This window comes from Toxotes jaculatrix, chromosome 7 (assembly GCF_017976425.1).
Source record: "Toxotes jaculatrix isolate fToxJac2 chromosome 7, fToxJac2.pri, whole genome shotgun sequence".
NCBI classification, from domain to species: Eukaryota; Metazoa; Chordata; class Actinopteri; family Toxotidae; genus Toxotes; species Toxotes jaculatrix.
The window spans coordinates 15,306,214-15,429,997 of NC_054400.1; the positions used below are offsets into that span (position 1 = coordinate 15,306,214).

The 123,784-nt window shown below is 39.4% G+C and overlaps 5 protein-coding genes across 7 annotated transcripts; 3 read left to right on the top strand and 2 right to left on the bottom strand.

Annotated features, from left to right (window-relative positions):
* Positions 1-7,195: 7,195 nt before the first annotated feature.
* setbp1 (SET binding protein 1) lies at positions 7,196-41,614 on the bottom strand. Of its 2 annotated transcripts, none has more exons than XM_041041766.1 (7): positions 41,143-41,614; positions 34,218-34,810; positions 19,826-20,232; positions 17,436-19,382; positions 17,107-17,314; positions 15,951-17,016; positions 7,196-12,100 (listed from the first exon to the last, which is right to left on the bottom strand). In XM_041041766.1, the coding sequence occupies exons 2-7, from the start codon at positions 34,650-34,652 to the stop codon at positions 11,595-11,597; spliced, it is 4,569 nt and encodes a 1,522-aa protein (XP_040897700.1). In that variant the 5' UTR covers positions 34,653-34,810; positions 41,143-41,614; the 3' UTR covers positions 7,196-11,594. The 2 variants fall into 2 exon arrangements, with proteins under 2 accessions (XP_040897700.1, XP_040897699.1); XM_041041765.1 differs by having other exon boundaries at positions 40,824-41,614.
* A 7,108-nt stretch (positions 41,615-48,722) lies between these two features.
* cdk7 (cyclin-dependent kinase 7) lies at positions 48,723-53,759 on the top strand. Its single transcript, XM_041041369.1, has 12 exons — positions 48,723-48,853; positions 49,093-49,152; positions 49,244-49,277; positions 49,382-49,449; positions 49,565-49,633; positions 51,034-51,144; positions 51,237-51,355; positions 51,758-51,857; positions 51,955-52,041; positions 52,141-52,290; positions 52,371-52,509; positions 53,286-53,759. Exons 1-12 carry the CDS (start codon positions 48,788-48,790, stop codon positions 53,312-53,314), a joined length of 1,032 nt encoding a protein of 343 aa, XP_040897303.1. The 5' UTR covers positions 48,723-48,787; the 3' UTR covers positions 53,315-53,759.
* A 1,958-nt stretch (positions 53,760-55,717) lies between these two features.
* serinc5 (serine incorporator 5) lies at positions 55,718-76,375 on the top strand. The gene is made up of 12 exons (XM_041042522.1): positions 55,718-55,875; positions 65,373-65,540; positions 68,593-68,771; positions 69,180-69,262; positions 69,576-69,669; positions 70,367-70,578; positions 70,751-70,843; positions 71,923-72,049; positions 72,810-72,882; positions 73,127-73,163; positions 73,672-73,816; positions 74,507-76,375. The coding sequence occupies exons 1-12, from the start codon at positions 55,849-55,851 to the stop codon at positions 74,649-74,651; spliced, it is 1,383 nt and encodes a 460-aa protein (XP_040898456.1). The 5' UTR covers positions 55,718-55,848; the 3' UTR covers positions 74,652-76,375.
* An 89-nt stretch (positions 76,376-76,464) lies between these two features.
* On the bottom strand, positions 76,465-85,372 carry thbs4a (thrombospondin 4a). The gene is made up of 23 exons (XM_041042716.1): positions 85,100-85,372; positions 83,994-84,191; positions 83,624-83,871; positions 83,408-83,510; positions 83,055-83,146; positions 82,214-82,265; positions 81,911-82,113; positions 81,669-81,806; positions 81,479-81,559; positions 81,240-81,392; positions 81,003-81,107; positions 80,800-80,907; positions 80,524-80,683; positions 78,861-78,979; positions 78,723-78,775; positions 78,544-78,628; positions 78,310-78,406; positions 78,025-78,203; positions 77,789-77,837; positions 77,461-77,657; positions 77,199-77,371; positions 76,971-77,110; positions 76,465-76,882 (listed from the first exon to the last, which is right to left on the bottom strand). The coding sequence occupies exons 1-23, from the start codon at positions 85,179-85,181 to the stop codon at positions 76,833-76,835; spliced, it is 2,865 nt and encodes a 954-aa protein (XP_040898650.1). The 5' UTR covers positions 85,182-85,372; the 3' UTR covers positions 76,465-76,832.
* Positions 85,373-87,556: 2,184 nt separating this feature from the next.
* Positions 87,557-92,965, top strand: mtx3 (metaxin 3). 2 transcript variants are annotated; one of them, XM_041043292.1, is made up of 9 exons: positions 87,557-87,691; positions 89,061-89,130; positions 89,457-89,533; positions 89,647-89,739; positions 89,828-90,010; positions 90,124-90,200; positions 90,465-90,622; positions 90,896-90,984; positions 91,142-92,965. In XM_041043292.1, exons 1-9 carry the CDS (start codon positions 87,611-87,613, stop codon positions 91,235-91,237), a joined length of 924 nt encoding a protein of 307 aa, XP_040899226.1. In that variant the 5' UTR covers positions 87,557-87,610; the 3' UTR covers positions 91,238-92,965. The 2 variants fall into 2 exon arrangements, with proteins under 2 accessions (XP_040899226.1, XP_040899228.1); XM_041043294.1 differs by lacking the exon at positions 90,896-90,984.
* Positions 92,966-123,784: the final 30,819 nt, after the last annotated feature.

The window sequence follows — 123,784 nt, forward strand, 5'->3', positions numbered from 1 at the left end:
ACTCAGTTCCAGTCAAGTGACTCTAATCAGACGTTTGTTCTCAGCATGGTACTCTTTACTGTCACACGTCGTCAACTCTTCACGAGTACGTGACAGCTCAAAACTTCACTCTTCTTCATTATGTGGACACACATGTGCCAGATACACACATGCAAGCATTTGCATGTATGTGCATATGTTCAGAAATGTGAAGGTTTGCTTGGATGAAGTTCAGGTGTTGCAATAAATATCCCATTATCTTTGTTGCTGTTCTGTTCCGGACTATTTCCTGGAGCAGGAACAATCAGATAATATTTCCTTGTCGTCAGCCCGATGAAAACAAGCCACTGCAGGCATAAAAGAAGAGAATGAATGAGTACTACAGTCTGATAAAGAACTTAATCCATTCATCTGTTCCAACAAGGCTAGACAACAAGAGAAGTGGTTCACAGTGCTGACTGTTTGCCTCATCTCGTTTGTGAGGAAGTTTTCATCCTTCGAGCAGTACGCAGAATGTCCAAATCTTCAAGAAGAAGTGTGTGTGTGTGTGTGTGTGTGTATGTGTGTGTGTGTGTGTGTGTGTGCGTGTGCGTGTGTGTGTGTGTGTGTAAGAGAGAGAGAGGGACAGAGAGAGAGTGAGAGGGAGAGACTGGCATTTTTATATCAAGCATATCAAGAACACAACTTGATCTGCAAAGGAACATTAGGAGATTCGCCATTTTGGACGTAAAATGAAAATTGCTGGCATTAAAGCAAAACCCACAGCTTTTAGGTTTAGGACTGTTGTCAGCACTCCAATACATCTGCAAGAGTAGTACATCATATCAGACTTTGTCAGCAAAAGAAAGTCCTGGACTTATTTCCAGGATTGTCCCTGGTGTTTACACAGTCCACCAACCTCATCAGAGGTTTAGTGCCACACGAAGTAAAAGGTAAATTACTGATGTAATCAAATAAATACCATCAAACAAACCTAGAGGGAAAAAAAAACCAGGCTACTGAATCTTTCTAACATCTCGTTTTTTTTTAGCCATGCTTGCACAGTTGCTCTAGTGACATACAGTGGGTGTGGAAAGTTTTCAGACCCCCTTAAATTTTTCACTCTGTTACATTGCAGCCATTTGCTAAAATCATTTAAGTTCATTTTTTTCCCGCATTAATGTACACACAGCAGCCCACATTGACAGAGAAACGAAAGAAGCCAGAAAGAAAAACTGAAATATCACACGGCCATAAGTATTCAGACACTTTGCTGTGACCCTCATATATTTAACTCGGGTGCTGTCCATTTCCTCTAATCATCCTTGAGATGGTTCTACACCTTCATTGGAGTCCAGCTGTGTTTGATTACACTGATTGGACTTGATTAGGAAGGCCACACACCTGTCTATATAAGACCTTACAGCTCACAGTGCATGTCAGAGCAAATGAGAATCATGAGGTCAAAGGAACAGCCTGAAGAGCTCAGAGACAGAATTGTGGCAAGGCACAGATCTGGCCAAGGTTACAAAAAAGTTGAGTCTGCTGCACTTAAGGTTCCTAAGAGCACAGTGGCCTCCATAATCCTTAAATGGAAGACGTTTGGGACGACCAGAACCCTTCCTAGAGCTGGCCGTCCGGCCAAACTGAGCAATCGGGGGAGAAGAGCCTTGGTGAGAGAGGTAAAGAAGAACCCAAAGATCACTGTGGCTGAGCTCCAGAGATGCAGTCGGGAGATGGGAGAAAGTTCTAGAAAGTCAACCATCACTGCAGCCCTCCACTAGTCAAGACACATGAAAGCCTGCATGGAGTTTGCTAAAAACACCTGAAGGACTCCAAGATGGTGAGAAATAAGATTCTCACGTCTGATGAGACCAAGATAGAACTTTTTGGCCTTAATTCTAAGCTCATCACCTGTCCAATACAGTCCTAACAGTGAAACATGGTGGTGGCAGCATCTGCAAGGAATGGCAGAGGATCCCCAAATCCAAGTGTGAAAAACTTGTTGCATCATTCCCAAAAAGACTCATGGCTATATTAGCTCTAAAGGGTGCTTCTACTAAATACTGAGCAAAGTGTCTGAATACTTATGGCCGTGTGATATTTCAGTTTTTCTTTTTTAATAAATCTGCAAACATTTCAACAATTTTGTGTTTCTCTGTCAATATGGGGTGCTGTGTGTACATTAAGAGGAAAAAAATGAACTTAAATGATTTTAGCAAATGGCTGCAATGTAACTGAGTGAAAAATTTAAGGGGGTCTGAATACTTTCCGTACCCACTGTACATTACCTGCCTGTCTGCCAGTCCACCACATTGGACCAGACTGAAGTATCTTGACAACTGCATGACCGCTGTGACAGTTAGTACAGGCGTTCATGGTGAACAGAGGATGAAGCCTAATGAGGTTCATACATGTGGTTTTGAGTAAAACATTTGACAACTGTTGGATAGCCTGCCACAAAATTTGACACAGACCACCACATGCCCCTCAGGGTAAATAGTAACAACAACAACAACAACAACATGTCATTGTAAGCATGTTAGCATTTAGTTCAAAGAACCACTGCATCAAAATAGCATGGCTGTAGACTCTTAGTCTTGTTGTACAACAATAGCTACTAAATAGACTTTGGAATGTAACTGCAGATATGCAAAAAGGAATACTGAATTTGTTGGGTTATTATTTATATTTTTTAAAGCAATATAGTATTGGAGCAAATTAGTTTTGGAGGAGTGTTCTTCACCACAGAGCTTGAAAAGCATGAAAAGCCTGGCACTGCTGCAACATATGGGATGAATTATCTGCACAACACTGAGGAGGAGAGAGACAGAGACAAGAATATTTCCACAAAATGTTGAACTCAATAATTGAACGTTGTCTTTTATTTTGCTGTTTTCGGCCTTTTGAAGCTGCACTGTTCCATGCTATCACTGAGCTGATGGAAATGTAATGAAGTGTGGAGGAACAGTGCCAACTTCAGCAGAAATGCATGTGGTTCTGCCTTCCAGCCCAATATTAACAACACAGCAGACAAACGGTGCAGATGAAAACTAAACGAGGAGCTGAAATCATTTTTAACACAGAGACACGCTCCCTGTGCGTCACATAATCTCATCCACCAAGGGGTGTGTGTGTTCGCTACAGGGGTCCATTAATAAAATATGACTGTATCATATAATAGACTCGTCTGCCAAATTACAGGAGACAGAGAGACAGCTTATTAGGAGGATTGAGGGGGAGGTGTGTGTGTGTGTGCGTGTGTGTGTGTGTGTTTGAGAGAGAGAGAGAGAGAGAGAGAGAGAGAGGAGAGAGAGTGTGTGCGTGTGTGTCTGAATAGAGAGATTAAGTGGCCTACTCTCATCAAAAAGGCACATTACCTAAGTGTTGGCATCATTAATAAGACTCAGGCAGAGCCAATCTGCTAACAAAGGCTCTAACTGTGACCAAGGAGAGAGGTGGACAATTACTCTCTGTGCAGAAGAAATTCTGCCTTTCTCTGTGTGTGTTTTTTCTTTTCTCATCCTACCAGAACACAAATATGCACCTGCATATGACAGTATTTACATATGTGTAGTCAGGTAAATGTTCGTGCATGCTTATACACAGACAAATTACACACTCACACACAAAACAGGGCACTGCTATAAATCCAAATCAAACTGCCATGAGTCACACTGTCACCGTGGCAACAGTGGCCGGCTCCATGCAGAACACATTCTGTCATTTCTCTGGTGTTTTTTCTCTTTGCACCACACGCAGACATAACCAACTTTCAGCCACAGTAATTCCTGCACTGATCTCTCAGGTGGATCAATGAATAAAGCACTGGGGTGTGCAGGTCTGACAGTTTGAGGTCATAGTTCAGATTTTTATTATTGAAATCTTAAAACAAACAAAAAAACACACACACACATACTCCATCTTCCCTCTTCTTAAACTGTATTTGTGTACCTGTCATATTTACTGCTTTGACCACAGTGTGATGGGTGATGCCCTCTGTCTCGCGGGGCTTTGAAGGGCTGAAGCTGCACTGACACATTTCACCACCAGATGGTGTCTCCCATCACCTCCATCACTGTGCAGTGGAGACAGAGAGAGGAGGGAGAGGGAGGGGGTGCCTTTAGATGTTGCCTGCTCTATCCATCTTCATAAACACGAGCAACAGTCACCCTCTGAAAACACCAACAGAGATAGATTGAGGGGATGCTTGGTTACACGGCAGGCTTCCTGGTTAGTTGGCCTGTACTGAAGGACTGTCTGTAGTAAATTTATGGCTCTGTATGTTGTTGGTGATCTGTGTGGCTTTGGATGCTCCGAAGTGACAAACAGTCACTGATATTCATCATTGCATCTCGACTCAGAATATCACCAGTACCCTGACTTGGAGAAAACTGCAAAATGTCCCAGAATAAGTAGTGTCACTTTTGAGAGTCTTATTTTTGTACTCTGCACTTTTGCTGAGGGGACACTGCAGCACTTAGGTATCGAGCAGCCACAGTGAGAGTTATAAAGACCAAAATTTGTAATTTTTGATAAAAGGTGACATTGGGATGATGTTCAGCACCATTTGAATAGCTTCCTGGTCTTATTCTGAAAAGCAAAGATAACAGAGAAGACAAATTAGCCATAAATGGCAAACATGGTGCTGCATAGAGGTTTTCATAGTGTTTATGTACTCTACATCATGTGGGGCACATGAAGGGCTTACCGTAGTGTAACCAAGCCTGGTTACAAAGGTGCATCTCCTGAGTTTTAAAATAATTCATGGGAGAATTCATTGGCACAGAGATGAATTTCCAAAAATCAACATAGACAATTGTGATATTTTACAACTACTTCAAGTGGTTGTGCTGCAAATGTTAGTATGACAAGAATTAAAGTACTGGGCAGAGACGAGCAACAAAGCAGGCTCTGCTTTTTTTCTTTCCCCACAAACTTGTCCTTTTGTCTTCCAGAATGTGCTACCAGGACATATGCCGTGGCAAAACACTGATTTATGAAGGTTTGAGGAAGTGGGCAGAACTTGGGCGGAGGAATCAACAATTAGAGAGTATAATCACCAAATGCCCACCCACTCCATCTATGATACACTTCAAAGCTCCTTCAAAGTGCAGTTGGCCATTGTTTGGCCATCGCTGGGCATTTGTTGGACTGTGGTTGAATGTCTGTGCCCAACCACCGGCCATAATTTTTGTAGTGTCTCCAGTACTTCTGCCTCTTGTTGGTGCCTCTCAGGGGCTGTGAAGCAAAGCAAAACTTCACTTAATGTCACTTAAAGCCTTGCATCAGACAAAAAGGCACATGTACGTGTATTCTCAGTGCATATTCTAAGTATAACGTAAAAACACATTCACAGAATAGGAAAATTACTATGATTGATAAGTTTGTGTCATCTTTCAACAAAGTTATTCCCTTTAGTTCTGCAGCTGATATGTACCTCAACATGTGTCGGGTATGCACTACAACCAGCTACATTTTAGATGCACACACTGTGAAGTTCCCTCAACACTAAATCATACATTCCTGAGGAGTCTAGTCCACAGAGAATCAGAGTCGGGGGTCAGGGGATCCTCCCAAATTTCTGGAACATTTTCCTTAAAAAGTAGTTTGTTTAAGTTTGAGGACAGTAAACCTACAGGCCCCAGCTAAGCACAGCGATTTATAAGCCCTGTCCTCCTCATACACTCTGAGTACAATTCTCCACCGCCACATTTCCATTACAGTGTGTATCTCCTGATACCATATCACAACACTGATCCAGTTCTGCAGATATTTTGTTTTATAACTATGCACTTTGATGATTATAGAGAAATATTTCTGCCATGCACAGGAGTCACAGCAGGTAAAATTTAATAACATTGTTACATAAAATTTTGCATGTTTTGGTGCAGCAACAAGAAAAGAGTAAACAGTACTTGACACCGGACAGTTTAAAGTCAATTCATTTCCAAACCTTTTATTTCTTTTGTCCGGCATGGGGGCTCCACCTACTGACCAGGTGGAATATACTGTACCTTTATATTTCTGTAAAAATTGTCATAGAAATGTTTTCTTTTTAATGAAAAAAAAAATCTCTATATATATGCTTTGTTGTGCATGCTTCATGTAACATTTTATATGAACAGAATTCCCCCATTTATCTCTAATCATGGCCCCCTTTTCGAGTTAAATAATGTCACTAGAATCATTGCTTGTACATTCCACCTGTCAATCTTTCATTATCACCACCTTTCATCTCATTAGTGATGGTGTTGTGTATATTTCTATAAAATCTTTGTACCTGGAGCTTGGGTAAAACTATATATGACATCTGGGAAAAACTATAAGGTATATGACACTAAAAATGCTGAGAAATTCTATGCGCTGCACATGAGATTGATGATTCTGTTTTTCCCTGTAAGCGTAGCTCTGGCTCAACAGTACATCCTTCATGCAGGATGTGTTTCGCTGCGCCGTTTCATCGTGATCACAGCCCTGGTGATCTATCTCATCCTCTCTCTTGTGCAGGAGGTGGAGTGGGGCCATGTGGGCTCATTTACAGGCATCAGTAGAGAGTGATTTGGGTGCAGCCCCACTGCAGCCCTGACTTCCATCAGAGGGGGGATTTTTTTCAGCACAACACCGGTGGTGCCAACGGTTCCATCAGCACCAGCAGATACACTGAGACACATTTGGGCAGCTCACCCTGCAACCATGGTAACAGAAGAATTTTACTAGTTGGCAGCAGCCAATAGTGGGGCACTTCCCACTCAGTTCCATCCAATAACAGAGGAGCCTGCAGCCCAGCCCACCTAGAACTGACACTGATGGGCTAGTGCAGGGAGGATTTAGAGATGTAGGCTTGGCTAATGCACAAGTAAGAGAGTAAGAGTATGTAGGTATGTGTGTGTGTATGAGTGTGACTGAGTGAGACTGTAGTATAATCTGATGAAAGGATTCCCTCTCTTTTACCCGTAAAAAGCAGACGCATTGTGGAGTAGTACTCATTCGCTGAAACCATCTGACATTCAGTACCAACAGTGCAGCTCTCCCTCTTGTCATTTCGCTCCCACACACGTTCGCATACACGCTGCGCACACTCACACACACGCGTGCATGCAAAGTCCCAACTGGCTTTTATCACAAAATAACTTATCAGCCTTATCTCGGCATGTGATAAAGCAGTTTTTTTGGCCATCTGAGCATTAAATCCCATACAGTTTTACTTAGGAATAAGACAACGAGTGCCACCATCAGCTGTCAATAAAGTCATTTATTATTTCACACAATGGATAACATGAACAACTTCAACTGTAGTTCTTCTTAATAAGTGCTCAACGCTGCCAGCCAACAGAAGGGTAGCAAAAGAATGAGCTTTTCTTTCTGAGGAAAGAGAAATTAAAAAAAAAAAAAAATGAACCTACAAGATCATGGAAGATAAACATGACCAAAAGCATGCCAGCGGACATGGATATACATATATATTGCATGTATATATGTGCTTAAGACATATATCTGTATGCCAGCAAATGCAAATACAAAATATATGTGTACATTTACACATACATACTGTGAAGGATATATGCATATGCATGCGCATCTAGTATTTACTCTATATGTCAAATATTTGCAGTTTTTAATATTCATACAATGTACAAAAATGCTTCATGAATTAAAAAATTCATTACAAAAAGAAACATATCAAACAATGTACAAGTCTTGCTCCAAATTCAATTGAAATTCAACTTTCGGCTTGTCTAAAATATTTATGCATACAATCAAGTTGAGCATGCAAATAAAGGAAACCCACTCTAGAAAAAGGTTCAAATACACTATGTATACAAACTAAAATATGCCCACACTGTTAGAAGAGCTCACTTTGTGCTCTAAAGAAGTACATTTATTGGTTTTCTCAATGCTTCATCTGCACTTTCAGCTTTGAACAACATTATAGCTTAGAACTGTAACATATGCTGTGAGGATGACTACATGTACATTTATGAGGCTCTGTCTCACTTGACCCCTCACTCCATTTGTAGGACACTCGACACAGCATGCTACATAGGGAATGGGGGGTGATCAAAATTTAGGTGCCATTATATCTCATCCTAGTTGCTGTAGGGAACTGGTAAACGTGGACTACATTAAATACACCCCAACCACTGATTTAAGGTCAAACACTGCTGTGCTGCCCTTGATGTTGGCACCAAAGACAAGGTAAAAGGTCCTTACATCAGTGTTTAGGGGCCTCCTGTAGCCACTGGTCCAGACTGGCTGCCAAATACAATACAACAACAGTGACCTTGAACCCTATTCACAGCCACATCCCCTCTGCAGTCTCTGTGTAGAGTGAAAGCTCTGGATTACAACAATACTTGTCAGTGTTAGAAGGCACCGGAGCATTGGCTGGTAGGAGAGACAGACAGGACAGACAACACCTGGGGTCTTTAACTCTTACAGCAGAGACCACTGACTGACCACAGTATGGAGGAGTAAGCTGCCAAGCGTTTAGTCTCTACACCTCATGGACCACATATCTAGACCTCATCTGCACTACAACAGACTGCAGACCCACTGAAAGTCATCTAGCAAAGCAAGGTTAAGCATACTAACGTTACGGACGAGTGTATTTTTGGCTGTTTCCGCTGAGAATTCCCCCCACACACAACCCTCTTGCTTACTCTTCATGCTACTGCACTACACCAACTGGCTGCAGGCAAAAGAGCTGCAAGTCAGTGGGGATTCCTATTTTTGGTCGAGTGCACTACAGTGGGGTTCGTATCCTCAAAAAATTGTTTAAAGATGTGATAAGGCAAATTACTTCAGCAGTCTGTGTAATTTAATGGACTGGAACAATGACTGTCAACGTGCAGCTGAATTTGTCGAATAGGAAAATTTATTTGGGTAGTCATTTCTGTATGTTTTCTTGGGTCTTGAGCAGTCTTAATAGAGAGAGAAGGTCTACTGTGGTTATAGGAGACAGTCCCAGCATAGCCGAGCCCAACCGGTATCCATGCAGGATGGACATACTAACACTATTTACAACAAACACTTCAATACTGTAGTTTTACATCTGGTTAAGGCTGTACTGCATAGAGTTGCAGTAACTATAGTTTTCATGAAATGATAGTCACTTTCTGCACAACTTATTACAAATTATTACTGGTATTATTCACAATTCTTGTTACATGAATTCATTTTATTCAGTAAATAAGACCACTTATTTCTCTTTGTCGAAGGGTGGACCCAGAACAGAAATTCCTTTTAAGGTCATTGCCAGGCACGGCCTGATGCATAGCAAACAACAATGTACGAGAACGTGGTTTCCATGACATCCTCCTCTGTTTCTCCCCTGCCAAGTATAAAACCAGTTATATGTTGTAACTGGTTATACACTGGGCAGAGCAAGAGACCTTTAATTATATATCTGGGACACTGAGTACAATCAATACTGCTGGATAGAAACACATCTGATCTGCTGGACCTTTCTGTTTCCACCACTGCTGTGAGGCAGTATGTAGGCCAGTACATGATGTGTATTTAATACAGTAATATCATACTATTTTCATCAGTCCAGACCTTCTAGTTCTGCTATGATGATATCGATCAGAAAACTAGAAGGTAGCTGGGAGAGCGACTCGGTGCCCGGTGACAGAGGATGCTGACTATGGAAGCTGTGAAGGGACACAGGCAGTGTCAGGGTTCTGATGACTAAGACACATGCGTCACATGCACAATCATGAATATTTTGGGTAAATTTCTGGGGCACTCTTTGCCACTTGATATTTCTCAGGTCAAATGTAAATTGGTGAGAGAAAGAAACATAAGGCACAAGTTGAACTGCTGCAACTGAGAATCCCACCCCACCCCAAAGAAAACAGAATCTCCTGAAACGAAACCTTAACAGAGTTGCCAAAGAAACACTGATCCATTGCTTAAATTCTGAAATACTTATTTGAGAAAATACCAACCACTACCCAAAGCCACAGATACTGTAGATAGAGTTTAACAAAGACCTAACATATTGACACAAAAAATCCAAGATGGCTACATTCTAGAGTGCACATAGGAATGCTTTACATTGGTGCCAACATGGTGGAGAGTTTGTCAAACTCTGATTTAAATTCTTTTAAATAATACATCCTCACACTGAATACTGAGACTTTGGTTTCTAAACCTAAATACTAGATTTACTTTCCAAAAATATTTCCAAGGATATGGATTGAAAATCATGTTAAGTAGAAAGACTGGGATTAGCTTTTCAAAACACTGTCTGAGAGCCCTCTCCTGCTGAACTGTCCAATCACGATTCAGACTGGGGCTTCTGTTTGACGCTTTTGGCTGCGCAGCCTGCATATACAAATTGATTAAAATATAATGCATGCTCTCTGGAATGGATATCCACACCATCGAAGGCCAAAACATAAGGCTGGAACAAGCATGTAAGTGCTGCATTTGATTGATGCAAGTGTATGGTTTTTCATAGTGCATTAAACCAATTTTAAGGTTTACCAAAAACACACCTGATATTCCTCCTGTATGCAATGCCCCCTGGATATAAACACAATAATGAGCATATGAATGAATACATGTGGTTCTTTCTGTCTGAAAACAAACTTGTCTTGAGTCGCACCCATGTCTGTTTTTGGTTATAAAACAATACACAACTTTCATTGTCTATGGTACAACAATTCTATTTGATATACTGTATGCCAGTACATGTCTATGAGCTGGTTTCCCATTGTACAAGGCAGGCAACAGTGGACTTTGTTTCTATGTACAGTCTGGGACAGTCTCATCCACCATATTGCCTTTATGTCACTGCCCAGGACAGGCCTGAACAGGGAGGGAGAAATAAATGAGACAAGGGCTATGTTGAGGAAGTACAAGCAATGGGAGATGTAAAACATGATTGGGAGTATATGAGACGACAAAGGGAGATGCAGTTGAGCGGCAGGCACCTGGGAGGGCTAAAAAAAATGGGGTGGTTGTCAAGCAGGGACAGGGACCGAGGGTGAGGAGCTGCCAGGAAGTATGACTTACTTCTCAGGGAGAGCAAGAAAGCAAGGAAGGTACAAGTGGGGGTGGGAGCAAAAACAGGGATAAGTAATAGAGTAAGGTGGCTTAATTACTGCTGTATTATTCCACATGTCTTTGACAAGCTTCCTCAGAAAGGCAAAAATAAGCAGAGCTGCACAGTTTTATATTAACCATTCCCCCTCCCCTTGCTGGTAAATATATGGCTAAAGCCACATTCAGATACAGTATCATAAAGTACCATACACATCACTGTATCAGATACATAAAGAATCACATAATATCCTACACTATCATAAGTACCACACACTTTTATAGCATCAGATTCAGTATCAAATAGTACCATATAGTGCCATTGTAAATGAAGGTCCAATGAATCCTTGAAAGGCTCATGTCTGGTTGGGTTTAGCTAACAGAGGGATGACACCGGAGGTGTTCCCTCCTCCCGCTTCTTCACTGACCCACTGTAGTCCTCACAACAAATCAGAGAGAAGAAATAAGTCAAAGTGCACCGAGGAGTCCCAAAAATTAAGGGCACTGCATCTGATAGGCTTGAAACAGGACTGACTCCGTTAACTGCTCTCCGTTCGGTTATGGAGTCGCTCTCTCCTGCAGGTCTATTGACTGGAAGGAGCCCATAATTCATCCCTGCTGTGGCCCCTGCCTCTGCGTTTCCCCCCTTTGGCGAGCGGAGCCACTGACCGCGCTTGATGCACCACTGTTTCAATTGTTGCTGAGATGGAATCGTGATTGGAGAACTCCAGAGGCTCAGGGGTCAAGTTTGGCCTCAGGCTCTGCCTACCTGGCAGATCATCGCACCTCTCCAGGACAGGCATCCCCAGAGTCCTCCCATCAACTCTCCGAGTGGCCAACATGTCCAAATCCCGACCATCAGCCCTATCTTCTTCCCTCCTATTAGTCGGCTCTGATTCCTCTAAGGGTTGTTTTCGGGGCCTTCCAGGCCGTCTTTTGATGACATTGTTTCCTGTTTTGGCTTGTCGCTGCAGGCGCTTGGCACGGAGGATCTTCTGCACATGCTCAAAGTTCAAAGAATGCATTCTCCTGACGTCCTTCTGGATCTGTTCCACCTCGCGACGTTTGTACCTCCGCTTACTGGGAACACCTGGGAGAGGAGAGAGTGAGCATGAATGAGTAAAGTCATCACAAGGTAAATAAATAGCAAAGCAAGGTCTATAAAGAGAAAGCAGTTTTCATGCTAGCTTGTCAGTCAGAATGAGCAGCCTTGGAAAGGCCAGGAAAGACATTATGCCAATTTAGCTCAAGGAGAGAATCTTTCTTTTTTTTTTTGGCTTCAAGAGCTTCCTGCTAATTTTGACATATTCATGTAAGCCTTTCAAAGACCAGCTGAGCCAGGAGAGCAGATCCTATCCTGTAATTGTCTACTAGAGAGCAGAGAGGAGAGGGGAGTGGAGGAGATCCCATTCTGCTAGCAGGAAACCCACAGAAATGTCTCCTTTAACCATTTAATATGTCGCTACACAATAACAACCCTGTGCATCTGGAGCACAGGCTGCCAAAAAGCCAAACACACACACACACACACACACAAATACAAGCCCACATATTAACACATTTATGCACATGCACATAATCACACAGACACAAATACAAAAACACACATGTGCATACGCTCACATGCCCAACGTGCACAAATAATGAATTCGGCAGTTCAGAATGGCTGAGCAGAAGAAACTGGAGCCATATTGTTTCCTTCACACTGGTGAACTGGGCAGTATGCCCTTTACACACTGTTCGATCCTTTCTCTTTCCCCATCACTATCATTCTCTTTTCCTCTCTGCTCTTCATGGGCCACAATATGCTACTCTCTAATTTTCAATTAAACTGGTAACACTACAACATTTAATTTCCTTCTATATTTCAGAAACCTCTTCCTGGTCTTGGTCCGTCTCTGTCATTCTTTTTGTTTCCCATCTCTGTCCCATTTCTTAGCCCCCCCTCACACCCACCCCCTCCTCTCTGTCTGGGCACTGTTCCCAGGGCTCAGACTGAGCCACAGCCAAAATGGAGGAAAAGCACAATCAGCCACCAGTCCCCAAGCAGTGTGCATACAACGTGCTTGGTCTCTTTTTCATGAGCTTCTACTCCTTTTCCTGGGTTCCCTAACCATCTCCTTTCTTCTTTTCCTCCAGAATCCTGCTGATACAGAGTAGCAGGTTTCTGCAGTGCTCTAACACATTTATGGCTCCGTTAAACCAAAACAGCTCAGAATTTTACTACACCAAATGTGGTGGGCTGGATTGCAGGAAAATGTGTAAAAACTGATGCACAAGATATTGAAAATATGTCTATTTATTCAATAAAGCATGGCACCTTGGACTTGAATATGTCAAGCTTGTGTACTAAAGCTTCATACAATGTTTTTTCAACATTTAAAGAAGCTAAATGAGAATGTTTAAGGGAAAATTAAGAGTATTAGAGTGTAGATCTCCAATGGTGAGGTGTTTGCTAATGAACTAGGAGTAAGGGAAGATAAAGAGAGGCCTGACCGCCCTCCATTTAAAACTCAGAGGAACATCTCACTCTATTGTTGCTCATGTATTCAGAGCAGACAGTGAAATTAGTCTAATGCAGAAAGCACTAAGTAGCAGTAGTTTATGAGCTGAACAGCAGTGTGCACACGCTAAGCTCACACACACACACATTACAAAGTAGCAGAAATTTATGAGCTGCATACACGGAACATAAAACCGGTGACCTTCAGCAGTGTGAGAGGCCATATAGAACTAAGGACCTGTTTCTCTGTGGAATAGGAAGTCACTACAACACAGAGATAGATGCTCACTTATCCACTGCCACTACAGTGGCTGAGATGTATATTATTTAGCTGGACTGTTTCTCTGCATAAAAGTGGATGCATGTGTTTGAATGCATCATGTGACACAAAGAAAATGATTCTCATTATGTCGAATAAGTATATTTAAATCGAATAGAAACTAGGTCTATTAAGGAACGACTTACAAAATCAGTTGCATGCTCAGATAATATTATGAATTTTGCATCTATGTCAATTTGTGGATGAGGATCTGTCTATCTGTGTGTGTGTATATCTGTGTGTATCAGAGTGGGTCTATGCCAGCATGTGAACGCATACATGTATACCGGTAGTTGAGCCGCATGCATGCGTATGCACACACGCCTATGTTTTAATTGGGCTAAAGCTGTGAAGTGAAGCAGTAAGTCATGCTAGAGGAGGGGCAGAGGGAATGGGGAAAAGAGAGGGTACTGGGGGAAGGAGGGGGAGGGGAAACAAGGGAAAAAGCAGAAAGAGAAAGGGAAGAAGGAAAGAGAGAGAGATAAAAGGGGAAGGAGGAGGAAGAGGCGGAGGAACAAGGGGAAGTCTGAGTATGGATGTGGGGATTGTGGGAGAGAGTGAAAGGAGGAAAGCAAGGGCAAAAACTGCAAAAGCTGCACAAGGGGAAAAGGGAAGGACATGGAAGGTAGAAGAGGTATAACAACACTGAAGGGATAACGTGGAAGGCGGGGGTGTGTGTGGGGTGCGGTGGGGGGGGTGGGGAGGCGGGGGGGTTTGGTGATGTGGGTGGGTGGGAGTGTGTATATGAGTCATCCCTCCTGGATCCCCTGGGGTGGGGGGTGTATTCTAACTGAGCCCCTGGGTTCTCCTCCCCACCACTGAACTAGGCCCCAGTCATTAAACCCCTGGCTGCCAGCCAGCTCTTTTAACACAGGCAAGGGCCTTTTACGGCGTGTCTGTAGAAAATAAATCACACTGTGTGAATAATATATCTCTGGCAAAGGCATTGGCAGGAGCGGAGGAAGGGAGGGAGGGAGGAGAGGAAGGAGAGATTGGTGAATTATAGTCGTCTCCATCCATGCATTACGTTCTCTCTATCCCCAGCCAGATGTGCTCAAAGACAGCAGAATACAGAATGTACCAAAATACAATTTAGTTTGGGAGTGAGTATTTGGGGCTACCCTGCCTCTTTGTCTGCTCTAAGTCCTAATAGTGCTGCACATAGCATATTTATAAATAGGAATCATCTTGATGAGCATGGTGCAACCTACATTTAAAATAGGGAAAGCCCTGTTAACTCTGACTAATTATGTGATTAAAACTCTACTCCAGCACATAACAAGCCCATTATCACTAGGGAACACAAAAATATATTGGACATCAATTATTTTTGCAAACATGCTCCTGATTTTGCTGTGTTAACAGTTCTGCAGCCTTGGCAGGTTCAGATTACGCATAACTGGCTTGTAACACCATTTATATGTCTTTTTTCACCCCCACTGCTTTGGTGTGGGATGTAGCAATTGCAGTGTAGCATCTTGTGCTTTACTGCACAGAATGCTCATCCAATGTTCCCTCATAGAAGGGAGCACTAGATATTCATGCAGCAACCCTTATCATCATAAAAATTAACGTCATGATTAAAAAGAAGCCACATTTTAAAACACGATCTGTGTTCAGCTCTTAATTATTTTTTATCTCAGTAAAGTGGAATCACTATTAGTTTTAGCTTTGTTTCACTAATACATTCTGATTCCTGTTTTCTCAAACAGAGGATTCTCACTGTACGATATGCTCTTTTTTGCCTCACAATTGGATCAGTATTGAGGTTCAGTGACATTAATGTCAGCTAAACACTTCCTGCTGATGCCTCATATCATTAGCTTTCCGCAGGTGAATCATGTATGGCTTTTAAAGTGAGGTATCTACAGGAAGTCTAGCCATAAGTGAATGGGTTAGATAAAGACAAGCAAGTGACAGGCAGTTATTGCAGTTTGGGCTAACCTCAAACCTCCAACACATCATCAAAGTAAGCAATGCATTTTACCATGCCGTCGCTGTCAAAAGAAAAACCATTCCTACTGACATTTCTGATCATGGCAAAGGAGCAGTGCACTCCCTTGTACATACACAGTGAAGTTTAAAAATGAAGGTAATCCTAATGTAAGAGGTTCTTACCAGTGAGGGAGGGACTGGAGCACTTGTTCATCTGTCCTGGCTCCTGCCTGGCAGTTTGGAATGACATTAAGCCCTGATCTCCAAACACAGCGAGCCTCGTCTTCCTGCTCCTCCCACCACACTCGTCCTCCCGTGACCCCAGAAAGAGGTCAGAAGCTGACTCCGATCGCTGCGATTGGCTACTGTAGCTGCTCATGAAGCTGTTTATTGGCTGTCCAGTCTGACGGGAGTGGAACTGGCTGTCAGCAAGAGAGCGTGTGGACAGCTGGTCCGACTCAAACATCCCTAAGCTGGATCCGAGGCTTGAGCCTCTACCACTGCCCCTCTGCTTCTCCAGATGCTTTGAAGAGCCCTGACTGGACAAGTCCCTCCTGTCACTCAGCATGCTGAGACGTGCAGTGGTCTTAGCGCCACTGAAGAGCCCACCCAACTCCTGCCGGTCTCGTGGTGAAAGGAGGGGTTCATCCTTGTGCTTATGTTTGTGCTTGTGCTTCCTCTTATGAAGGCGAACCCCTGCAAGACCTCCTGCACTGCCATTGCCCAGGGATCCAAGGCCCTCTCCTCTTACAGAGGGCCCCTGGAGTGGGCCACTGGCGCTGCGAAGCTTGGCCCCTGGCTGGAGCTTGGAGTGTCCACTGGAGTGGAAAGCCTTGGGAGGGGGAACAGCAGGCCTCATGAAGGGAGATGGAGGTGCAGGTCCTAGCGAGTGGTGGGGCAGGTAAAATGGGGCAGCAGGGGGAAAGTAGCCCAGACTCAGAGGAGGTGCGTAAGGCATCGCATACGGTGCTGCATAGAAATTTCCCCCTGCCAGCGGATAACCATATCCTTGAACAAAAGGCAGTTTCGATGCGATTGGCTCGCTGGCTTTGGCTGGACGGCCACGTCTTCTCTTAGCCTTCAGATCGGCACTCCTGCGGAGGTACGAGCTGGAGTCACAGGGGTAGGAGTCATAGGTAACTGGGTAGTAATGATGGAAGTTGAGACGGAAAATAGAGGGATATGGGTGCTGGGGGTAGCAGGTATATCGTCTGTGAGACACTCGTAGCTGCTGGAGCTTTAACATAACCTACAGGGAGGTTGAAAAAGAGGAGACATTAACACTTGCACATTAGCTTGGTCAAACATTATGCACAGAATTTATTATAGTGTGTCTAACCTCCTCCAGTTCAGAGAGAAAGTGAAGATGATCCCGGCTCTGTAGGCACTTCCTCTTCCGCCGATGATGTTTTTGCTTCTTTTCTTGCTGTGACAGGAAGTTGTTGACAGCAGTCACTTGCCGTTCACAGCGTGTTCTGCTGCCCCTGTTGGATGCTTCCAGAGCTGCCGCCTCCGCAGCCTCAAACCCGCACAGATCAAATGAATACCTGTATGAACAAAACAGAAAATATAAAATCACATTAAAACTACCACGTTTATGAATACATGTCTGCCTGAAAGAACAAAAGGTGAAGAAAGGTAAAGAAGTGTAGTAGAAGTGTACTCCACCTGCGTCGAGAGGCGGGACCCTTCTCAGTTTGATCTGAGGTACTGTTGTTATCTGTCCCAATCCCGCTGTCACTGGGAATTGTCTCCTCACTGTGGGACTCGCTGATGGGGGACAGGGTCACCTCTTTCACTGAGGCTCCCTCTGACAGGTGTGAGGGTGAATTAGCCAGAAGGCGTGGAGGAGACAGTTTCCATCCCCCAGAAAGGAAGCTCCTGCTTGGTGGCTTGGAAGGCAGGGCTGAGATGGGCTGCAAACTGGGCATAGTGGCATCAGAGTGGCTGGGTCGTAAGGATGGAGCACTGGAGCTGGGAGACGAGGTGGTGGAAGGCACTACAGGGCTCTCATAGAGACTGGATGTGGAGACAGACAGGGAAGGCTTGTCCCTAGTGGTTTTGGGAGGGTTGGAGACTTGGGTTTCTGCTCTAGGTTTCCGCCCTCGCTTCTTACCAATGTAGATGGTTCCTCTCTTGCTGACATTTATCTGTTTTCCCAGCCGAGCCTCAATGGTGGATGCCATGGCATTCATAGCTGAGGTAACAGGGGCAGAAGATGACTTCAGAGCCAAGCTGCCATTCTGGCTGGAACCTGAAAGGATCTCATTCAGGATGCTTTGCATTTTCCCAAGCTTCATCTTATTCACTGGCCTGGAATGGCCCCTGCCACGCTTCAGTTTCAGACTGTTAGAAGTGGCGCTGGTGGTTGTGGATGCCATTTGCACTAATGTGTTTAGTGTGTGTGTCTTCTTCCTACGATTTAGCCCTGCAGACGTTTCCTGTGCTAGTGGGCTTGGAGGAGAAGTAGAGGTGCCCTCATGGATGGTCTCCACTGTTAGGAGCGGCTGTTTTTTGGGGCGGCCTCGTTTCCTCTTAATGGGTGTGTGGACGGTCAGGCTGTCAGTGTTGGTGTAAAGAGGGCTGGAGGGGGTGATGGGAAAGGCAGAAGGTGGGTCATTTAGAGTCGAGGGGCTACCCCGGTTGTCTCTCTGGGGTGGTGTGAGGCTGGCATGGCCTTTCGCTTTCAGGTAGGACCACCTGTCCTTGGCCTTGTTTGGTCTGGGACTGGCTGTGGAGCTGGTGCTGTGGCTGGGGCTAGGACTCAGCGCCACCCTGGGTCTAGGGCTGGGACTAGGGCTAATGTTAGCTCTGGGTTTAGGGCTGGGGCTAGGACTGATGCTACCCCTGGGGCTGGGGCTGGGGTTTGGACTTGGGAGTCTAGGGTTTGTGTTAAGACTGGGTTTGCTGATGAGACTGTGAGCAGATTCTCTGTGTTTAAGGGCGTCTGTGTTGATTTTAGGACGACCCACAGGGTTCTTTTTCATTCTGTTTGCACTCAGAACTGACTCTGGGTCAGGCCCGCTTATAACTGTCTCTCCTCTTTCTGCCCTGTCTGCCCTCTCTCCTTTTTCTCGTTTATCGCCTTTATCTGCTCTCTCTGCTTTTTCTATCCTCTCTCCACTGACATCAGCCTGACTTGTGAGTCGAGAATCATTTTTGTGAGTGTCCATCTTATGTGCTACTTTGGGTTCTGGGGGCCCAGGCTGGTGCTTTTCTGTAGTGTCAGAGTCCTGCCGTTGCTGTGATTGCTCCTCTACAGAAAATGCCTCGTCAAAAGAAGGCCTCCTCCGCCTCTTTCTTCCTTTCCCTTCCTCTGTCAGCATGTGCATCCCTCTGTCTTCTTCATCTCCCCTCCTCCCAGCAATTGCACGCTCTCTTTCCTCTTTTCTCCTTTCCTCTCTTTCTTCATGGAACCGCTCAGCCGTCTCCTCTTGCCTGTACTTCTGCCTCTCTTCTGAATTAGTTGGGCTCTCCGATCCTTTCTCCGTCTGTCTTCCCCAAGGTGTGTCAGCACTGTGGGGGTTACAGAGCATCCTCTGGGAGTCTTTCCTGCCGTACTTCCTCTTGATGTTCCCAAAGAGCTGTTCGCTGACCTCTTGCAAACCTCTACCCCTGGAGAGATGTATACAGAGAAAAAAAATTAAGACAAGTGGAGTGGAAGGAGGGAGAAAGTCTTTTGTATTTTACCCAAACTCACTACCAGTATGAACATACCATCTCCATACCTTCATGATCTAATATTATCATGACATCCCGGATTCAATTATTTTAAAAAGTGTTATACATTAAGATATCCTGCAATATATTACACTTTTTGATCTCATCTGAAACATAAGTGTCTGTTTTATCAAACATTTCATTATTGTAGCAAGTGAGATTGTTTTTTTTTTTTAAGTGAATACTCACAAAAATATATCATTTTGCAACACAAACTATCACAGTGTACACACTGAATCATCTTTCCCCCATTCCCTGTGTACAGTGAGCAGTATTTCTGATCTAGTGATCATGTTTCCCTCATTGTATGATCCACTACACATGAAAATGAACCTTACCTGCTGAGAGAGGTCAGGTTGAGAATACTGGCATCTGTAACCACTGGCAACTGTAGGTCTGGAGTCAGGGATCTCTGAGGTGAGGGGCTTCGTGTTGCTGTCCGTGAGAAAGGTTGGGTTGGATCGAGCAAAGTGCTCCTACTGGCTCCTGCCAGTTCTCTGGCTGGCTCAGAATCTGCAGGATTGGCCGGGGATGCAGAAGGTGCTGTAGACGTGATCCAGTCTGGATTGATTTGGTGTGCATGAGTGTGTTGGAATTGTTGCGTGAGGGTGTGCTGTGTGTGTGAGAGTGCGTGTGCAGGAAGGAGGGAGCTGCGAAGCTGGTGTTTGGGCGGAGTGTGATCTCCCAGTAGTTGCAGCAGGCCTCCCTCTCTCTGCTCAGGCATTCTGAACTGGCGCTCGTATGTCTGGAGATGACAGAAAAGAGAAACAAAGACTGGTTAATACACACACACGACAATCACAAAACAGCTTTATATAGCTGCGGAGATAGACAAATGATATGATAATGATAATGTGATCATAAAACTATGACTACTCTATTTCCTGTCTTCATAACATCAGCCTATCTTCACAGAGATAATGCAGCATGGCATCCAGTTCTGCATACATTTTTTTTTGTCAGCCCATATCAAATCAGTGATTTGCTGCACTCTGATATGACATTCCTCTCTTTTCACGGCAGGACTGAAGCTTTTAATACATCTTGTGTGCATGAGCAAACAGTGCAACAAAACAAAAGGCTTGTTTACAGAGCAATTAAATTCCTGTGGCAAGGATGTTGCACGCTGGGAGAGCTGGGGGGATGGAGTCGGGGGTGTCTGTCTGCACACAGTATTAAACACAGTAGCCCAGTTCAATCACACACATTTAACACTGTCATACTGTATACAATATATATCCTGAAAATTATTGCACAATCTATGTACAAATATGAAGTCAAGCCTCACTCAGGACCCATTTTACATTTGACCACGTAAAACTGAAAATGCACAAGCCTGATCAACTGTACTTGCCAACATAACCCTGCTGAATGTATCACTGCTGCATAATCACTGTACTGCTGGAAGATGAGAAATAGAGCAGCGGATGGCCTTTGTGGTTTAGCCTGTTATTAACAGACTCAGTATGACGCAACAAGACACTGTTCTGCTGCGCTGCAGGGAGATGTAACCTAACCACAGGCCTGCCTCTCAGCATGTACACACAGGCATGCAAGCACACACACACACATGCATACAGTAGATGTACACATTTCAAAAGGTTCATGAAATCCTGCCTTCACACATAGTATCATAAAATGCTACTCTATGAACACAGTCAGGCAACCAATTTTAGTCTTGCCAGATAATTAGCTTTTGGTCTTTGGAAATACACATAGCCTACCTACAAAGTAACGCACACAGTTACAGTAATGAAATATGTCATGCATGTAGTTGTTATCGCAGGGCACATATTTGTAAGGACAAGTATTTAATGTCTCCTATCATTTACCCTGCCAGTGTCCTCTTTTGCCTTCATGTCCTCATCCACTTTCGATCTCCTCTATCCCCCCTCTATCGCTAGCCAACCTTTTTCTTCCTCTTTCTCTTTCTGCTGTCCCATCAGTGGCCAGGCTGTGACACTCAATTTGTACTTCCACACTGGCTGCAGAAGCCGTTTATCAGCCAGACACAAGCTACACACACTCACAAGTGCAAAAGCACACATGAACACTAGGTAACACAACCTACAGCATATGTATGAAGACACACACCGCGTGCAATGCAAGAAAACACTGAGCAGTGTAAATGATTAACAATGCCACAAAATGCATGTGCTTATACATGCGCACTCTCATTTATCTCCTGAACACACTGCTGTGGTATCCTTTCAGCTCTGAGATGTATGTGTGTGTATGTGTATGTAAGTGCGAATGTGTGTGCACAGTGACACTGGAGAAGAGATGCTGTGTGTCCACAGAGGGATAAGATGACAGACACCTGATACACACATGCTTTCTCATTTAACCTGTCCTAGAATACCTGCTGTTTCAGGTTAAAGGAGGGCGCAGAGGAAGAGACAGACAGACAGACAGACAGACAGACAGACACACACACACACACACACACACACACATTAAATGTATCCTCCCAAGTAACCACAAGGAAACCACAAAGAGATAATAAAGAGAGGAAGCATGGACACCTCTCCTACTATTGATAGGAAAGCTAAAGAGAAGAAAAAGAACCCCCCCCCCCCCCCCCCCCCCGCCCCCCCTTTCTGGTTGAGGTTGGGTTATTGGCACCAGTTCAGCTTTTTGTTCTTAGTTTCCTCCCTTCTACCACCCTCTCCTCCCTCTCCCCTCCACTATGCCTCTCACATTCCATGAAGCATTTCCAGGGAAAACACACTCGCTGTCTGATATTCACACAAGCAAATATAAATAGTGGTCATATGGACTGAGGTACCCAGTCAATGGTTGTTGTAGTCAACATGGTGTGAAAAGAACTCCTTATTCTCCTTGCCTTTTCCCGACAGGCTCATCCTTGTTCACTCATACAGCTTAACAGTTTTTCATTAATTACTTAACATTTTGATATACACAGTGCACATTTCTCTATTGAATGTTTTGCATCTCCCCTTTATCACTGTATTGGTGGTCCTGTTCTCATGTACTCTAAAACTGTATACTCCTAAGTTTCCACACAGCTGCACCAATGCCACATAAAAAAATATTGCTGCACTCATTTCTCTGTTATACTACTTCTACATACACTGCAAATAGAGGCTGCCACTTCCCTGTGTTACTGCTGGCCTGCAGCAGGGGGCAGCGGTCAGGAGATCAGCACTAGTGTGGACTCTGACCCTGGAGCAACCCACAAGCACAAGAGCTGTGTGAGCCTTCAGCCTTTTCTGCACTGCCCTTCTTCTTCAGGTCCCCTCAGACCAGCACAAAACAGACCCAAACCACATTTAGTCCTCAGCCCATCTAATGCACTCTCCCTCCCTTGAGATTCTAGGGGGCTTTGTTCAGGGGTTAAGGGTCGTACTCCACAGCTAGGTCAACAACCATTTCTAGGATGTCTTCCTCTGGCCCAGCACTGTAACAACATGGATTGGCCTCAGTCAGTTACACAAAGGCTCCTCAACACCAGAATGCAGGCAGATATGGAGCTGCACATTCCTTTCCACTGGTGATGTAACCATCAGATAAGGTCAGAGCGCAGCGGAGCAGGTCATGGATAATATGTGACTAAGTGCTGCAATCACCCAACAGAAAGGCACTTTCCAAATGAGTCAGCATATACTTAGTGACAAATGTGTGTGTCTGTGTCTGAATGTAACATTCACACTCAGCAGGGGGTTTTAAATCGAGGATTTGGATGTAAAATCTTGCACTCCTCTGTGTTCCAGTTTGATGTTAGGGGAGGTATGTGACAGCCCATCCTGCCCTTTCCTCTCCTGCAGCCTTTCGTTTTCCACTGTTGAATAAGCTGAACCTCAGAGTGGAACTTCTCCCTCACACCCACATGTACACGCACAGAGCACCCTGGCTGCACCATTATACTGGGAAAGAACACCCTAAACAGGCACACCCAAATCTCACAACCCAGCACACATATACACACATGGACGCCAGCAAACATATACACAAACTCCATGCACGCACACACAGACACACACAAACATGCTGCCCTTCAAATAGTTTTTCGCAGCCTTTTATTTGGCTGCACGCCCGGTGGTTAGAGTGTTTCATTTTTCCCTGTGTATGGAACTGGGCAGCTGTCCAGACAGACACACAAAGAGAAAGAGAGAGAGAGAGAGAGAGAGAGAGAGAGAGAAAGAGAGGCACAGAGAGACAGAGGGGGAGAGAAGGGTGGGGGGTGGGGTGGGGGGTGGGGGGTTGGGGAGGGGTGTAGGGGTTACTGAAAGAATGAGAGCGGCAGAGAGGGAGGGAGGGAGGGAAGAAGAGGACCAACAGAAAAACAAGAAGAGAGGTGCCTAGACCCGTTTACAGCTAGTTCCCTCCGAAACCTATGATTGATATGATCCTCTCTCTTTTCCCTCTCTCCCCTTGTCACACATGCACTCTCCTTGGCTTTGACACCACGCTGTCTCCCCCTGCCCCCGTGGCCTCGTGCACTGCCCCCCGCCCCCCTTCATCTCATCCCTCCCTTTCTTCCTCTTTTCTCTTTTCTGGAGCTGACCATTCTCCCCCTGTGGGAACTACCACCACCTCCTCTCCTCTGCACCCCCCCCCCCCCCCCCCCCCACCCGCTTCTCTCCAGCTCCATTCAGAGCTCTGCTTCTCTGTGATCTGTGTTTCTGACAGCTCGCGCATACACACACACACACACACACACACACACACACAGAGCTCCTCAGCAAACAAACACCATGAATACTAACACGGCTTTGTGTCCACTGCACTTAAGGCGGGGGGGGGGGGCGTACTGAGAAAAGGAGGGAAAAGCGGTGGAGGAGAAAAGAGGAGCTGTGGCACTGTGTTGATCTTGCAGCCACTCTCACAGCACCCCCACCCCTCCTCACCCCACCCCATCCCTGTTTCTCGTTCTCTCGTTCTTCCCACCAGTTCTCCCGGGAATAAAGACTTCCATTCATGCGCCTGAGGAGACCCACAGCAGGGGAGAGAAAAGAGGGAGGAGAAAGGGAAAGAGAAAAAGGAGGGGGTGTCAAGGTGGGACAGTTTGTGGATCACTGGGATCAGGCCTGCTGCCTAAAATTGTGTATGCGTGTGTCTGTGTGTCTGTTTTCACTCAGCGTGCACTGCCTTAGCCAGCGCTTTACTATCTCAGATCTGATGGCATCTGTGCCAGCCAATGCATCTTCTGGGAAAGTTGGGTGGGAAAGTTTGGAAATTGGGCTCCATTCAAAACTTCCACTCTTGGACTAATGCTGCAATTCTAAAACTATGTGTTCAGTCTACAGCCACAGTTTAGCAAGAAGGGCTTGATTATTTGGGCCAAAAAGTTTTTCTGCAGCATATTCTTCCTTGCATGCTGTTATGCACCCTCCCTGCTGAGCTTTCGATCGACAGTACATTTGTCCTTTAGCTAACTGTACAGCAGAAACCAGATTTAATGCACAGCGGTAGGTCTCAAGTAAAATGTTCCCTCCTACGTCCACAGCAGTAATCCGTCAGATTGGAGTGCTCCTAAAGATAGCAGCGAAACACCCAAGAGTCTCCTTGTCACAGTCTCTTCAGACACGCTCAGATGTAGATGACTCAATCTGAACAAAAGCCTGTGATTGGCTGAGCCAAAGCGTGTTATTACGGCGCAATTGGAGGTTTTCACCTGCTCAGTAATGACAGACACATTTACATGCTACACAAAGTATACATCTAATCCCTGCTATTAGCATTAATGGTGCATGCGCAGGCATATGTGTGTCCTGCCTGTGAATAGCGCTAAGAACCACATTAGGAGAGTTTTTTCATAGTGATTATTACAGCGATTATGTACCAATTGTTCCTTTCATGGATGTGGCTGAACCTCCAGTGACAGCATTATGCTTTTCAGTCAGCTCACACGCTCAGCACAAAGAAAATGTACACAAGCATTGAGACTGGCCACACACACACACTCACACACTTTCTCTCTGTGTGAAAGCACAAGAACAAGTCTAATACAGGTTGGAATGTTGCATGAATAGACAGAATGCTGATTAATCCATGCATCTACTGGGGGGAAGTAAATTACACACCCATACACACATATGCACAACACACAGTACAAAACCAAAGGAACGTGTTGTTCACTGTACTCTGCGCACCATATGACCCAATCATACCACTTCTGTACAACAGGAAACAATTAACAGCCAATGAGCTGCTCTAAATCCTAAGGGATGACTTCCTGTGTGGAATGATGGGTAATTCAAGACAGAAGCTGGGCTGAGATTAAACACTTCCTCTCTGGCAAACGGTGGCCTGTAACAGCAGAGCCTCACTCACTCATTAGTTATTCAAAAATAATGCACTCTTAATGTACCTTTGTCTAGTAAGTGAGGAAACAAACATGAAGAAATCACCTGTGTCTTTCTGTACACACTTACAAGATATAAAGCTAATTAATGGAGACATCAGATGTTTTTTTAAACATTAAATTTCTACATTATCTTTATTTTCCAATTTCATTGGCGAATACTGTGAAATAATGACAATGGAGAGTGCTGCTGAAAGTAATCAAGTAGTCAATTGTCTGAAAATGAAGTTGAAAGAAAACCTAGACAAAACAGTGTTAGAAAGTGTACGGCAGAGAACTCACAGGAAACACTGGGATTTAGAGGGTGGGAAGGACATGCAGCAGAGAACCATTGCTGGACTCAAACCATGGATGTTGCTATTACATGGTCAGCAACTTAATTCCCATCACCACCAAGACGTCCCAAAGAAGCAACAACTTTGATGATCGTTTCAGTCATTTCATTAACTGAGAATACCAAACATGCTATGTTTTCAGTTTCATAAACCTGAGGATTTATATTAGCCTTATATAAAGTAAAACTGAACATCTTTGGACTGTTGGACAAAAAACACAATTTGAAGACCTTAGCTTGGACACTAGGGACCATTAGTTCCAACCATTAGTTGCACCACTACTGGAAAGTAAATTGTTTTCCAGCAAGTGATGCTCTCAAATAGTTGCTGACAGAGGAATTACTGTGTCTTCAAGAATGACTCTAGTGTCTGTACTTCAAGTTTAAAGCTTGTAAAGTAACACTTTCATTTCCTAGTCTGCACATTTCTGTGAATATTCTCAAGTCCTCAGATGATCCCCAGCTTGTGAGAGGGAGAGAGAGAGAGAGAGGGAGGAAGGGAGTTGGAGAGCCACTGTAATGACATCCTCAGTGACAGAGAGAATGGGCAAAGTGAGACACAATAGTTTTAACCAATCAGACTGCCCGCCTCCCCTCAGGCCCCCTCACACCAACAATAACTCCTTTGTGAGAGGCTGCACTCCACTCGCACGTTCACACACACACACACACACACACACAGACCAAAGCATAGTATCCTACACTTTCTCAGACAGTCCCAAAGTGAGGCGGGAGAATCAGTGCTCTATATCTAGAACTGCACCAGTGCATACAAAACTATGCTACAATGTGAGTAGGTGAATTTTAGCCAACAACCTGGCTCTCTGTGTATGTGTGTGTGTGTTTCCTCCCATGCCTGGGCACATGACTGCAGCTGCCCCTTACTCCTTCGTCTACACCGGCACCCCTCCTTGTTGTAGGTGAGAGGTCACACGGAGTGGCATTCCTCTCAGTCTGAGAGAGAGCGAGCATTACACTGAGTAGAGGGGGCCGAGAGAGAGAGAGAGAGGGGCTGAGCAGGGAAGTAAACAGAAGGGGGCAAAAACGCAACAGAGGGCAGGTAAATGATGAGGTGCGCAGAGCACACGGGAGTGTATATGTCTGCGTGCGTGTGTTGAAATGGACCACTACACAGAAAGACCCTTGTGGCTCTTCCCGGCTTCATAAACACAGCTGTTTGTTTAGTCTGAGCTGCCCCAAGGGACAGACACACAGACAGAAGGACAGACAGACACATTTATATAATTTATTCATGTCCGCATTCATACTTAAGAGACAACGAGCATAAATAAACAGCAGAACTACAGACGGATTATTTTACAAAGCCTGGTACAAAGACATGAAAAGCAGCAGAGAACTGGGGAGAATGAAACACCCAAAGTCTGAAAAGCCCAGGCTTAGAGGTTTTTTTTTTAATGTTGGGCATTTTGCCTTTAATGACAGTGACTAAAGACAGGAAAGACAGCAAAGGGTCCAGGCCAGATCCTAACCCAGGCCACAGTACCAAGAACCCAGCCTCAATGTAGGGCATGCACTGAACCAGGTGAGCTACAGGGCTTAAAGGAGTTTCAGTGACATGTATGATTACATGTTTTCATTGTGAAAATTACACCTCATATTGGTGATTGTGTCTAGATGTTTGTTAACCTATGTTAAAAATGTGTGGTTTAAAAATATTGTATTAAGCGTCAGTCATGAGTCCCACCACCACCCCTCCCCTGTCACCTCTCTTGCTTTCACACACACACACACACACACACACACACACACACACACACACACACACACACACACACACACACACACACACACACACACACACCCCTTCTGACAGGCGCGTCCCAGACAGCTGATGGGGCCATCAGATTTCACTGACAAACACACTTAGGCTTCAAGTGAGACACAGTGAAAGTCAATACTCTGCGCTGCTTCTCCCCTCCTTTGACTCCCATCATCCCCTCTTCTCCCCTCCCTGCACCAAACATCACCCTCTATCCCTGCTGGACCTCCTTTCAAAACCACAGGATACACTCCTCCTCACATAAGCACACATACTTGCATATACACACACACACATACACACACACACACACACACACACACTGACTAACCACAGAGGCAGAGGCATGATGGAGCCATACTAACAAAGCGGCCACCAGGAACACATGATGCTGTGACTCAACATCATTCGTGACCGCAGAGGACATCAAACATGGCCGCCCTCCAGATCATCCCACAGTTATGTGAGTCAAAGTCAACCACTGTCCAAAAACTAGATTCGGGCCTGTATAAGTTTTTTTTATAGAGTCTACACTTATATTGATGTTGCCATATCAAAACCATGACCACTTTGATTTACGCTTCCCTTTTACTTGTTTTCTTTATAGCTGAAGGGTGACTTGGTGTTCTTTTTACAACACAAAATCTGTTTTGTATAATTTTAAGAATGACTACTTGCTGTTGTGAAAATGACTATCAGCTGTGTATCCTAAAAATCATATTGCTATTTTCAAGGGATAAAACCTAAAATAATGCATTTATTGACATTGTGAAATGTCATGTCATGTTCACTGGTAACTGCTCCCTGACTGAGCCACTGGCAGTTCTTTAAGTGCAAGTAGCAGCCTTAGGTCTTCATTAAAATGTAACTTGAGCTATACTGACTATTATAGTCTGCTTACATCTGCCTGAAGAGGAACAGCAACCCACTGGGAGTGGACACAACAGTGAATGAATAGGGCTTGACCTTCGGGAAGGATTGAGAAGATGGTATGTGTGTGTCTGATTGAGAAATTAGCTACAGTTCCAACCAAATGGTCAGCACAAACACACACACACACACACACACAGACACCAAATCCAGCCCTGAGGGTAAGAAAGCAAAGGCCAGACTCCAGTTGTCTCAACCCTGACCCACTCGCACAAACAAACAATACAGCACGCACACACACACACACACACACACACACACACACACACACACACACACACACACACACACACACACACACAGAGGCTTACACAACCGTGGAGTCTAGCTATCACCTCAACTTTTGAATGTCCAGCAGGGTCAAAGTTCATCTCTTCTTCTGCCAGCCTCCAGTGTTCCTTTGTGTGGTTGTGTGTGTGTCTGGGTGTGTACGTGTGTGTGCATGTGCGTGTGCTCACTAGGAGTGACCTTGCAGAGTCATTCATTGTGGATGCACTGCAGCAGCACTACTGCAGAGCTGATTAGGGAGCAATCTTGCTTAGTGTAATATATGTTTGTGTGTGTGTGTTTGGTGGTAGAAAGACAGATGAAGAACTTGTGTTTTGGCTAGGTCTTCTTTAGGTTTGAGAGATAGTCAAGCGAAGAGATATGTGTGTGTCTGTGTCAGTGTAGGTGTCGGTGTGTGTTTCAAGTGTGTACAGGGTGTGTATGGGGGTCAGACACAGATGGACAGCTGGTGTTTCAGTGGTGCTAAATCACTCACCCCTCCCCAGCATGCAGACACACACACACACACACACACACACGTCCCATCCCCCATCAACCACAGGGAAACGCCCCTTAAAGCATTCCCAGCTCTTACTCTCAGAGACGGCACACTGAGGACGTATACACACACACACACCCACACACACCCCAAAATAAAAGCCTGGATATTTTCACTGCAAAGACAAACACCAAAAAATGTCCAATATGTCCAATATATAGTTTGGTCAGGACATATTAGAGGTGATCATTTCATGTTCATACACATTCATAAATCACTCAAGGATTGCTTCACACAGCTCACACACACACACACACACACACACACACACACACACACACACAGCTCACACACACACACACACACACATGCTCCTATTTTATGAGCTCATCAAGTCCCTCAGGTCACCAACCGCCATCTCAGCCAGGGATAAAAAAGCTGACATCAAAAGGCTAACCATTTCACACACGCGCATGTGCGCACACTGCATGCACACACACTCGACGTGGCAACTGTGGCAGCATTAATTTCCTTATGAATGCACTTGACTAACACATAATAATCCCAAACACTGCTGGGAGACCACCAAGCAGCGACACATACACACACACAGCCAGGGGGACCACCAAGCAGAGGGGCTGTCAAGACAAGATAAGTGTGTGTCTAGCGTCAGGGTTTCGCATACACCCACTAATACAAACACATGTACACATGCACACACACACATAAAACAACAACAACACACAGCCTGGCCTGGACTCCTGGAAAAGCTCTGGCTTATCTCTCCCCACAGATAGTGAAATGGATTAAGAGCCACATTTGGCACGTCCAGAGAACTGGACAGATAACCAGGAAAACACTCTCTCTAACTGCAATCACTGCTCAACATGATTTGTGTGCGTGTGAGAGAGAGAGAGAGAGGGAGAGAGAGAGAGAGAGAGAGTGGATACATTTTAGCTTGCGTGTGCTTCCTCATGTGTAGGCATTGGACCGAGATTGGACTGTGTGTGTGTGTGCGCGTGTGGGCATGTGTGTCTGGAGGAGTGATGCAGTGGTTGACCCAGGACCCAATCCGTTAGAACACACACATTCATCTTCCGAACACACACATTCATCTTCCAAACACACACAGCGTGCCCAGACAAAGAGCCGTGTGTGAGAGGACGTTCAGCATGTGTGTGATGTCAGCTGGAGACAGAGAAGAGGAGCCCATCATATCCCATTTATGTGCATGTGTGGGTCTGTCCCCTGACACAACATGTCTGCTCATTGACCTCCTTGGTTATGGATGCCTGCTATGAAGATGATAGGAGGGTGAGATTTCCTTTAAGACAGGAAAACAACATCTTTTTCTTCTCTTCTCTTCTCTTCTCAACCTCATTCACTCATTCAGTACTCCCTACAGAGCAAACACTCAGTGATTCGCTCTGTATTGAGCAGTAAATTGCGATTTTGGACACCTCTGAATCATTGTCATTTTGCGTCATCATTGACAGGTGTAGAGACGCAAGACTGTCATTTTTAATGCCAAACATTGCATTGTCGGATTGTAATACACTATATGACAAACACAGAGTGTTCCTGGACACAGCCTGTGTTTAAATCCCTGGGTTTCACAATTTTATTTTACAACTCATAAGCACACCTTCTTCCTCGTCTCCACTGCTGAATTATTTAGATTTATATTATCTATATTGGCATCTTTGTTGTGTTTATTCCAGGTTTCGCTTCATGAGTGTCCTGTTGCTGTTTCATGCTGGAACATCCCAGTTTCCTCATATGAATAGCTGAAAGTTTAATCTTATCTTAAATGGAGAAGCAAAGTTTTGACAGCAGATTCTTATGCTGCTTACAAAAGAAAAAGATTGGCTAAAACATGGCATTTCCATGTCTTTCTTTGCGCCATTCTACATGTTTGCCTACTTATCTGTCTGTCTCTCTCTCCCCTTCTCTGTCTATTAGAGTCAAATCTCTGTCTTAATGGGCATCTATTGTATCCTGCCTCTCCCCCTCCTCTATTCACCACACTACCACACGCACACACACTCCCTCTGAGGGGGCCCCTTAACCAGGCTCTCCATATGCCTGACCCCCACCTCCTTTCTCCACCTCCTCCTCTTTCCACAACCCCCTTCTCCTCTCCCCATCTCTTGATCACACTCTGGCTTCTGCTCTGTTGCTGCTGCTGCTGCTGCTGCCCCATGCTGCCATCTGCTACAAGACAACAGAGGGTGAAAGAGGGAGGAAGAGGAAGAAAAGAGTGGTGAAAAGGAGTGAGTGAAAAGAGGAAGACATGAGGGAAGAAAAGACTGAGGGGAAAGGCAGAGAAAGAGAGGCAGATAAAAGATAAAGAGGGAAAGAGTAGATTTGGACACAATACAACAGAGAGCAGAGAGGCTGTCCATCTGCTCCCCCCCTCGCCTCCCATCCCCTCCTGACACACAGCCTCACACACACCACAAAGAGAGTATTTAACCTCGGCGCACACACATGCACACACACGCGGAAAGAGAGGGAGACAGAAAGACAGAGAGCAGCCCAGCCTCTCTCTTTAACCCGTTCCTCTCCAGTGAGCCTGCCTGTATTAGGCGGCAGGTGATGGGTGGATGGAGGGAAAGGATGTAGGCGGGAGCAGGGTGTAGAGGGAAGGGGGGTGGGGGAGGGGGTGATTGAGGGACAGAGCGCAGGGTAAGAAGGGCTGAAACTGATCTCAATCAACACCAACACATCCTCCACTCCCCTCCCCTCATCTCCCCCAAAACCTCAAACCTCAATAGAGACCAGCTTGCTGCCCCTGTCACTATGACAACCTCTGTCAATCATACTGTAGCAGTGGGCTTCCAAATGGGGGACTGATGGCGCTGGATTAGGAATGGCTGCCCAAACATCAGAGTGCAGGGTTCAGCTCACTCATTTTACTCATGGATATAAACACTGAAAATGTTTAGTGACAAACACACATTTTCTTACTTTACAGAAAGGTAACAACGGGTCAGACATATTCATAGCCTACTTTGCGGTGAGAATACGCATCCTGCAGGCAAAATAGCTGAAGCTGTGGCTTTGGATGATGTCAAAACCTGCAGATGACAAAGCAACACCCACATGTTCTCTTTCCAGCTTGGTTGCAATTTCGTATTTGAATCACTTCCCAGACTTTGAGCACAAGGTGTTGGTGTGGGCTGGTGATTTCAACCAATGTTCCAATTGTTTAAAAAACCCAGCAGACGTACATGCAGAGCAGCAATCTTTTTGGCTTATGAGACAATGTCTACTTGCGACCGCTTGTCAACAGTTGCAATTGTCTACTCGTTACTAGTTCAACCAAAAACGGCTCTATTTGAATATAATATAGCCAGTAATTCATAAGAAAAATAAATGAAAGTCTGGAAAGAGTAAAACTATATGTGTAGCAAAATGTTCTTGTTAATAATGTTGCAACCCCTTTAGATTTGTCTTTCAACCACTTTTATGGGTCCCAACCCCCAAGTTGGGTAACAGTAATATAAAGTATGTACAACACACCTGTACACAGCTGACTTCATGAGACTACAGGTCTCCTAACAGACATGATGAGCAGCATGTAGCCTCTAATTAGCTGACTTCTGTATTTTCTTTCATTATCTGATTTTAGAGACCTTATTTCTCTGAGAAAAAAAAAAAAACATTTTTTTGTATACAAGGGGTGATGTAGCCATGCACAAATTTCCCTCAGTAACAAATCCATGATAATGGTGATTGGTTTTTGAAATCTGAACAGCCCACTTTTTTTTGTGTTGCATCAGACCCTTCTTAAACACTGACCCAACCAGAGATATAGCAGATGATGCAAGTCTAGGTTACTGGTAAACACAACAGTCACGCAGCCCTATTACCTCATGAGCCCCCTGAATCTGAGTTAAAACCACAAGACTGAAGCACAACACGACAACACACAGCCCCACGTCATGTTGACAACATGCCGCCTTCGCTCCTGCTGGGCCTGTCGAGCTCAGTGACATCGAGATGGCTGTCAGGTTTGGACACACACACCACTGTGTAGGTCAACACACACTGCAAACACTAGATTCCCCCAAGGACCTGTACATACACAGTGTCACACACACACACCGAACACCAGTGTAGTGTGTAAAGGGTGTGATGAAGGAAGGGGGGTTGAAGGGGCGTGACCCACAGGAGCTGATTTCATTAAAGGAGAGGAGAGGAGAGGAGAAGAGAGGAGAGGAGACAGGAAAAGGTCTCTGTATATGACCACAAATGGAGAGAGCAGACACCAGCTGTCACTTGCTTATGTCAGCCCTATTCTCAGCTCCTATGTGAGTGTGTGTGTTGTGTGCCTGTGTGTGTGTGTCACTGTGTGATCTCAGCTAGCCATGACTGGTTTCAATTACGCAGCAAACTTTGACCCTGTGTAACCAAGCAGGGAAAGGAGCTACTGACAGAGGGAGGTACAGCAAGAGGTGGAATGTATGAGATCGGGGGTGAGATGTTGGGATAGGGAGAAGCCACAGGAGTTTTCCACTAAGTCAAGACACATACATGAAAACTAAAACCACACATAACCTGCAGCATTTACAGGGGTGGTGGCTTACCCTTTTTCTGGGGGGTCCTCGTTCTTCATCCCTCTGGCCCCGCCCTGCTCCTGCCCCGCCTCCTGTTCGTCCCTGCCGCCCCACTTTGCCCTCTCCAACTGGAGGCCTGATGGTCATCCTGATCTCAGGTGGGCAAATGTAGTTCTCAAGGCTCTTAGGGGGCTTCTTGGTGCGCTTGGTGGTCTGGATCTTCAGCTTTAGACTTCCTTCCTGGAAACTTGCTTCCTTGATGGAGAACTCCTGCTCCTCCAGAAGCCCCTCCCCCTGCTCCTCTAGCCCCTCCCCTTCGCTGATGGCACCGTTAATCACATCATCACTGCACACCAAGCCGATGCCCTGTGCTCCTTCCCGGTCCTCCTCATTTGGCCCCACCCTGCCTCCCTGTAACTCCACCTCTTTGGGTCGGGCCGAGCCAACCAGATCCCTTGGCTCCATCCACGCTCCCGCCAGAGCCAGTCAGGATGGGGGAAGCAGCGGCGGCCAGCCAAAAGGAAGATAGAGAACAGTAGTCTGTCCGGCTGGTTGGTTGTTTTCAGTCAGCTACTGGGGTTGGGTTGGTTGTCCCACAGGAACACAGCGAAGCCAGGGACAGTCTGCAGAGAGAGCAGGTGAACGATATGATTAGTAAAAGAGGGGCGGCTAAAACATCCTGTCCTGTCATCCCCATAGCTCCCATTCTAGCACTGCGTCTCAGCACAGGCCTGCCTGCTGTCATCAACATCACTAGCTGCCTGTTGTGTATGAAGACAAACACACAAGCTCATCACGGAGCCGTAGAGGCATGCTGCCACGATCTCATTTGCATTTTGCGCCCCGCATAAACAAACTCATTTTTAGACACCCACTACCACTTGCTTTCCTCCCTGCTCACTTCATCCCTCATTCTATCGACACAACAGAGCTAAAGCAGAGCCATGCAGACGGTAGTGATCAATACAAAATAAGACATTCCTCTTCTCTGCTCTAAAACCAGGCTGAAGTTAGCCTGAGGACACAAGACAGAAAAAATGAAAGAAGCTGACTTCTGTTTTTTTTTCTTTTCACCAGAGCTGGGAAGAAGGGAGGGAATCACACAGGGGGAAAAGGGAAGGCAGCAGAGAAAGACCGAGGGAAGGAATCTAAATTCTTTCCCCAGATGTGGTTTACGAGCTGGTCTGGAAAAACCAGCGTCTGAACTGTTTTACACACGCATGCAGTGGCATTGCTACACACATGCATGAAAAACTCCATACACTTAATGCACATAAATAGGCACACAAATGACAGTACACTTCTGCACCCCTGCTGCTGTTTCTGCTCTCTAGAGAAAAAGGCTGCGGTAGCCATTCCTCAGTGGATTCAAGTCTTAATTTTTGGATCATTGCACATTGCAGGCGCAGATATATATTACACGCTTAACACCAACACACTTACGCACATATACACTTACGCAGGCTTACTTACACGGGCGTATAAACAGAAAGCAACCAAAACAAACACTGGACTACACTTCTCAGTACAGCTCCAGGGAATCCCATCAGTCAATATGACATGAGGCATGACTGAGCTGGAAGTGGGGAATGCTGTCTCACACACTGAGCTTAGACTGACACCATTTACACTGATGTGAACCCAGGCTAGACCACTACCTGCGGACATGACTCAAGTGAAAGCTTATTGCTTGCTGCAGACTAACAGTGACCTGAGAGCACAAAAGGTTTATAGCATACACTGAGAATTACCCACCTCCTACCACCCGCTAATACACTCTCCGACATGGTTACTGTAGGCATTTTGCACTATCTATGTGTGTGTTTTCTCTGTGTGCACTCCTGTACCAGCCCACGCTACTGTACTAACAGCTGATCCCCATCATAATACCCAACAGGCCTCACAGCACATGCTTACAGTGTGATTGAATAATCATAATCCACAGCGGTATTTCAACAAACTTGTCAGTGTACGACTGCACACAAATGGTGTCCTAGCCTGAGGTCAAAGTCAATGTTTTCTCTACTGCATTTGATAGATTAAATAAAAAAAACGAAAAAGCTTGCTTCTGTGAGCCTTCTCTTTAGCCATAAGGTTTGCCATTCTGAAACCACAGTCTTTCAAAACTGACTCATAAGGGTTACTGATGTAGGTTCTGGTAGCTCCGTGGTGGTTAAGTATGAAAAAGACTTAAAGGGCTATAACAGTGGTTTTGCATATTTCAGCTTATGAACCCACTTCATGGCAGCTATGGCAGAGTTGATACTGCCAACCATTTTCAAAAGCATACTAATACGTTTTCAGATTGATTTCCTACCTTCCTGAAAATCATTGATTTAGTCATTGATTCATTCACTGAGTGTAGTATGAAAAGGAACTTGCAAAATTTATTTGAGGTGAGCAATCCATCATCACACTGAAAATTCAGTCTGCTTGATTTTTGTGTCATAGTTACGGTATTTACATTTCTGAGGAGGGACTCCTCTGAAAGTGATTCCTTGTTGTTGCCTTCAAGGAATCTATCCTACGGTGAGACTTCAAAGTTAGCTGCCCAGCAGCAACTTATTTTATGCAAGAAACTACCAAATTCCCATTATGCCTTTTACACTGTAATTGTTTGTCTTTTGAGCTTGATTTCCAAACAACAAAGCTTGTGACTGCAATACTTTTTGCCAATCTAAAATCTCCAGAGTCAAAGCCTCCTTAATTTAACGCTTCCAGTAAAAAAGAATCTTCAAAACAAGCCCTGCTCACTGCATAACCACACAACAACAAGGGTTACAATGATCAGTAACATTGACACATAAAATATAAAGAGGCTAAAAATTCAGTTTGATGAATTACCGATCTCAGGAAAGACTCTCTGAACGTTGATTTTCACAACCCACTAAAATGTATAAAACCTCAGGCTGCCTGGAAGTTGGGAAATCAGTCCAAATCTTTTGGTATGCTTTGGAAAGTAATGTACAGTAAAGTCGATTTGCATTTAATGGGATGAAACATGCAAAACCACTGCTGTGGTGCTTCAATAACTTTTAAGTATTCAAAGTTTTACAGGGATAACCAAAAGACAGTGAGTCCAGGCTCAGTCCCCAGTCTGATCAAACAGTGCCCATATGACCCTGTTTGGTCCTCCAGGAGCCTCCCAGTCCCTAATGTCAGCTTGGTGACTCGCCCTAATGGCATGTGTGAAAGCCACCCTGTCTGTCATGTGACTGAGGACAATGACAGGAAAAAGAGACAGCTGCCAAACACAACATCACACACACACACACACACACACACACACACATCAAAAAGAAACTTATCCCCTTTGGGTGGTGCTCATAAGACTCAGTACCCCCTCACAACTATAACCCAGCATGACAATAAAATGGCATCATACATCAGTACAATCTTCATTCCGGGCCATTACTGTGTAAACTACTTAGCTGGGTCATGACTATTCCTCCTCCCTCCCTGCTCGGTGCCCTAAGCTGTGTTAGTTCTCTGTTACTGGCAGACAGGCTAAGAGTTTATGTAAGACTGACCCCTCCTCGGGCCTCCCTCGCCTAACTAGCCTGAGCCTCACTGTCTCCTCTCTCTCTCTCTCTCCTCTCTAGCTCTTGCACACACAAGCACACTGACATACACACACATACACACCTCGACTAGCCTCAGACAGCAGGGTGATTGTGAGAGGCCAGACTCACTGCATAAATAGCTTTATTATGTTCTCAAAACTGCCAGCGCTAACCAGCTTCCCTCTCAAATAGCATAAGGTCATTCCCTGTGCAGGATGTGAAAGGCTGTGAATGAGACACTCCTCCAACATTTTGCCTTGTCCTTTGAAAACAATTACGATAAAGCATCGATAATGGAATACAGATGGACAGAACAGAGATGGTGAATGATACAGACACCACAGACAAAACAGAGGTAGAAAGCGTCTGAGTGTGAGTGTGAAACAGAGAGAGGGAGAGAGAGAGAGAGAGATGGCAGCAGAAACACAACCTTTTAAGGCTGCATACCCAGCAGCCCAGTGCCTGAGGTGGACTCACAAATAGCTCATGCACACATGTAGACAGATGCGAGCACACAGACACAGGCTCACACATTCACACATCCACAAGCACACCAAACGCCCGTGTGATTGCACAAGGTGAAGAGTCTTTTTTTTCTCCTTTTCTTTGATGTGAGAGTGTTGTAGAGGCTCGGCCATCCCTGGCTGTAGATGAGTATCTCAGAGGGATGATGAACATTGTCTGTCTGCCATTTTCATTTTTCATTTATCTCTTTTTCTCTTTTATACCTGCCCTCTAGTGAAGGGGCAATCATGTAAACCAATGTTTCTAGAAGGATCCAATCTTTGGTTGGAGACAAATCAAAAGGAATGGCCCCAGTTTTCTAGCACTTTCAAATCCAGTATGAGTTTTCAAACTGGAAGGCTATTAGTCCTCTGCCTCAATGCAGAGCAAGGTGAAGGAAGCCATTTTCCCCTGTCCACATCAAGGAGTGCATTTGTTTTTTTTAAGTGAACATTATGAACTTCTATTTTGATACGAAAAGCAGAATAAAACTCTTCCTCTCCCCAGCTCAGCATAGATGACACAAGCATCTGTTCAGTTATAGGGCGGCTAGAAGTACATTTATTAAGTGGCATGAGTGGGACAGCCTTAATAGAAAATGATGGCCTTGCAGCCGCTCCGTGCACTCCCGCACACGCACACACTCCTCTGGATGAGCCATATGCCAGGTAGCACTAAAACCATCCTCACCTAACCCAGCTGAAGCAGATGAATGTTAAACCATTTTAACTGCAGCAGAAGCCACAAAATGGCTGTCAGCAAAAACACCTCCCCTACTCCCCAACTGTCTTCCTCCTACCCTTCACCCCCCCTCCCTCTCTCCCCCACACCACCTCTGTTTTCTCCCCTCTTCTCTGTGCTACCTCTTTCCTTTACCCTCCACCTCCTACCTCTCCCTCTCTTCCTCCCTCTCTCTTTTTCTGTGTGCTCTGCCAAAAGGTACTCCAGTGCTGATATTCTGCTAAGAGAGCCTGCCAACAGTTAGATTTGTCCTTGGATCCCGTTCACATTCCCTCCTCCCTCCTCTCTGTGATCCTATTTCGACCCGAGGTATCCAGCTCAGAAGGGGATACACCTAATCGATTTCTCATGCTTTAATTTAAAGGTGGCATGGGCATCTCATTACCTAATAGGTGGTTTAATAGCCAGCTTCATACTTTTAAGCCACAAAAACGCTGCCGGAGTTTCAACTCCTCCAAACCTGTTAACAAGACAAGATCGATGGGTCCATCCGGGTCTGAATCACTTCTATTATCCACCCTTCAACCCCATTTCTTTCTACCAAGTCATGCATTTCTCTCACTATTGCCTCTCATTTCATGCCCTTGTTCTTCTTCTTTTATCCAGTGCTCATTTCCACACCTTCATTCCGAGACTTGACCATTTTTCCACACTTCCTCTGACTCATTGAGGCTTGTCTATTTATCTTCAGGTGCTGTGGTTGTGACTGAGGTTTCTAGGTGCTGCTGATAGCAATGGTGTATTGCCTTTTACTTCTGGGTGACACCATTCTCCACACAGCCAAAGCAGGGCCATCATTTCTGGCAACACTGTCTCTGACACCCCACCCTCCACACCACGTGAAACTGATCAGCTACTGATAAATGTAACTCCAGCTGGAGGAGCTCTGGCTCCCACTGCACCTACTGGACACACAATGTGGAAGTCACATTTACATGGATAATGGCATCTCATAACTGGAGCTATGGTGGCATGTGAGGATTTTGTGCTTCAAATGAAAAAGAAACCAGAATGACTGCAAAGTCAAAAGCAAAACACACTCCTTGCATTCTGAGTGAGCTTCAACCTACAACTTCCATGCACTTGGCTTCATCCATGAAACATTTGCCCCCTCCCTCTAGCCTCTGTAACTCCACCAGAACAAACAGGAAAAAAAAATACAACATCCAAACAGAGATCTTTCACAAATTCTTACAGGACACAGTTAAATGTGACATAACTCAGAGACAGACTGAAGGAGTAACAACCATCTGCCTGCTGCATGTCACAGACTGTGGTGCTATGTGATGGACTATCAATGTCAGTGAAGTTGCAGGAGGTCCACCACAGCAGAAAGAAAAACATTTGAACTAAGAGCGTGAACAGCAGCGGCTGAGCTGCTCCTTGATCAGTGTGTTGTGGACACTTCATCCCATTGACCTAATTAGCTGTTTTATCTTACTGCCACCTAATTACTAAGGTATAAGACAGTAATAATGAAAGGAGGGTGAGTGGCACAGCATTGCTTGGGGTGGCCTGTGTCTGCGTGCGTGAGCGCGCGCGTGGTGGTGGTGTGAGTATGTGCGCGCGCGCGTGTGTTTGGCCGAATTTGTTGGCATGTGACCAAGAGCAATTTCACATATTTCATGTCATTTAAGGAATTTGAAAAATGAAAATATAAAAAAAAGCACAGACTAATATTGTAAAAGGCTACAGGTTAAGGTGGTATGTTTTAAAAAAGCATAATAACAAGCAGACGAACACAGCAGCTTATAACATTAATAAAAACACATTCACGGCAGAGGTGTATTCAGGTGTGGAATGTGGCCAGTCAACCGGGGCTACTTACCCATGTCTAATGTTGTCACACACTCGGCTCTAACGTGTAAATATTTTATCAAGATCATTTACAATCCATTTAGACACATTTTACACAAGCGACGGATGGGATGACAGCCTCCTGGGGAGCTGTCAAACGGTGCCAGAATATATGTATATATTTTTTGACAGAAAACCCCGAGGAAAATGGCGTCAACGGTGCTTTGGAAAGAGAGAGAGAGGGGGGGAAAAAAGCGAAAATAGGATTTGCAGCCGATCTGATGACAGAAGCAAGGTAGCCGCACAGGGAAAAAAAAAATCCAATCGGAAACTTAGGTCTAATTCCTCACAGAAATAAGATGTTTAGAGGCTCTTGCGGATTGACTCGTGTGGTGGAGAGCCGCGGCGCGGTGCAGAGTGCGTCCTCCGATGCCTTGCAGGATCGCTGGTCACTCGGGGAGCTGCACAGCGCTGAGATCCCTCGCAAATCCGCTACTCGGTTGGTAGGGGAGAAGGAGGGGGGTGGGTGGAGGGGGAGTGAGTAGCACTATTACTGCAGTCAAAACAAGCCCGCATCCGACTACAAGCCCAAATCCAGCGGGGAAATGTCAGCGACAAGACCGCGCTTTCAGCCGTCAGTGCTGAGGAAAGAGGATCCGAGGCAGGAGACGGTGGTTTAGGTCGCTTTTTGTCGCCGGTTGCATCGGATCAGGGTTTTCTCTCTCTCTCTCTCTCTCTCTCTCTCTCTCTCTCTCTGTTTCTCTCTCTCTCTCTCGCTGCTTTTCCGATCGGTGTATGTCAGGTCCCGGAGCCTGGTGTCTGGTAATGATCTCACCCAACAGACTGAGAGCTCTGGCCGAGCAGAGCAGAGGAGAGGAGAGAGGAGAGGAGGAGCGACATCGCCTCCACCTGGCAGCAAACACGCTCAGCGCTTCTTCCTTTTTTGCAGCCTCCACGCTAATTCCCAGGGCCTTCTCCTGTGGGACTGCTCACACAGGCATGGTGTTATTTTAATGTAATGCAAAAGGGGGAAAGCAACATCTGGCAAAAGAGTCTCTGCAGCAAGGAGAGAGATGTTTTGCACTTTTTTTCCAACAGGTTCAAATACGTGCCTGCATACACAAACTTTTATGAAGCCTGAATTTATTATTTTAACCTGTAAATATAATAAATCTTTCAGAAATAAGAAAAAAGAATTGGAAGAGGCTTGGACACAGATTAGTTTGATGAATCTCTAAACTAGTCTCCTGCCAGATTAACCAGATAATAGTTGTATACTTCCAGAAAGTCCCCAGATCCCTTTTGGCCAGACCTTGTCTTTCTTGGTAAATTTCCAGGGACCTCCCAGAAAAATGATGAATAATTCAAATGAAATTTTATTTAATCAGGAAAAGGCCTCACTTAAAAACATGAAACATAAAGATCACAAAAAATATAACACAGACTCACAATTAATTAAAGTATTAAGAGAACTGACAAGGTTTACAAAAGACATAAGATCAAATGGAGTTAAGTAAAGTAGTTAAAATAGTGTTACAACCTGTTATAACCTAACAACAGATACAGAGTATATTTGAATTCTTAGTAAATTCATAAAATAGTTGAACTAAATCCTAAAAGTGATGAAACTGATAATCACAAACTTTTTCCATTCCAAATAATAAAGAAAAAAAATAGTTTAGAAACACTGATAGCTAGTATGGCTTTTCTCCACTTCAAAGAGAAAGGATCTACAAATAAAAGAACATGATCAGCACACTCCTCATCTACAATAGACAGGCATGTAAACTTCTGCTGAGTCATAACTAAATACATAAATCTTATCAGATGTTGTTCTATTGCATGCCCTCGGGGGAGTTTTGAAACATAGCATGAGACATTTTGCTAACCTGTGGGCTAATCTATAAATACAGTTTATCGCTTTTGTCTTAATAGGAAATGGTTTGCCCAGAAACCACAAGTACTGGGATGACTTGAGATTATGTTATTTGACAGGCAGAGTGTAATTATGTCCAATTTGATGTGGGCTCAGTGAGACAAAAGTTACCATATACACACTCCACCGACACGTTTGCTTCAGAGTAGGATAAGGTGGATGTGTAAGTGGAGCTGAGTGGGTGAATAAAGGCAGATTAAAGTATGGGTCTGTGTGTGTCTGTGTGTGTGTGCTGGTGCTTTCCCCTTAATATGTCAAACTACAACAGGGTGGAAAACCCACTTCAACCAGCCATGAGCAAGCCACAGTTGTTCCATTAATTCATCATTGTCAGAAGTTATGTTTATATCGTGTCTCCATGCAAAACTTGACCTTCCTTGTATGGAAAACATCCTTTAACATTAACAAGCAATGCAAATGATGTCAGATGACCTTTCTCTCCATGGTGCCCTACGGTTACTAGCTGTTACTCATCCCTGGCTTGTGTCTGTGTAGATATGTGTGTGTGTACATGCGTAGATCACCCACCAGGAGATATTTCATTAGCGGGGGCGATATTTCTGGTTGTGAGCTCAGTTGCATGTAAACACTCAGCACAGTTTCAAACTTGTAGTTAAAAATCTGCCGTGCCATCAGCGGTTTGGGTGTTGTTGCGTTTCACTTCCCCTGCTGTGGCACATAGATTCACAAACGTGTTATGTGTGTCTGTGTGTGTTTGTGCATGTGGGTATAAGTGTGCATAGAGTGTTTTCATAACAATACCACAGCAACTCTTTATTACCCATTTGCTTATTTCTTCACTTATTGACATGGAGCCAGTATTGTATTTTAATCCTGTGTTATTTCAGGGCCAGAGCTTCAATGAAGAACTAGTAACAAATAGATTTAGGATTATGCTGAAACCATAGGTGCAGGTTTATAGTTACGAGTCAATGCTACATTTAAACTTAGGTTAATTTGGGGGGTTGACATGGTTTTGGAGAAGAGAAATATAATCTGACTCTAAAATAAATTTTAAGACCTCACAAATATAGAATAACAAATGTGTGTGTGTGTGTGTGTGTGTGTGTGTGTGTGTGTGTGTGTGTGTGTGTGTGTGTGTGTGTGTGTGTGTGTGTGTGTGTGTGTGTGTGTGTGTGCTTGCGTGTGTTCACATTCATGTGTGTCTATTGATTTGGGATGTGTGCAAGAATACAAAGAGACCCCTGAGAGTGAGGGGTCAACAGCTGCTCCCCAACAACCAATCAATTGCAGTGTATCAGTAAACATTACACACACACACACACACACACACACGCACACACACGGACACATACAGAAGGCACTCTGTTCTCGAATCTGTTGCCATGGATACCAGATACAGGCAGCCAAGAGGGAGCAGTTTTCCAGCTTAAACTGTAAATATTGAATTATGATGGGGAGGAAAGAGACAGCAGTGCAGGGCAACGCTCCTGCCTGAATGATCTAAAGATCTAGATAATCCTTTCATCTCTATTCACTGCTACAGGAAATCTGGAGCGTCATTCATGCTCATCAAGTTCAACATAAAAAGATCAATCTGTCTTCCCGATATAGTCATTTATCCAACTCCCTGTTACAGACTCAGAGCTGTCCCCATTCCTTCATCTTTCCCTGCTTTTTTGTCTGGAAGATCTTCGTTTCCCCAAGTGGGACGCAAAGTAAATGCTTCCCCATGCCTGATTTGCAATACATAAAAGTGAATCTCATTCAAACCACTTTACCAAATGCTAAGGCTTTTATGTGGCAACAGTGCCTCTGTGGTTTCATCGATGGGGAGAAAGGAGATGGAGATGAAGAGGTGAAGAAGGAGAAAAAGAATGAGTTAACAATTAATAAATGCTCTGGCAAATGTTTTAAGTGGGGCCACTGGAGAAAAAGACTGAGAGAAAAAGCAAAGAGAGACTCTGAAGGTGAATGTCAATAATTGGTTTGCTGTCTTTATGAATAATATAAGCTGTGGAGTCAGCAGAGCTAAAACAATAATAACACACTGATATTCATAACAAAGCTACAGCACTTGACTGCACTGGGAAAAAAAATGAAAGAGTCAGCGCGCTAACCTTGAGCTGACATTGCGAACAGGAGAGACTCACATTCAATCAATGAAGGGCTTTTCTCGGGGAGTCCACTAATCTCACAGGGCAGTCGAGGGTTCATCAGAGCTGAGAGACCCTTGGGACTGACAGAGGTAATGGGGTTAGCTGAGAGAGAGAGGGAATGGGAGTGTGTGTGTGTGTGTGTGTCTGTGTGTGTGTATGTGTGAGCGCAGGAGAAAAGATCTTTGCCCATGAAGACAGACAGTGAAAGCATGCAAGGAACATGCAGTTGTGTGTTGCAGATACAGATGTGCGTGACAAGAGTCCATTTATGTACGCAGGTCTGTGTGTGTGTGTGTCAGAAGGAGCAAGAGACTGAGAAGTTAATGGGACGTGTGACAAGGTTGATTACTGAGGCCTCAGTGATCTGGCTGGGTTAATGAAGTAAATGACTTCTTGGAAAACACACCACTGGGGTTATCTTCAGTTTCTGATACACTCAGATAAAAGAGAATGGCCTTCTCTTCTCCCTCATTTACCTTCCAAAGACAACTTGAATACCCTGCTGCCTTGGTCGCATCACACACAATTCTGCGTACTTATGGTAAAATGGATTTGAATCCATCCTGGTTCACTTTTCACACATCCTCTGCTTGTAATCTGTTGTATATCTCTACTTTAATCTGTCAAATAAGACAAAATACTAAAGGTATGGGCTGCATACAGAACTTAATTAAAACAGAGCTGCTCAGCATACAGTGTACAGTCACTATTAAGGACTAAAGTGCCCACCTGCAGTTTGCACATGTATCTATACTTGCATATAGAAAGTGCAAGACATACACACACAAACAAAGGGAGAGTAAGAGTTATTACAAGACTTTGTTCTCTATTTCGGGTTGAGATAGAGATTCTTCTAATGAGAGCGATAATGATGTCTGAGAGGAAATGCAGACCGGAACAAAACATCAACGCAGATGGGAGCTAAGACAACAACAAAGACTACCCTAAATGCAGTTGACTGTGGACTCCCTGCTGGCTCTGTCTATGTGAAGAGATGACACTGCGCCCATCCCCCTGCCACTTATAGGGACATTATCATAATGTTGTCTCTGTATGAGCCGAGCTATCAAGTGGGCTCATCTTGAAGTCCTCCACAAGGCCCAGTGTATGCTGATGCTTCAGATGCTGGAGGACGACAGTGGTAAAAAAAAAAAAAAAAATCTGCCCTAATATTTATTCAGAGTGACAGTTCTGGCGTCTAACAATGCAGCCCAGGACTGACAGCACCAATTTGACGAATCTCTGCGTTGGTTGTAAACAAACGGCAGCAAGGAAGATAATGATAGTCCTTCTGTTTGTCCTTCTGCTTTCTTATTGTCTTGTCACTACAGACATCTGCAAAGAATAAAATGTGAAATGGGCAAAATTAATCATGTTGTGGACTGTGTGTGGTTGATGTCTTGCAATAAGCCAGCAGATTGATAGAGCTGGGTTAAAATCCTGCCTTCTATGCTATACTGAGGGGAAAAAAACAAGATATAGATTAAGAGTGGCCATGTCTATTAGACAAATGAATAATTATTTCTCAGAAACAGATATTGTTTTTCAGGGCTTGTGTGAACCTTCACACCTCAAACATCCACCCTACAACATCCTGTTGTGTTATAACTGTGCATGTGGTCAGATACAGCTGCATTTATATGTGTGTGTGTGTGTGTGTGTGTGTGTGTGTGTGTGTGTGTGTGTGTGTGTGTGTGTGTGTGTGTGTGTGCGTGCGTGCGTGTGTGTGTGTGTGCATGCGTGTGTGTGTGTGTGTGCATGCATGCGTGGGCCTTTGTGAGAGAATCAGAAACAGAAACAAAGAGGAAAACTCCCTAGATGACAGAACACAGCCACTTCCCCTGAGACTCTGTGAGTAAAATGAAGACAAAGGCTTACAGCAGGTGTATGATACAGCAGTGACTGTGATAGCGCTGAATCATTCATCACTTACACATTCAGTCAGTGCATCAAAGTTCCTTTTAAACCTTAGCCTTCCAGTGCAATGACCTAATGAGGGCACATAAATGACTGAAAACAATGTGCAATTGCCAGCACTCTGGGATACACCTTTTCAACAGGCCTCAGGCAAGCTGACGCCAATTTTCGCTCAGAAATTTGCTTTTTTTCTTTATTTTTTTTCCACACTTTCACCAGGCTTTGAGAGCTTGTTTTCTGCATTTTGATATGGCACGCACAGTTTGTAGCTGGTAGTCGTGGCTTAAAATAAATGCTATTGCTTTTATTAAATATGCACAACAGGGCGATGTGTCACCCAGAGGCCCTTTTAAACTGGCCAGATTATCACAGCTGTGCAACCAGTGCACAGTGTCTTTTAGGAAGAATGAATTGCCCACACAACACACATGCACATGCACACAAAAAAAGACACCTGTCCTGCATTTGTTGTTTACTGTACACTGTGTGAACACTGTCCCGTCTGAAGCTGCTTCCAGCAGCAGGATGTGGTGGTACGACACGTCCTCGCTCAACAACACCCACTTCCTATGAGTTTGATAAACAGCCTTGCGGTTTCACTCTCCTCCTGCCCGTCACCCAGAGGTACACACACACACACACTAGCTCAACAGCAACACCATCTGCTAAAGTGACATATAACCAAAGTGAGTTATTGTGCATAATGTAACCCATGCTATCATGAGATTTACTGTGACAAACTGTATAAACGCCTCCAGAATCATTTATAACTCAGCTGCAGCTCTGTTCCTCTGCAGCCTCACAGAGAGACTGAGGGGAATGAGCACAAGAATGCCCTCAAATCATATCAGAATTAGGGGAGGACATCAATATGTCACATTTGTTTTAGAGCAAGTGATGTAAGTGGGACTGAGTTATGTCGGCCACCGGACAGTTATGTACCACATTAAAGCCCGTCTTCATGCCACTAAAGGTTGATGGTACAAGACCAGTAAAAACTCGGACTACAGTCTCTTCTCTTCACTTCTCTTCTCTTCTCTTCTCTGCATGGTTGCATGGGCACATACGGTCCTGTCAGTCACATCTGTGAGCTGTCAGGATATAAATGTGCATGCATCTGAGGGGAGAATGAGGGGTGTATTAGGCCTGCTGATCCTTCACACTCCTCTTGTCAAACTTAACATGAAAATGAAACTCTGTGTGTGTGTGTGTGTGTGTGTGTGTGTGTGTGTGTGTGTGTGTGTGTGTGTGTGTGTGTGTGTGTGTGTGTGTGTGTGTGTGTGTGTGTGTGAGAGTGTGCAGGAGACAGGGAGGGTCAAAGGAGAGGAGCCATGCCTAATCCTTTGGGATGTGAGGGTATCTACTGTGTATGGAGATGGGATGTAGAGATGTGTTCAGTGGTGCATAGATCACAAAACCTTTCTAACTGACAGAAGAGACTCTCAGGAGACCAATGTCAAACTGCTAACTGCTAAAAAAAAAAAAAAAAAAAGAATAAAAAAGCAAAGTGTCAGGGCCATCACAGCATTGCATATTGCATCATCAACTGTGAAATGCTACTTGCAGGAATTTGTTTTGCTTTTATTGCTTCAGAGGTCACACAAAGTGTAGGTATGAAAAATATTATTAGAGTGTAACATTATTATTATTATTATTATTAGTGGTGGTAGCAGTCATAGCTGTAGAAAGATTAAGATTAAAATCAAGAAATGAAGAAAGAAAAAACTTTTTTGTTTACAGTTTATCTATAGTTATAGTTAGTAATTATGGTTACTATGGCAGCAGCAGGAGTATAATGGTAAAGTGTTTTATGAGGGAAAACAGACTCTTAATAAAAACTGTAACAGTTGTGGCCCAAGAGAAAAGAAATCCTACTGGTTATCATTTCTACAAGGGGTGTTCTTCATCAAACCGGTAGATGGCGCTGTTGGTCAATTAAAAACCTCCTTTAACCCGGAAAAAGTCCTTGAGGACCTTTAACAAGGCAGGAAGTGTCTACTAATGAAGTGACAGTTAGCTGCCATGGCGCTTGATGTGAAATCCAGAGCCAAACGATACGAGAAACTGGATTTCCTCGGAGAGGGTCAGGTAGGCAGAGAGGAAAAAACAGCGACTTCTGTCTTTATCTCTCCCTACGTTCCTCCCTCGCGTGTCGGGCTAGTTGTGTAGAAACCATGATGGCATGCTAACTAGCGTTAGCTGGTTGTTAATGTCAACAAAGCCCTCCTGGTGCATGCTGCTCACAGCAGCAGTGATGGTGGACAAAAAAAAAAGATGTTTTGGGCTCTGTGTTTCTGTGCTCATTGCTCTCTGTCTCTCCTTTTCAGTTTGCCACAGTGTACAAAGCCAGGGACAAAACCACTGACACCATAGTTGCCATTAAAAAGGTAGAATAAATTAGCTTAAGTTTGGGCTTCTGTTAGCTTTTGTTTGCTATGCTGATGTTTAGCAACTGTCTGTTTGTCTGTTTTCTGGCAGATTAAGGTTGGCCACAGAACCGAGGCTAAAGATGGTGAGTGCTGACTCACCGATAGCACGCATTTAATGTTTTAACGCCACAGTTCATCTTATGTAATGCACCATTTAATGACTCTAATTTTATAATCTTTTAAATAGGTATAAACAGGACTGCTCTGCGAGAGATCAAACTGCTGCAGGAGCTGCATCATCCAAATATCATTGGGGTGGGTAAACGTACAGTGTGTTAGCATATATGTTTCATATTTCTTTTTATTACTTGGATTAGCTCTCTATTTTGGAAGTATTTTACTTTAATGTGTAATGTGGTGTGTGTTTTAGCTGCTGGATGCCTTTGGACACAAATCTAACATCAGTCTGGTGTTTGACTTCATGGAAACAGATCTTGAGGTGAGACAGTTCCCACTCTTGGATAAAAGAAAACTGTCTGTCGGTCAGTCGGTCAGTCGGTCGCCCACAGCCCCATGCATCAGCTCAAGAAAAATCTTGGGCTTGTTCTCATTTTGATTCCACCAACACATAAGGTTTTTTGGTTTGTCAACATTTCTTTATTAATTTGTCTTAACAGAAAGGATTATGTAACTTTCTGGAACTATCGTGTTTCCTTAAAGCTAAATAATTAACAGGCCTTTTTAGGAAAACATCAATTTATACACTTGGAAAATCAATCTGTACGGGTTTTCCTATTGTTTTATTCATAGCATCTCCTTGCAATATAACGGTATTCAGTAGTACTTTATGTGATTTAATGGACCAATATCATAAACTGCAGCCTCAAAGGTTGATGTAGAGTTGAATGATCCCTTCTCAAGCTGGATCATATTGTACAAATATTTATTACCTTAAATCATATTCCTTTCCCTGGATAGAGATTTACTCATTAATTTATGGTAATCAAATGCATTGTAAAAGAAGCTGCATTTCACTAGAGAGCCACCAGATGGACATTTCAGCCCTTATTATTTCCCCCTTTTTTTTTTTCCTAAATATCTATTTTAGATGTGTGTGGCAACTGTGTGTGGCAAATTTATTTGCTGGTTCAGCTTGTGTTGAGTTATGTTCAGCTTCCAGTACTCTGAAAAGCAGAGCAGGTGAAAACACTGTAATTGTCAGATGAGAATATATGAGCATGTGAGTGCTCTCACTGGACCATTAAGCGGTTCTACAGGGTCACTAAGGCTTTTATATTTTTACTCCACCTCCTCCTTTGGCTTTTTTTAGTATTCAAGGCTCCAGATGGGTGCCCACCACCAATACATCAGACTTAAATAGAATGATGCAAACAAGATAACCACGCTTAAAAAAAAAAAAAATCAATATCACTCTGCTCTTGGCTCTCACAATGAACTGATGCCATTAGCTGTTCACAGGCAGCAGACAGACAGGACGAACACCGGGATGAAATATGATGCTCATCTTATTACTGGTGCCGAAAAGCCTATTTTTAGGCCACATGTTTAGATTTGGCTGCATGAGCTTATCAGCTACAGATGTTGGATGCTTTCATTGTCACACTGGAGCCAGTGTTTTTAGAGCTGGTGGAGCAAAGGAGGTTCTGGGTGAGAGGTAGAATCTGAACTGTGCTGTTTAGCTTGGCTCCAGGTGTGTCTACTTCTTCACAGAGATCTATCCCAATTGACTTTCATTCTCTTATCTGCTCTGATAAGCATAATTTTATTTTGAATGTGTGGCCTACAGCTATGTAAGAACATGAAGTAATGGACGAAGATTATTAGTCATCAGATATCCATCTTTACTTAAGCCTCTTGGACTTTGTTTTGCTTTCTAAGGTGATCATCAAAGACACCAGCCTAGTCCTGACTCCAGCCAACATCAAAGCCTACATCCTCATGACTCTACAGGGATTAGAGTATATGCACCAACACTGGGTCCTACACAGGGTAAGAGGACTTTTACTTCACACACACACACATATATACATACACACCTATGTTCACACACAATCAGAAAAGTATATACTTTGTATGTCCAGGATCTGAAGCCCAATAATCTGCTGTTGGACGGGAATGGAGTGTTGAAGTTGGCTGATTTTGGTTTGGCCAAATCGTTTGGCAGCCCCAACAGAGTCTACACACATCAAGTTGTTACCAGGTCTGTGCTGTCTCTCCCTATCTCATGGTATTAATGACACAGAACTTGGACTCTTCTGTTCTTCCTCCTGTGTTTTTGTTGCACACATTGGAAAACTCATAGAGCTGCTAATCTAAATCCATTTAGATAAACAAATCATGTGTTTTATTTCATCAACTTAAATTTATATTTTGATGGGATCATTTTGGCTCTGGTTGAGACATGTGACAGGATGCATTATAGAAAATTAATGATTAGACCACTGGGTAGCTGCACATCAAAAAAGTGTTGGTGTTGGAGGCTTCATTCCAGTTAAACAGAATTAATCTTCTTGCTGTAAGAGAGGTCCCTTGTGGTTTCACTGACTGGCTGAGACCTGTAAAATTTAACTCTTGTCTCTCTGTTCATTCATCCCTTTCCTAGGTGGTACCGCTCCCCTGAGCTCCTGTTTGGTGCCAGGATGTACGGTGTGGGTGTTGACATGTGGGCAGTGGGATGCATCCTGGCAGAGTTACTCCTTCGGGTACACAAACCTCACTTCAAAAAAAAAACACAGTAACAAGGGACACTTTTGTGTTTGTATTCATGCTAATGTCTCTGTATGTCTCCTTTTGCTGTAGATACCGTTCCTCGCTGGAGACTCAGATCTTGACCAGCTGACTAAGATCTTTGAGGCTCTTGGGACGGCCACAGAAGAGACATGGCCTGTACTTATCTGTTTTTTCCCTGTTATGTCTGTGATTGTATTTGATTTTGTCAGATGCTGAGCATCTTCATATACATTTGTTTGTCAAATGTCTCTACAGGGAGTGAGTAGTCTTCCAGACTATGTCTCCTTCAAAATCTTTCCTGGCACACCTCTGGAACATATATTTAGTGCAGCTGGAGACGACTTACTAGAGCTTCTACAGGGTCTCTTCACCTTTAACCCCTCAACAAGGACCACAGCTACACAGGTAATAAGCAAATTCCTGAGAAGACTCCAGGGGAGTCTTTCACAACAAAGATATTTACGCTTTTCTCTGTTCTTCTCCAGGCTCTTAAGATGGGGTACTTCAGTAATCGGCCTGCTCCCACTCCTGGCCCCCAGCTCCCCCGACCCAACTGTTCAGCTGAGGCTCTGAGGGAGAAGGAAACAGTCGGGCTCAAGAGGAAAATAGAAGGACTGGAGACAAGTAAAGAACACATATAAGCTCATATTTATGTAGATACACCCCACCTCCACTAATTGTGTTTGCTATATATACCAAAATCCTCAAAGTGCCTCCCTGACCTTGGATTACTCGAAATCAAATAAAGCTGGTCAATATCATTATGGTGAAAGTGTTTAAGTTGTGGTTTGAGCAGGAAAAGGAGAAGTGTCTGCTACAAATGTTTTAGGCCGATTTTGAAAGAGCAAGAAATTTCAGAACATCCTACTCAGACCAAAGTCACATAGAGAATGTTGTGAATTTTTGCCCAGTAAGCTGTTTACATGGCCTCGCACACTAAGGTCATAAATCTAGACCAGTCGATACCACTCGACTGAACCTACCAATTCAAAGGGTGTTGGCTGCACGTTTAAGTACAGTTAATATTCAGAGTTTAGAGAAGTAGATCACACACACACATACAGTTTAGTGGATTGTGGGAGGGTATGCTTTACTGAAGGCAGACCTTGGTGTTACTGGGAGGTTCAAAGCTTTTCCAGCTTCTCCTGTGGTTTTGGAAAATATCTGGGCTGACTATACGCTATGCTCTGTGCTACAGTATATTACAGGGAGATTTTCCAACACTTAAAGTAGATGGAAACTTTAGTGGTTAGCAGATTGCTCATTATAGACTTCTTCTACTTGAGCATGTAGTTTACTGTATCTGGCTCTGCTGTTTTTAGCATAGACTTGTGTAAACAGAACGTAATCTGCTTTTTTTTAAATAATGTTTGTAACAATAGACTTTGTCTTATTTCCAGCTGTGATGAAGAAGAAGCTCATTTTCTGACCGGATGGAGCCTGGTAAATCAGATGGTCACCATCTTCACACCACTGCGTGGCTCAGCTTCCCACTTTGCTCAGGATTGTCTACTGGAATGAAAAAAAAAAGTCCAAACCCAGCACAAGAGGAAAAAAAGCTTGGATGTGGTTGACTTTAGGACATTTTAGAGTTGTTATTTGAGTTGGGAATTGGGCCTAAGGTTAGCTCTAAGTATCCATGGTGCTGCTGTGCCCAGCAGTCCAGCAACTGATGAACAGCAGAGACTGTCTGTGGTCAATAGTGTTGGCTCTGGTCATTCTTCACTGATGCCTAAACTCTGGAAGCCTGTTGGAATGTGTCTATTTATGTGACTGAAAAAAGGAACAACCAAACTAGCAAGTCTGATTGATTTCATGTAGATGTATTTTTATTTTTTTGTATGGAAAACCAATAAATGGTGGGTATGCATATATGGAATTTTCCTGCTGTGATTATGATTGAGACAAAATGTGAAACTTTCAGCAACCTACTTTAATAACTCACCATGAACCTATGTTTTTTTTTCAGTAAATATTTATCCTCAGTGGTAGGAAGTCATGATTATGAGGACAAAAATGTTCCCACAGGTTTACATGTTCATATAACAACACCCATCCAGTTCACAGAATACAGACTGATTTCATGTTAGACGTATTCACACAGTTTGTTTTTGCACCTTTTGAATGTGTGTGGACAGAAACATACTCACGGTTTATTTACTCAGCAAGTTAGTGAGAGTTGGGGCGGGGTCTGTCTGTGCCTGTGTGTTTGTGAGACATTAACCCTGTCTTCGGGGTGACTCTGGGCTTGACAGTGTTGTACAACAATGTGCCTCTAGACATATTTTCCCTCCCTGTTCTTTCTCTTCAACATCGCTGTGATTGAACTCAGTCTGACAAGTCAGGGACCTGATGATCTGGCAGGCGTACGGCTGCCCTTTTGGTTTTCAGTCAAACAACATCAGATTAGAGAAGAGAGAATGTCATTGTTGGAAAATTCAGCCTTCATATTTAATCAAATCTTATTTCTTATTCAACAATAAAAGCCAGTGTAGATTTGTATTTTCTGTTCAGTGTTAAATGCCTTCTGCTTCAGTGCTCACAAGCATACATTTCCCTTAAGTTAATGTCATACTGATTTTAGGAAAAATCACACACAAAAGCGCATGCATTTTGCTGTCTTTTTCAATGTGATGCTTTTTCGGATCTGAGCACAGAGGGTCATGGATTTGACGTCATGTTGCCTAAGTTCAGAAAGAGGCCGCCCTGTGTGATTCAAGCCTATTTATAAATGAACACAATACAGCACTGAGAGTGGGACACAATGACTTTGTGTGGCAGCAGTGGGTGACTGGGTCAGATGACAGGTTTGGCCAATAGCAACTCAGTCATAGAGAGCTACAGTAGCAGCCTTATCAGCTCAAGCTCATATAACAGCCACTTCACTGACCAGGAAAGCCACAGCTGGACTCAGCTCACAGCTGCCCACATGCTGTCGCAAAAACGTGAGCACAGGATTTTGGGGAGAATAATCATATGTCTGAATCGAGAATGAGTGTGTGCAGAACTGTAGGGGGATTATTACAACTGTAGCATGAATAACACAAGGCAGATCCTTATGTGAAGCCAAATTTAACCTCTTGAGGAGAAAAGACCTAGGCCACTTCATGTTCTATTTCTCTTTACATAATGATTTAAAGGCTACGCTGGTGGCTGATTTTATTTGTAGAGCTTGGAGAACAGATAAAGTTCTTTGCAAAGTAAATCAAGAGGGAATGTTTGTGGTCTGACCAATTTTTCTATAACATAACATAACAACACAACATAAAAAAAATCCTGATTGATTTTCAGTGCAAGATCATAATTGTGCATGCACTGTATATGGATTTCCCATCAATGGGCTGATGCTTTCTTTCATTTCTCTGCTGTGTCAAACTGGAAATGGAAATGAGACCACAATGAAAATGGCATCAGATATTTAAAATGACCTTTAACCGCCCCACTGTTAGAGTACAATAACTCTCAGAATATTGTTGCGCATTCCCCTAATATTCCATGATGGTCTTGTGCGTAAGGCAGTGATTTCATTCCTCTAATATTCATAATATGAATAGGACAATAGCGTGAAAATCAAACCACATAAAGACCTTAATGTTCGTGAGACATCTGGCTTTCTGGGAGGCTTTGGTCTGTAATGAAACGAAACATGAAAGTGTGTCGAGGAATTTCTCTCTTTCATGGCCTATTTAGTCATCTGGTTACTGACACTTTCCTGACACTCTGAAGCAGAGGAAGCACAGCTTTGTGTTTGGCTTTTTTTTTTTTTTTTTTTGTGGCTGATGTGCAGTGGGAGGAGAGACAGGGGGAGGAGGAGAGGCAGCGGCGGCGGCCAGGCAGGGAGGAGGACAGTCGCGTTGTTTCCCGTGTGGTAGTGATTTCATGTGGAGGCAGAAGAAAGCGACCCAGAAAAGCAGCGAGCTCGTCTTTCCCTGAGACGGATTTTATTTATTGTCTCCCCGCAAAATGTGTACTCCGTGTTGTATCTCGCAGGTGAGGAACGATCAACCGACTTACTGTTGTTGTTTGTTGTTGTTGAACGGTTGACGGTTGTAAACGTTAAAATGAAGCGTTACAGTGAAGCGCAGCGTTAGGTCGAGCGTCGACTGTTTACTGTTTGCATCGGCGTCCGCTCGCCGCCGGCTAATGCCAGCCAGCGATATTTTTTTAATTAAACTTGGCATTTTCCGACCGCAATGTCAGCTATTGTAATTCATTACCAGTTTTAAAATATCACAGTTGATTCACTGAGCTGAGTAACTTCACTGTAGCGGTGTTAGGGAAGACAAAGAGAGATGAGGCAAAGCGACTAGCTAAAACATCAGCCAGTGAGTAGCCGACGCACAGTACCTGCTATCAAAACTATCGTCACGGTTTAATGACCTTAGACGTGTTAAACATTGTAGGATGACCATCCTTAGAATTGACTGCGTACACTGGGTGTGAACTCATCGTTCTTGTGGTTTTCTTGTTTTGTTTGCAGCAGGGCACAGTTGCGCCCTATAAGGAACATCTTGCTCACAAACTTCAGCCCAGTTCTATTTCGAGCGACTACTTCTGCTATACCCCCCTATGGAAATGTTATGGTTTCGTTTTCTGTGTTTCTGAGGTGGTTACGGTCAGTTAGTTACGTTTTAAAATTGCAGAATTACTTGTAAAATTAAGACATGTCAGTTGAAATGAGCTACATTATTTACCCCCTGTAAAATTAATATGATGAGACCTGTTTTGTTGTTTTGTTTTTGTTTGTTTCTGATATGTTTTAGGTAAATTTTTAAGTTACAGACTTTTAAAAGTTAGGTACCCTGTCTTCAGGGTGACACATTAGATACCTACTGAAGAAAAGTAATGATGACAGTTTCTGTTTTGTTTTTGGTTAAAAAAAAACTATTTTGAATTTGAAGAATCAACCCTGAAAAATGTAGATAAATTGATCTGAAGTCATTTTATTAGCAAAAATGCTAAGAAGTTACTAGTTCTAGTTTCTCGGTTGCAGTTTTGCTGATTCCTTGTGTTGTCAGTTTCTTTTGTTTTTGAACTGAAAGAGATTTAAGAAGATCAGTGTGGGCCTTAGAAATTTGTCACCATTTTATAGATTAAGGGATTCTTTGGAAAATACGCATTGAATTAATCAATAATGAGAAAGGATTGGTTGTAACATTGTGTTTCTAGATTATTTGAGGGCTTTAGGTAATATAAACTTGTAGAATTACTTTGAGAAACAGGCAGCTGGTGGTGTACGCGTAAAGTTTGAAAGGGTTTTCTTCACTGCTGAGTGTGTCTTTTATTTTTTTAACTAACAGATTGTTTTTGACCACGCAGTCACCACTGCAGAGCTGGTCTGGACAGGAATTTAATTACTTAGACACAACCCTCATGTGAGGAGAGCTAGCTTTTATTTCCTGTTGTTTTCAAAGATAGGGAATGATGGGAACAGGAAAGGATTAAGAGAAAATGAAGGGCAAACAGTGAGATTAGTTTTGTATTGGTGTGCTAATCCTGGTCACAGACACCCATTTAGTTCTTTGTAACCACCTCTATTTATGTGTATAGTGTATACTTGTAATTAATGTTTTTTTTTTTCGTTTTTTTTTTTTTGCTTATGCATACATGTGCTCTTGAGGTTTAGAGGGGGCCAAATTGATGTGTGGTCTGTTAGTTTCCTCCTTGGCTTGGAAGGGTAAATTAGGAGAGGGTGGGTGTTGTTTGGGTTAGGTTTGGAGAGACAGCCAGGCATGGTGTGGGAGCAGCTCACTTGTAATTTCTCAGTGGGACCAGGGATGTATGCCATGTTGCGATGGGATAGGGGGTAGGCTTTAGTTCAATGTTGAGTGTTGTCCAAAGCGCTGTAAGCATTGGCTGTGAGTGTGGGACAGGACTGAAACCATATGGGTGTCTGTAAGCAGCACAGCAATGACACAGGGTACAAAAGTCAGGAGGGCCTAGAGCATAAGAATCTGTGATTCAGGAAGCATCCTTCCTGATAAAGTATCCTTGAGTAAGACATCATGAACCGACCCTACACTCTGGCCTCTGTCGATTTTAGTGTTGTATTTTAGTGTTGCACAACTCTTCTCCAGTACACCATGCTTCATTCACCAAACACATTTGGCTGTCTTGCCCTTATCAGGACGGTGCAAAATAAAAGAGTTTTTCTGAGGAATATGGATTGGTGGGAAGATTTCTGCAATTCTTAAGGATGCCAGCTGACTGGAATGTGATCTTTTTACGTATATGGACAAATGTTGTGAAATCCTGAACTACTACAAAACGTTCAGCCCAGCAACACTCACACAAACACAGCTGTCACCCTCAGATGGACTGTTTGTTGCGGAGGTCACGGTATAGTGGCTGGAATGTCACAGTGGGGCAGGTGATCCTAGAAACAGGTGTTGACAAGCTATAAAACTGTAGCCTAAGTGAATACGGCCACTGAACATCTATAGGAGTCCCCTACATGATAAATTTGTGGGTCAGTCATACGATTAGAATTGCTGGCCAACTGTGCCCATGTGAGACATATCTGCTATTTTCAGCTTCCTCTCAGGAATTTTGCTTTGGTCAGCAGCAGCAGGAGTTTGTTTTCCCACAGGGACATCACTGGCAATCGACCATCTCTTTTGTCTCCCTCTGAACTGTCATACAGCAGCAGTAATGTCTTCCTCAACCTCCTCTTCTTGACATCTTCCCATGTCTTGTCTCTATAATTGATGATTTTTTTTTTATGCGGGTTGAAGGTGGTGATGTAACCGTGTGAAATGCCCACTAACTCTTTTGAATGGCGCCTTTACTGTCAGTTGGCTCACAGTAGGGCTGTTGCTGGGAATGCCACGATACTGTGTGCAATTCTGTGCAACTGAATTCTCACACTAGCAAACAGTACACTTTGGGAAGTGAAACAGGCCTCTGGGTAAACACAGCATGATGCTGTACCTGTTGATCTCAGATTGTCTGGTATTCTGACTGTCTTCCCGTTCTTGTTTGGTCTTTGTCCTTTGGCTATTTCTGGGACACACTCTGTTGTCTGCATGGCATTGTTTCATTTCAGCCTTCTGTTTTTCAACTCTTCACTGTACCTCAGTTCTTCTTTTTTTGTCTCTTTCTGTTTTCTCTTTTCTATTCAGTGGACTAAAGTTTCTCTGTTAGTTGTAGCTAGGGGCTATATTTGCCAAGAGAGAGGCAAAGACATCCCTTTGTGTATAGGAAACAGAGCAGTGATACATTTTTGCTGTGTGTATACAGCTGCCTAGCTAAATAGACAATAGTGGAGCCGTCAGTCACAATATAAGGGGAAACTGGAGTAGGCCTTAGTCCGGAGCTTGGGCCAACCTTACTTGTGTGTGAGAAAGTTCCTGCCTTGAATCTTATTGTTTTAAAGTTTTTTGTTTCGCCTTTCCCCCTTTCCTTTTTTTCCCTCTGTGGGTCTCACCTCACTACGTTCAACATAAAGCGTTGTTGTAATTTGAGATAAGAAGGTGTGTCTGCAGTTTCGTCTGAGCTGTTAGTCCGCCATGATTCATTGTGGTCAGCTTTATCCAGCAGCCACTATCATTTAGCTCTAACTAACAGGGAGTTTCCTTAGTTTTAAAACAGCCAGCTACAGCATAATGAGTCTACGAAAGGCAGGATGTACTAAAGTAAAGTAGGACAGGGACTTAAAATGAATGTATTAGATGAATGAACCACCACACTGATGGCTTGAGTCGGCCTGAGATTTATACTCCCACTGATGTAGTCACTGTAAATTTTGGGCCACCTTCTTCCATTTAAGTTGTTTTAACAGTGTTCATCTTAGTTGTGAGTCATGTGCACTTAAAAACTGTTCGCTTTTGGGTGTTTTTTTTCCCCCTTCTGATAAACATAAAGTCAACATCACGTATTAGTCACAGCAGGAACAAACAGTTTTTTTCTCAGGTATTCCATCCAGATTTTGTTAGATGATAATGTCCTCACTTCCTAATCAGTGTAAGTGCACATCTGCTTGGTTGGTTGACATGTTGGAGGAGAAAACCCTTAGCTGTCTCTGTATCTGTCTACCCACTCCTGATTATCCTTTTGCTGTGCTTACTGTGTTATAGTGAGTGACCTATTTTTGCGAATGGTCTGTTGCGTAAGCAGTTGTGTCTGCGTGGCTACATGCACCAGAGTTTACCCCTGTGTGTTTGATTTGTTTGCTGTTTGTCCAAATACTCCAGTTCTTCTCATCGCTGCTGCTTTGAGGATAATAAGACCGTACAAAATAGGAGTGGGAAAAACATAGTAATTATCATCAGTGCTCACAGTCTAATCACAGATGTGGCTTGTCTACATAAAAGACTGTATTGCTTTTGTTGATTAAGCATTCAGCTCTAGGTCAGAGACCTCAGTGACCAAGTCATGGTCATACAGAATAACTCTGTGTCTCTGCAATTACTTGCTGCATTTTAAATGGCATTTGTGTTCATTTCCTGCGTTGACTCTCACTGCTGTGTCTTGTTATATCCTCTCAGCATTCAGTTAATTCGTGTGTTTGTGTGGGTGCTTTGAGCAATATCGTCTTTCTCCTGTCCCATGGAACAGCTGGAAGGTAGTAGAGCGTTGGGGTGTGGGTGATTCAGGGTAAAGGGCAACTGAAGATAACAAAGAGAGTGAAGAGGAGAGAATAGGAGGCAAAAAAACCCCAAAACAAAACAAGAGATGACAACAATAAATCTCCACGTAACAGGGTGGGGGAGGATGGCGGAAATGAGACGAAGAGAGAAAAACATAGCTTTAGGCTGAGAGAGGAAGACATGACTTTTTGTCTTTTGAGGATCACACAATCAGAGTTGGTGCCCTCAGTGGAGGGTTGTCAGAGTCTTTGCTTAATTGAACTCTATACCGGGGCATACCTTACTGGTAGTTTATCCGCAGCTTCTTCCTTGCTGTGGCGTGAGATGATGATCTTTGGAACGGGTGGCTACAGCAGAATGACAAGCTAGTGCAGGGTTGCCGTTGATATTGAAGTAGGGGGGTACACTGCAGACACGCCGACCACCTGCTGACATGCTGGTAGGCCAGGCAGGCAGGGGAGGAGGGGGTGGATGGGCTATGAAGTGGGTAGGGTCAGCGTTTGTTACCATGGATATTCTTTTTGTATCTGTGTGTGGTGAAATTCCTGGAGACCTTTTTCCTCTCTGGGCTCCACCTCCCTCCATCAGCTCAGCAGAGTTTGCTGTTGGGCCCCCTCACTGTGTGCAGTCTGCTGGTGAAACACCCCCTAACTAATGAAATCTAAACACCCTCACAGCTTAAATCGTCCTGTTTTTTCGTGCTTACTTTCAGCCTGTTGTGGTTAATTAATCGCCCATTGAGAAAGACATGTGGGTGCAGCAGAGACAAAGGAAACGGCTTATCCTTTTAAGCTGTGTGTCATGAAATAGAGCACAGGGGCCACATAAATAAAACTTGGTTTAGATTCACGCCTACAAATCTGTTCACAAAAGCGGAAATGTGCACATGCAGCCTTAGAGGCAATATGTTAAACCTCTTCGTGCTCACTCTTCCAGGGTATCTTGGTAAATTGTGTGCATGTGTATGTGCTTGATCCCTACTCCCACAGCTATCCATGAATGGATATCAAAACAGCCCTGTTGGATCCTGATTGGGAATAAACTGGTCTCATTCTGTGTTTGATCAGGCATCAAAGCATCAAAGAAGTCTTTGTGTGTGCTGCCCACAACCGTTACCCAGATAGCATGAGGAGGTCAAATTCACGATTTGACCTATTTTTCTGCTGTTCTTATTTCTGCATTACAGTGTTGGTAAAGCAATTACATTTGAACCTTATATGCTGACCTATTTACTCACACTTGATTAAACTCATGGAGTGGGAACAGATTTGCTGTTTGTCTTATGGAAACTACAGCAAGACAGATACATTACAGTCACAAGGGCTTGAACCCAGATTTTCAGATGATCGGTTTCTTAGTATGATTCCCTACGTTGTTGATTTCTCATTCAAAAGGTGCAATTACATGTCTTTTTCTATAGTTTTAAATCCTGCTACAGAGGTGGTCACAAGACGTGGGAAAATGATGAGGTTGATGTAGGTCATTATCTGCCCTCTGTGAGATGAGGCATAATGGGTGGAGATGACTGTTGCAGTGCTTTTACTGACTCTCAATAATTCAGCATCTCACAATTTCTGAAAAATCTAAATCTACCCGCTTGTTACAAGAGAAACAGACACAGTGGGGATTTTTCAGCAATTTTTCAGCAATTTTTCAGAATTGGGTGGCAGTATTTTTGGGTTAGATTTCACATGGGAAACAGTTTAGAGAACTATCAAAACAACACCACACAGCTTGCAGGAAAAAGCCCAGGTTATTAGACCTCATTCTTCAACTTGTGGCAAAAAAAACAGTTAAGTGGGGCATCTATAAAAGACTGACATGAGTAGCTTGATCCTGACCATGTGCCTGTGTGGATCCAGTAGTCTGCAGCATACCACACATTACTGGCATCTGGAGCGGAACGTAACACATCAGGCAATGTTGCACATTGGATTTATCACGTCAGTACACCCAGATCCCGGCTTAGGACATGCACTCAGACAAGGGCTAAGATTACTGCTGTGACTGAAAGGCAAATTGAACTGATATTGCTAGGATGAGTTATCTGAAAAAATTTACTAATCACCAGAGGATCTGTATACAGTAGGAATCCCCCGTTGTCGAGATACATTTGAGCTACAAAGTTGGGCATCTTAGTTAACTCTGACAGTGTACATGCAACATCTTCATTTCGAGTGCAGCTTGTGACCTTTGCTGCCTGTCATTCCCCTGTATCTCTAGTCTCATTTCCTGTCTGTTGCTGATTCATCCTATTTCATACAGGCAAAAAAGCCCCCAAAAACATTAAAAAAAGGAAAAGACAAATTTGAGTTACAAGGTGTGTACAGGAAATATACAGTAAAGAGATGCAGTGGTAGAAATGAGTATTGCAAAGACATAGATTAATTAAATACAGCCACAGAAGGGGAAGTATTTTGTTGACATTTGTGGTGGAAATTTGAAATAAAGATTGTAGAGGCAAATCCTTATCTTTGAGTATTTTATTATAAACCTTTGCAAAGGGGTCAGAACATCAGATGGAGTCTGCAATTTATGACAAAGAAGGCTTCTTCTGAATACATTCTTGTACTGTATATCAGTGTGAGAAAGAAAAAAGGGAGTGTATGATACGTCTGCTGAGAGTAGGGAGTGCAGGATAAGGCTGCTACAGCTGTGAACGGAATAGTGCTGTGGCTATATTTCATGGTCACAGAGATACAAAAAGAAAAATATTTTAAATCATGTGTTCCATTCGTGCAGGGCTCATCAGATTACCTACAAACATTATAATGATGGTAACTGTGGCTTTTAATCCAATGCAGGTGACAATAGTCTGTACGTAACTTTCATGACATGCTGTAATAACAGTGCTAAGTTTTCCCTGTAGCTCAGAAAGACTCAGCCATGGTCAGACTAGGCTTGGCATTAAACACACACACAGTAGTGCCATTCCCTTCACATTTGTAAAGGCTGTGTTGCATCCCATAAGGGGACAACAAAGGAAAATGGCGTGTAAGCCATCCAGCAGTGGGGCACCACTGTAGCCCTACAGTGTACCACACCTTGTACCACAGCAGTGTGTGTGTTCTGCAGTCTGAGAGGTAGGAAGCTTGTACAAGCAGGGTGGAGTGGCTACAGAAAGATGTTTTACTGTATAATTATAGAGCCTCCTCTTTCCTAAATAGAACACAGGCCCTGTCTTTATGAGAGTGTCCTCCTCCTATATGAGGGCCTGTCAGAAGAAACAGAGTAGGCCTCTGTGCGAGTGTGTGCGTGTGTTTTCAGACAAGAGACTTCACTGTCTGCACTGACCAAAGGTTGCTTCATCTGAAGGAGAGAGAGAGGGATTTGTCCCTTGTGATAGAAACCATGAATGAGCAAAGAGACAGCCCGATGGGTGTCTTCTATTGCAAAGTTTTCCTCTATTTAGAAAGTTGCCATCAATTTTGTTTTCTGGCTCAGACCTGTGAAAAGTAGAATGTGTTGCAGAATTGTGAAAGCTCAAGGTATGGAACTATATCAATGTACCAGAAGGAACACTCCCACACGTAAAAGTTTGCCAAAAGGGCCTCAACCTCTGAACAGTCTCAACAAAAAACCTTAGATGCTGTACTCTAAGTGCTTAACCACCTTTCACAATAATGTGTTTTGCAGTTATAGTGCTATGAACATTGCATTTTGTGAGATGAACTCTGTCAGTGTTTCCACTTTGATTTATTTCAGCGGCGATGCTGTTGTGCACTATCAGTGGAGGAATAGATAGAAACAAGCTTACAGCTGTTATACATAGGGTTATTCATGTTTGCCTTGCCGTATATTCGTTTACCAGGAGCTTTTGACACTTGAAGGGCTCTGGAGGCTGAGATATCTGTAGTAATAAATGTTGAAGAATGAAATGTCTTAGCACAGAAAATTACTTACATTATTTTTATTGAACATAAAGAAATAGAAGATATGAACTTAATGATCTAGTCTTTGAGATTTATCTGAAAATTCAAATATAATTTGACAAGTAACAGGACAGAATAAAGCTGCACTGTCCTCAATTTGTCCTCATATTATTGGGGATGTTAAGAAAAACAAACAAATATTTTTTGCTTGCACCATTATTGAGAAATGAAACATTACATTTTCAAACCTAGGCCTCAGCAACCCATTATTATCTAAATGACTCCAGTGGTGACTCATTCATTTGCACATTGTGCATGTTTGTGAAAGCAAAACAAACAGTTTTGGTTGTAAAATAAAACCAAATAATAGTATTTTACTACTGCAATTTTTGTCTGTTCTGTACATAGTGCACATTTGTCCATCCTGGAAGAGAGAACTTTCCTCTCTTGTTCTTCTAGGGTGATTCCCAAGAAGAATTTTTTCCTGTTAAAGGTTTTTCTTTTGTTCTTTTTTATCTTTTTCTGTGGAAGTTAGGGGTATGTTACTCAGATTATGGTTTGGGGTTATATGAATAAAATGTTACTTCACTGGACTCCTATTTTGGCTCCCAATCAAATGCCAAACTACCAATTTCTTGTTTTGAATTATCATTGAAAGTACTATGAGTTTTTTCTGTCTCTGTATTTCCAATTTTATGTTTTTTTTCTACTGCTCTCTTTGTCTATTTTCAGTATTCGTAAATATTTTTGTTGAAATCAGTAAATATTTCACTTCAATCAAATACATTTTTGTCTTATGATACTTCGGGAATCCCGGGAATATTCTTTTACCTCATATCCTAATCCAGGCTCAGCAGCTGACAGGGATGGTTGCAAATAAGAGCACTTAAACCCTGGTCCTCCCTTTCCCAAGTGCCCCTTAAATACATTATGTCAGTATGAGATGGCTCATGATTGTGTGGAAAATTGTGAAACTGATATGGTAATGTATTCTCTCCCTGTTTTCCTCATTTTTCTCTGTGTGCAGCTGGCCTGCTGCTGCGGCTCAGCGGCCTGCTCGTGCTGCTGTAATTGCTGCCCCAAGATCAAACAGTCCACGGGGACCCGAATCATGTACGCCCTTTACTTCCTGTTGGTCACCATCATCTGTGTCATCATGATGTCCCCCACTGTGGAAAAGGAGTTGAGAGACCATGTGAGTACATAAATCACACGTTGTAATGTATCACTCCCCCAACACACACACAGTGTCCAACATAATATTTTTTCCCTACTGGCCCACTTCGCCAGTCGATCAGAGTTTTACTGGCCCCTTGGAGTGGCCCGGCAACCATAAAGTGAAAATAACCATTTTTTCCAAAATTTATTAATTTAATAGTTTCTGATTACATTTTAGCGAGTGTGGATAGATAGCGAGAAAAAGAGAATGAACATAATGCTTGTTTGTGTGCGCCTCTTCACTCCAAGCTCCCTTTGTCTGCTCCTGCAAGCCACCTGTCCACCACAGACACTGAGCTGAACTGCTCCAGGCTAATAAAGCTCAGCCTTGTCAGTGCATTAACACTGAGGTTGCTCCTCCAGTCCATCTTGATCTGCCACTGAAGTTTTTTGTTTTTTTGACTCACCCATGGGTGTGAAGTGTCTCATGATAGGCCTAGACTGCTATATGAGATGACTCCCTCAGTAACAGTCATGTTTTGGGTCAAAACTGTATAGTGTAGGGGTGGATTTACAGAAGTCCTGAACTTTTGATATTTCTCATTGGTGATAATATCCACTCAGTTCTTCTTTAGAAGAAAAAGTATAAATATGCCTCCATAAGAAACCACTTCCTGATTACAATGCTCACTCATTTCCAGAGGAGTTAGCAGGCATTCAACATTCACAACCTCCCCATCTATCATTTCAGTTAAACTTTCCTTTTTCATCTTCATGAAAATCTCAGCTTTATGTAATGTCAAGTATTTTTTTTATAAAACTTTTAAACCTAGATTTAAAAGCCTTAGTTTTGTCATCCTTTTTGAATGGCCTAGTTTATGAATAGAACAGTCGGAGCTGACTCAGAGGCTCTAGTAACCAAACCAACATTAGCTGCAGTACCATGACCTTTTACACTGTCTGGCCTACTGCTATGCTAGTACATTCACCCCAGGCTTCACATCATGGAAGTTAACTACAGTCCATAAAATGAGATGTAAGTGTCATCAGACAGAAGAGTGATGTGATAGAAGCACACACTGACATGCAGGAGAGGTGAAAGGAAAGCAAAAGAGCATATTTATTCGTTACACACTCTCCACACACATTTTGAAATGGGCCAGAGTTTGTGTTCAGCTTTCTGTTATAAATAGAATAAAATTTCAGAGAATGTACCAGCATTATCTTGTCAGTGCTAAAAGGCAAGATTAAAGATTTATAGACTTGCTACAGGCAAAACAGACATCCCATTATTTTACCAGGGGATCCCACGTGTACCTACACAGTAGTGAGTCCATAGTCGAAGAGGCAGGAGTTCAGGCTGGCAGGTTTTTGTTTTTAACAGCCCAGCGAGCCTCTGGATTTGGCAGAAGATACACAGGAGGGCAGCTGTTCTCTCTTTTTCTTTACAGCTTTCACATTGTTTTTTTTTCTCCATGTTACCTCTTTGAATCCTTTCAATGCAGGATTATTATCAGGCCGACTCTTTCTGTGGTTGTTTCTGTGACGTTCCAAGTAAACCGGAACGCCTTAATGGGCGCTGTTGTCTGCCATGATATACAGTAGTTAATTATCCTCCTCGTCTGGGTGAGTCAAACTGTGGTCACAGGCTGGCAGATGATGTCCTGATTCATCGCCCTCACATGCTTTTGTCTGCATTTACATCGATAGCTGACTCTGTGCACTTGACGTGATGTTCCTGTCTCTAGGTACCACACAGTTTGCAGTGTGTATCCGCGTATACTCAAACACTGAGAAAAAAGAAAAGAATACCTTCAACTGACTGTGTTACCATGGCAATGACTTCAAGCTTCCTCAAGTGAAAGCATTTTTTTTTTTACAGCAATCTCCTTCTGCTGTTTTTTCTTCTCTCTCTCTGCCAGTGTCTACAGTCCAATATTAAAACGACTCCCTGCTGTGGGTCTCCTTGTGATAGCACAACCCTGTAAAAGGCCCATCCAGGCACAAAATGGCCTCTGATAGCCCCACGCAAAGCCCGCTGAGTTACACACACATACATACACATACACACACACACACACACACTGTCAGTCACACCGTGAGCACAGTGGGAAGTCCAAGCTAAGAGAGCAGCCATTGTACGTGTGAGAGCACTGGTCTTTTCTCAAGAGATTTACAGCAGTCTGAAACTGCCGGCCCCTTTCCTCTTAATCACAACACCATGGACATGCTAATATGGTCCTCAACATGAGACAAAAGCTCCAAAATGGGCTTTTTACTCTATGTTGTGATCTGGCTCTGGACTGTGCTACACACCGAGGAGATGACAACTCAATCCGCTGGCGTCTCATCGATGTGTACAACTTTAAGGACCTAAGCACTCTGCCAAAAACATGTAAAGTCGAAGTAGAGATCTATAGTTCTCTCAAAAATATCACACGTTTAGAAATCAGTTTTTGTATTTGGCTTTGACTCTTACCCCTACAGATGCAGGAGCATCGTTGAAGGGAACAGAAATTTGAGCCTCCAGTCTGTTGTTATCAAATTCAGGCTGTCTCTTCTGTTGGCACTGAGCCACTGAAGCACTTCCAATTTTCTGTTGAAGGCCACAGCAAAGTCCTTGTCTAGTTAACTCACTCCAGTTTTGCTCTCTTCTTTTTACGCAGGTCACTGTAATTCAAAATGATTTTTGAAACTTTATGTTTAGACGGGTCTCTCACTCCTTGTCTTGCTCATACTCCCACTGCCTTTCCGTCTTCTCAGTCCCTCTGATTCGCTGACAAAAGGCAGTTAATTTATTCATGTGTGCCTTTTGTTTATGTACACTGACAGTTAGTTGTAAGGCCCCTCTAACAGCCTGTAGAGAACGAGGGATGAAAGAGGCCTTCATGGGAGAGAAAGACGGGTTGTTGTCGCTGCCTGTTCTCTCTTTCTGCTCCTTTAGAGGCGTGACGCTCAGAATAGACACTATTGGGCTCTTTCTCCGAGGCCGCGTACTAGACAAACATGAGCAGAGGTGGGATTTTTTTTTTTTCAACCCTATAATGATCTAATTTAAGTATTTTCCATATGTTATCCCTGTCAATCAGATCCCCTTCTACAGCGAATTGTGTGAGAAGATAAATGCAGGAGAAAACTGCCAAACCCTGGTTGGCTACTCCGCCGTCTACAAGATGTGCTTTGGCATGGCCTGCTTCTTTGCATTCTTCGCTCTCTTCACCATACGAGTCAACAACAGCAAGGGCTGCAGGGCAGCCATACATAACGGGTAAGAAAGCCTCGATTCTTTTCACAGGTCGGTTCAGTATCTTTAATATCAAATATTAACGTAAAATAGCCTCAATTTTTAATTGAGCATCTCTTTGCTGGGCCTCAGTTAACATAACAGATGGTTTCTGAATACTTCACTGAACAGAAGTGAGACATATAAATAAACATCAGCTATGTTAACCACCAAAATATATTCAGGCACAATGTTAATGGATTTGTTACCCAACATACCCTGTATCTGTCTTTCTTCCTGAAACAACCAAAAGTCTGACAAAATCACATGGAGGCCGTTCTGTCTGGAATCATTGTTTTTGGATGCTATTATGCTGATTGTTTGCCATTAATGTTTAACTTTTTTCATGTATAACCTTTAACATTATCACATTATCACTGCTTTAAATGTCAGGTTCTGGTTGCTGAAGTTTATTTTATTGGCGGCATGCTGCGCTGGAGCTTTTTTCCTTCCACAAGAGGACACCTTTCTGGAAGGTAAAAATGGGATATTTCTCTAAAACCTTATAATAATATAATTTATTCATTAATATAACATTAATTTATCCATCTCAGTGGTTGTAAACCAAGAAGTAGGAGGCACAGCAAGTAATAAGAGAGAAGTGGAAGTAAAAAAGTATGCATTTAAGTCTGACCCAGACGGTGCATGAACTTCCAAAATGACACTGCTGATTTATTTGTACTTTCACAGCTTGAGAGTGCTACGTCTTGCAGCAGATTTAAGCTGTCGCGTCTGTCCTGTCATCACTCAAAATAATTTCCTCACCTCTCTCTCTGTTCAATGCTACAGTGTGGCGCTACGTAGGAGCCGCTGGTGGGTTCATTTTCCTGCTCATCCAGCTCATGCTGTTGGTGGAGTTTGCTCACAGATGGAACACAAACTGGTGAGAGCAACATGTCTTCTCTCTGCTCAAGTCTCTTTTATCCCAATAACTTAAAGTCCAGCTCGCTTAAGCATGGACATCCTGTAAATAAGATCAGTGCTGTACTTTTTTATTTGTTCTTGAGAAACTCAGGGAGGTGGCCATATTCTTCTGTGGGAAAATACAGATGAAAAACTTAGGGAAAGACGGAGTCATGTAGCTTTTTTTTTATGGGTGGAGGGGAGGTTTGGCAGCAGGCCATCCCCTGCAGATTCACAGGATGCATATGGTTTAGGAGTGTGCACTCGGTTTCCCCTTTCCCTCTCACATAGACTCAGACACACACCACACTACCACAGCAGATAAAAACTTTAAACTTAATCCTCTCTGTAAGTATCGGCATGTTCACTTGCACTATTTAATAAAACCAGAAATTTCCAGACCAAGTAAAGGGGATGTGAAAACACTTAAGTAGCCATAAACATGTCTTCTTGTCTCCTCAGGGTGCAGGAATAACTCACCAAACATAACTCTTTGTCTTTCTTTTAATTTGTCTTTAGGCCTACCTTTCCTGTGTCTGTTTCCTTTGCTCCTTTCCCCCTGTTCACTTGATCTTTTTTTACTTATATAATTTGCCCTTGTTCATATTGTATTTTTCTTTTGCTATCTGTTTTCTCTCTCTGTCTCCCTCTCTGTCTCTCTTTTTTTCTATTCACAGGAGTTCGGGAGTAAAATATAACAGGATGTGGTATGCTGCTCTGGCCTTCGTGACTCTGGTGCTGTTCAGTGTTGCAGTAGGAGCCGTGATCTTCATGGGTCTGTTCTACACCCACCCTGAGGCCTGTTTACTTAACAAAATCTTCCTGGGCATCAATGGCAGCCTCTGCCTCATCGTTTCCCTGCTGGCCATCTCCCCATGCATACAGAAACGTGAGAACCTGTACTCACAAGCACATAATCTCATTTGACTGTGTAATGCAAATACGAATACAAGCATTTGCATTACATCTACAGTTTTATCACAGAGAGGAATTAACAAATAGCAACACATTTGAGACTCAGTAATCAAACATAGTGTAATGATACCTTTGTGTCTCTGCAGTGCAGCCCACATCAGGCCTGTTGCAGCCAGGAGTCATCAGTGTGTACGTCATGTACCTCACCTTCTCAGCCTTCTCCAGCAAACCAAAAGAAAGTGAGTATGAACACACACCCATCCCCACTTAGTAGTGACAGGTTTTTTTTTATGTTGACTCACTGGGTAGGCTAATTAATGCTGCAGCAAATACAATGTAAAACACATTTTCTGTGACACTCTGTTTAGGAATGGGGCACATCAATATTAAATACATTTTACCTTAAGTATTGCAATAACTAGCCATGACCAGCAGGGGGGACCCCCCTCCTACTGCACACACTGGAGTGAACACAGTGGCATGCCAGTAAAAACATAGCAAAGTTGTTGGTAGAGACAGGAAAGCTGACTATAGAACCAAATACACATTTATTGCTTCAGGAGTGTGTTTTTTTTAGAGCGATCAAGTGACATTTGGTTTAGTTGTTTAAGTGACCTGCATTTTTTATTTTAGTAGTTTTGATGAAAATTCAGAGCTTGACAATAAAAATAAAAAAATAATGGTATTACGGTTAATTTAAAGTGCAGTGTGGCAGATAAAAAACAAAAAAAAAACAAACAAACAATAGCTTAACTTACAGGTCTATGAAAAGTTGTTCCATTTCACTTGAGTAAGAAACCAAATGTGATAAAGTGAGGCCTCTCTAAGAAAGAGGACTAAGATCTCTATGATAAAGGTAAAAAATTCAAAGCTTAATTGAGAGCTTTAGAGAAAGTTGTGATTCTCAAAACAAAGTAGTCCGTAATGTCTGAGATCTCTCTTTACATTGCCATCACTACAGAGCTCCTGTTTCCACAGTAGTTATCAAGATACTTTTCTATGCAGAGATTCTCGTGCAAAGATAATCTCATTATAAATATTTCAAATCAGCACTTGCCTCCTAAGTTACACTCCAGTATACTGCATACTATTATTGAAGCTTGTGGTGCTTTTGTACTTACTGTATGTTGAACTATGTCTCCATTTCCACTCCCCCTCCTTCTGTCGCTGCCGCTGATACTGTGCCAAAATACACACACAATACACACACACACACACACACTTGTTGCATCTTTCGCAATCCCTCTATTCGTTATAACACTCCCTGTACTTCCTTTTTCACCTCATCAATCTCTGTTTGCTCATTCATTCTGTCTAGTGGTGGAGAAAGATGGTATGAACACAACCGTGTGTGTGTTTCCCTTGAACGCTGGGTCGGAGAGCGACAAGAAGATTGTCACCGCTGTGGGAACCGTTATCCTGTTTGGCTGCATCCTTTACTGCTGGTAAGACAAACACACATACACACTGTGGAAATTTTTGTTGATGTATCTGTGTTTAGTGATACTAGGTTTAGGATTGTTGTTGTTATCCTGAGTGTTTACAGGACAATGTGAGGAGGTGTGATCAAAGAACACTCTTCAGACAACACTACAGAACACACTGTGAATTATATGTCTTGTCTCCATGCTGCATGAAATTAAAGACTTGGTTCACAACAGCCGGTCCAATTTTTCCCTTTGCAGAATTAGGCTCTCACATTGTTTTCACAACACACACCTCCTGTTTCCCCATTTTCCTGATTTCAACGTTTACGCACACACAAAGCAAGGTTCTCTGAAATTTATCTCTTTTTAGTGTTCATATCTTTGAATTTGCAGAGTTGGAAGATTATTCAAAGGCTAAAATCCAAACCCATTAACAGCAGCTCTGTTACTGGCTATGTGAAATAAAAGTAATGTATTTTATGGCAAGCTGTAGCGACAGAGACAGGGTAGTTTTGATTGGCTGTGACTTCGGAGAGGCAGTGTATGATTGGCTGTGGCTGCCTAAGGGTGTGAGAGACAAGAACTATGTTTTTTTGCATTTGTTCACATGTGTTTCCCATCAAGTGCAGGCATCATGTCTCTTGTGGTTGTTCCTTGAAGAAGAGGGAACTGCAAACTATTGGAAAAATACATAGTGACACAATTACAAACTTTGTCTTTCTCCCTCCATCTCTCTTTACATTTCTTTTTCTATTTTTCTTTTTCCACCCCCCACTAGCTTGACTTCCACCACCAGGCGAAGCTCTGCAGCGCTCAGGGTGTGTAGGAACGATGAACAACCAGAGACTGAGGTACATGCACAAATATTCAGCTCTCACTAAGTGTGTGGGTTAATGAAATGTGCAGACTTGTTTAACAGATAAGCAGAACTTGAAAATCCCACTGACCAGGCACACCCGATTAGACGTTCTTATCAAATTAAACAGATGAGGCCCAAGAGACAGAAAGTGTGTGTGTCTGTTTGGGTTGTGTCTTTCAAATATTTAATTCCAGCCAGGCGGTAACCTCTGTGTTTCCTTTGTACTTACCTTGCAGAGAGCTCGATGCTGTTTTTGTTTTGGAGATGACACAGGTGAGGAAAGTCAAATTATTCCCCCTTCACCAACAAAGCATTATTTACCCCCCTCCCCCCAACACACACACACACACCTCTTCAGCTTGTTCAGTGTGTATGCATATGTCCCTGTCCATGATGTTTGCACACAGAAGGGCTATGCTCATTGCTATTCCTCAGCCAGATTGAGGATGGTGAGAAAGTATTGGTCAGCAAACACAGATGATGTCACTGTTACTAGGAGGTTAGTATGACACAGTGAAGGAGGCCCAGTGAGGAGGTGGGATTATGGGTAGGCTCACACTGCCACCTGCTGGAAATAAAACACCACTCGTATGATACATATTTACTTAGAAGTCAGATGAGATAAGGTAAGGTAAACGTGTATTGATTAATTTAAGTGAATTGGCCCATTTTTAGAATTTGACTTCATGGGAAATCTTTTCTCCAGTGTTTCAAGCATTTCACACATTAAATTTGTCACTGACCCAGATTCTCTTTGCATGATTTAATGTGTGCTCTTCAGATGACTACGATGAGGAGAAGACTGGTGCAGGCCAGAATGTGGTGTATGATGAGAAAGAGGGAACGATCTACGGCTACGCCTATTTCCACTTTGTCTTCTTCCTGGGTTCCCTTTATGTCATGATGACCATCACCAACTGGTTTCAGTAAGTGATACTGAATGTGACACACTCTCTGACTGTGCTGTATAGTACTGTGTGCTTATGTGTACATAATACTGTAGTTATGGACAATAAAAAGAAAGTATTTGGTAAGTCAACAGACTTACCAGACTAACCTAGATTTCACCTTGAGCTGAGCCCCTCCTGTCTGTTCCTCAGTCTAGTCTGAAGTCCAGTGAAAGTTCTCCATTACTGAAGAGGAAACGCTCTCTATCTGTTCAGTGTTTAAAGTAGATAGAGTATGCCCTGTCTGTAAAATGTTTATAGAAATAAATGTTTTTATAATTAAGGAATTGACATGGCTAAATGTGTTGTCAGAGTAGAAATGCAGGTGAGCTGGTCGTTAGGTGTATTCTAAGACCATTTCACGGCCAACATTTTTCATGTCATTATGGGAAAAGCCTTTTCAGTGACCTTGTGACGACTGTATTTTATTTAGGTAATTCGGTGAGGTAGCAGTGTCGGGTATTGCGCATGTTAGCCCAGTGGAATTGTTCACTGGGCCATGTAAATGGCTCTGAGCCATCATTAACGTTTAGTTGCACCTGTGCTTTTTCTAAGCATAGGTTGTCTTAGTTGGGTTACGACTGCACCGTTGTTTATTGGACTTGAAATTAAAAATGAGTCCCACCATTTGTCTTTTCTCAGTCCTCTCACTGCGTTCTTCTATTGCAGTTACAGTGACCATAAGATTGAGAAGCTGTTGGAGGGGAGCTGGTCAGTGTTCTGGATCAAGATGGCCTCCTGCTGGGTCTGCCTCATCCTTTACATATGGACCCTCATTGCTCCTATGGTCTGCCCGAAGCGTTTTGAGGCCTAGGACACACATCAGTGCGCTGGGATCAGGTTACTCTGATTCTTGGGATGTGGGCAGGCAGAAGCTCTCACTCTGAACCAAGGGACCACCACAGCCCCCCATTACATTAAAATACAACCCTACACTACCCTCAGCATTTGAAATGGAGGATTATCTGTTGCCTTTTGTTTTATATGCTAGCGTTTATTTTACGTTGTTTGACAATGTTAAGTTGTTAATACCTCGATGGTAATTTTTAATTTTCTATTCTTTACTACCACTGACTTCTGGAGTTTTGTATCACTTAGAGGTTTGAAATTACATAGAGAGTAATTGGAGGAGTTACTCTGGGAAACACGAGAAGCATCCAGACCCTATGGATTCCCTGGTAATTTCAAACTTGAAAGTGCATTTTGTAAATGTTTCCTGTGTGTGTCAGTTTTTATTGGATTCTTGCTTTTACTGTCAGCCAGACATTTCAGTTCTGTACAGTTATACCATAAAGTTGTAGCAAAGTTTTGGGACAAATTTATTTCAAGTTAAGAGATGTTATGAGAGAAACTGTATTTATTCATGTGTGGCTTAATTAATCAAAGAAAGAAAGTGGTGTACATTGAATTAGATTTGGCCCTGACTCTGTTTAAAAACTCATCTCTCAGGCTCATGTGTAAGCTGTATATGTTCATGCTTTGTTATATTTCCCTCTTTTGTAGACGTTTTCTATGCAACGGAACAAACTCTTTTCAATATTAGATACCCAGTGTTGTGAAGTTTCCACTTAGATCACAAGGATGTTTCAGATTTTATTAATGTCAGTGCTCCCTTTGAGCCAAATCTTTTCTTAGGAAAATCCATGTCATATGTACAACATTTCCAGTCATCGTCATCGTTGTACAGGGCAGTGCTCTTCCAATGAACCTGCCTTACTTAAGAGTGTCGTTAGTGGAGTGCCGCCTCTCTGGAAGAGCTGCAGTGACACAGATGAGGAATGTTTGCCAAAGGTAGATGTCAGAAAACAAACTATCAGATTGTTTGGTCTGTTACAAAAAAAAGTAACTGAGAACATAATGTATTTGCATGCACACACAGACACTTAAGCTGTTTAGCTGTTTTCTGTACTGTCATAAAGGCTTTTTGCCTTGTCTTTGTTACATGTGTCAGCTCATAATGGTGGTCAGAATAAGGTAGCATGAATGCTTTTATTAGTGCATTATTCAACACTGGATGTTGACTTTACTGCCGAATTAAAATTCAGACAAAGACACCTTCACCTGTTTGTTGCCTGTGTAACATTTTTTTTTTTGTATTGTATGAAAATAGAATATATTGCACATTGTCATCTGCAATGTGCAATATATTTTGTTTCTCACTCATCATCAATAAACCAATATGTTCTTTTGTCTAATTGTATTCCTAACATATGTACATTTTGGCTAACGTTCTGTGATCTGTGGAAATTTTGATTTGAATTATGCTTTGTATATCTCAGTCCTTCATGTGACCTATCTTTTTTTTGGGATCTGCATTTGAACTATGGATATGAATGTAGAAATTAAATGGTGCTCAGCCGCTTTGATATCAGATAATTAAAATTAAAACCACACAGCAGGACCCACTGTGAAGGCTGTATAAACCCATAATCTGCAGAAACATTATTTGACCAAGTTGTATGTTTCAAATACAGAGATGTGGATGCTGTGCAGTTCACATTGTTCACACTCTTTCATTAAACCATCAATTAAATGCCATGTGGTGTCTTTATTTGTTGATTTAGTTTGCCTTCATAAAAAATAACTTAAGAATGACGTAAAAAAAAAAAAAAAGACTTTGATTTTGTGAAATGCTCAGGGTTTTATTGTACTTAAAATGTATTCAAAAACAGTATTGGCTTTTTAAACAGTACTCATTATATGCTGGCAAAACTGAAGGTGATATTGCATAGACATACACCGAACCTGCTGATGATTTATACAAGAATCTATGAGCTTTAGTTGCAATGAATTAAAGAGACGTATATAATGCCCAATGTTATACTTTCCTAAGTTTAAATACCATCACTAAAACTGTCCTTCATGTTTCCACATTCATCTTTCTCTAGCTCATGTCCTCTACCTCTGCTTTTGGCAGTGCAGCTCTGCTCCTTTTATCCACATTTTCAGCAGGGCTCAAGTTGTTTCCTTGATGGATCACTCCCCCTCTCTGGCTTCACTTTGTGCTCTGGGCGCTGAGATCATGGTAGTCAGCAGGAATAGTATCTTCAGGGATGAGAAATGGAAAGAAACCCATAAGCATACTTGCAGCACATGTAGCTGACTGGACTGCCTTTAATTTTCAGACACTCACCGTTGCAACGATACTTCAGATTGGACCAGATGATATTTTCCTGAGAGAAGCAGAACACTCCCAGTCGGCCTCCTCTCATACTGGTGTCAATTATCACCCCTGTGTCAGCCACCAGGTTTGAGCCCTCAAAAAAGCGAGCCCTGGTTGACACATGGGATGTAACTAGTTAGTCAGTTCATACAGTGTGAGTGCGTATGTGTCTGAGGGATGGCATGTGTTCTCCTGTACCTGATGTATCCAATCTGTGGTCTGTGCTGAAGGAACCAGCGGTAGGAAACCTTGTCCTTCCAGCCAACGTTCCTGGGGTCTTTCCACAAGAGACGGACCTGCCCTTCGGTGTCTCCTGTGTGCCAGAGGGAATTCCTAAGCTGCTCACCTGGACCTGTCTCTGACTTCACCATCTGGTGGTAAAGAGCCACAAAAGATGAGAGAGGGATGGAAACTGATACTGATAATAGATGATGACAATAAACACATACATCCCCCACACCTTGAGTTGTATTCCCGGCTCAGCAACTGCTCTGAAGGGTGCTGCCTGCCAGTAGGTTTGCTCTGTCTGTTTCCACATCACCACGTAGAACGAGGAGGAGTCCTGGTAGCCGAAAATGAAGCCAGCGTAGTCATCATCCGTCACTGTGTTCACGTGGAATGTTCCCTCAAAGTCGACCCCACTGAACGCTTTGTAGCCTGTTGATGTGGACAGTGGATAAGAAACGCACAACGGTGCCAGTTAGGAAAGGACACACTGAAGAAAACGAGAACTGATCAAAACTTATAACAAACGAGGATGTCAAAGTATGAAGGTATTCTGTACTTACCTACAGCAAGGCCAGGGTCAGAGTTCATGGTCTGGACTATCTCCATGCCCTGTCAGGACAAGAGAAAGAGAATTCAACTTTTTTTGTGCTGTCATGGGATGCATGCAATATGCTGCAGGAACAGGTCTGAACTTCATAGAGAGACCGATTAAATAAAATGCTTTATTGGAAAACTTGTTTGCTTACAGATGCTCCTGAAACAAGAGGCAAGCTCAGAAAGGGAGGTTGTTGTTCACCTGGTTGAGAACCACCCAATTGGGGTCGATCTGAGAGTCCCCCTCTGGGTCTAACACTACAGTCTGATAGGCTCTGAAGTCGGTCAGGGTGACCTCAGCATTCTCTGGGCAGTGGTCGATTATGTCAATGACACTGTCTTGGTCAAAGTCTCCTTCGCATTCATCTCCAACTTTGTCATCTGAAACACAAGGACACAACTTAAGAAAAAGTACAGCATCCAATACTGCACAACACTGTGCACATGCAACGCACACACCCAGGAACAAACAGCTAATGATACACACTATCAGAGTCCTTTTGGTCTGGGTTGGCAACCAGTCTGCAGTTGTCATTCTCGTCCAGTATGCCGTCATTATCATCATCATCATCACATTCATCTCCCTACCAAAATAAAGTGAGACATTTTGAGTAGTGTAAACAGAGACATCTGCATGCCAGCATAAATGACATAAATTAATGAAATGTGATGAACTGAATGAACCAAGTAAAGGATGAGGCAAGAGATTAAAGTTTAAAACCTTTCCATCCTTGTCAGTGTCCAGCTGAGAGGAGTTGATGATTGTAGGACAGTTGTCCTTTGTGTCCTGGTGGCCGTCCCCATCACTGACAAAGAAGAGGTAGAGTAGCTCATACAAATGACAAAGCCTTTCATATCTTTATATACATTCATACCACAGGTTGCGATAATGGGCTCCACCTGTCTATGTTGTCGTCACAGGTATCTCCTACAAGGTCATCATCTGAGTCCGACTGCCAGTAGACACAACAGACACTGTTGGTCAGAGTTATGGCAGAAGAAGAAGAATCTTTTTCAGGCTGCTGTTTGGTTTGTTACCTGGTTGGGATTGGCCACGTCAGGGCAGCTGTCACAGGCATCTCCCACCCCGTCACGGTCTCTGTCTCTCTGGTCTGGGTTGGGGACTCGCTGGCAGTTGTCAAGAATATTCTTCACACCTGAGAACACAAACACCTAAGCGCTCTTATTTCTAATTCATGTGTAAAAGCACTAACAGCAAAAACAAGCATAACAGAACACAGCCTTCAGACACAGTCTGACAAATGCATCAGCAGATGGCAGTGTTTGTTTAACCTCCTGAGACCCAGAGGAGAAAAAGGTTTTGCCTTTGTGTTTTTTTATGATAATTAATCAAGTTGTGGTTGAAAGAATCATGCTGCAATTTTTTTTTTCCAAACATTATTTTTTTTTCAACTGTCCCTTGTAGTGGACATCGAGTCTTGCTTGATATATAATGTAATGATGTAATGTTATGATACTGAAATCCTTTTTGTATTGTTCCTTTAAAAAAAATCTTACTAAATTGAAGTCAAGACTTTGATATTCACTAAAAAACTTGTTTTTTAGCAACAGAAACATGATATCTGCAAAAAATCAGTGACTTATCTCTCTTGTTGCCATTAAGTGTGAAAGTTGGAATTCCCGCCACTTTGAAAAGACAGTGCATTTGCTGTGTTGGCCACAACCCCACAACTGAGGCATCACAAGAAAGCCCAGGATGTCCACTTAAAATGACAGTATGATTGAGATTCTATAAATTATATTTTGACCTAGGGTCTCAGACTCGTGTCCCCTACAGAGGACAAAAATGAATTGCCGGGTCTCAGGAGGTTAAGAAGAAGGTGGAAATAGTTTCCAGTGGCCTTCAATGCCTGGCAAAGGCCTACTGTGGAAAACTGCTTTTAGAGAGGAGACAGACATGACCAAGCACTGAGCAATCCAGTCTTGAGAGTTAAAGACATAACCAAATGATCTAGAGTTTGGATCTCTACCAACCTGAACGAACAGTGGCAGCCACACTGAGTCTAAACACACAACGTGCGTAAGCATTTAAAGGTAAACATGGGGGCACACACAAAGGCAGTTAGTTGAAACTGTTTCCAGTGGAACAAGTGAGAGGTGTTCTTAAAATGGCAATCAAGTGAAGTATGTGAGAAACGTATGTGAAACAACACTTACGATTCCAGTTGGAACATTTCAACATTTAACACAGTTTTCTGTTGGGGTTTTAAAGGTTTTAAATGATCTAACTGGCATAGGATGGGAATTGGAAACAGACACCAAAAAAAACAAGACCAGGAGGAAGTTTTCAAAAGATAAAGTTCTGCCAGTCCAGTGAAAGCAACAAAAATGTCCCCGTCTGCATCCTGAAAACACGTCTGTAAATGTTGTATCATTGTCTGGACAGTCTGGTCCAGACAGGCTGAGGTTTGGATAACCCTCGTAGACACAGTGGTCTTTTGGTGCGATTATCAGTTATTTGGTTTCACTTCACATTGTGTTCCTAAAGTTACTACCTCTAACTGATGCAATAAAAGCAGTCATGCTCCAGTTACTATGCCTCCAATAGCAATGACTATCCATCTTTTTTCAGCCACTGTGACCATTTACAAAAATGACAGTTACACAGTTGTTGTGTCCTTCTAATTAAAACCGTGACAGTATAATTACTTGACTGTTAAATGACAACAAATACACTTACCGTCCCCATCCATGTCATCATCACATTCATCTCCCAGCCCATCCTGGTCTGTATCTCTCTGTGAAGGATTGTCTACTGTTCTGCAGTTGTCACATGCGTCGCCATGACGATCCTTATCGCTGTTCCTCTGGTCTATGTTAGGAACGAGCCAGCAGTTATCCTAGGAACAAAAAAATGAGGGTTACTGCATAGTGCATGGGCCCAGTGAGAGGCCTTTTAATTCCTATTCATAAAATTTGTAAGAGTTCATCGCACGCTGGGACTGGAGTCACCTACGTCTATGTTAACAATGCCGTCACTGTCTGCATCATCATCACAGGCGTCACCCATCCCATCCCTGTCTGCGTCCTCTTGGCCAGAGTTTGGCACAAACACACAGTTGTCCTGGAAACCACACAGGGAAAACACACACAGCTCTGAGTTTTAATACTACAATGAATTAAAGGCAAGGGAGGATAGGAGGATGTAGCCGTGAGTACCTGATTACATTTGTTGTCTCTGCACTGGAGTGTGATGTCAGGATAAGCATCAATATCTGTGTCCTTTCCACACACATAGCCGTTACCTGCCCAACCAACGGCACACTAAACAACACAGACACAAACAGGGGAGAAGGTAAGACATGATACTTTATGTAAATAGTGTAACGTGGAACAGCCAATCCCATGGCCTGTGTGTAAATCTGAATAAAATGTCAGTATTTTCTGAGTTATTACCATACAGCTAATGCTGCCATCTCGCTCCACGATACACTCAGCGTTGGCATCACAGGGGTTGGGTTGACCGTTGGGGCAAAGCCTGGTACCATGGCAGCCTCTCACCTGGTCACCTGTGAAGCCAGTTTTACACTCGCCACAGCGGAAGGAGCCCTGGTGAGGACAGTACAGAGTCAGAAACCGGGATACTCTGCTGTAGGAGTTTGATAATATCCATGTACCACCTTCATTGGTCTTACCAAAGTGTTGTAGCAGTGTGAGTTGGCAGCGCAACCTCCATTCTCAGGTGGTCTCAGACATTCATCTATATCCTCACATACCTGGGAAGAACAGTATATAAAGTATAAAGGAAAAGAATCATATTCTGTTAACAGGCACTGATAAATCAAAAAGAATTTTATTATCAGTGTTTTCATTTATTTACTGTACCTGTTTGTGTGACTTAGCATAGGATACACCAACTCCATTTATCTCTGGTCCTGTGTATCCCAGAGGGCATTTCTCACAGCGAAAACCAGGAGCAGTGTTCACACACCGGACACCTGGGAAACATGGGCTAAACTGGCACTAAAACATTCAAAAAAACAGAAGCTGGTCAAATACTAACTAGTGCTACTTTCACCAACTGGTTGCAGGCACGCATGCAGAGCAAAGAAATATATAACCCATACCTCGTCTACGTCGTCACAGTGCACCCCGTCTCCTGTATATCCATCAGGACAAGGGGCACAGTGGAAATCCCCTGACTCTGAACGGATGCACATGTTCTGCCTGAAACAGGTCCCGGGTGGGCACTTAGTCAGAGGCTGAGGCTGCATGTCAAACTGCTGTGGACGTGGAGCTGGACCTGTGTTGGTTGGACTGCCCCCAAGACCTGTGGGCACATAAAGACAGATATTCAAGCACCTTGTTGAAATGTCACTTTGTTGTGGTGTCTAAACACGGAAAATGAAAATAGTTTTTGTACTGCTTACCACAGGCAAGACACTCTGCAATGGTGTTCCTCAGAAAAGTTGTCTCTTTGATCTTAAACCAGAAGGAAACAGGGTGTGTAAATGCATTAACAGTTTATAGCCTATGCCAACAGAGGCAAATCTTACTGTTATCTTTCAATAACAGCTGAAAATCTGAATGAGACTAAGAAGTTGTGAAAAGCTTTAAAATGTGTGTCTGCGTCTCCTTGCATAAAAGATTCTCTCGGTGTGTTTGATGAGTTTATTGCCTCAGGCTCCCCGTGTGATGCATTAACTCCGAACAAATCCTCTGCTTTAAATGATCATCCAAAACCATCCACTTCTATCTGCTGCTGAGGTGAACGTCCCATTTTCGATTTATTCAGCTGCCTGTTGCTGAGGTTACCTAAAGCCTTGGAACAAGGCAGCTCCAAAAAATCGGCAGGGCCTCAGAGCCTGCATTCTCAATTTTCTCTGTGAATTGCAGATTTTTATTGTAAAACCAATCTTACCACGAAGAAAAAGGAAATTCCAAATGGTTGTAAATCAGACCACATTCTTCCACTTTAAAAAGCAGGTAATCCAACCTCTCTAAACAGCCTCCAATTTTACCCAAGATTCTCCCGAAAACATCACTTACAACCTAATGAACATCTCAACAAATTTGTCTTCCTTTTCATCATGCCATTTGTTCTCAACATGAATTTGGTTTTGAAAAGCAACTCTATGTAAAAATGCTGTGTAGGTCTCCAAGTGATTTTCCAGACTTTGTGATCAGTTTCAGTAGTTATTCAAAAATGGTTTCGTTTTCCATCAGGAGGTAACTGAGTGACACACAGAGCTGGGACACAGAACAGGTTACCTGCTGGTGGAGTAGCTCCTTCATCTCAGATAGCATGCTCCTCAGCTCCAGCAAGGTGGCCTGGTCGTGTACCATCCTGCCTCCCTGCATACCTGAGGGGATTTCACAAATCAGAATTAAACACATCTGTAACATAAAAATATAATATTAAGTGTCAAAATTATTTATTGTGTGTCAAAAACTGGTAAAGATCATTTTTCAACCACTTTTCAAGTTGTCCGACCTGTGGACGTAGCTGTGTGAAATCACAGCCACGCAGGCAAAAACTTCAGAGCTCTGACATCTATCAAGTTTAAATTAAAATGACGTGTGTGTCAGGTGACGTCTTATGGACGATTGTAGCCTGTTCTCACCCAGCAGTTGCAGAGATTCACCCTGCTCCACACTACAGTCCTGCAAAGTAGCCACATTGTCTATTGTGTCCTCTGTCACCAGCTTGAAATCTGTCAGCTCATCCTTACAGAGGAATAGAGGACAGAAAGACATTAAACAGTGACAATGAAATTTATTTAGCACATGTAATGTTTGGACTTTACTGTAATGTGTTTATATGTAGCATCTATGTGCACCTGTCCACTTGACTGCAGGGTCCTGAGTGCTACCATGTTGGGACCAGGTGGGAGCGACCCAAACGCGGCTGGAAGATCATCCAAAGTGTGCGCCAGTCTGCAGTCTACATAGATGTTGAGGTGAGGTGGACCCCGCTGTAGACCGCTGGCATGTAGCATCACATGATGCTCTTGGCCATTTGCCAGGTTGGCTTGGTTGAAACTGGTTGTGCCAAATCTGCCATCAGTCTTCTGGTAATGAATGATCACTAGAGATGGACAGAAGTGAGAATGAAAGACAGCAGGAGAACACAAGTTAAAACACGTTGCTGATGATGCAACGTGTGTGGTCATTAGAGACACTCTTATGTGTCTTAGTGTAATAATTCACCCTTGTTCAGTTTGGCCTGCACGATGAGGTCAAGGTACTTGGTGTTGTCTTTGGGGTTGATGACACTAAAGAGAGAGGTGGGGGCCCTGTTGTGGAGCCTGAAGGACGAGAGGAGGAAAGCCTCATCTTGTCCTTTCTTCTTCAGCTTTCCTTGGAGCAAGTCTGGCAGGCAGTCTGGAGAGTCCAGCAGGTCATAGACTAACACAGGAGAGGATTAAAAAGGCACAGTTTAACATAGACAATAATGAAAATATACAGTATAGTGTTCATTCAGTAGGGTGAAATATTCAGCTTATCAACAGAAAACACTCCATCAGGTACACTATCGGTGGTGCTGACTTTCTTCTTGACAATATTAATGGAAAGGTTTCTGAGTTTGTATCATGATGGCTATGGCTTGCAGCGTACTGTGGATTGCCACTACTGAGTCAGTGCACTATGGTCCTTTATTACGTGTGACAGTGCTTCTGTATGTGTTCATATGTGTATGGACGTGCATATATGTGTGTGTGTAGGTGCACATTCATGTATCCTGCTGTGTTTTATAGAGTGGTAGATGGGAGCTGCAGAAAGCAGCTGTAAACTGTTTCCACTGGAACGAACCCACCGCTTCACACTCACATGCTCGGACACACATACACACGCGCGTACACATGCAGACACTTGCACGCAGTCATTAGCTGAATTCAGGAATAATATGAAGTGACAGGAAATTGCATGGAAAAATTTGTGTGAGCACTCCAGGCAAATCAAGGTTTTGCACATGCATTTTCTCAGTTGGTAGTTTGTGTTGTTTTACCATCTAAGACTGGCCTTGTTTAGGTCAGACTGTTACCAGATCCTGAATGTCAAACTCTAAAAGCCACAAAAAAGTCATTTCCTTGCCAACCTAATCAGCAGAATTACCCTTGTTATTTGCAGCTTGCTGCAGAAGAGAAGCTCTAAGACCAGACAACAGATTGTTAGGAATGTAAATGGTACAGTGTAAATGGAACAGACAGTTTGTAAAACAGTGATACACAAAGGTCTAACAGCACATGTACAGCACACATAAACACATTTCATATTTTCCAGAAGGGCATAGACAGTGAAGAGCCAGTACTTACCAGTGCCTTGAGCTGTGACAGTGAGCACTAGCTGCTGCAGCACCAGAGACAGAGCTGCTGCTCTGGCCCACATACTTATCATCAGTGCTTCAGAGCGGGACACACCTCGAAAGAGGTTGTGTTATTGAAAAAAAGCGAAATTTCTTCCTGTGGATCAATAAGAGTGTCACAGGCTGATCACCCTCATCGATCATGGACTAGTCCAGATGTTGCAGCAAAATTTCAGCAGAGGTGAGGTGGTTTTGTGGCACAGCTTTTAAAGCAAAGGGGAGTGTTCTCGTACTTGTACTGTTGTGAAAGTGGCACAGGGTAGGGACTGTTTTAATAGTCTGGGGGAGTGTCCCCTTGCTACTATCGTCTGATTAAATGATAAGTTGTATATTGTCTCCATTTGTAAAAGCTAAATTAGTACGACTGCATACTAGAAACAGTAAAACAGTAAACAAAGAAATTCAAAATAAAAAAATAAGGCATCATGCATAGTATTTTATTGTAAGAGGGATTATTAGAGTGTTCGTTATTTGTACTGTATGAGCTGAATGTGAGGCTGTTTTTATGTATATATGACTATGATTTAGAGTCAAGATAAAGCTTTTATTTGTTATGTCCTTTGTTTCTACTGTCTATTGGGGATTTGTGATAGAACAGTATAAAAAGTACTCTAAATCAGCCTGTATACACTCAGCCAACTCCAAAAAATGTCTGAAATGGATTGTCCCTGGGTCTCAATGGAGGAAAACCTGATTCCAGCTGGCAACTGTTTCTCACAAACATCATGAACCTGTGTCATAAATGTGGATCTCATCTCCTAGCTCATATTTGGTTAGCCAGTTGAATGCCAGATGTTTTTAATTTCTATTCAATTTAATTTAACTTGTTCTAAATGCCTCTGCAAACCTTTTCAAAATCCCATCTGTTGCAGAATGTGGGAAAGGAAGGACAAAGAGGGCTAGACTTGGGACAGTTTTTAACCCTGGAAACATTTCATGATTGATGTCTGGTACTCGTCTTAAAGTTTTCTCTACTAACCTCAAGTACATTTCAACATTTCTGCTGCTGGGCCGATCCAAACAGAGACATTTACCATCCCTCGGTGCATTATCACCGTATATCTGTCTGTGTCTGGCTGTCTGGTCTCTGACCAACTGCCTGGCAGCTTTCAACAGTCTGACTATCAACTCCAGGACAGACATCATGTTATTACTGCAGAAATACACAAAACTCTGGAAATTACTATTTGACACTAAGATGCCAAATAAAATATCACCACTCTAAACAACCCTGTGACTTGATTAATGTTAATGAAAGAATAGTAGATTTTAATTCTTTTAATTAAGATATGATTCACTGAGCATTTATTTTCTTGGTGAAATGTGAACACATTTCCGTGGTAATAAACAAGGAAGGAAGGTATGGAATGAGGGTTAAATCGGGAACTAACTGCTAATTAATAAATCACTAAAAAGTACTCGCTGTCTTCAGAGACTTAACAACTGGCAGCTTGAAACTAAATTTAAAGTATATACAGGTTACATAAGTTGAGTTTTTTCCTTATCTAAATGAATGGTCTACAGATAGAGGGTTGTTGTAAAGGCCATAAAGCCCCTTAAGGAAGATTTGTAATTTTGGACTACATAAAGAAAAATTGATGTTTATTTAATTATTATGATTAATTATTTAACTATTATTGTTATTGTTATTGTTATTGTTATTGTTATTAATGGAGTGATGTGTAAGGTTCTATTTCTACTCTATGTAAATAATTTATTTCTGTTTAATTCTGAATCGGGGCTAAGTCAGGGGCCAAAAGAGCAATTTTGAGACTGAGAATTCATTCTTGACTTTGGATCCAGCAGTTGGCAAAACAGTCTCACCACAAGGTCTTAAAGTAGCTGTTCTGGGGCTTACGAATCACACAGGTTTCGTCAGTCCAGCTGGATTGGACTTTGATGATTTCTCATTGATGGAGTTATATGTTCTCGTATATGTTGTTATATGTCAATAAATTCTTTCTTATTAGGTGAAACTACTATTTTTGGTGCGCCCTCTAATAAAGTGGTGAGCTGCTGTGCCTCATTCCTTCATGATGACCTCACCATGACTTAATGATTTCCATTTTTAATGATCCCTGAAGTGAAGTAAAGCATCAACCACACTGACAAACAACTAATGAGAATTTACTGGGAATGAACCAGTACAGTTGTTTAATAATGTAAAGTAAGACTGAATCTTTAAATAAATAAATAAATAAATAAAATAATTAATTGATAATAAACTTATATTCAAAATACACGTTAATATTCACACCCATGTGTCACATAATCATTTATTTATATCATTACAAATATGTTCAACAGTTACCTGGCTTTTTTTTTCAGACATATGCGGGAAGTGCATTTCCTTTTTTTTCACCTGATTTCTTTTTTCTTCACTTGACTTTTTTCATCTCTGCCGTCTCTGAGGTGACAGTCACCTCGTGACGTCACCGCCTGCGTCCATGAATCAAAAAACATGGCGGCTGCCATGGAGCTGAGATGCTGGGGAGGAGACTGGGGTTTGCCTTCTGTCCACACCGAGTCCCTCATAGTTCTGGTAATGTTATCGTCTGCTTGTGGAAAAAAAGAATAATACGCACATTATATCCACTCCTGCTTTTAAGACGACAGCTTTATTTCTTCTCCGTTTATTCTCTGTGCATCTCTGGTTAGCTTACATGCTAACTTGCCTGCTGCATTTTGCTTGTTGGCTGCGTCGATGTGAGGGATCGAACACAATATTTAATTAATATATTGTTTTCCATGTTTGTCCAGCTGCAGAATAACAGCTGTGCTGGCTGCATAGTCTGTCCCTCGTGTGTGGGTGGTTATGAGAAGTCTCTCTCGTTGCTAACAAATATTTGGTCTCTTCAAGGTCAGCTTGTACAGGGTCTGATTTTCACGTCTTTTATATTTTCCCCCCACTCTTTTGATGGGTACCTAGTGACTATGGTCGAGGTTGTAATAATCTTGTCAGAAAATAAATAGCGAGTTGTTTACTGGCTGATTATTATGCTTTCCCTCAGTGAATCCATGCAGTTACAACTCTGGCCACAAGGTGACACTGACTCATTCTCTGACCAAGATGAATATGCCACTTTTTAAACAATTTAATTAGAAACACTAGTGATGGTTTGTGTTGGTTTAATGACTGCATTGTTATATAATTATAATTATAAAATACAACATATCACACGGAATAGTTCTGGATTTATCAAGATGAAAACAGGGAAATGACATATGACAATAACATTTTAGAAAATAGGAACAATGTAGGTAGGAAATGAAATCATATGACTAAAAAATAAGTGTGATGATTTACTGCTTCATCATTGTAAGCTAAATGTATTTTGGTGTTGGGTGGTTAGTTGGACTAAATAAGACACTGGAAGATGTTTCCTTGAACTTGGAAAATTGTGAACTTGGAAATTGTGATAGGCAGTATTTGCTATTATTTGGCTTTTTGTATTCAAAATCAGAAAACAATAATCAACACATTATTAGATTAATTAATGAAAATAGTTGTTATAATTGTTGCAGCTCTGGTTATATATCTTTTTGATGTGTTTTTTTAATTTTCCTGCTCATAGTTTTGCTTGTTTTTCCTCGCTCTACAAATGCGGCTGTTTCAGGTCAGCAGTGTAATCATAGTGGTCTCTTGTGCCAAATGCATTCAGAGTCAGTGCCAAATACCTCCTCCTGGTACTTTAATTGCAGACACCCTTCATACAAAAACTAGCTAATTGAAGTATTGCAGCCCTGCATTGGGGCTATATACAGCTCAGGAAATATTCCCCTGAAAGTTTTGTGCTGCACATGTCTGCATTTAGATCAGTAACATTTATGACCAACTTTTAAATCATAAATACACTGATTGTCTTTTTTTTTTACCATCTTTCCTGATTCAAATGTGGGTTTTCTTTCAGGCATACGCCAAGTTTTCTGGGGCAAAAGTCACAGTTTCTCCTATTGACTGGACATGGAAAACTCTAACAGGTGGGCTCCAGCTTCTCATAAACCAAAAATTCATAACATTGTGGTCGGGACACCACATGGGGATTGATACATATGTGGTCGAGGGAGAATTCCATGACTGACATACGTATATTTGTTTCTCTGAAAACAGGCCGGAAAATGTTGAGAACCACATATTTAAAGCAGGAGTTTGTATGATTTTATACATCTGATTAGGTTCCACAATAGAGTGACACAATATACGCAAAACATAGTAAATTACCTGAATAACACATTCATGCAGATGCCACTCCTAAGTAACTTTACCTTTGTCTTGAATTGCACTTTTCCTGTTGTTCAACCTGCAGCCACAGTTCCAGAGTTGCTTTGTGGAGACTCTGCAGTTCAAGAACCAACACAGATACTCAACTTCCTGAGAAAACAGGTGAGAGTCTGCCAAGATACCTTGCTGTGCATCGCCTGGTCCTTATCTCCCCAAACCCATTTATCAGAATTAGTGGAACTGTAGTGATGTTTATGATTTTTCTTTTATTTCAGAGGTTTAATGCAGACTATGAGCTGACAGCCAGACAAGGAGCAGACACCATGGCATACATCGCTCTGCTTGAAGAGAAATTGCGACCAGCTCTGGTAACACCATCTCTTTTCTGCTTGTTTCCTGGCAAACACTGTTGTGGGACCAATGTTAATGTTCAGAGTGATGTTTCGTGTCCCACAGTTACACACTTTCTGGGTGGATGCGGAAAACTATGCCAATCTGACACGACCGTGGTTTGCATCCCGCTCGCCATTCCCTCTTAACTTTCTCGTCCCTAGTCGCCATGCCAACATCGCCCTCTCCCGCATCCTTTTAACCAAAGGAGAGGCGCCACTACACAGAATCACTGAGGTGGAGGGAAAGGTAAATATTGATCTGTCTGATTCATTAGTCACTTGCTGTCAGCATGTCAGCTCTGTGTGGTTGTGACTTCTCTTTTTCACAGCTGTAAATCTTTCTCACTCTGTCTGCCTCAGATTTACAGTGATGCTAAAGAGTGCCTGAACCTCCTCTCCTACAGACTGGGAACAGCCAACTACTACTTTGGCAACTCGTGAGTTCTTTAATGTTTGCTGGCTTAAGTGTTAATTTGAAGGACCACAGATTTTGAAAATTTCAAAAAGCTTGGATGGAAATATTGTCTACATAATGAACTTCGCAGTTATTGTGTCATATGATCACAGCATTGATATATTGTAGGAATGTGTCTTCTCGTGTATTTGAGAAATCCTTCTGTGGGGATAAGACTTAAATGCTTTTTACTGTGCTCACTATATCACTTGAATGTATTTTTCTATGTATGTGTTTCTGATTTTAGGCCGACCAGTCTGGATGCCTTTGTATTTGGTTTTGTGGCTCCACTCCATAAAGCCAGTCTTCCCAGCAGCCCCCTGCAGAGCCACCTCAGACATCTGGATAATCTCACACGCTTCTGTGACACCGTCCTCGCAGTCTACTTCAGCTCAGACCACCCTTGTAAGATTGCACACACTGGAAATATTCACACTCTGCGGCTTTAGCTTGGCAAAATCATGACGAAAACACATGGGGGAATATTTATGTTTGCCAGCACACAAATAACTAACATGATCAGAATTTTCCTTCTTCTCACATCTTTGTTTCACTGCATGCTTCCTCTTTATATCTGCTTTATGTTTGGGTGTTTGTTGACTTAACACTGTGCCCTTTCCCACAAAGTCGCTCCAATCTCGATTCTTCTTCTGTCCCTTTGCTTCACTTCTCTTCCAGGTCCTCCCCCACCTGTTCAGGAAACAGTGGATGCCAATCTTCAGAAACTAACTCAGCTTGTAAACAAAGAGTCCAACTTAATAGAAAAGGTGCTTCTGCTTTCCCTTTCTCTTCTTTGCATGGGTTCATTGTTGCCAGTTGCGGTCTCAGCTTTACGTACTGATTCTGTAAGATATGTACTGTATCTTACAGAATCACTATCATATTATTTTCTGCTCTAACTAAATTGTACATCCTGTACTGTAGATGGATGATAACCTTCGCAGCAGCCCTCAGCACAAACCCCACAGACCAGACCCCAAACCCAGTCTGGCCAGTGAGAAGAACTCTACCCCTGCCTAACCCTTGACCTTACAACCCTGATCCAACCTTATGAAGCGAGGAGGAACGTCCCCGTAGATCAAAGGTGCTGCTCTGAACCTGACTCAACGTTCTGAAATCAAAAAAATTGTTATAAAACTGAACTGCAGCTTGAGTGGAAAATAACTAATTAACGGAAACATGACTATATAATTATAAAGAGACTTTTTTTTACAGCAAGATAATGATGATAGATTTCAAAGATGTTTGTCTAAAAGGGAAGAAAAAGTGCTTGTGTAAGGTTTTTAAAAAGGTTGAACGCATGTATGTGGTGAAGATGGAATGCTATGAAATGGCTCTCGATGAGAAAGACACAGAAAGTTCAAAGGAAAGCCAAAGGAAATGAAAAGTCCAGCAGGGGAAAGTAAGTGGCGCTGCTTAACCTCTGAGTTGGCCACTTGTCCATTTTTCTTTTAAACCTTTTACATCTTTTGTTTAAGGGATATTTTCTATTTGAATTGCTTTTTTCTCCAATGATCAATGCCACACCCCAGCTGATGCATCATAGAGAGCAAGAGGATGTTGAGATTACTTTTGAAATTGAGACAAATACTAAGTTAAAGAGCCCTCTGTCACTAAAGTAGAATAATGTGGGGCTAGTGCACTTTAAGGCAAGATTTATTTACTTATGTTATTCCATTTTATAAATCTGAGTTTTATCATGTAGGATCTCAGATCCATTAGAACACTGAGCACACCCTGTTCTAACATCCACTGTAAAATGTTCTGCACTATAAATTCTAATAACATTTGAATTAGGGTAATGTGCAGTATGTATGCAGCCATGGGAATAATGAACTATAGGAATAATTGATTAACTTGTACAGTTGTAAATAGTTTCATGGTTGAAATCAATGCAGTTTACTTGTGCTTTCCTCTAATAGGGCTGATCAGTTTGTTCACAATCTTTGCTAAATCCACTGAGGTAATGGAAGGGCCTTATAACTTATTCATGCAAAATATTTGGGACTAACATGGTTATGTGTGTGTGAGAGTTTTCCCTGAGGACTATCAGAAGACAGAAGTGTGTCTTTCAGTCATTTTTTTCTTTGTTGTGTGAGATTTTGTGTGTCACTAACAATCCACTCACTTCTGTTGTTGCCATGATTTTCCACGACCAACATTTGTTGTGCCTATTTAATGGTCACTTTGTTTAAATTGAAATGTCTGTCCCTTTTTGGGACATGTCTCATTAGTTGCCTGTTTTCCTTTATTTTTACTGTCTGATTATGTAGTACAGAAGTTGGGCTGTGAAATGAGTTGCCTCTGTTTTCTTTATGTTCCCGAGTATCCTCACAGCTCATACATCACTGAGTTGAGTCTACTCCATGTGATTCCTTTCATTGTCTCTGTGTGCCAGTTTTAAAATATTAATACTCATAAAGATACTTGGGCTCTTGTACCCTTCCAAAAAAAATCACTTCATGGAAACATTCCCTTTAAAGCACCATATTCTGAGTGTCCATTGGGTGTGTGTGTGTGTGTGTCATCACACCATGTTGTTGCACAGGCTCGTGTGGACCATATGAGTTCAGTGTGCCTTCATGACTGCAGGTGTCAAAGTGTGTTTTCAAAAACACAGTCGTTCATAGTTTTGGTACATTATCATAAATTATCTTTGTCATTATCTTTGCTGTTGTTCATAATCTGTTGATGGTGACAACTGCCTTCATATTATCATATTACTCAAATACAAATATGATAAGCCGACCTTGGCTACTGTCTTTTTTTTTTTTTTTTTTAAGCAAAATAAACATTGATGTGATATTTGCATACATATGTTTAGAAATTGCATCCACAATCAGAGCTTTCTTGTGGACTTTCGTCTCTGCAATTTTATTTTTAAAAAGTAAATGTTCCCTCCATCCTCTGACTAAGTCTGTGCATCAAGCTGTATTGTTGATTTGTTTTTCCAGTAATAATTACAGAAGATTTCACCATTGACCGGTGAGCCTCTCTGACTGTGTGATCAGTTGTTTAGATGTTGGGCGGATAGAGAGCTCTTTGTCTGGTTTTGGCTTAAGACATGGAAAAAAAGGGAGAGGGCAGTAATTAAGCTGAAAGGAAATGATGTGTACTTGAAATCTGATACTGTCCAAGTCATTGGTCACGTGGGAGAGTCTCCTGCTGAAACTTCTCTTGGCTGGCTATTTAATATGTGCGGCAGGGGCGGGTTGGCCATCGGGAGGTTCGGGAGGTTTCCCGAATGGCTGGTCTGTTCCCAGCCGGTGGTTGGAACGTTTTTTTACCCTATAAAATGCAGTATAAGTGTACCGCAGCATCGTGTCCTCGCAGCCGCAGCTGGCACAAAGTGGAACATAACCAAGGATCACTTCCGTGTTCGCGTTTCTCGGCTGCCGCTGGGGGCTGGCTCCAGAAGCGAGCAATTCTCCTTTGCACCCCATGTTAAAATAGCCAACTTTACAGCCTAAAAAAACTAAATTACAGCCTGGAACATTTTTTTGTTTTTGGTCTCTATTGATCAGAAGTAAGACCTCAAAATGTAATATAATGAAGAATGGCCTCAAAATATAATGAAACACCTCATAGTATACTGAGGCATCAAAATATGCCAAAAAAAAGTCATATTTTAGTAAGACCTCAAAATGTCATAAAAAATGTCATACGGCCGTAAGGCGTCAAAATATGCCAAAAAAAGTCATATTTTTGGAAGACCTCAAAATGTCATAAAAAAACGTCATAGTGTAGTAAAGCATCAAAATATGCCAAAAAAAGTAATATTTTTGTAAGACCTCAAAATGTCAAAAAATGTGATGCGGCCGTAAGGGGTCAAAATCGGCCAAAAATAGTCAAAATTTTTTTTGACCTCAAAATGTCATAAAAAACGTCATACGGCCATAAGGCGTCAAAATCGGCCAAAAAAAGTCAACATTTTTTTTTACCTCAAAATGTTATAAAAAACGTCATAGTATAGTAAGGCGTCCAAATCGGCCAAAAAAAGTCAAAAATTTTTTTGAGCTCAAAATGTCATAAAAAACGTCATACGGCCGTAAAACGTCAAAATCGGCCAAAAAAAGTCAAAAATTTTTTTGAGCTCAAAATGTCATAAAAAACGTCATAGTATAGTAAGGCGTCAAAATCGGCCAAAAAAAGTCAAATTTTATTTTGAGCTCAAAATGTCATTAAAAAACGTCATAGTATAGTAAGGCGTCAAAATCGGCCAAAAAACGTCAAAATTTTTTTTGACCTCAAAATGTCATCAAAAACGTCATAGTATAGTAAGGCGTCAAAATCGGCCAAAAAAAGTCAAATTTTTTTTTGAGCTCAAAATGTTATAAAAAACGTCATAGTATAGTAAGGCGTCAAAATCGGCCAAAAAAAGTCAAATTTTATTTTGAGCTTAAAATGTCATAAAAAACGTCATAGTATAGTAAGGCGTCAAAATCGGCCAAAAAACGTCAACATTTTTTTTGAGCTCAAACTGTCATAAAAAACGTCATAGTATAGTAAGACGTCAAAATCGGCCAAAAAAAGTCAAAAAATTTTTTGAGCTCAAAATGTCATAAAAAACGTCATAGTATAGTGTAACTGTCTGAGAGACAGTTGAAAGACAGTTGAGATTTAATTGAAATGTTTATTTTACATTTTGTCACAATTTCATTAATGTTTCAATTCATGGTTATTAAAAACTGATTTAAAGAATGTAAGAACTAGATTGTTAAAAAGATAACCTTAATCTAAAATGATCCAAAATACACTACCAGTAAAAATATTGTTTGGTTAAAAAGAAGTATTGTTCCTTATGTAAGTTTAAGTTTATTTGATTCAGAGTAATTGGTCACATGATCAGAGTTCAGAGGTCGCACCTGTGGCATTATGGGGGGAAGCAGTACGGCGGCAGAGAGCGCCATCACGGCTATAGAGCAAGTACATACGGCCGGAAAATATTAATATACTGCATGGTCCAGGAGGCGCACACGGTAACCTTCATTTTGCACTTTTATATGGTTTTGTGATTGTTTAGAATGTTTATGTGGCCTTGAATGGACAATTTAATATGTTTCTGCTACTGTGCTAGCTAGTTAGGACCTGTCTATGTTCGGGTATTAGCGCCCATGCTATTGTTGAGCCTGTCTAAACTCTGGACATTTTTGAGAGACTCTAATGAACAAAGAATGTGTATTTCAAACATTTTTATGTCTTTATTTTGTAGTTTTCACGGTGTCTACGGAGGAGGAAGTATGGTGGAATAAAACTCTAAAAAAGACATCTGTATGATGCGTGGCCATTAGTTCTTTGGACCGGTGTAGTTACATATAGTAAGGCGTCCAAATTGGCCAAAAAAAGTCAAAAAATTTTTTTAGCTCAAAATGTCATAAAAAACGTCATAATATAGTAAGGCGTCAAAATCTGACAAAAAAAGTCAAAAAATTTTTTGACCTCAAAATGTCATAAAAAACGTCATAGTATAGTAAGGCGTCAAAATTGGACAAAAAAAGTCAAAATTTTTTTTGACCTCAAAATGTCATCAAAAACGTCATAGTATAGTAAGGTGTCAAAATTGGACAAAAAAAGTCAAAAAATTATTTGATCTCAAAATGTCATAAAAAATGTCATAGTATAGTAAGGCGTCAAAATTGGACAAAAAAAGTCAAAAAAATTTTTGACCTCAAAATGTCATAAAAAACGTCATAGTATAGTATGGCGTTTTTTTTGGGCAAAAAAAGTCAAAAAATTTTTTGACCTCAAAATGTCATCAAAAACGTCATAGTATAGTAAGGCGTCAAAATTGGACAAAAAAAGTCAAAAAAATTTTTGACCTCAAAATGTCATAAAAAACGTCATAGTATAGTAAGGCGTCAAAATTGGACAAAAAAAGTCAAAATTTTTTTGACCTCAAAATGTCATCAAAAACGTCATAGTATAGTATGGCGTTTTTTTCGGGCAAAAAAAGTCAAAAATTTTTTTGACCTCAAAATGTCATCAAAAACGTCATAGTATAGTATGGCGTTTTTTTCGGGCAAAAAAAGTCAAAAATTTTTTTGACCTCAAAATGTCATCAAAAACGTCATAGTATAGTAAGGTGTCAAAATTGGACAAAAAAAGTCAAAAAATTTTTTGACCTCAAAATGTCATCAAAAACGTCATATTATAGTATGGCGTTTTTTTTCGGGCAAAAAAAGTCAAAATTTTTTTTGACCTCAAAATGTCATCAAAAACGTCATAGTATAGTAAGGCGTCAAAATTGGACAAAAAAAGTCAAAAAAATTTTTGACCTCAAAATGTCATAAAAAACGTCATAGTATAGTAAGGCGTCAAAATTGGACAAAAAAAGTCAAAAAATTTTTTGACCTCAAAATGTCATAAAAAACGTCATAGTATAGTAAGGCGTCAAAATTGGACAAAAAAAGTCAAAAAATTTTTTGACCTCAAAATGTCATAAAAAACGTCATAGTATAGTAAGGCGTCAAAATTGGACAAAAAAAGTCAAAAAAATTTTTGACCTCAAAATGTCATAAAAAACGTCATAGTCTAGTAAGGCGTCAAAATTTGACAAAAAAAGTCAAAAAAATGTTTGACCTCAAAATGTCATCAAAAACGTCATAGTATAGTATGGCGTTTTTTTCAGGCAAAAAAAGTCAACATTTTTTTTGACCTCAAAATGTCATAAAAAACGTCATAGTATAGTATGGCGTTTTTTTCGGGCAAAAAAAGTCAAAAATTTTTTTGACCTCAAAATGTCATCAAAAACGTCATAGTATAGTATGGCGTTTTTTTCGGGCAAAAAAAGTCAAAAATTTTTTTGACCTCAAAATGTCATCAAAAACGTCATAGTATAGTAAGGCGTCAAAATTGGACAAAAAAAGTCAAAAAATTTTTTGACCTCAAAATGTCATCAAAAACGTCATAGTATAGTAAGGCGTCAAAATTGGACAAAAAAAATCAAAAAAATTTTTGACCTCAAAATGTCATCAAAAACGTCATAGTATAGTAAGGCGTCAAAATTGGACAAAAAAAGTCAAAAAAATTTTTGACCTCAAAATGTCATCAAAAACGTCATAGTATAGTAAGGCGTCAAAATTGGACAAAAAAAATCAAAAAAATTTTTGACCTCAAAATGTCATCAAAAACGTCATAGTATAGTAAGGCGTCAAAATTGGACAAAAAAAGTCAAAAAATTTTTTGACCTCAAAATGTCATAAAAAACGTCATAGTATAGTATGGCGTGTTTTTCGGGCAAAAAAAGTCAAAAAATTTTTTGACCTCAAATGTCATAAAAAACGTCATAGTATAGTAAGGCGTCAAAATTGGACAAAAAAAGTCAAAAAATTTTTTGACCTCAAAATGTCATCAAAAACGTCATAGTATAGTAAGGCGTCAAAATTGGACAAAAAAAATCAAAAAAAATTTTGACCTCAAAATGTCATAAAAAACGTCATAGTATAGTATGGCGTTTTTTTCAGGCAAAAAAAGTCAACATTTTTTTTAACCTCAAAATGTCTTAAAAAACGTCATAGTATAGTATGGCGTTTTTTTTGGGCAAAAAAAGTCAAAATTTTTTTTGACCTCAAAATGTCATAAAAAACGTCATAGTATAGTATGGCGTCAAAATTTGACAAAAAAAGTCAAAAAAATGTTTGACCTCAAAATGTCATAAAAAACGTCATAGTATAGTATGGCGTTTTTTTCAGGTAAAAAAAGTCAACATTTTTTTTGACCTCAAAATGTCATAAAAAACGTCATAGTATAGTATGGCGTTTTTTTCGGGCAAAAAAAGTCAAAAAATTTTTTGACCTCAAAATGTCATCAAAAACGTCATAGTATAGTAAGGCGTCAAAATTGGACAAAAAAAGTCAAAAAATTTTTTGACCTCAAAATGTCATAAAAAACGTCATAGTATAGTATGGCGTTTTTTTCGGGCAAAAAAAGTCAAAAAAATTTTTTGACCTCAAAATGTCATAAAAAACGTCATAGTATAGTAAGGCGTCAAAATTGGACAAAAAAAGTCAAAAAAATTTTTTGACCTCAAAATGTCATAAAAAACGTCATAGTATAGTAAGGCCTCAAAATTGGACAAAAAAAGTCAAAAAATTTTTTGACCTCAAAATGTCATCAAAAACGTCATAGTATAGTAAGGCCTCAAAATTGGACAAAAAAAGTCAAAAATTTTTTTGACCTCAAAATGTCATAAAAAACGTCATAGTATAGTAAGGCGTCAAAATTGGACAAAAAAAGTCAAAAAAATTTTTGACCTCAAAATGTCATCAAAAACGTCATAGTATAGTAAGGCGTCAAAATTGGACAAAAAAAGTCAAAAAAATTTTTGACCTCAAAATGTCATCAAAAACGTCATAGTATAGTATGGCGTGTTTTTCGGGCAAAAAAAGTCAAAAAATTTTTTGACCTCAAAATGTCATCAAAAACGTCATAGTATAGTATGGCGTGTTTTTCGGGCAAAAAAAGTCAAATTTTTTTTTTGACGTCAAAATGTCATAAAAAACGTCATAGTATAGTAAGGCGTCAAAATTGGACAAAAAAAGTCAAAAAATTTTTGACGTCAAAATGTCATAAAAAACGTCATAGTATAGTAAGGCGTCAAAATTGGACAAAAAAAGTCAAAAATTTTTTGACCTCAAAATGTCATCAAAAACGTCATAGTATAGTAAGGCGTCAAAATTGGACAAAAAAAATCAAAAAAAATTTTGACCTCAAAATGTCATAAAAAACGTCATAGTATAGTATGGAGTTTTTTTCGGGCAAAAAAAGTCAACTATTTTTTTTACCTCAAAATTTCATAAAAAACGTCATAGTATAGTATGGCGTTTTTTTGGGGCAAAAAAAGTCAAAAAATTTTTTGACCTCAAAATGTCATAAAAAACGTCATAGTATAGTATGGCGTTTTTTTCGGGCAAAAAAAGTCAAAAAATTTTTTGACCTCAAAATGTCATAAAAAACGTCATAGTATAGTAAGGCGTCAAAATTTGACAAAAAAAGTCAAAAAAATGTTTGACCTCAAAATGTCATAAAAAACGTCATAGTATAGTATGGCGTGTTTTTCGGGCAAAAAAAGTCAAAATTTTTTTTGACCTCAAAATGTCATAAAAAACGTCATAGTATAGTAAGGCGTCAAAATTGGACAAAAAAAGTCAAAAAAAATTTTGACCTCAAAATGTCATAAAAAACGTCATAGTATAGTATGGCGTTTTTTTCGGGCAAAAAAAGTCAAAAAATTTTTTGACCTCAAAATGTCATCAAAAACGTCATAGTATAGTAAGGCGTCAAAATTGGACAAAAAAAGTCAAAAAATTTTTTGACCTCAAAATGTCATAAAAAACGTCATAGTATAGTAAGGCTTCAAAATTGGACAAAAAAAGTCAAAATTTTTTTTGACCTCAAAATGTCATTAAAAACGTCATAGTATAGTAAGGCGTCAAAATCGGCCAAAAAAAGTCAAAACATTTTTTGACCTCAAAATGTCATCAAAAACGTCATAGTATATTATGGCGTTTTTTTCGGGCAAAAAAAGTCAACATTTTTTTTTACGTCAAAATGTCATAAAAAACGTCATAGTATAGTAAGGCGTCAAAATTGGACAAAAAAAGTCCAAAATTTTTTTGACCTCAAAATGTCATAAAAAACGTCATAGTATAGTAAGGCGTCAAAATTGGACAAAAAAAGTCCAAAATTTTTTTGACCTCAAAATGTCATCAAAAACGTCATAGTATAGTAAGGCGTCAAAATTGGACAAAAAAAGTCAAAAAAAATTTTGACCTCAAAATGTCATAAAAAACGTCATAGTATAGTATGGCGTGTTTTTCGGGCAAAAAAAGTCAAATTTTTTTTTTGACCTCAAAATGTCATAAAAAACGTCATAGTATAGTAAGGCGTAAAAATTGGACAAAAAAAGTCAAAAATTTTTTTGACCTCAAAATGTCATAAAAAACGTCATAGTATAGTATGGCGTGTTTTTCGGGCAAAAAAAGTCAAAAATTTTTTTGACCTCAAAATGTCATAAAAAACGTCATAGTATAGTAAGGCGTCAAAATTGGACAAAAAAAGTCAAAAAATTTTTTGACCCCAAAATGTCATCAAAAACGTCATAGTATAGTAAGGCGTAAAAATTGGACAAAAAAAGTCAAAAATTTTTTTGACCTCAAAATGTCATCAAAAACGTCATAGTATAGTAAGGCGTCAAAATTGGACAAAAAAAGTCAAAAAAATTTTTGACCTCAAAATGTCATAAAAAACGTCATAGTATAGTATGGCGTGTTTTTCGGGCAAAAAAAGTCAAAAAATTTTTTGACCTCAAAATGTCATAAAAAACGTCATAGTATAGTAAGGCGTCAAAATTGGACAAAAAAAGTCAAAAAAATTTTTGACCTCAAAATGTCTTAAAAAACGTCATAGTATAGTAAGGCGTCAAAATTGGACAAAAAAAGTCAAAAAAATTTTTGACCTCAAAATGTCATCAAAAACGTCATAGTATAGTAAGGCGTCAAAATTGGACAAAAAAAGTCAAAAAATTTTTTGACCTCAAAATGTCATCAAAAACGTCATAGTATAGTAAGGCGTCAAAATTGGACAAAAAAAGTCAAAAATTTTTTTGACCTCAAAATGTCATAAAAAACGTCATAGTATAGTATGGCGTTTTTTTCGGGCAAAAAAAGTCAAAAAATTTTTTTGACGTCAAAATGTCATAAAAAACGTCATAGTATAGTAAGGCGTCAAAATTGGACAAAAAAAGTCAAAAAATTTTTTGACCTCAAAATGTCATCAAAAACGTCATAGTATAGTAAGGCGTCAAAATTGGACAAAAAAAGTCAAAAAAATTTTTGACCTCAAAATGTCATCAAAAACGTCATAGTATAGTATGGCGTGTTTTTCGGGCAAAAAAAGTCAAAAAATTTTTTGACCTCAAAATGTCATAAAAAACGTCATAGTATAGTAAGGCGTCAAAATTGGACAAAAAAAGTCAAAAAAATTTTTGACCTCAAAATGTCATAAAAAACGTCATAGTATAGTATGGCGTGTTTTTCGGGCAAAAAAAGTCAAAAAATTTTTGACCTCAAAATGTCATAAAAAACGTCATAGTATAGTATGGCGTGTTTTTCAGGCAAAAAAAGTCAAATTTTTTTTTTGACCTCAAAATGTCATAAAAAACGTCATAGTATAGTAAGGCGTCAAAATTGGACAAAAAAAGTCAAAAAATTTTTTGACCTCAAAATGTCATAAAAAACGTCATAGTATAGTATGGCGTGTTTTTCGGGCAAAAAAAGTCAAATTTTTTTTTTGACCTCAAAATGTCATAAAAAACGTCATAGTATAGTAAGGCGTCAAAATTGGACAAAAAAAGTCAAAAAAATTTTTGACCTCAAAATGTCATAAAAAACGTCATAGTATAGTATGGCGTGTTTTTCGGGCAAAAAAAGTCAAATTTTTTTTTTGACCTCAAAATGTCATAAAAAACGTCATAGTATAGTAAGGCGTAAAAATTGGACAAAAAAAGTCAAAAATTTTTTTAACCTCAAAATGTCATCAAAAACGTCATAGTATAGTATGGCGTGTTTTTCGGGCAAAAAAAGTCAAAAAATTTTTTGACCTCAAAATGTCATCAAAAACGTCATAGTATAGTAAGGCCTCAAAATTGGACAAAAAAAGTCAAAAAATTTTTTGACCTCAAAATGTCATAAAAAATGTCATAGTATAGTAAGGCGTCAAAATTGGACAAAAAAAGTCAAAAAAATTTTTGACCTCAAAATGTCATAAAAAACGTCATAGTATAGTAAGGCGTCAAAATTGGACAAAAAAAAGTCAAAAATTTTTTTGACCTCAAAATGTCATAAAAAACGTCATAGTATAGTATGGCGTGTTTTTCGGGCAAAAAAAGTCAAAAAAAAATTTTGACCTCAAAATGTCATAAAAAACGTCATAATATAGTATGGCGTGTTTTTCGGGCAAAAAAAGTCAAATTTTTTTTTGATCTCAAAATGTCATAAAAAAGGTCATAGTATAGTATGGCGTGTTTTTCGGGCAAAAAAAGTCAAAAAATTTTTTGACCTCAAAATGTCATAAAAAACGTCATAGTATAGTAAGGCGTCAAAATTGGACAAAAAAAGTCAAAAAAATTTTTGACCTCAAAATGTCATAAAAAACGTCATAGTATAGTAAGGCATCAAAATTGGACAAAAAAAGTCAAAAAATTTTTTGACCTCAAAATGTCATAAAAAACATCATAGTATAGTAAGGCGTAAAAATTGGACAAAAAAAGTCAAAATTTTTTTTGACCTCAAAATGTCATCAAAAACGTCATAGTATAGTAATGCGTCAAAATTGGACAAAAAAAGTCAAAAAATTTTTTGTCCTCAAAATGTCATAAAAAACGTCATAGTATAGTATGGCGTGTTTTTCGGGCAAAAAAAGTCAAAAATTTTTTTGACCTCAAAATGTCATAAAAAAACGTCATAGTATAGTAAGGCGTCAAAATTGGACAAAAAAAGTCAAAAATTTTTTTGACCTCAAAATGTCATCAAAAACATCATAGTATAGTAAGGTGTCAAAATTGGACAAAAAAAGTCAAAATTTTTTTTGACCTCAAAATGTCATCAAAAACATCATAGTATAGTATGGCGTTTTTTTCGGGAAAAAAAAGTCAACATTTTTTTTTAATTCAAAATATCATCAAAAACGTCATAGTATAGTAAGGCGTCAAAATTGGACAAAAAAAGTCAACACTTTTTTTTACCTCAAAATGTCATCAAAAACGTCATAGTATAGTAAGGCGTCAAAATTGGACAAAAAAAGTCAAAAAAATTTTTGACCTCAAAATGTCATCAAAAACGTCATAGTATAGTAAGGCGTCAAAATTGGACAAAAAAAGTCAAAAAATTTTTTGACTTCAAAATGTCATAAAAAACGTCATAGTATAGTATAGCGTTTTTTTCGGGCAAAAAAAGTCAAAAAATTTTTTGACATCAAAATGTCATCAAAAACGTCATAGTATAGTAAGGCGTCAAAATTGGACAAAAAAAGTCAAAAAAAATTTTGACCTCAAAATGTCATAAAAAACGTCATAGTATAGTAAGGCGTCAAAATTGGACAAAAAAAGTCAAAAAATTTTTTGACCTTAAAATGTCATCAAAAACGTCATAGTATAGTATGGCGTTTTTTTCGGGCAAAAAAAGTCAAAAAATTTTTTGACCTCAAAATGTCATCAAAAACGTCATAGTATAGTAAGGCGTCAAAATTGGACAAAAAAAGTCAAATTTTTTTGACCTCAAAATGTCATCAAAAACGTCATAGTATAGTAAGGTGTCAAAATTGGACAAAAAAAATCAAAAAATTTTTGACCTCAAAATGTCATCAAAAACGTCATAGTATAGTAAGGCGTCAAAATTGGACAAAAAAAGTCAAAAAATTTTTTGACCTCAAAATGTCATAAAAAACGTCATAGTATAGTAAGGCGTCAAAATTGGACAAAAAAAGTCAAAAAATTTTTTGACCTCAAAATGTCATCAAAAACGTCATAGTATAGTAAGGCGTCAAAATTGGACAAAAAAAATCAAAAAAATTTTTGACCTCAAAATGTCATCAAAAACGTCATAGTATAGTAAGGTGTCAAAATTGGACAAAAAAAGTCAAAAATTTTTTTGACCTCAAAATGTCATCAAAAACGTCATAGTATAGTAAGGCGTCAAAATTGGACAAAAAAAGTCAAAAATTTTTTTGACCTCAAAATGTCATCAAAAACGTCATAGTATAGTAAGGCGTCAAAATTGGACAAAAAAAATCAAAAAATTTTTGACCTCAAAATGTCATCAAAAACGTCATAGTATAGTAAGGCGTCAAAATTGGACAAAAAAAGTCAAAAAATTTTTTGACCTCAAAATGTCATCAAAAACGTCATAGTATAGTAAGGCGTCAAAATTGGACAAAAAAAGTCAAAAATTTTTTTGACCTCAAAATGTCATAAAAAACGTCATAGTATAGTAAGGCGTCAAAATTGGACAAAAAAAGTCAAAAAATTTTTTGACCTCAAAATGTCATCAAAAACGTCATAGTATAGTAAGGCGTCAAAATTGGACAAAAAAAGTCAAAAAATTTTTTGACCTCAAAATGTCATCAAAAACGTCATAGTATAGTATGGCGTATTTTTCGGGCAAAAAAAGTCAAGTTTTTTTTTTTATCTCAAAATGTCATAAAAAAGGTCATAGTATAGTATGGCGTGTTTTTCGGGCAAAAAAAGTCAAAAATTTTTTTGACCTCAAAATGTCATAAAAAACGTCATAGTATAGTAAGGCGTCAAAATTGGACAAAAAAAGTCAAAAAATTTTTTGACCTCAAAATGTCATCAAAAACGTCATAGTATAGTAAGGCGTCAAAATTGGACAAAAAAAGTCAAAAAAATTTTTGACCTCAAAATGTCATAAAAAACGTCATAGTATAGTAAGGCGTCAAAATTGGACAAAAAAAGTCAAAAAATTTTTTGACCTCAAAATGTCATAAAAAACGTCATAGTATAGTAAGGTGTCAAAATTGGACAAAAAAAGTCAAAAATTTTTTTGACCTCAAAATGTCATCAAAAACGTCATAGTATAGTAAGGCGTCAAAATTGGACAAAAAAAGTCAAAAAATTTTTTGACTTCAAAATGTCTTAAAAAACGTCATAGTATAGTATGGCGTTTTTTTCGGGCAAAAAAAGTCAAAAAATTTTTTGACCTCAAAATGTCATCAAAAACGTCATAGTATAGTAAGGCGTCAAAATTGGACAAAAAAAGTCAAAAAAATGTTTGACCTCAAAATGTCATAAAAAATATCATAGTATAGTATGGCGTTTTTTTCGGGCAAAAAAAGTCAAAAAATTTTTTGACCTCAAAATGTCATCAAAAACGTCATAGTATAGTAAGGCGTCAAAATTGGACAAAAAAAGTCAAAAAAATTTTTGACCTCAAAATGTCATAAAAAACTTCATAGTATAGTAAGGCGTAAAAATTGGACAAAAAAAATCAAAATTTTTTTTGACCTCAAAATGTCATCAAAAACGTCATAGTATAGTAATGCGTCAAAATTGGACAAAAAAAGTCAAAAAATTTTTTGACCTCAAAATGTCATCAAAAACGTCATAGTATAGTATGGCGTGTTTTTCGGGCAAAAAAAGTCAAAAATTTTTTTGACCTCAAAATGTCATAAAAAAACGTCATAGTATAGTAAGGCGTCAAAATTGGACAAAAAAAGTCAAAAATTTTTTTGACCTCAAAATGTCATCAAAAACATCATAGTATAGTAAGGCGTAAAAATTGGACAAAAAAAGTCAAAATTTTTTTTGACCTCAAAATGTCATCAAAAACATCATAGTATAGTATGGCGTTTTTTTCGGGAAAAAAAAGTCAACATTTTTTTTTAATTCAAAATGTCATCAAAAACGTCATAGTATAGTAAGGCGTCAAAATTGGACAAAAAAAGTCAACATTTTTTTTTACCTCAAAATGTCATCAAAAACGTCATAGTATAGTAAGGCGTCAAAATTGGACAAAAAAAGTCAAAAAACTTTTTGACCTCAAAATGTCATCAAAAACGTCATAGTATAGTAAGGCGTCAAAATTGGACAAAAAAAGTCAAAAAATTTTTTGACTTCAAAATGTCATAAAAAACGTCATAGTATAGTATAGCGTTTTTTTCGGGCAAAAAAAGTCAAAAAATTTTTTGACCTGAAAATGTCATAAAAAACGTCATAGTATAGTAAGGCGTCAAAATTGGACAAAAAAAAGTCAAAAAATTTTTTGACCTCAAAATGTCATAAAAAACGTCATAGTATAGTATGGCGTGTTTTTCGGGCAAAAAAAGTCAAAAAAATTTTTGACCTCAAAATGTCATCAAAAACGTCATAGTATAGTATGGCGTGTTTTTCGGGCAAAAAAAGTCAAAAATTTTTTTGACCTCAAAATGTCATAAAAAATGTCATAGTATAGTAAGGCGTCAAAATTGGATAAAAAAAGTCAAAAAATTTTTGACCTCAAAATGTCATAAAAAACGTCATAGTATAGTATGGCGAGTTTTTCGGGCAAAAAAAGTCAAATTTTTTTTTGATCTCAAAATGTCATAAAAAAGGTCATAGTATAGTATGGCGTGTTTTTCGGGCAAAAAAAGTCAAAAATTTTTTTGACCTCAAAATGTCATAAAAAACGTCATAGTATAGTAAGGCGTCAAAATTGGACAAAAAAAGTCAAAAATTTTTTTGACCTCAAAATATCATCAAAAACGTCATAGTATAGTAAGGCGTCAAAATTGGACAAAAAAAGTCAAAAAATTTTTTGACCTCAAAATGTCATAAAAAACGTCATAGTATAGTATGGCGTGTTTTTCGGGCAAAAAAAGTCAATTTTTTTTTGATCTCAAAATGTCATAAAAAAGGTCATAGTATAGTATGGCGTGTTTTTCGGGCAAAAAAAGTCAAAAAATTTTTTGACCTCAAAATGTCATCAAAAACGTCATAGTATAGTAAGGCGTCAAAATTGGACAAAAAAAGTCAAAAAATTTTTTGACCTCAAAATGTCATCAAAAACGTCATAGTATAGTAAGGCGTCAAAATTGGACAAAAAAAGTCAAAAAATTTTTTGACCTCAAAATGTCATAAAAAACGTCATAGTATAGTATGGCATTTTTTTCGGGCAAAAAAAGTCAAAAAATTTTTTGACCTCAAAATGTCATCAAAAACGTCATAGTATAGTAAGGCGTCAAAATTGGACAAAAAAAGTCAAAAAATTTTTTGACTTCAAAATGTCATCAAAAACGTCATAGTATAGTAAGGCGTCAAAATTGGACAAAAAAAGTCAAAAAATTTTTTGACTTCAAAATGTCTTAAAAAACGTCATAGTATAGTATGGCGTTTTTTTCGGGCAAAAAAAGTCAAAAAATTTTTTGACCTCAAAATGTCATCAAAAACGTCATAGTATAGTAAGGCGTCAAAATTGGACAAAAAAAGTCAAAAAATTTTTTGACCTCAAAATGTCATAAAAAACGTCATAGTATAGTAAGGCGTCAAAATTGGACAAAAAAAGTCAAAAAAATGTTTGACCTCAAAATGTCATAAAAAATATCATAGTATAGTATGGCGTTTTTTTCGGGCAAAAAAAGTCAAAAAATTTTTTGACCTCAAAATGTCATCAAAAACGTCATAGTATAGTAAGGCGTCAAAATTGGACAAAAAAAGTCAAAAAATTTTTTGACCTCAAAATGTCATAAAAAACGTCATAGTATAGTAAGGCGTCAAAATTGGACAAAAAAAGTCAAAAAATTTTTTGACTTCAAAATGTCATCAAAAACGTCATAGTATAGTAAGGCGTCAAAATTGGACAAAAAAAGTCAAAAAATTTTTTGACTTCAAAATGTCTTAAAAAACGTCATAGTATAGTATGGCGTTTTTTTCGGGCAAAAAAAGTCAAAAAATTTTTTGACCTCAAAATGTCATCAAAAACGTCATAGTATAGTAAGGCGTCAAAATTGGACAAAAAAAGTCAAAAAATTTTTTGACCTCAAAATGTCATAAAAAACGTCATAGTATAGTAAGGCGTCAAAATTGGACAAAAAAAGTCAAAAAAATGTTTGACCTCAAAATGTCATAAAAAATATCATAGTATAGTATGGCGTTTTTTTCGGGCAAAAAAAGTCAAAAAATTTTTTGACCTCAAAATGTCATCAAAAACGTCATAGTATAGTAAGGCGTCAAAATTGGACAAAAAAAGTCAAAAAAATTTTTGACCTCAAAATGTCATCAAAAACGTCATAGTATAGTAAGGCGTCAAAATTGGACAAAAAAAGTCAAAAATTTTTTTGACCTCAAAATGTCATCAAAAACGTCATAGTATAGTATGGCGTGTTTTTCGGGCAAAAAAAGTCAAAAATTTTTTTGACCTCAAAATGTCATAAAAAATGTCATAGTATAGTAAGGCGTCAAAATTGGACAAAAAAAGTCAAAAAAATGTTTGACCTCAAAATGTCATAAAAAATATCATAGTATAGTATGGCGTTTTTTTCGGGCAAAAAAAGTCAAAAAAATTTTTGACCTCAAAATGTCATAAAAAACGTCATAGTATAGTATGGCGTTTTTTTCGGGCAAAAAAAGTCAAAAATTTTTTTGACCTCAAAATGTCATAAAAAATGTCATAGTATAGTAAGGCGTCAAAATTGGACAAAAAAAGTCAAAAAAATTTTTGACCTCAAAATGTCATAAAAAACTTCATAGTATAGTAAGGCGTAAAAATTGGACAAAAAAAGTCAAAATTTTTTTTGACCTCAAAATGTCATCAAAAACGTCATAGTATAGTAATGCGTCAAAATTGGACAAAAAAAGTCAAAAAATTTTTTGACCTCAAAATGTCATAAAAAACGTCATAGTATAGTATGGCGTGTTTTTCGGGCAAAAAAAGTCAAAAATTTTTTTGACCTCAAAATGTCATAAAAAACGTCATAGTATAGTAAGGCGTCAAAATTGGACAAAAAAAGTCAAAAATTTTTTTGACCTCAAAATGTCATCAAAAACATCATAGTATAGTAAGGCGTAAAAATTGGACAAAAAAAGTCAACTTTTTTTTGACCTCAAAATGTCATCAAAAACATCATAGTATAGTATGGCGTTTTTTTCGGGAAAAAAAAGTCAACATTTTTTTTTAATTCAAAATGTCATCAAAAACGTCATAGTATAGTAAGGCGTCAAAATTGGACAAAAAAAGTCAACATTTTTTTTTACCTCAAAATGTCATCAAAAACGTCATAGTATAGTAAGGCGTCAAAATTGGACAAAAAAAGTCAAAAAACTTTTTGACCTCAAAATGTCATCAAAAACGTCATAGTATAGTAAGGCGTCAAAATTGGACAAAAAAAGTCAAAAAATTTTTTGACTTCAAAATGTCATAAAAAACGTCATAGTATAGTATAGCGTTTTTTTCGGGCAAAAAAAGTCAAAAAATTTTTTGACCTCAAAATGTCATAAAAAACGTCATAGTATAGTAAGGCGTCAAAATTGGACAAAAAAAGTCAAAAAATTTTTTGACCTCAAAATGTCATCAAAAACGTCATAGTATAGTAAGGCGTCAAAATTGGACAAAAAAAATGAAAAAAATTTTTGACCTCAAAATGTCATCAAAAACGTCATAGTATAGTATGGCGTTTTTTTCGGGCAAAAAAAGTCAAAAAAATTTCTGACCTCAAAATGTCATCAAAAACGTCATAGTATAGTAAGGCGTCAAAATTGGACAAAAAAAGTCAAAAAATTTTTTGACCTCAAAATGTCTTAAAAAACGTCATAGTATAGTATAGCGTTTTTTTTCGGGCAAAAAAAGTCAAAAAATTTTTTGACCTGAAAATGTCATAAAAAACGTCATAGTATAGTAAGGCGTCAAAATTGGACAAAAAAAAGTCAAAAAATTTTTTGACCTCAAAATGTCATAAAAAACGTCATAGTATAGTATGGCGTGTTTTTCGGGCAAAAAAAGTCAAAAAAATTTTTGACCTCAAAATGTCATCAAAAACGTCATAGTATAGTATGGCGTGTTTTTCGGGCAAAAAAAGTCAAAAATTTTTTTGACCTCAAAATGTCATAAAAAATGTCATAGTATAGTAAGGCGTCAAAATTGGATAAAAAAAGTCAAAAATTTTTTGACCTCAAAATGTCATAAAAAACGTCATAGTATAGTATGGCGTGTTTTTCGGGCAAAAAAAGTCAAATTTTTTTTTGACCTCAAAATGTCATAAAAAACGTCATAGTATAGTATGGCGTTTTTTTCGGGCAAAAAAAGTCAACATTTTTTTTTACCTCAAAATGTCATAAAAAACGTCATAGTATAGTAAGGCGTCAAAATTGGACAAAAAAAGTCAAAAAAATGTTTGACCTCAAAATGTCATAAAAAACGTCATAGTATAGTAAGGCGTAAAAATTGGACAAAAAAAGTCAAAATTTTTTTTGACCTCAAAATGTCATAAAAAACGTCATAGTATAGTATGGCGTTTTTTTCGGGCAAAAAAAGTCAAAAAATTTTTTGACCTCAAAATGTCATAAAAAACGTCATAGTATAGTATGGCGTTTTTTTCGGGCAAAAAAAGTGAAAAAATTTTTTGACCTCAAAATGTCATCAAAAACGTCATAGTATAGTATGGCGTCAAAATTGGACAAAAAAAGTCAAAAAATTTTTTGACCTCAAAATGTCATAAAAAATGTCATAGTATAGTAAGGCGTCAAAATTGGACAAAAAAAGTCAAAAAATTTTTTGACCTCAAAATGTCATCAAAAACGTCATAGTATAGTAAGGCGTCAAAATTGGACAAAAAAAGTCAAAATTTTTTTTGACCTCAAAATGTCATCAAAAACGTCATAGTATAGTATGGCGTGTTTTTCGGGCAAAAAAAGTCAAAAATTTTTTTGACCTCAAAATGTCATAAAAAATGTCATAGTATAGTAAGGCGTCAAAATTGGACAAAAAAAGTCAAAAAATTTTTGACCTCAAAATGTCATAAAAAACGTCATAGTATAGTAAGGCGTAAAAATTGGACAAAAAAAGTCAAAAATTTTTTTGACCTCAAAATGTCATAAAAAACGTCATAGTATAGTATGGCGTGTTTTTCGGGCAAAAAAAGTCAAAAATTTTTTTGACCTCAAAATGTCATAAAAAACGTCATAGTATAGTAAGGCGTCAAAATTGGACAAAAAAAGTCAAAAATTTTTTTGACCTCAAAATGTCATCAAAAACATCATAGTATAGTAAGGCGTAAAAATTGGACAAAAAAAGTCAAAATTTTTTTTGACCTCAAAATGTCATCAAAAACATCATAGTATAGTATGGCGTTTTTTTCGGGAAAAAAAAGTCAACATTTTTTTTTACCTCAAAATGTCATCAAAAACGTCATAGTATAGTAAGGCGTCAAAATTGGACAAAAAAAGTCAAAAAATTTTTTGACTTCAAAATGTCATAAAAAACGTCATAGTATAGTATAGCGTTTTTTTCGGGCAAAAAAAGTCAAAAAATTTTTTGACCTCAAAATGTCATAAAAAACGTCATAGTATAGTAAGGCGTCAAAATTGGACAAAAAAAGTCAAAAAATTTTTTGACCTCAAAATGTCATCAAAAACGTCATAGTATAGTAAGGCGTCAAAATTGGACAAAAAAAATGAAAAAAATTTTTGACCTCAAAATGTCATCAAAAACGTCATAGTATAGTATGGCGTTTTTTTCGGGCAAAAAAAGTCAAAAAAATTTTTGACCTCAAAATGTCATCAAAAACGTCATAGTATAGTAAGGCGTCAAAATTGGACAAAAAAAGTCAAAAAATTTTTTGACCTCAAAATGTCATCAAAAACGTCATAGTATAGTAAGGCGTCAAAATTGGACAAAAAAAGTCAAAAAATTTTTTGACTTCAAAATGTCATAAAAAACGTCATAGTATAGTATGGCGTTTTTTTCGGGCAAAAAAAGTCAAAAAATTTTTTGACCTCAAAATGTCATCAAAAACGTCATAGTATAGTAAGGCGTCAAAATTGGACAAAAAAAGTCAAAAAAATTTTTGACCTCAAAATGTCATAAAAAACGTCATAGTATAGTAAGGCGTCAAAATTGGACAAAAAAAAGTCAAAAAATTTTTTGACCTCAAAATGTCATAAAAAACGTCATAGTATAGTATGGCGTGTTTTTCGGGCAAAAAAAGTCAAAAAAATTTTTGACCTCAAAATGTCATCAAAAAGGTCATAGTATAGTATGGCGTGTTTTTCGGGCAAAAAAAGTCAAAAATTTTTTTGACCTCAAAATGTCATAAAAAACGTCATAGTATAGTAAGGCGTCAAAATTGGACAAAAAAAGTCAAAAAATTTTTTGACCTCAAAATGTCATCAAAAACGTCATAGTATAGTAAGGCGTCAAAATTGGACAAAAAAAGTCAAAAAATTTTTTGACCTCAAAATGTCATAAAAAACGTCATAGTATAGTATGGCGTGTTTTTCGGGCAAAAAAAGTCAATTTTTTTTTGATCTCAAAATGTCATAAAAAAGGTCATAGTATAGTATGGCGTGTTTTTCGGGCAAAAAAAGTCAAAAATTTTTTTGACCTCAAAATGTCATAAAAAACGTCATAGTATAGTAAGGCGTCAAAATTGGACAAAAAAAAAGAAAAAAATTTTTGACCTCAAAATGTCATCAAAAACGTCATAGTATAGTATGGCGTTTTTTTCGGGCAAAAAAAGTCAAAAAAATTTTTGACCTCAAAATGTCATCAAAAACGTCATAGTATAGTAAGGCGTCAAAATTGGACAAAAAAAGTCAAAAAATTTTTTGACCTCAAAATGTCATCAAAAACGTCATAGTATAGTAAGGCGTCAAAATTGGACAAAAAAAGTCAAAAAAATTTTTGACTTCAAAATGTCATAAAAAACGTCATAGTATAGTATGGCGTTTTTTTCGGGCAAAAAAAGTCAAAAAATTTTTTGACCTCAAAATGTCATCAAAAACGTCATAGTATAGTAAGGCGTCAAAATTGGACAAAAAAAGTCAAAAAAATTTTTGACCTCAAAATGTCATAAAAAACGTCATAGTATAGTAAGGCGTCAAAATTGGACAAAAAAAAGTCAAAAAATTTTTTGACCTCAAAATGTCATAAAAAACGTCATAGTATAGTATGGCGTGTTTTTCGGGCAAAAAAAGTCAAAAAAATTTTTGACCTCAAAATGTCATCAAAAACGTCATAGTATAGTATGGCGAGTTTTTCGGGCAAAAAAAGTCAAATTTTTTTTTGATCTCAAAATGTCATAAAAAAGGTCATAGTATAGTATGGCGTGTTTTTCGGGCAAAAAAAGTCAAAAATTTTTTTGACCTCAAAATGTCATAAAAAACGTCATAGTATAGTAAGGCGTCAAAATTGGACAAAAAAAGTCAAAAATTTTTTTGACCTCAAAATGTCATCAAAAACGTCATAGTATAGTAAGGCGTCAAAATTGGACAAAAAAAGTCAAAAAATTTTTTGACCTCAAAATGTCATAAAAAACGTCATAGTATAGTATGGCGTGTTTTTCGGGCAAAAAAAGTCAATTTTTTTTTGATCTCAAAATGTCATAAAAAAGGTCATAGTATAGTATGGCGTGTTTTTCGGGCAAAAAAAGTCAAAAATTTTTTTGACCTCAAAATGTCATAAAAAACGTCATAGTATAGTAAGGCGTCAAAATTGGACAAAAAAAGTCAAAAAATTTTTTGACCTCAAAATGTCATCAAAAACGTCATAGTATAGTAAGGCGTCAAAATTGGACAAAAAAAGTCAAAAAATTTTTTGACCTCAAAATGTCATCAAAAACGTCATAGTATAGTAAGGCGTCAAAATTGGACAAAAAAAGTCAAAAAATTTTTTGACCTCAAAATGTCATAAAAAACGTCATAGTATAGTATGGCATTTTTTTCGGGCAAAAAAAGTCAAAAAATTTTTTGACCTCAAAATGTCATCAAAAACGTCATAGTATAGTAAGGCGTCAAAATTGGACAAAAAAAGTCAAAAAATTTTTTGACTTCAAAATGTCATCAAAAACGTCATAGTATAGTAAGGCGTCAAAATTGGACAAAAAAAGTCAAAAAATTTTTTGACTTCAAAATGTCTTAAAAAACGTCATAGTATAGTATGGCGTTTTTTTCGGGCAAAAAAAGTCAAAAAATTTTTTGACCTCAAAATGTCATCAAAAACGTCATAGTATAGTAAGGCGTCAAAATTGGACAAAAAAAGTCAAAAAATTTTTTGACCTCAAAATGTCATAAAAAACGTCATAGTATAGTAAGGCGTCAAAATTGGACAAAAAAAGTCAAAAAAATGTTTGACCTCAAAATGTCATAAAAAATATCATAGTATAGTATGGCGTTTTTTTCGGGCAAAAAAAGTCAAATTTTTTTTTGACCTCAAAATGTCATAAAAAACGTCATAGTATAGTATGGCGTTTTTTTCGGGCAAAAAAAGTCAACATTTTTTTTTACCTCAAAATGTCATAAAAAACGTCATAGTATAGTAAGGCGTCAAAATTGGACAAAAAAAGTCAAAAAAATGTTTGACCTCAAAATGTCATAAAAAACGTCATAGTATAGTAAGGCGTAAAAATTGGACAAAAAAAGTCAAAATTTTTTTTGACCTCAAAATGTCATAAAAAACGTCATAGTATAGTATGGCGTTTTTTTCGGGCAAAAAAAGTCAAAAAATTTTTTGACCTCAAAATGTCATAAAAAACGTCATAGTATAGTATGGCGTTTTTTTCGGGCAAAAAAAGTGAAAAAATTTTTTGACCTCAAAATGTCATCAAAAACGTCATAGTATAGTATGGCGTCAAAATTGGACAAAAAAAGTCAAAAAATTTTTGGACCTCAAAATGTCATCAAAAAGGTCATAGTATAGTATGGCGTGTTTTTCGGGCAAAAAAAGTCAAAAATTTTTTTGACCTCAAAATGTCATAAAAAACGTCATAGTATAGTAAGGCGTCAAAATTGGACAAAAAAAGTCAAAAAATTTTTTGACCTCAAAATGTCATCAAAAACGTCATAGTATAGTAAGGCGTCAAAATTGGACAAAAAAAGTCAAAAAATTTTTTGACCTCAAAATGTCATAAAAAACGTCATAGTATAGTATGGCGTGTTTTTCGGGCAAAAAAAGTCAATTTTTTTTTTATCTCAAAATGTCATAAAAAAGGTCATAGTATAGTATGGCGTGTTTTTCGGGCAAAAAAAGTCAAAAATTTTTTTGACCTCAAAATGTCATAAAAAACGTCATAGTATAGTAAGGCGTCAAAATTGGACAAAAAAAGTCAAAAAATTTTTTGACCTCAAAATGTCATCAAAAACGTCATAGTATAGTAAGGCGTCAAAATTGGACAAAAAAAGTCAAAAAAATTTTTGACTTCAAAATGTCATAAAAAACGTCATAGTATAGTATGGCGTTTTTTTCGGGCAAAAAAAGTCAAAAAATTTTTTGACCTCAAAATGTCATCAAAAACGTCATAGTATAGTATGGCGTTTTTTTCGGGCAAAAAAAGTCAAAAAAATTTTTGACCTCAAAATGTCATCAAAAACGTCATAGTATAGTAAGGCGTCAAAATTGGACAAAAAAAGTCAAAAAATTTTTTGACCTCAAAATGTCATCAAAAACGTCATAGTATAGTAAGGCGTCAAAATTGGACAAAAAAAGTCAAAAAAATTTTTGACTTCAAAATGTCATAAAAAACGTCATAGTATAGTATGGCGTTTTTTTCGGGCAAAAAAAGTCAAAAAATTTTTTGACCTCAAAATGTCATCAAAAACGTCATAGTATAGTAAGGCGTCAAAATTGGACAAAAAAAGTCAAAAAAATTTTTGACCTCAAAATGTCATAAAAAACGTCATAGTATAGTAAGGCGTCAAAATTGGACAAAAAAAAGTCAAAAAATTTTTTGACCTCAAAATGTCATAAAAAACGTCATAGTATAGTATGGCGTGTTTTTCGGGCAAAAAAAGTCAAAAAAATTTTTGACCTCAAAATGTCATCAAAAACGTCATAGTATAGTATGGCGAGTTTTTCGGGCAAAAAAAGTCAAATTTTTTTTTGATCTCAAAATGTCATAAAAAAGGTCATAGTATAGTATGGCGTGTTTTTCGGGCAAAAAAAGTCAAAAATTTTTTTGACCTCAAAATGTCATAAAAAACGTCATAGTATAGTAAGGCGTCAAAATTGGACAAAAAAAGTCAAAAATTTTTTTGACCTCAAAATGTCATCAAAAACGTCATAGTATAGTAAGGCGTCAAAATTGGACAAAAAAAGTCAAAAAATTTTTTGACCTCAAAATGTCATAAAAAACGTCATAGTATAGTATGGCGTGTTTTTCGGGCAAAAAAAGTCAATTTTTTTTTGATCTCAAAATGTCATAAAAAAGGTCATAGTATAGTATGGCGTGTTTTTCGGGCAAAAAAAGTCAAAAATTTTTTTGACCTCAAAATGTCATAAAAAACGTCATAGTATAGTAAGGCGTCAAAATTGGACAAAAAAAGTCAAAAAATTTTTTGACCTCAAAATGTCATCAAAAACGTCATAGTATAGTAAGGCGTCAAAATTGGACAAAAAAAGTCAAAAAATTTTTTGACCTCAAAATGTCATCAAAAACGTCATAGTATAGTAAGGCGTCAAAATTGGACAAAAAAAGTCAAAAAATTTTTTGACCTCAAAATGTCATAAAAAACGTCATAGTATAGTATGGCATTTTTTTCGGGCAAAAAAAGTCAAAAAATTTTTTGACCTCAAAATGTCATCAAAAACGTCATAGTATAGTAAGGCGTCAAAATTGGACAAAAAAAGTCAAAAAATTTTTTGACTTCAAAATGTCATCAAAAACGTCATAGTATAGTAAGGCGTCAAAATTGGACAAAAAAAGTCAAAAAATTTTTTGACTTCAAAATGTCTTAAAAAACGTCATAGTATAGTATGGCGTTTTTTTCGGGCAAAAAAAGTCAAAAAATTTTTTGACCTCAAAATGTCATCAAAAACGTCATAGTATAGTAAGGCGTCAAAATTGGACAAAAAAAGTCAAAAAATTTTTTGACCTCAAAATGTCATAAAAAACGTCATAGTATAGTAAGGCGTCAAAATTGGACAAAAAAAGTCAAAAAAATGTTTGACCTCAAAATGTCATAAAAAATATCATAGTATAGTATGGCGTTTTTTTCGGGCAAAAAAAGTCAAATTTTTTTTTGACCTCAAAATGTCATAAAAAACGTCATAGTATAGTATGGCGTTTTTTTCGGGCAAAAAAAGTCAACATTTTTTTTTACCTCAAAATGTCATAAAAAACGTCATAGTATAGTAAGGCGTCAAAATTGGACAAAAAAAGTCAAAAAAATGTTTGACCTCAAAATGTCATAAAAAACGTCATAGTATAGTAAGGCGTAAAAATTGGACAAAAAAAGTCAAAATTTTTTTTGACCTCAAAATGTCATAAAAAACGTCATAGTATAGTATGGCGTTTTTCTCGGGCAAAAAAAGTCAAAAAATTTTTTGACCTCAAAATGTCATAAAAAACGTCATAGTATAGTATGGCGTTTTTTTCGGGCAAAAAAAGTGAAAAAATTTTTTGACCTCAAAATGTCATCAAAAACGTCATAGTATAGTATGGCGTCAAAATTGGACAAAAAAAGTCAAAAAATTTTTTGACCTCAAAATGTCATAAAAAACGTCATAGTATAGTATGGCGTGTTTTTCGGGCAAAAAAAGTCAAATTTTTTTTTGACCTCAAAATGTCATAAAAAACGTCATAGTATAGTATGGCGTTTTTTTCGGGCAAAAAAAGTCAACATTTTTTTTTACCTCAAAATGTCATAAAAAACGTCATAGTATAGTAAGGCGTCAAAATTGGACAAAAAAAGTCAAAATTTTTTTTGACCTCAAAATGTCATCAAAAACGTCATAGTATAGTATGGCGTGTTTTTCGGGCAAAAAAAGTCAAAAATTTTTTTGACCTCAAAATGTCATAAAAAATGTCATAGTATAGTAAGGCGTCAAAATTGGACAAAAAAAGTCAAAAAATTTTTGACCTCAAAATGTCATAAAAAACGTCATAGTATAGTAAGGCGTAAAAATTGGACAAAAAAAGTCAAAAATTTTTTTGACCTCAAAATGTCATAAAAAACGTCATAGTATAGTATGGCGTGTTTTTCGGGCAAAAAAAGTCAAAAATTTTTTTGACCTCAAAATGTCATAAAAAACGTCATAGTATAGTAAGGCGTCAAAATTGGACAAAAAAAGTCAAAAATTTTTTTGACCTCAAAATGTCATCAAAAACATCATAGTATAGTAAGGCGTAAAAATTGGACAAAAAAAGTCAAAATTTTTTTTGACCTCAAAATGTCATCAAAAACATCATAGTATAGTATGGCGTTTTTTTCGGGAAAAAAAAGTCAACATTTTTTTTTACCTCAAAATGTCATCAAAAACGTCATAGTATAGTAAGGCGTCAAAATTGGACAAAAAAAGTCAAAAAATTTTTTGACTTCAAAATGTCATAAAAAACGTCATAGTATAGTATAGCGTTTTTTTCGGGCAAAAAAAGTCAAAAAATTTTTTGACCTCAAAATGTCATAAAAAACGTCATAGTATAGTAAGGCGTCAAAATTGGACAAAAAAAGTCAAAAAATTTTTTGACCTCAAAATGTCATCAAAAACGTCATAGTATAGTAAGGCGTCAAAATTGGACAAAAAAAATGAAAAAAATTTTTGACCTCAAAATGTCATCAAAAACGTCATAGTATAGTATGGCGTTTTTTTCGGGCAAAAAAAGTCAAAAAAATTTTTGACCTCAAAATGTCATCAAAAACGTCATAGTATAGTAAGGCGTCAAAATTGGACAAAAAAAGTCAAAAAATTTTTTGACCTCAAAATGTCATCAAAAACGTCATAGTATAGTAAGGCGTCAAAATTGGACAAAAAAAGTCAAAAAATTTTTTGACTTCAAAATGTCATAAAAAACGTCATAGTATAGTATGGCGTTTTTTTCGGGCAAAAAAAGTCAAAAAATTTTTTGACCTCAAAATGTCATCAAAAACGTCATAGTATAGTAAGGCGTCAAAATTGGACAAAAAAAGTCAAAAAAATTTTTGACCTCAAAATGTCATAAAAAACGTCATAGTATAGTAAGGCGTCAAAATTGGACAAAAAAAAGTCAAAAAATTTTTTGACCTCAAAATGTCATAAAAAACGTCATAGTATAGTATGGCGTGTTTTTCGGGCAAAAAAAGTCAAAAAAATTTTTGACCTCAAAATGTCATCAAAAAGGTCATAGTATAGTATGGCGTGTTTTTCGGGCAAAAAAAGTCAAAAATTTTTTTGACCTCAAAATGTCATAAAAAACGTCATAGTATAGTAAGGCGTCAAAATTGGACAAAAAAAGTCAAAAAATTTTTTGACCTCAAAATGTCATCAAAAACGTCATAGTATAGTAAGGCGTCAAAATTGGACAAAAAAAGTCAAAAAATTTTTTGACCTCAAAATGTCATAAAAAACGTCATAGTATAGTAAGGCGTCAAAATTGGACAAAAAAAGTCAAAAAATTTTTTGACTTCAAAATGTCATCAAAAACGTCATAGTATAGTAAGGCGTCAAAATTGGACAAAAAAAGTCAAAAAATTTTTTGACTTCAAAATGTCATCAAAAACGTCATAGTATAGTAAGGCGTCAAAATTGGACAAAAAAAGTCAAAAAATTTTTTGACCTCAAAATGTCATAAAAAACGTCATAGTATAGTAAGGCGTCAAAATTGGACAAAAAAAGTCAAAAAATTTTTTGACCTCAAAATGTCATAAAAAACGTCATAGTATAGTAAGGCGTCAAAATTGGACAAAAAAAGTCAAAAAATTTTTTGACCTCAAAATGTCATAAAAAACGTCATAGTATAGTATGGCGTGTTTTTCGGGCAAAAAAAGTCAAAAATTTTTTTGACCTCAAAATGTCATAAAAAACGTCATAGTATAGTAAGGCGTCAAAATTGGACAAAAAAAGTCAAAAATTTTTTTGACCTCAAAATGTCATCAAAAACATCATAGTATAGTAAGGCGTAAAAATTGGACAAAAAAAGTCAAAATTTTTTTTGACCTCAAAATGTCATCAAAAACATCATAGTATAGTATGGCGTTTTTTTCGGGAAAAAAAAGTCAACATTTTTTTTTACCTCAAAATGTCATCAAAAACGTCATAGTATAGTAAGGCGTCAAAATTGGACAAAAAAAGTCAAAAAATTTTTTGACTTCAAAATGTCATAAAAAACGTCATAGTATAGTATAGCGTTTTTTTCGGGCAAAAAAAGTCAAAAAATTTTTTGACCTCAAAATGTCATAAAAAACGTCATAGTATAGTAAGGCGTCAAAATTGGACAAAAAAAGTCAAAAAATTTTTTGACCTCAAAATGTCATCAAAAACGTCATAGTATAGTAAGGCGTCAAAATTGGACAAAAAAAATGAAAAAAATTTTTGACCTCAAAATGTCATCAAAAACGTCATAGTATAGTATGGCGTTTTTTTCGGGCAAAAAAAGTCAAAAAAATTTTTGACCTCAAAATGTCATCAAAAACGTCATAGTATAGTAAGGCGTCAAAATTGGACAAAAAAAGTCAAAAAATTTTTTGACCTCAAAATGTCATCAAAAACGTCATAGTATAGTAAGGCGTCAAAATTGGACAAAAAAAGTCAAAAAATTTTTTGACTTCAAAATGTCATAAAAAACGTCATAGTATAGTATGGCGTTTTTTTCGGGCAAAAAAAGTCAAAAAATTTTTTGACCTCAAAATGTCATCAAAAACGTCATAGTATAGTAAGGCGTCAAAATTGGACAAAAAAAGTCAAAAAAATTTTTGACCTCAAAATGTCATAAAAAACGTCATAGTATAGTAAGGCGTCAAAATTGGACAAAAAAAAGTCAAAAAATTTTTTGACCTCAAAATGTCATAAAAAACGTCATAGTATAGTATGGCGTGTTTTTCGGGCAAAAAAAGTCAAAAAAATTTTTGACCTCAAAATGTCATCAAAAAGGTCATAGTATAGTATGGCGTGTTTTTCGGGCAAAAAAAGTCAAAAATTTTTTTGACCTCAAAATGTCATAAAAAACGTCATAGTATAGTAAGGCGTCAAAATTGGACAAAAAAAGTCAAAAAATTTTTTGACCTCAAAATGTCATCAAAAACGTCATAGTATAGTAAGGCGTCAAAATTGGACAAAAAAAGTCAAAAAATTTTTTGACCTCAAAATGTCATAAAAAACGTCATAGTATAGTAAGGCGTCAAAATTGGACAAAAAAAGTCAAAAAATTTTTTGACTTCAAAATGTCATCAAAAACGTCATAGTATAGTAAGGCGTCAAAATTGGACAAAAAAAGTCAAAAAATTTTTTGACTTCAAAATGTCATCAAAAACGTCATAGTATAGTAAGGCGTCAAAATTGGACAAAAAAAGTCAAAAAATTTTTTGACCTCAAAATGTCATAAAAAACGTCATAGTATAGTAAGGCGTCAAAATTGGACAAAAAAAGTCAAAAAATTTTTTGACCTCAAAATGTCATAAAAAACGTCATAGTATAGTAAGGCGTCAAAATTGGACAAAAAAAGTCAAAAAATTTTTTGACTTCAAAATGTCATCAAAAACGTCATAGTATAGTAAGGCGTCAAAATTGGACAAAAAAAGTCAAAAAATTTTTTGACTTCAAAATGTCTTAAAAAACGTCATAGTATAGTATGGCGTTTTTTTCGGGCAAAAAAAGTCAAAAAATTTTTTGACCTCAAAATGTCATCAAAAACGTCATAGTATAGTAAGGCGTCAAAATTGGACAAAAAAAGTCAAAAAATTTTTTGACCTCAAAATGTCATAAAAAACGTCATAGTATAGTAAGGCGTCAAAATTGGACAAAAAAAGTCAAAAAAATGTTTGACCTCAAAATGTCATAAAAAATATCATAGTATAGTATGGCGTTTTTTTCGGGCAAAAAAAGTCAAAAAATTTTTTGACCTCAAAATGTCATCAAAAACGTCATAGTATAGTAAGGCGTCAAAATTGGACAAAAAAAGTCAAAAAATTTTTTGACCTCAAAATGTCATAAAAAACGTCATAGTATAGTAAGGCGTCAAAATTGGACAAAAAAAGTCAAAAAACTTTTTGACTTCAAAATGTCATCAAAAACGTCATAGTATAGTAAGGCGTCAAAATTGGACAAAAAAAGTCAAAAAATTTTTTGACTTCAAAATGTCTTAAAAAACGTCATAGTATAGTATGGCGTTTTTTTCGGGCAAAAAAAGTCAAAAAATTTTTTGACCTCAAAATGTCATCAAAAACGTCATAGTATAGTAAGGCGTCAAAATTGGACAAAAAAAGTCAAAAAATTTTTTGACCTCAAAATGTCATAAAAAACGTCATAGTATAGTAAGGCGTCAAAATTGGACAAAAAAAAGTCAAAAAAATGTTTGACCTCAAAATGTCATAAAAAATATCATAGTATAGTATGGCGTTTTTTTCGGGCAAAAAAAGTCAAAAAATTTTTTGACCTCAAAATGTCATCAAAAACGTCATAGTATAGTAAGGCGTCAAAATTGGACAAAAAAAGTCAAAAAAATTTTTGACCTCAAAATGTCATCAAAAACGTCATAGTATAGTAAGGCGTCAAAATTGGACAAAAAAAGTCAAAAATTTTTTTGACCTCAAAATGTCATCAAAAACGTCATAGTATAGTATGGCGTGTTTTTCGGGCAAAAAAAGTCAAAAATTTTTTTGACCTCAAAATGTCATAAAAAATGTCATAGTATAGTAAGGCGTCAAAATTGGACAAAAAAAGTCAAAAAAATGTTTGACCTCAAAATGTCATAAAAAATATCATAGTATAGTATGGCGTTTTTTTCGGGCAAAAAAAGTCAAAAAAATTTTTGACCTCAAAATGTCATAAAAAACGTCATAGTATAGTATGGCGTTTTTTTCGGGCAAAAAAAGTCAAAAATTTTTTTGACCTCAAAATGTCATAAAAAATGTCATAGTATAGTAAGGCGTCAAAATTGGACAAAAAAAGTCAAAAATTTTCTTGACCTCAAAATGTCATCAAAAACGTCATAGTATAGTAAGGCGTCAAAATTGGACAAAAAAAGTCAAAAAATTTTTTGACCTCAAAATGTCATAAAAAACTTCATAGTATAGTAAGGCGTAAAAATTGGACAAAAAAAGTCAAAATTTTTTTTGACCTCAAAATGTCATCAAAAACGTCATAGTATAGTAATGCGTCAAAATTGGACAAAAAAAGTCAAAAAATTTTTTGACCTCAAAATGTCATAAAAAACGTCATAGTATAGTATGGCGTGTTTTTCGGGCAAAAAAAGTCAAAAATTTTTTTGACCTCAAAATGTCATAAAAAACGTCATAGTATAGTAAGGCGTCAAAATTGGACAAAAAAAGTCAAAAATTTTTTTGACCTCAAAATGTCATCAAAAACATCATAGTATAGTAAGGCGTAAAAATTGGACAAAAAAAGTCAACTTTTTTTTGACCTCAAAATGTCATCAAAAACATCATAGTATAGTATGGCGTTTTTTTCGGGAAAAAAAAGTCAACATTTTTTTTTAATTCAAAATGTCATCAAAAACGTCATAGTATAGTAAGGCGTCAAAATTGGACAAAAAAAGTCAACATTTTTTTTTACCTCAAAATGTCATCAAAAACGTCATAGTATAGTAAGGCGTCAAAATTGGACAAAAAAAGTCAAAAAACTTTTTGACCTCAAAATGTCATCAAAAACGTCATAGTATAGTAAGGCGTCAAAATTGGACAAAAAAAGTCAAAAAATTTTTTGACTTCAAAATGTCATAAAAAACGTCATAGTATAGTATAGCGTTTTTTTCGGGCAAAAAAAGTCAAAAAATTTTTTGACCTCAAAATGTCATAAAAAACGTCATAGTATAGTAAGGCGTCAAAATTGGACAAAAAAAGTCAAAAAATTTTTTGACCTCAAAATGTCATCAAAAACGTCATAGTATAGTAAGGCGTCAAAATTGGACAAAAAAAATGAAAAAAATTTTTGACCTCAA

Bases quoted from the DNA above. Each gene is read 5' to 3' on its own strand.
- setbp1 (XM_041041766.1), bottom strand. From the start codon at position 34,652: ATGGAGCCAAGGGATCTGGTTGGCTCGGCCCGACCCAAAGAGGTGGAG. The intron at 19,383-19,825 runs GTAAGGTTCATT...ACATCTCTCCAG, and splicing joins AACCTGACCTCTCTCAGCAG to GGGTAGAGGTTTGCAAGAGG. The intron at 12,101-15,950 runs GTAAGAACCTCT...CTCCTCTCCCAG, and splicing joins CTCCAGTCCCTCCCTCACTG to GTGTTCCCAGTAAGCGGAGG.
- cdk7 (XM_041041369.1), top strand. From the start codon at position 48,788: ATGGCGCTTGATGTGAAATCCAGAGCCAAACGATACGAGAAACTGGAT. The intron at 49,450-49,564 runs GTGGGTAAACGT...TGTGTGTTTTAG, and splicing joins ATCATCCAAATATCATTGGG to CTGCTGGATGCCTTTGGACA. The intron at 52,291-52,370 runs GTAATAAGCAAA...GTTCTTCTCCAG, and splicing joins CAAGGACCACAGCTACACAG to GCTCTTAAGATGGGGTACTT.
- serinc5 (XM_041042522.1), top strand. From the start codon at position 55,849: ATGTGTACTCCGTGTTGTATCTCGCAG. The intron at 70,579-70,750 runs GTGAGAACCTGT...GTGTCTCTGCAG, and splicing joins CTCCCCATGCATACAGAAAC to TGCAGCCCACATCAGGCCTG. The intron at 72,883-73,126 runs GTACATGCACAA...CTTACCTTGCAG, and splicing joins ATGAACAACCAGAGACTGAG to AGAGCTCGATGCTGTTTTTG.
- thbs4a (XM_041042716.1), bottom strand. From the start codon at position 85,181: ATGATAAGTATGTGGGCCAGAGCAGCAGCTCTGTCTCTGGTGCTGCAG. The intron at 83,147-83,407 runs GTGAGAACAGGC...AAATCCCCTCAG, and splicing joins TGAATCTCTGCAACTGCTGG to GTATGCAGGGAGGCAGGATG. The intron at 82,266-83,054 runs GTAACCTGTTCT...TTCTGGTTTAAG, and splicing joins AGGAGCTACTCCACCAGCAG to ATCAAAGAGACAACTTTTCT.
- mtx3 (XM_041043292.1), top strand. From the start codon at position 87,611: ATGGCGGCTGCCATGGAGCTGAGATGCTGGGGAGGAGACTGGGGTTTG. The intron at 90,011-90,123 runs GTAAATATTGAT...TGTCTGCCTCAG, and splicing joins TCACTGAGGTGGAGGGAAAG to ATTTACAGTGATGCTAAAGA. The intron at 90,201-90,464 runs GTGAGTTCTTTA...TTCTGATTTTAG, and splicing joins AACTACTACTTTGGCAACTC to GCCGACCAGTCTGGATGCCT.